Below are 144,179 nucleotides of genomic sequence, written 5' to 3' on the forward strand. Positions count from 1 at the left end.
TGGCTCTCTGGAGAGCAGGGTGACAGAGAGGATGGAGAGTGCTCAGCCATGAAGTCCCCGTGCACTTCTTGCAGTCACTGCCCTGCTTTTAGGCGGAGTACAGGACCCAAAACGCCCACTGGCCTTTGCATCCCTTTGCCCAGGGTGGTGAGTGGGGAAATGAGAGAGGCAAATCGAGCATGTAGTGCTGATGCCAAACCAGGCTCGACTGCATGTAAAGGGTTTAACATGCAGGGGTTTAGAGCTCCAGGGGAAGTGCAAGAGCATCAGATTTGTTCGGAGGAGCTGTGAGCATTTTGTGGGAAGAGAAAGTTTATGGATGATCCAAAACCTGGGCTCAGGTACAACAGGCACCTCAGGAGAGCCACAGACTGAAGAATCCAGGGCATTTCTAAGCTAAGGGGGTTTGGAGAAAGGCGAGGTAGCACAAAGAACTGCAGATGTAATGTAATTTTTTTTTTGTTTGCGTCTGGTTTTTTAAATTTTGAAATAATGGGAAGAGAACTGTCTGTTCTTCCTCAGGAAAAAAAAAACCCAAAGGATTTCTGAGGAAGAATGAAATATGTGAAGTAGTTAATTTGTTCTTAAAAATTTACTCATACTTTTTTATGAATACCAATGCATTTATAAATACATACCACTTAGCACTACTAAAAGTGTTGCTAAGTATTTTTGAGAAGCAGTATAGGAGCCTCATTTTTGAAATTACACCTGGTCAGATAGGTGCAGGAAAACCCAGGTGGCAGAAGGGACAGCCTAGCTGTCTCTGATGGGTAGAGAGCTAAAGCATTGTCTGAAATGATGCACATCTGAGCATTTTTAGGAAGTGAGAGGAGTCTCCTTGGCCTTGGGCAGAAGGTCTAACCACTGTTGTAAAACCATGGACGGTCACACCTCCTGCTCAAAGATAAATTCTTTGATGGAGCATGTCAGGCACCTGCTTTCCAGAGGGAATTTTATGCTGATGATCACAACAGACTGCAAGCACACTTCTGTGACCTCAAGAAATCTGCCTAAGTGTGAAAGAGAGGTGGCTTTCAGGACCTTTTCTGGTTTCACTGGGCTTTACTCACCCCCCTGTTTGTTTTGGATCTTGTCTCATTCTTCCCTTCCCTTCCAGGCCGATTTTTCCCCAGTAGGTGCATCCCAGATACCAAACTTCAGGCTTTACATTCCAGTGCAGGTGCCAGGCACCCAATTTTTTGATTCTGAAGCTTTTACTGGATTTAATAAATCATGGTTTGGGATGAGGAAAACTTTGCTGCCTCCATAATGCTGGATGGATCTTGATTAATTTAAAAGATTAACACTTGATTCAATTTAATAGAAGAAAGAAAAGTTGATCTGGGAAAAAGGAAAGGTCCTAGACAGCAGAGACCCACATAACAACCACTTCTTTCTTGTGGCAAACAAATGAGTACAGCAGGATACTTAGGAATGCCTTTGATAGATTCTCTGAAGTCAAAGTGTCTGAAGAAACTAAATTTTGCTGTTAGACTGTTGAGTCAGGAAATGTTCATTCATTCTTTTATCACTATTAAATTGCATGGTCTAAATTAGTTATTGATTTCAGCCAGTCACAAGATGAAAGCGAGGAAGGTTTCAAACCAAAACAGTTTTGTGGCGGTGTTATTTTTTTCCCCTCCAAACAGTAGGCCAAGATCTACAGTTGCCGCTAGAACATCTTTGTACAGTTGTACTTATTTTATATCTGAGCTGATGCATGCCTCAGGCTAAATGTTTTCTCATGTTTTTTTCTCTCATATAGTTCTTGATCTGTATTTACTAGTGGCAAATACAGGCAATTGGCTGTATTGCCTGGTACTACCTGTGATTCATTTACATATGTGTAGTGATCTTCTCAACATTGTCCTCATTTCCTCTTTCCTTTCCAAGCAGTATGTTTTCCATCAGTGACTTAGGTCTGGCCTTTCAAGCTGCAAGTGCTTCACAGACAAGAGGATGACTTGCTCCTTACATATCCACAGTTCCTCTTCAGGTTGAAGTGTTTAACCACTGGATGCCTTATGACAATGGAATTTGACCATTCCAACAATTCTCAGAAAAATGAGCTGCTGTTAGGAAAATAACTCCAAACAAACACTGATTTTGTCCTACCACTGAAGCTGTAACCACAGCACTGTGGCCAAAGAAGGACTTTTTGATCCTTACCAGTTCTTTTGGACATTTTCCTGTATGAAGAAGCATTACTCTTATACCCACTGCTGTGTGGCCGTGGAAAACAGCATGCTTCAAGGAGATCATTAACATTTATGGTGCACTTTGGAAGTGAAAGAATGAAAAAAACAAAGCCCACTGTGACCCCTTTTTTTTATTTAAAATGTGATTTTTCTATTTAAAGATTGGCAAGTTTGTCCAAATTGAACATTAAGGGCAATCTCTGAGAAAAATAAAGAAGCAGGCAGATTATAGTAAGGCCACTTACATTTCCATGGACTCATTAGTACAGCACTAAACAGCTCTCAACTTGCACCTGCTGAAGTCAGGTACTCTATTACTGCTCCTTCAGACTCAGGGAAAGGAGCTTAAACACAGCTCAACCCACCTGTCACTAGGCCCTCTGTGAAGATCTGCTGGCTGGGAAAAGCTACAGCTTAATTAAACTAGTGGAGTTTTACTTGCTATCTTTTAGTATTTATATCAACTTGAGACTGAAAAAGACCAAAACCAACTCAAAATCACAAAAGAAGAGCCAACCCCCACATGAAAATACATCACTAAAGTCCACTGTCCAAAGGCATCAGCAAAAGTTACATATGGAATATTTCACATGGCAAGTGAATGCAAAACTGCCTTCCTTACTCAAAGCAGTAGTACCAATTTCTAGTGGCACATCCCATTTCCTGAATGTATTCTGTGGTTCAGAAATCAGTGCAGCAGCAGCACTTAGCAGAGCTGTGGAGCGTTGTTTGTCTTGCATACTTTTGTTTGGACCAGGTTCATAGGTTAAATGCAAGTTATTAGGCTGAATATGGAAAGCAAACAGCTGAGAACTTGTGGTCTGGTATGTAAACCAACAAGATTAGCTGAGTAAATGGCCCTGTCTAGCCTTGATTTCTCTAACTTCAGGGAAATTTATCATTTACCTTTTTCTCCTCCCCTGAGATTACCTTCTGCTGTATTTTTCTTTTACTTTGCTTTTATCATCCTGAGCAGCATTTTACCAGGCTGTATTGCAGAACAATTCTCTCCTGTTGTAAGGCAAAACATACTAGATTTCAGGAAGGCCACTATAACTTAGACAAAGGCAACTAGGACAGTATTAATGCAGGCCAGGCTGACAAGTGTCAGCTTTCACTATGAAGAAACAACTGGCTGTTCAAAACCCCAGCCTGTGGAAATCCTTCAGAGGATGGGGTTACTGATTGTGGTAAGAGATTTATTTGCATGGCTGGACTAAATATAGCTAATCTCCTTTATGTTTCTGTTAAGTCACACACAGCTTGAGAATTGAACAGCATTTCTGAAACTGAAACTCCCACCTTTCTAATGTAAGGATTTGGAGAAGTTCATAGATCACACCCCTTTCTGTCTAGATGCAAAAATGAAACTGGAGAGTGGTCATGTCCTTCCAGACCCAAGCAGTCTCATCTAGCCTCTGCAAAGACATGATACTTTAGTTTTCATGGTACATATAGAGCTTGTTCAGACAGATTACAGTACAATGGCTTCACATAAAACCAGCTGCTCCTGACACAGAAAATCCAGCACTAATGTTAACATGACATCAGTCTGTGGCCTGAGAGCTGGCAGAGATTTTTCTAGAGGAACTGGCTCCAGTGCAGAGGAAACTCCAAAGATCTTGAAGGAAAACAATTTATTTGTGAGTGGGGTTCTGGGCAGATATCAAAACAGGTTGTACACGATGGAAGAACATTTCTTCTGCCCATGGTTGCACAGATTCACACAACCTACCATGGCTCCAGGCAGGAAAAAAGGGGAGCCCTTCATGGTCAGCAACTGAGAGCCCTCCCCTGGCAAATGCACTGCAGTGATGTGCAGTGATTCCTATGACATTTCAAGCTGTGCTGAAGTCTCAGAAACACCTGGCAACTGAACCAAGATGCTACTGCATTTAATTTGGCTAGGCTTGTTCATAGATCCCTGATCTGCACTAACAAAGGGAGTTTTGCAACTCAAGCACAGCAAATCAAAGCTAAATTGCATAACAAATGCAAGGGTCTATACCAGTAAGCAGATTACACAGTTTGCACAGGGCCTGACTTACTACCCACATCGAGGGCTGAGCATACGGACTGCAACACTCAACCCTCTGACCAGTGTCCATCACCAATGCACGCTACCAGCAAAAGGCCTTTTGGAGCATGAACAGTTTGCAGTGGCTTCTCTTGCCTGCCAAAAAAGAAAGGACAGCAGTCTAATCACTACAGTAAATGCTGCTTTCTGAGAAGCCTTTAACCTGCATCATTTATTCATATTCTAATTTCCAGAAGACTGTTTCCTCAATGCACAGCCTCACGTACAAGAGGGCAGATAAAACTCTGTGGCACCAGCTCTGCAGCGCCTTGCTTGCTTGCCACCAGCCAAATCCTGGGCCATACCCAGGCACTACCATAATTAGCAGTTTGGACACAGAAAATTGCTGAGAATAGAAACCAGGCAATAACCTTGGTTTCAAACCCTCTACTGTTAACAAATCTCTTTCAGTACCACAAAAACTAGCACTTAATGAAGTATCAAGATCCCAGGCCAATATTTACTGTCCCAGACACAGTAGAGACAAATTCATTCCTCAAGGAGCACCAGCTGTGCTACAGTTGCTGCCTACCTTAGTTCTTGACCCTTCAGGGAAAGGAGCTGGCCCTGAAGAAGTCTCAAGTCTCACTATTTTAAGATGTACTACAGTTTACAGAAATAAGTTTATCTCCGAGAGGATGCATGTGTGGGAGATACACCAGGCCAGGCTCCATGGACTGTGAATATTATACAAATCAGTCCTGTGCTGAAGCATAAACTGCAGGATCTCTTCCACCTGGAACCATAATCAGCAATTATGCCATATGCTCATGCAGCTGTGGCTAAGAGCAAGTAAGGGGAGCTCCCTTATTCTCCTGCACTGTGCATTTTTTTTTCCCTTCTGTAAGAAGGGAACATCAAGGCTAATCAGCAGCACTTAGGTAACTCTTTAATAAAAGAATTTAGGATGTTTAGGAAAGCATCCTAATGCATCAGGAAGGGAAAAGCAGGCATGCATAATGCATTTAACAAATTCCGAAAGATGGTACAACCTGTTCTCCTTAGAATGCATCAGTCACATTAATATCACTTTCTGTACAGAGATAACAGACCTCATGATGTATCCATCCCAGTGAGTTTCACAGAAAGTTGATGTGATGTTGATAGTGCACACAGCAAAGGATAGGATGCTGGAACTAAGGAAAGCAGTTTGCTTTCCAGTGTGACTCTGCCCAAAGCTTAGAGGCAACAGCATCCTCATTTTGCTGGGAAGTGATAAATGCATTTATTATGACATGCAGATGCCAAGGTGTGTGGCACAGCCAAGGACTCACAGGAAATGTGGCCAGGCAACTCTAGCGTAAGGATGGAACAAATCGTCATTCCCTCTACTACTCATAACTTAAACCTATAACCTACTTGAGGTAACACTGCCTGCTCTTGCAGCTCACAGTTGTCAAGAAACTGTAAGCAATATTATAGCTACTGTATTCCTGTTCCTTATTCAGCTCTAACTTAGGCACTACTGCTCCAGAACAAGATTCAGGTGTTTCAGCACAGTACTGAAGTAACTGTTTATGTACCAGGCTGCCTCCACCTGTGGAGGCAAGGAAGAGAGAGGTGGCAGGAGCACTGAGCAAGCACATCTAGGACATTCCCCTGGGCCTTGTGTCTTTTATTGCCACAGGGGCTCCCTGGAGGCTGTAGAGGTTTAAACACAGAGTGGTGTTGGCTTCTGCTGGGAGGAAGAAATTTAAAGAAACAGTACAGCATTGGCAATGACAATGTTAATAATTTAGCACCTGTCAGAAGACAGGTGACGAATGTTCATGCTCAACTTTAACCCTTACTGCCCCAAGGAGAACAGTGCTCCAGCCCTGACTGTAGCCCTCACCACCAGTAAGGGACTCCTCACCCTCCCTTCTACATGTTCTGTATTTATCCATATCCTCCTGTTAGTTAGGCAGCATCTGTTTTGGAATAAAACCCTTTAAGTCTGCAACTAACTAACACAGAGGAGCAATTTAGCTCCCCGCAGCATTGTGTCAGGTATTTGCTTAGGGACAGAACCTGAACTATGTTTTAAGAACTGATTTAAAAAGGTTGTGCCTACTTCTTTGAAGAACTGAGTTGGTAGCACTGGCAGACAGGACAGAACTTCTTCCTTGGCGTGTATTTATATTTTCTAAAGCTGAAAAGAATCAACTCTGGTGCTCAGCTAAGTCTGGTCTCGCTCCTGCACAACACATTTAGAATAGATTATAGCTTTTGAAAGCTCTACAGAAGAGCTGCAAACAGAAATGGCAGTAGATGGGAGCATAACACACTTTACCTGGTAAGAATCTTGTAAGTGAAATACTGCCTAAGCTTAACAGGCATCTGTACACTTAAGGACAATAGGAAAAAAAAGGCCTCTAATGGACAATGCCAGGGCCTGAGGTAAATGATGACCCTGCTTTAACACTTAGTTGCTTAGAATTTCCCAGCCTTTGCTGATAAACAACAGGAGGTGAATAGCATTCAGGCACACCCCAGCACTTCCAGGAGATTTGATACTGTCCCTCTCATACATCATCTGCTGGTGAGCTTTGTTCATTAGCTTTGACTAAACCATTAATTAAGGGAAAGTCTTCCTGCAGTCCCATACACCTCTGCAAGAATAATTTGATAGTTATGCTTTGCTGTGTGGGTTGTTAACAGTGGGGGACAGTCCCCTGTTAAGGCAGAAGGGAAACACATCCCTTCAACAGGGATGCCAAGTGCAGTAGGAAAGTGTAAGGACTACATACCCCCTTGTAGTCCCTTTTGGGTCCTCAGACTCTACCTGAACAGCCACCTCCTGGACACGGGTTTATCCTTGCTACACAGAAGACTGCATCTCCCCAGAAGAAAAAACAAAGATTGGGTAGTGGTTTTAGATTTGCACACCCTCCAAGAAGCTAAAAACTAATGCAACAAGCAATTACTGAAGGAAGACAGGTGATATTTTGCAAGACAGAAAACAGTGCTTCTAGAAGCACTACCTGTAAAACTGAATGTGAATCAAAATTGCCTCAGGGTCACTCAAGTTACACACGCTGCAGCATCACAGCTCTGAGAAGAGGCAGACAGTGCTTCTAGAGCACGTAAGTCTGCAACCTCAACATGGCCCATAAATCTACAGACATATCTAATCTGGGCCATTCAAAATAAAAATCCACTTTTAAATGCATATACTCCCAAGGGGAGCACAGAGGAGATATGAATATCCTTTATACCTGCAGTACCTGCTAGAGGAATAAAGGCCATTAGAAGGTCTCAGTCTGCTTGTCCAGAGAAGAATCACTATCAAACTTTCCCCTCTGCAAAAGGAAAGGAGACAGTAACACATAGATCTGATACCAGAATCCCAGCATTTCCACCCACTAGATGCTCTTTTTCTGCCATACTCCAATTACTCCAAAACATATTCAGGAAGACTAAGATACGAATGGGTCAATACGAACTAATAGAGACGTACATTAGAAAAACTTGCTATTTTAGCATCACCCTCTCTACAGAGAGGCACAAAGCTAAAACAGGTCTAGAGCATATTTAGTTAGCAAGTACCTGTGTCTTATCTCAGTAGGACCAAATATTCCATCCACACTTTAGAAAACCTCCACTCTTATCCTCAGCTATGTATACAGTGATAGAGTCACATGAATAGGTACACAGAAACATAACAGAAAAGACTAGCTGAAAAGACTGCTCCCCCCAGTAACTGTAACAACAAATAAGAGAAACCTGTTTGTCTGAGGGATCTGCTTCTCTCTTTTTGGTAGTGTCTTTTAACTTAAAAACAGCTGCATTGGAGTCAAAAAATAAAGCTCAAGATAGTCACAAAAAATAAAGGATGTATTTTTCTCCAAAGATCAAAACCGTAACTAACATAAGACATTCATATTAGAGTATTAAGTTCAGTGTCCAGAAAAAAACTCGTCTGCCATATAAAAAAAAAAAAGATACTGCAATTGCTTTACTGCTCAAGAACCTCTTTGCTCAAAACTGCTTAATTCTTCTCTCACAACATTTTGTCAGTAACTTGATTTTAACTACATTGTACAAACAATTTTTCTTCACCACCCTCATCTTATCTAAAGCTCTTCTTTTGTTCTGGAGAGTTTTGTTGCATGCTCCTCTATAAATTTGCTCAAATGCTCTAAATCTCTGTCCCCGCCTTCAAATTTAATAGGGTTGTTCTTCTTATCCTTCGGAGCAAAGTAGATGGTGGGGAATCCCTCCACTTTGTAGTGGTCATTCGTCACGTCATTGGCAGTAGCATCCATCTTGGCTATAATTAGATTTTTCTCATTCTTGTATTTTTTGCCTAGCTCATTATACACCGGTTCTAGTTTCTTGCAGTGTCCACACCATGGGGCATAGAACTCTATGAGAACATCATTCTTTGGATCCATCACTATGGTATCAAAAGTTTTACCCACTACCACTTTCACAGGCCCTTTGTTATTTTTTGGCACTGGCTGGGACTTCACAATTGGCTTCAGTTTTCCTAGAAGGAAGCAAAACACAACACTGTTAGAATGTGGTAAGAGCAGCCCTTACAATGTCCCCTAAGAAAGGGCAGAAGTACATCCTCCTGCCAGGGAAAAATCACTGCACTAGCAAATGAACTTGCCTCAGCATGAAACACAGGATTGTTAACTGGTGACCTTTTGGCCCAATAACCTCGTGAAATATGAGCAACAGTTTGTTTTGCAATTCCTTAGAACCCTTCCGCTCTTTTTATGGCTGTCCATCCCCAGAGTCCTAACCTGTTATTTATTATTGTAGTCCCAAATATGAATGATCAGCTCACACCTTAAAACCACAGAAACATTTTAGACTTGTAAAACACACTCAGTGTTGCCTCAGGAAAGAACTCTTGGAAGGATAAGCAAAATAGCTTAGAGAACCCTATTTTAGAAACTGTACCTTTTTTGAATGCCAGCACAAACTGCCTGAGTACATCAGAGTCAAACTCTTCTGGCTCCATGGCATACTTCTTGCCACCTTCATCCAGAATGGCAGCGTTGACATCCTCCCCACTCTCAAGCAGGCCCAAGTCTTTTATTTCAGAAGAATAATCTTCCTCATCAGAAACAGCAAACACGTATTCAGGGAAGTCTTTAGCCACTTCCAGGACTTTGCCTCTCCAGTACTGGGTAGCTGAAAAACCAGAACATGACAGGATTGGTAATTCCTAGTTATTTAGCGCCTGCTTCCTCTCAAAGTGGAGAAAGGGCAACAGCAGCAAACTCACCAACACGGTAGTCAAAACCGAAGTCCACAGAATAGTAGACAACCACTAGAGGACGCTTGGAGTATCTCTTGGCATCATTGGAAGGCTTGCGATGACCGACTAGAGGCAAAGCGTGTTTCAGCACGTGCTCTTTAATCTCAGATCCATCTGTAGAGTCCTGCTTAAAGAAATTGTGAAAAAAGTTCAAACAGATTTAAGCAGCATTTCTGTTACACATTACTAAAAAACCAATATTGGTACACACATGAACGTGAAAGAGGGAAAGGCGCATTATAAAAACAAGGCTGTCATGACATTCTTCAAACCTTTGAGTACTGAATATTGTAAGGACAAATTATTATTTGAAAATGTAACATCTGGACTAATTTCATAAAGTTCTCTTGAACAAAGCAATACAGTTTCAGTGGACAAACAGATTGACTCAAATATCTAGTGGGAGTACTTCCAACAGAAAGATGCCAGCTGATCATAAATACAGAGAACGAGAACCTTCAATCCCACACACAAACTTTTTAGCTCTGTACCAGCTACTCACCTTAAGATTCAGAACGTGCATCTTGGGCTCATGCTTTGACTGAAATTTTTCTGGCTGCATGACAACCAGTTTTCCTGGAGATGCTTTCAATAGTTTTGCAATCTCATTGCTGAAGGTGTGATGGAACTTGTAATCTTCTCTCAAGCTGTTAGCTGAAAAATTTAGGTTAGGTGAAGGAAAAGTCATTAGAAATTAACTGACAGCCTGCAACTGAGATCTTGAGACTGTAACTGCAAGGAAACTCTCTTCCTGTTCTCAAAGTGACACAGAACAACCCAATCTTGGACAACAGCTCTCATCCAGGGGTGAGAAGCATGTGAATATACATACAATTCCAGTAGCACTACTCGAATGCTGTTCAACACCCCATCCACTTGAGGAGTTACACTCAAAAACCTTGAACAGCTTCCAAAACATATACAGCAAAACAGTTATTCTTTTATCAGTCTCCTACCTCTTGGCTTTCCTCCAAATAGGTCAGCTAGCCAAACTATTTGCTTTGGGGCAGCCTGGGAAACAGTTCTGTATCTTGCCATGCTGAGGCAAACAAATCAGCTCCTAATCCAGCTATGACAGCAGCCCCAGAATCAGACATAGACAGGTTGCCAGGAATGGTCTAGCTAAACTGACCCAGAAGTGGATGATGGTTCTTTCGCCAGGCTTCTCACCCCAAAACAGTTTTGTGAAGACTGACTCTGGACTGCCAGATATGAAACAAGAGTAACAGACAGCAAACATATCTGGGCTTTAAGCCAAGAAATTGTGGTTTGTTCCTCAGGAAGGAATTTTCCCTCCTCTTTAGTCCACATGTTTTTAGGGACACAATTACCAAGCAGAGGTATATTCAGTGACTGGCTGACAGCTTAATTACAGCCTCAAAATCTGGTGTGAGCTTATGTTTTGAGTACAAGTAGAAGATCACCCTTCCTCCTACATCTTATTACTCTCCAACCTTCCCTACTGAACTAGGAGCAGAAATAAATTATCTCTCCATGCCCAAAGTCCTAGGCAGAATCCCAACAGAACATATATTTAATTAATATTTTAAAACATTCTTTACCTGCTTCCTGATAGAGCTGATAGGTTTTGTCATTCTCTCCACTAAAGACACCAATGATGATGACATCATCCCCATCCCTCAGGAATTCTTGTACCTGCTTGGTAGCCTGAATCTGTTTGGATGGAGGACCAGCCTGTTCAATCATGTAGTCGACAATACCTGTGAGACAAACCCGCCCCCAAAAAGTTGCTTAGAACATTTATTGAACTGAAAGGTTCAGGCATTCCATCTCAACATTGCTTAATACCACATTTCCCACGGACACCTCTCCCCTTGTGCAGCCCTCCTACAATAACTTAAAGAATAAATCAGCAAGACCTCAGTCCAAGTTTTTAAAGCTGCAGTTCTGAATATTCCCATTCAGGTTGGTTTCAGAAGAGGTGACCAAGCACACAATCCATGGATATTAGTTGATCTTGCAAGCAACCCTCCTTTCTGAAATTCCAGACCCTTCACTGTCTCCTGAACCTGCTATGAGCCAAAGTGCTACTTGAATAGTCTTAAATCCTTCCTCTTATTAAAACTTAATAATGAGTATTTTTCTAGCCCTCATGGTGCATTCCAGTACAACCAAATCTGACCATTTACTCATACTGCCACTGCTTCACCATGTGTATTTATTTTATATTGAAAGGAGCTGATAGTACCACCATAAGATGTTATAAAGATTAGAGACAAATTTAAACTTCTGGCCTCTGTAGGTATGAGAGCACAATTTTTCAAGTTTCCCAACTGCCATGACATTAACAGGTCTGCAAAATATTTGTGGTCAAGCCCCCAGAAAATACAAAAAGGCATAAGTTGCAGTACCATATTTTTCCCGTGGACCATTGTAGTCATAAGGTTTGCCCTTGCGGAAGATTTTGAGAGTTGGGTAGCCAGTAACATCAAACTTCTTTGCAAGCTCAGTTTCAGCTGTGGCATCGACTTTAGCCAGGGGGATGGGAGGCGTGCGCTTGCTGAGCTCCTGGGCAGCCTTCTCGTACTCTGGAGCAAGCCTCTTGCAGTGCCCACACCTAGGGAGGGAGAGCAGAGCGCATTTTTGACAAGCCATTCAGCCTGCCAGGTACCTTGTACCTCTGAAGTGGAAGAGTTTAATCTTCCAGAATGCAGAAAGTAGAAATGGGATCACTGAACCTACAGAGGACACTTCAGCCTAGGAAAATGTCTCTCTCCAACCTGAAGCTGGCCTCTGTGCCTGGCCTCACACTACTATAGGGACCTTCATTTTTAGAGGCCATTTTTAAACTAAGGACCAGTTCTCTTTGGTTTTCAGTATCTCAGTGTGTTGCCAAATTAATAAATATTGTGAACCTCCAGTGAGGATTTGGGTACCACCCCTTGCTGAGACATAGACCCGGTCTAGTCTGCAAGTGATTTGCAACATGATCCTAGATGCAGATTGTAACAGAGGTACACCAGAGCTACACACACCTGCACAAGGCAAAAGTGTGTAAAGAGGCATAACAACAGAATACAGGTTCACCAAGTGTGTTCACGTCATCTGTGCTAGACAAATACACGACTGCCTTCTTGCTTACCATGGAGCATAGAACTCTACTAGGATTATGTCAGCACCATTCACAACTTCGTCAAAATTATCCTGGGTCAATACCAGAGTAGCTTCAGGTGGAGGGGTCCAGTTGGGGTCAGAAACCTCCTTGACTTTGGCCACAATTGCTGAAATACAGTTCGATAACCCAATTAGCAAGTATGCATTTTATCATACCAGTAGCACGTCAAATGCAAGAGATGGTATCAAGAGTTTGAAATCAGAGTGGCAGGCATGATCTTGGACCAATGCTTACATATCAAGCTTACATGAGAACAGTTTCTTAATCAAGCTCCTTTATGCTTTATTTCCTTGTTGGAACTGCCAAGAAGGTCTTCTCTTCACCCCGTAGAGCATCTTATGCACAGCACAGATCTGTACTTTGCAGCACTGAATTCCATCTCAAAACAGACAGAAAAGGAAGTTTTTCCCCCTCTGACTGGAGTTGGGCATATTAATTAAGCAAAATACAAGTGGGTTTCTATACAGTCAATATATAGACCAAATATTTATTGGCTGATCCTTCAGCACACATGAGACTGCCTCCTCTTCTAGTCAAGTGATATTTCTAGAAACCTTCTGTCAGTAACAGCACTACCCACTACCTGCAAAATTGTCCTCTAGCATGCAGCCTGTTGAGAAAATGGAAAATTTCAGCATTCATAGTGTTACTCTGCTTAAGATAAACTAACTTGAGATCAGAGTCCTTCAAAATAGCCACATATTAAGAAACAAGATCATATGTTACTTTGCTTTCTTACAGAGAACTGCAAAGGACTGGTGCTTACCATCTTCCGTCCGAGACCCATCATAGTCAACAGCTTGGCCTTTTTTCAGGATTTTGATGGTTGGGTAGCCACTGACATCAAAACGACTTGACAGAGAAGTGGCTGCAGTAGCATCTATTTTGGCTACAGGAATAGGAGGGTCATTTTCCTTCAGAGTTTTGGCTATCTTTTCATACTCAGGAGCAAACTGCTTGCAGTGCCCACACCTGTCGGAGGAAGACACAAGCAGGTACGTAAATGCACGACAGACACACAGAGGTATTCTGCTGCTCTGCATTTCCAGGATGCCTTCTGCCTGATGTTCACATCATCAACACAGCAATGTTTGCCTTGCTACATGTTCAGATCATAGAGAGATAGAGAGCAACTGCAGCTAATGTACTGTTTGTTCATATCAAAACATATTCAACATGGAATGTATTGCCATATGCTTTATAAAACCATTATAAAAAAATTCAACAACTGCTTTTACAACAAAATTTTAAACCTTGTATTATGCTCTTCCTTCCTTTCTTCCTCAGCAAATACGGTCTCAATTCAACTTCAGCTTCTCCCTAATCAAGGTTCATCCTCTCTCCCTAGCACCCTAAATTGAACTAAAGAGAAAATGAACCAGTAGTTAAGTTGGCCTATATGAAATCTCCCACCCACCATGGTAACACAGCAACTGCTCCCTCTCTGGCCACACCAGAACTCTCTGGGAAGAACAGAGGCTCCTACTGCAAAAGCAGGCATGACAGAGGATACCAGCATAAGAAATGCTAAATATAGCCTGACATGCTAAAGATGAAACAAGAAAAATGTGTGAAAACAGAAAGAAGCATGTGGCAGATAGCCTGTGCTCCTTAGCCTCTCAGCTGGCAGGAGGGGGAGTAGAAAAATAGGAGAGGTGTTTAGTCTATGATGACACGCATCCTTCTGCTCAGATAAATTAAACTTCTTGTTTAGTTTTCATGCAGGCAAACTACAGCTGCAGAATTAGTGCCTACAGCCAAGCAGGGACGGGATTCTCTGTGACAAGAACGGCACAAGTTAAAACGCAACTCCAGCTCAAGCAAGATCATATTCCCCCTCTATTCAAAGACTGGAGAAGGACCAATGACTAAGTCATTTTTTTATCACTAAGCCACAAAGGAAAAGAGGTTCTGGCTGCAACACTAACTCAGCAACTACTGAAAATGTCTTCTACTCTTGTTTTCCTCCAGCAGAGAATGTGTTTTCTCTTGCATTCTTACAACAAAAACCACCCTTAATATTTTTGCCGTAAGAATGCAAGAGAAGACACATTCTGGCCTAAATCCTTTGTCTTGGTTATATGCAGGTAAGTCCATTGTAGCTCTCTGGAGCAAACTAGTGGTGCTGTGTACCTAGGGGTGCCAGCAGAACTGCCATCATTAGGTAGATGTATGAGGCACTGCTTAAATTGATAATACAAACAAGTTATGTCCCTAATCACACCACACCCTTCTGGCAAGGACAGAAATGAGAATTTGGAAAGGAAAACCTTCTAGCAGTTCCCCTGCTAGGGAAACCTTCATTACTCCATCTAGATGAGCAAGTGCTCACATTCTCAGTGGTCCAACACTGGCACAGGATGATAGCAGGCTGCACGACCACAGTGCATGACTTTTCTGGGCCTCACTGGGATAATTTCTGTTCCCTGTCAGGCATAAAACAGGGATAGAATCAGTCTTGTGCTTCCCTTGGCATGGGATCCTTGAGCATGACCCACATCTGTGGAACAGGAGCAGGCTGTTGGTTACTGCATGGTACAGGGGCAGGGAAAAAAGGTTCCTCCACACCACCAGAACCATCTCTTTCCCTGGACTATAGCAGAGTGCAGGGCATCTCCTGCAGGCAAGTTACTGCTATGTCAACTTTAAAATGGCAACCCAAGTTCACGTTTTAGGAGCATTGATGGCAGAGAAGCCCTCTGATACTGCACCCAAGGAGGTGCTGCTGTGAACCCACCATGGTGCATAGAACTCCAGCAGCACAGTGTCCTTGTCTGCAGTAAAGGTGTCAAAGTTTGCATCATTCAAGACTAATACACCATTTTCTTCTTTAACTACAGAATCGTTGTCATCTTCGTCATCTTCTTCATCGTCATCATCGTCACCATCATCATCAACTTCTTTTGTAACAGATTCTGGAAAAGTAAGAATATGATACAGATTAGATTGTGTCAAATTTAACATTAAAGTGACAGTACCAGATTAAAGACGGCTCAGATATCTCCTGTGGCTAAGAAAAGTACCCACACAATGTAGTTTCTGCTCCACATACAGTGACAGCTATCTCCGTTTGCAAAGAGCTTGGACTCAGATATTTGACCATTTCAATTTTGTCCACACTCCACCAGCTAACACTGTTAATATTTCAGTAAAGTATCAACAGGTATTTCACATTTCAGGGTGAACTAACAAAACAGACACAAGAAAATTAAAACTCACAGAGCTATGCAAGAGTTGCCACTAAGGTTTGCTGGACATCTTGTTGAAATGCGGGCAGTGAGACATGTTTTGCCAGGCAAAAAGGGCACACAGATGATACCTGACTTCAAACAGAACCCCTTCATCATTAAGCAGAACAGCTGTCCTTTAAGTGTAGCCAACTTGAGGTTGGGAAAATCAGTGTCTTATACAAAAAAAGCAGGTGTTATCTGTCCCCAATGCTTCCCTTGTACCCCTACTCACAAGACCTGTAACACCACAATAACTATTTGCTGCTTGTCTGAAGGTCTAACAGACACAGTTGAGACAAACACAAATGTTCCAATTTCGCTACTATCAAGGTGGTTTAGAGGCAGCGCTTCAAAATCGTGCTTCTTTGCTGACTGCTCCATCCACCTCTGCCACTCATTTTCACTTACAGTGATGTTTCAGGTCTGCTATTCATCGAGGAGTCTTTCCGCTCACAGGAGCGTCGATCACGCTGCTCTGGATCAGCACCAGGCTGCAGCGAGTGTAAAATCAAGTAACTGACTGCAGGAGTCCCATGAAAACCCACTCCTATGCACCTGGCAGATGCCAGGTACTCTTTAAAAAAAAAAAAGAGGAGTGAAAACTTCTTTCAAAGAACTTTTGGGGAAGCCTTTGATTAAAGGCCACTGGTCCAGAACAGGCCTTTCAAGGAGAAAGCAGACTTGTTAAATTACCGAAGCAAAATTAGCACGTGAAAGCTGAAGCCCGGACATTTCTACTGGTTCATTCTTTGTTGGCTTGGAATTTGAGATGGTTTCTTCAATACCTGACCTTTCATATGTTCCTTTAAACTTTTTTTTTAAAAAAACCCTGCTATCTTTCAAGGAAACCAGACCTTTCTGAAGGATTTTAAAGGAATTCCAGTTACAGAACAAGTAATGAAAATATCTCATCCCAAATGAAAACTGTAAAACAATGAAGGTAAGTCCCTTTCGACCAGTGGGATTCCCAGGAGTAGAATGGAAAAAAAAATTTAAAAGGAAAAAATAATTAAGGTTTCTTGTTCAAAATTATTTTCTATTTAACTGGCTTTTGACTGAGCTGAGAGGAGTTACTGCAACAGTGTTCTGAAAATACTCTGATTTCATCAGGAACTTGAAAGTTAAGAATGATAAATATGTGCTATACAGGTATGAAAAAGAGAACAAAACAAATCCCACTTTTCTCAGACCAACAGCAGAGCACTCTCACAATGGATAAAATTATGCCATTAAATTGCAATAACTATTTTTTTTAGAAACAAGTATACAAAAACAAGCCTATATGCTCTCAGGAAAACAGTATGCGCTCTTGAAGAAAATATGTTTATTTTAATGAGAGGTCAACTCGTGGTACCACGAAGCTTCTGATGAGGGGAGAGATCACAGGAGATCATTTATCACACAACGCTAGTCGGCTGGATCAGGTTTCTTTAACAAGTACTAGTGTTTCACCTGATCTTTGAAGCAGCTAAAAGCACTATTTGCAAGCAGACAATGCCTCCTGTGTTGCAGCACTTGCTCACCCTTGAGTGAATCTATGCCATCCCATACCTGCAGGACTGCCCTGGTGGAACAGCTGGGTTTCTGGGGGCTTCAGAAGGCAAAACTTCTGCCTCACATGGGTGCCCGGCAGTTCTGAGGGCTGTGTTTCACCGCAGGGTACTCCTGGTTGGCCTGTGCCTGAATTCCCGGCCATTGCATTCCTGGCAAATTGCTTCCGATACGATTTTTCCTGACACAAAGGAATGTGAGCAAAACTAGCTGGCCAGTTCTGCTCATGCACCTCAAACTATCCACCAGCTTGTGACTCTTGTCCCAGCTCACACTGCTCGCTACCCACCCCCGAGAGAGACAAAGACCACAGCAGCTACTGTGGCACCTGGTTTTTAGAAAAGCAAGAGCAAGGTATCACCTGCAAAAACATCCTGCAGGGGTGGAAAACGTAACTACTAGATCCACCATCCCTCACTGAAATAATTTTGTATCTTTCCCTGCGAGTGGCTGTGCAGCCTGCCAACGTCAAACTTGCCTGACAGTGACACATTGTCAGGGGCATTATACACACCCACTTCCTCCTCCCTGGAGATGGAGGCAGGACAATAGCACTGTAACAGCGGGACTCCACCTTTTCCCGAGTGGCTTAAGGAGGGTGTGCATTAAAAAAAAAGTTAACCACACCTAGCTATCGGTCCTCAAGAGTGCAGACTTACCTTCTGTAGCCTCCAGCTTCACCAACACCTAGGGCTATCATAGCTACCTCTGACACCCCTTTACTGTTGAGAATGAAAGACCTGTTTCAAGGACCCAACCAAGCACGGGAGGAACAAGCAGGACGCTTTTTTCATTAAGACCAAGAAACTTTCCTCTGCATTAAGGATTTACAATTTAAAGAGAACAGAATGAGTCTGACCGTGACACCTGAAGTGGCAGGAGTATCTAATAAATACTTGCGTAGGTCAGATCATGAAAATAAAACAGCTGCCCCCAAACTGAAGTGTCTTTGTTTCTTAAAGTGACTGGCAAAGCCGGTGGACAAACCAACAGCTGTGACAGCTGTGGCTAAAACCTGCCCTCTGGTAAAATATGGATCATCCCCTTTTAATGAAAAGAATTATTTTCACAAATTTCAAGAGATTACTACACAAGTCAAAAAACATGATCAAAAAGGTACTTATTTTAAGACTTGAAGTACATGATGCTGGCTGGCAGGTCTTCTTCAGGATGACAGCTACTCTGAAATTAGTTCTTAGAGAAACTCCAATGAATACTCAGTATTTATCAGAAATATGGCCTAGTAACATTTTCTTAAACAAAGCAGATCCTGTACAAAATAGCTGCATCCAGACATCAGTGACTTGGGGATTCTGCCTGAAAGTTTCGTTTTGAGGACCACACTGTTCCCTAATTGGATGAGCTCAGTTTTCAGAAACCCAGAACTCAGGACTCATCATCTGTTGCTACGGCATTCAAAAGACTTTCAACAATATCAGCCCCACTCAGTCTTTTCTGTGGTGGATCCTCTACATGATCTCTCCTTTCCTGTCATCAGGATGCTAAGGGTATAGCAGTCACGATCCAGGCTAACCTCACTTTGAGCATATTCACATCCCTGCCCTAGTAAAACCTCACTTCCCAAATCATGCAGTGCAACAAGCTGGGTTTGATCAGAACTTTTCATCTCCCCAACAATCAATGTGCATAAGATTACTTCCTTGTTGCAAAGTAAATTTATTCCACTTCACACAGGTCTGCATTCCAAGGGCAAAAATGGAAATCCCCAACCATGTGCACTTTTAAGGCAAAGGCTTTGTAGAGCCTAGTTCATGATCTATATACAAATTCAAGATACACAATAGAACCTGGAAAATGATTCAAGCTGGGCAAAGGATTAGTGTTCAGCTTCCACACAGCAGGAGATACTTCCATCACTGTGTACCTTTGATCCCGAGAATTCCTACGATGAGAAGAACAGCAAGCACGGGAAATACTGATGAGAGCCTGCCCACAAGACGCTGAGCCACTGCTGCCAGCCACAGGTAACACTGTAACATCACAGGTGTTACTTCATCCTTTGAAGGTAGCAGAGGAAATCAGCACTAGGCTTTGCGACATGTTACACAAGAACCATAACCGTGTTCTAGCTAAAAGCAGAGAAAGAGGCATAGTAATTGTATTCCAGTTTGCAACAGAAAAAAAGGGAAGAGCTCCTAAAGGAGAAAAAGGAAGATTCTTTATCTCCATCTCCTTACTGCAGATGCCATATCCTTTAAAGCAAATCTCTTCATCCTTATCCTACAGATCATACAGTTAGTTACACAAATAGGATAACTGATTTAAATGCACTTCTGCAAGTTTTAGTGTCTGTTCAGCGAGCAAGAAGTTGCAGGACATGAGTTCAGAAAGAACTTCTTCAGAAGGAAGAAGTTCTTCCATAATCCAGTCTCTCTAAAAGCCCTCTAATACTTAAAATACAGCAGTGTTCATGTAGGAAATATGAAAGATGCATAATTTACCAAAATCCACATGAAAGAAACTTAAAACCAAAAAAAGAAACACCTTCAAATGTCTGCCTCCTACATACAGGCACTAAACTCAATAAGCTTGAGCAGCTTTGTTTCAGCTAATTTTGGAAAGGAGGAGACACGCGTCAGTGAAATTCAAAGACAGTGGGAAGAAACACCAAGAACATGGTAACATTGGACCTTCCTTCTGTGAAAAAAAAGTAAAAAATCAGTTTGAAACACGAAGAATGCACAGATTCCCTGAACAAAGGAGTAAGTAAAAGAATGCTCAGTCACAGAATCACAGAATGCTAAGGGCTGGACGGGAGCTTAGAGATCTTATAGTCCCAACACCCCAGCCATGGGCAGGGACACCTCCCACTAGACCACTGCTTAAGGTCTTGAACACTGCCAGGATTGGGGTATGCACAACCTCTGTGGGCAACCTGTTTCAGTGTCTCGTCACCCTCACAGTAAAGAATTTCTTCCTCATATCGAACCTAAATTTCTCCTCTTTCAATCTGTACCCATTACTCCTCGTCTTATCACCACCGTCCCTGATGAAGAGACCCCCTCCGGATAACGAATCGCAATCTGTCCGACATGAGTCGGAATAACGAAGTCGCAAATTTCCTGGCGATCTAAAAGCCGGGGATTGCCAACACGGCTAATTGTTAGCTTGCTGTTAACTTCGCGCTTGGGAGAGGCGAGGCAGAGCCGCCCCACGGCGCAGGACAGACGAGCAGCGCCGGGACAAGCGGCTCGCGCAGACCTCAGCGCCTTCACGGGGCAGGCTCATCGCCCTGCGCAGAGGCCTGCGAGGAGCATCCCAGCCCCAGCAGGGCCCCGCCAGCCCGGGCTCCCCGCAGCGCACAGAGCCGGGGCCGCGCCGCCGCCTCCCGCGGGGTGACCCAGCATAAGCCGCCGGCCCGGCCCGGCCCGGCCCCTGCCCGCGCTCACCTCCGTCGCCATCCTCCTCCTCCTCCTCCTCGTGTGCCGCCGCGCCCCGCGCCAGGAGGGCGATCTGAGCCAGCCCCAGCAGCAGCACCAGCACCCACAGCCCGCGCATCCTCACCGCGCGGCTTCTCCCAGCCCGGCCCGGCCCGTCCGCTCCCTGCGCTGCGCTCTGGCCGCCGCCCCGCCCCCCGAGGCACGCCGCGCCCGCTGATTGGCTGCCACCCCAACACGTGCTTGGCGCGGCCGCCAATCAACAATCGTCACGAGGGCCTCCGGCGCGGGGTGCGTGGGTTTCGCGGAACCCGCGGCGCCCCCGGGGACCCCCGGCGGCAGCGGCCGCGGCGCCGCGGCGTGACACGGGCGCTACCAGCCGGAGCGGCGGGGAAAAGCGGCAGCACCGCCGCGCACAGAACGGCCCGGCTGCTCTGAGGTGCCGCCCCGCCATTGGCCGCCGCGCCGCCGCCAACCGCGGGCTGCCACGCGTGGAGCGCGCGGCCGCTCCAGGGCCGGGGGCGGGGGCGGGAGGCGGGAGGGACGCGGCGGCCCCGCCCCGAGCGCGTGAAGCCACATCGCCCTTTGGGATTGGCGGGCCGGCGTTGGTGGGCGGGGCCGGCGGCTCGCGGCAGCCTGTGAGGGCGCGCCGCGTGCGGCGGGGCGGGGCTTTCCCGCGGGGGGGCGGGGGCGCCGTGAGGGCAGTGCTGGGGCTTCTTAGATTCTTACATTGTGAGAGTGGGATTTAGGTAAATTGCCGCGGACGGGAAGGGTGGCATGGAGCCGTTGCGCCTGGGGGCTCCCACAGGGGCCAGGGAGGGTGCGGCGCAGCGAGCCCCTCGGTAGCGCCGTGATTGCACGGGAAGGTGTCACGACGCAATTTCTGTCGATGGTTATCCAGATGCTTTATCTTGTGAACGTCTAAGATGCAGCTGGATGGTGCCAAAACCTCGGCTTTTGGTGCTAGAATTGCCAGTCTGGCGCCACACTTGGGCAAATTGCAGCTGCTCGTAGGCTCATGGAACAATTATTTTAGTTTTTACAAAACTTTTGACTCTAGAATAGGTAAGTTGTAAGTATAAAGCACTGCCGAGTTCAGTGTGCGGCAGTTACACTGCAAAAGAGTAGCAGTAGTTTATGATAAATGTCTTCAAGGTTTTGAAAGGCAAGCTTAAAATATAAACGCCACAATTTTAGAGGTTTAAGACATTGCATTGCTCTGAAAGGCTACTGTTCCATCAGTTGCCGTTTGACATTTGCAAGTGGTCTGTAGGTTGAACAAAAACCACATTAAAGGCCTGCTGTGTTCTGCGTTCTTAAGTTATAGCCTGGAAGTCAGTGCCTTTCCTCAACTCAGCTGCCGGACAAGTTATCTTGAAAATACAGCAGCTGATACAGGAGCAGTTTTTTAACTTACTTGGCATACCACTAGAATGAGTGAGACCTGATCTGAACAAAGTTAAAGCCGTCTGGATCCTGCCAAAATTGTGATCCTGATCCTGCCTGGTTTTGGTATAGATATAAATATTAGTTTGGTTAACACTGATATTCAGTAATTTGATGATACACATAATCAGATTGGGCACTCCATGTTCTCAGTGGGAAAAATTAAGAGTATGGAAGGCTTTTATTTAGAGTCTTGTTCACTTTTTAACACAACCCTTGATTTGAATATCATTTTGGTGTGCGAAATATTTACTGTCTTTGTCCTCCAAGTTTATAAGAGAGATAGTGGCTATTGTAATCCATATTTTTCAGATTTATTGGAGATTTTCTAACTGACAGTGGTCTGTCAAGGTAGAGGAGTACTGTCAGGCCTCATACTTCGTGGCATTGTCCAGGCCATTGCAAAAATGGTTAAAATAGCTTGCAGAAAAAGTGAGCATGTAAAATGGGGAAGTGGTATCAGTATTGCTTTTGTCTGTTGGAGTGTGAAATACTGGATTAAATGCTTTTTCTTTCCTGATGAGTTTTATGGTTATTGTGGTTTCTGTCTAAATAGGTTAACCAATTGAAAAAGGAGATCAGAAAATTTGCTAGGCAATCAAAGGTGCCAAGTACCAACATCCTGCCAGACAGTGGAAAGAAAGTGCAAATAGTACAAATATAGGGAAGGTGGGTTTATTATTACTTATTTGGACTGCAGAGAAAAGCCTGGAAGGAAGAACCCCTGTGATCCCTGCTCAGCCAAGGACAGCCTGACTGAGAGATTTGCTGAATTGCCAGTTCATTGTGTGGGGAGTTACAACATCGGTAGCCCAGATGGATCTTAGGCACGTCTCACTAGACAAACAGGGCCTTGGCAAAAGACCATGGTCTGGTCTGTCCTCAAACCTGCAGGGCTGTGCCTGTCTTCCTAGATTAGGGTTGCACAGGATGGCACAGCGAGTATGGAGTCGCAAATGGCGCACCAAGCAGACGCGTGATTCATCACAGACCAGCTGGGGTGCAAGCTCCATGCAATTGTGAAATACACTGCGCACTTGGAAGAGCGTGCCAGCTGTGCAGCTCTTCCAAAGGATTCCTTCCTGCATTCTGAAGGCCTGCTTACCTGTGGGACTGACCATATGAAGCTGAAAATCCTCTAGGCTAAGCACTACTGGTAAGAGCACTGCTGCCTTTTGCCAAGTGCTCGTTCCTTATGTAAATTAATAACAGGAACACTCTTCTCTTTGCCAGCAGAGTCTCTAGGCAGAAGATAGGTGGAACACAGCCTAGTATAGGGTCATCTATGGGTTAGATGCATGGAAAAGTGAATGGCACAGGTCTCTTGCAGCTTGTCTGATTGTTAGAAATTGGCCATACAAATCCCTCATCCCAAGACACACTGGAGGGCCTGGAAAGCATGAGGCCTCGCAGATACCTGATAGCATCTGTTGTGCTGCAGAAAAATACAGGTATTAGTGCACTCTGGTTATTTGAAAGTGGGTTGCATTTTGTGCACACTGTGTTTTCATAACCTCATAAGGTGTTAACATCATTATTGGCAGACCTGCATCCTCAGGAACAAGCAAACTATTGTAGTTCTTAAATATCCTTTTTCTCAGGAACATTCAGTAAGTGTATTTCCTGTTGGTTTAAGTTGCCAATGGCTACCTTAAAGCCTTCACAGGTTGTACCTGTGTTCTCCAACATCATCAAGTAGTGGACTGTAGAAATCTCTCTTTGTAGCACACTGTATTTTCTGCTTCAAAAGGTGGCCTAGACACTAGTAATACTGTACATCATTCTGTACATTCTGTGGGGTACAGCTGTTGGTCTTAGAAGATGCATATTCAGCACTAAATATCAAAAAAGAAAAAGCCAATGTTTGTTCACAAAAATCCTGAAAATTTTAAGGCATGTCAGACTAAGCTACATGGGTCTAACTTCTGCTATTAAAACATATTACAATCTCAAAAGTAAATTTGGACCTACTTGGCCTTTCACGGTTTGTGAGTCGACACAGGCAGGCAGCTGGGACAACGACGAACTCGCAGCACGAACTCAAAGTGTAAATTGAGGTAAAAATGTAAGGTTTGAAATGGCACAGTGTCACAGGTGTTTTAAATGATTTTTCTGGTAGTTTTCTTATGAACTTCAGTTATCTTGTTTGCATAATAGCTAAATTTTACATGATGTGTGTTGCCTTGCACATAATCTTCATGTAAATCACTTCAGTGAACCTCAAAACAATGCGTAAAATATCCATCCTGATTTGCATTTCACCCAAATCTAAAAACAATTTAGAGCAAGAGAGACACTTGTAGAACTCATCATTTTTTGCTCAGTGGGTGATTCCTGTATTATGATGCTTATTTTAAAATACCATTCAATAATGTTCAGTCATCATTGTATGAAGACCATAGAAAGTTCCATATGAAAATGTTCCACTTCAATGCTACTAAATTCTTGCAAGTTAATGAAATCTGGTAAGTCACAGTAATATAAATACTATTGATTCCTGTATTACTCTCTTGTTTTGCTGCAATGATTTTGAGTGTCTATCTGGATGGCTTTTTTTTTTTTTGCCTTTTCTTTTTTTTTCAGGGGCCTGCTTCTTAGTTCTTGGTTCTCTGGTGCCCCTTGTTCTGTCGCTACCAGCCTTGGTAAAAATTCTCTCTCCATCTTTCTTACAAGACTCCTTCATATGTTAAAAGGCTGCAATAAGTGTCCCTGGAGACTTCTCCAGGCTGAAAAATTCCAACTCTCTCAGCCTTTCTTCAGAGGAGAGATGTTTTAGTCCTCTCATCATTCCTGTTGCCCTACTCTGGAGTTGCTGCAACAGGTCCATGTCTTTCTTGTGCTTCAAGAAAGGAGCAGGATTCCAGAGCTGGACACAATATTTTAGGAGAAGCCTCACCAGAGCAAAGTAAAGGGATCCCTCTGGATAGCATTTCGTCCTTCTGGCATATCAAGTGTATTCGGACTCTCCCTGCTGGGAGGATTTGGGCAGCATTTGTGATAGTAAGTTAACCAGTGCCCAGGCAAAGGAATATGATTACTTACTCTCAATAAACTGAGATGCTGGCTGGCACAATGCTGGCCTGTGCTAAGCAGAGCACTTCCAAGGACTTTGGAACATTCTTCTGGAGCTGGCACGTTCTTGGAAGCTGTTTGCGTGCAGCCAGCCTGCTTGGAGAATGAGAGAATTTATTAGCATAGGTAAGCATGTCCACATTGGTTGGCCTGAGTGCCTAGGAGTATCCCAGACATGCCTCATTTACTGGTATAGGTGTGGCAGTTCAGTGATTTGTAAGTTGGTGCCAAGAATAGCAGAGAACATGTAGGAAAGTATGTACTCACTGAGGTAAGTGGCCTAAATTCTGACCCTTACAGTATTTTCCTTAGAGTTCTACATTGTAAGAACCCATGGGTAATGAGATTGCTTCAGGTGTCTGTGAAGTTACATCTGAAATTTGGATGACCACCAATCCAATACAGCTCTGTAAGTGGAGTTCATATCTAAACTGTAGTTTAGATCTATTTTTTTTTTCCTTCAGATGAAATATATACTTATAGAACACTTCAATGAAGTTTATTGGTAAATGAACATGGAATAAGCTTCAGAACTTTCAGCAAAGTCACATTCTAGTGCTTTCTGTGTGCAAACCAAGTCTTACTGGTGTCAGCCCTATGGAGTGCAGATAGCTTGCATGTAACAGAACCTTGATAGTGACTACTAAAGTACCTTACATTTTCAAAAATCATTTTTCGCTTTTTTGTTCAGATGACAGAATGTCCTGCCTCCTGTAAAGGACAATTAAGCATGGTGAAGTTCAGTGCATTGCTGGCTCAAATTGCTGGCTTTTAGAGGCAAGTATTGAAGGATGCATCTTAAGCAAGCAGAAGAGGAGGAACTGTGTTTTTCTCAGTGAAGGTGCTGGTGAGAGACGTGTGGAGGAGCAGTTGTGCTAATGGTGCTGTGCAGTCACTGGGAACACTGGTTTCATTTTGGGGTTGTTTTGAGGGGTAGAAACAGATGGAAATACAGATTTCCCAGCATTGTCTGTTTACACTTCAGTGCCTGAGTGGATTTGTCTCTGGTCTTAATTTATGTTTACTCTGATCCTTTGGCCTGTGAAGAGATCCACTGATCCTACAGGAAAAAAAGAAGGGGATAAAACATGGAATGAGCATCCCCTTGAAATGAGGGTCCCATCTCCATCAGAGCAGGTGTGGTGTCATATGCACAGTTGGTCACAAGGTGTCAGTGTCAAAGAGCAAGTTGGAGTGAAAGGCCTGGGAAGTTGATCTGCCAGTTCCCTATTCTGCGAATTCGGCAGGAAACAGTTGCTGTGTTGGCCCCTGGCATTGGAAACTGTTGTAGGATTGTTGGAGCTTGATGCCATCGTGCAGGTCAGAAGTCTTTGCAGGGTGGCTTTCGTTTGGTTTGTGCGAAAGACCCAGCAGAAAGCTGAGAACTTCCTAAGGCAAGGTGAGAGCAGGAAGCAGATAGGATTAGGAGCAGGAACAGATTCTGGCCTGAGGAGGAGACTGTTGCCCTTAGGACATCTATCCTGTGTGGTACAGTACTCCACTAGGCAAAGGTAAATATCTCACATACAGCTTTCAGCTGACATGCAAAAGCACAGGCCTTCCAGGTTGTCACATGTAAAGAGCCCATTTTTTTTAATCCAGGAGGATGATTCAAGGGGTTTAAGACTGGCCTGGCTTGCTATGACCTGTTCCAGATTACATCTGTGAAAAACTTCCTAACAAAAACTGCTGTGTATAGCTGGCACAAGATGGCACAGCTTTTCCATCTCAGGCTGTGCTGCATGGGAATTAAGGGCAGGGGAGCCTGTGGGGCCACGGGAATCCCACATTTATAATTCTTTCATTAAAATGTCATTATTTTGGCCCACCCTCCCTGGGATTTCCAGGAACTTCACGAAGCAGCTGGTTTCCAGAACAAAAAACATGTCAGGATAACTCATGGTTGCTACTGAAACATTGTTTTCCAAAACTGTAGTTAGGACATGGTCTCCTTGAGATTCTGTTAGATGCTCAGTAGTTCCTTTATGAAAAACCTTTCAAAAGGGTTACAAAGGAAGATTAGAAGTCCTAATTCTCTCTCTTCCAACTCTGACTAAAGCTGAGTAACAGAACATGCACTACTATAGATCAAAATTTCCTTCTATTTATAGCAAATCAGCACTAGACTCCTTGAACTGTGAGATATATTTATTTTCTAATTATCGTTGTGTTATTTTCCAAGATGCTCTTGCTTTCTTATGCTGTAAAGGCTCAACCTAGTGCATTTTTCTCCTAAGCACAGACTTGCATTTGCAGTTTGTTGTAGATTATATGTTTAAAAGCCATGTCATTCCTGTGTTGCTTCTAGCTTTTTTTTAGGAGTAAAAACACCAAGAGATGCCTCTTCTTGGTCTTCTGCTTTCAAACAAAATCAAGGCATAAGTTATCCTGAAATCTTAAATTCTTAAAAAATTACATTGGCTAGCTGACATCCACTTTTCTCATATATGTACAGTTTGCCAAACGAGTATCACATTATTGCCATGAGAATTCCCTCCCTGCTATCCAGAGCTGCTGTTCCAGCCCATATGGGCATACCCAAGCTCACTGCTTTGGGTACCAGCAGTGACAAAGCTGTTGAGAAACTGCCAGTGTGAAAGCCTTGGAAAGGTTTCTGCAATTTGTTCTGATTCAGATTCACCACCATGCAGCTTAAAGCTACTGGAATACAGGCAAGTCTGAGTTTTTCCCTGCAAACGTGCAGAACTGTACGCTACGTTTGTGACTGTTGCTCCAGTGGTTTCCATTTCCCTTTTCAGAGCCTCTTGCAGAGCAGTGCAATGAGAGCGACCCTCTGTAATTCTACAGACTTCAGCCACACTTTGCCTGTATGTGAACACAGGCGGCGAAGCCATTTTTGTGCTTATTTCCATAAGAAAGCATATTGCTCTCTCACCTCATTCCGTGGGTGGCAGCTGCTTCTGAATTGTGGTCAATATTCTCAGGTGGATTGTGGGTGAGCAAGGAAAGCATCTAAAATCAGTCACGTGCAGGCTTGGAAGTGTTAGGCGTTTACACTTAGAAAAGCAAAAAAGAGTTCTGCAGCACATCCTCTCCTTTCTTTTGGTCTTCTAACCCTCTGACTATGGTTAAAACCAGTTCTTTGTTCAAAATCCTTCCTGCTTCCTGTTAGGGAGCCCCAGCCTCACCTCACCTGGCATCTCTGGGAGAAGCCCATTGTTTTGTTGGATGAGCCAGGAATGGAGCAGAGTCAATCATCTGTGCTAGTATTGTCATTACACTACCTGCTGTTACATTGGCCTCATGATTGTAAGGTGGCTGTTAGCTGGTGATTCATCAAAACGGAGTATTTGTCATGTGCCTGCTTAAAGTCTGAGGTGGTCCAGATTGGGAACAAATTTTATGTTATTCTTTGGCTGTTTGAGCAGGGTCTGTGTAGGAGGGGTCAGTAGATACCTGGAGGGACTGTGTGGAAATCCCATATTTTGAGCCTGCTGCTGATGCCATAAGGAAATAAAAACCACACATAGATAGAATCATACAGATAAAAATGCAAATACAGTGCCTGTGTCTAATTTGTCTTCGTGTTGGGCCATCAAATTCCATTGTATTTCTTAAAATTTTGTGCCTGTATTTCAATCCTACAGTGCTCTACATCACTAATACTTTTATTCCTTCAATTTTACATATCCTCTTTTTTCAAATGAATATTTATGTAGAACTTTCCCACACATGGAAACTGATGAAAATGGGGAGACAAGGTTGTTCTACAAGGAAGGCTAATACTTTTCATTTCCAGTCCCTTCTTCTCGTGCTTATGGAAGGTCCTTCCTGTTTAAGTGACATCCCTGGAGAGTGAGGCATTTTCAATCTAACTTGCTACTTTGTGCTGAAACTGACTTTCCTGCGCGGAAAATCAAGACAGGTAGAGCCACGGAGACAACACCAAAGAATTGGAACAATTGCAGAGGGAAATTCCCATTCACAGCTTGTTAAGTCAGCTTTGCAGTACTTCTGGATGTCTTTGTAAGGGAGCAAGAGGAGAGCAAAGCAGTGAGCACTGAGGAACAGAACTGCTTGGGAAAGGAGAGGATTTTTTCCAGACACAAAGGAGAAATGGGACATGGGGCTGCAGTTTGCTAACAGGCTTCGCCAGCTGGGTCCTGGCCCGGCCGGGGCGCGCCCTGGGGCGGGCGGGCGCCGGGACCCCACCGGGACCCCACCGGGACCCCCTCGCTGTCCTCCGCTGTCCGCGGTGCTGAAGCTCCGCGGGAAGGTGGAGGACGGGGAGCATCCGGCAAACCGAAAAGATTTTAGTGTTTTGCGTGCAGGGGAATGATGAAGAATTCCCTGCGTTGGCTTATAGTGAGGTGGTGGCCGCGGTAGGTCTGTGCAGGGTGGTGGTAAAACTTTGGTAGTCGGAAAGTCTCGTTGGCAGTGCTTGTAGCTGGGATATCGGTTCAACAAAGAGAAGCCTGGACGAGGAACCAGGGCAGAAGTCCAGCTTCGACGATGCAAAGAGCTTGGACTGAAGTGTATCCAAGGCTCCACCTGTGTCCTGGAAGCGAGTTCAAGTAATGGCGGTGTTGGGAGTCTCGCATATTACAACCTTTTATTTCCTGCAGCAATGAAACGGTCACATTCGCTGTCCACCCACCTTCCCACACGCCCACACACACCACCCCAGAAAATAAAAAGAAAAAGAAGTATATTTTTCTTGTTTGAGAATAGTGCTTTTTTACAGTAAAAAGCAAGCTTTTTATGCCCGGTTTCAAACCTGTCACGTGGAGTCATTGCAGCAGAAGGTTTACTTGGAATCAGCAAGGAAATTAATAAGGCTGTTAGCTGGGTTTTGTCGGATCAACAGGAATGAGCTCTGTGTGTGCTTTGCAAGGTGGGAAACGTGAGAGTAGGAATGCTTTGTGTTTAGAAACCTCAGCTCTTCAGGTCACTTTTAATGTGTATCCTTAACCATGTGTAGTCACTGGAAAGCAGGAGCATACACAGTTTATGGCCATGTTTAAGACAGTGATCCTCCCTGCCAGCTAAGCCACAGAGTGGACGGCTGGGAGTAGCCTGCTGCTGGGCTGAGCATTAATGTGCTCACCAGCCCAATGCAGGTATGAGGTACTGCCCACTGTCTCTGGGAGTGGGTCAATCCTTGATATTACCAGGTGTCCATCTTCTGACCCTCTGCATTTCTGTGAGGAATTTAGATCTTTTGTTGTTGTTGTTACTCTGGAATATTTACATGACTGTTTCTGACTCCACAGGTTCTTTCTTTGGGTTTTGTTGGGGCTTTTTCATTTGCTTATCTTGCTCATTTTAGTTTGCTCCATTGACAGGAAATTTTTCTGAATAAAGCCAAGCCAAGGGCCCAGCCAAACCTCAGGTCACATTCAGCTGAACCTCAAAAGAGATGGCTATGATCTCCAGTTTCCCGCTTTGAGGGTTTGATCTCTTTTAATCATTGGTGACATTGTTTGGTTGATAATTAGGTTGATAATCAAGCTGAGTCTCCACTTACCTCTCTGTCTAGTGGGCTGCAGCAGGGTTTGGAGGCTTAATGGCAGCTCTCAAATCAAAATCTGGTATCACAGTATATCCAAACACCAGCCTATTTAATACCCTGACTAACTGGACCTCTAGTATCACCACAGCCCAGCTTCTTCTTGATAATTTTTAGCCTCTTTAGCATTTTGTTATCATCTGGTTTTGGGTGGGGATGGAGATACAATACAGAGCTGGATATAGGACACAGAGTTCAATGAACCTTTGGTCTAACCCGGTAGGGCTGTATTTTTGTTTTTAATATTCAAGTCAGGTTGTCAGCTGATTTAGAGCACCTGAGACAGTTCCTAAAAGATAAGAATTCAAGATCCTAATTTTGTTCAGTGACAGGTTTTACAAAAGCACACAGGTGCCTGAAGTCTAAATTCATTTCTGCTCCTGTAAAATTTAATTGTGTTAGGAACTGAGGCAACAACAATGTCTGTTACAGGTGCCTATTCTTTCACAATTTCCTCTAGCCTGTATGTTGGAGAGTGGCAGACTGGATGGGTATTTGGTGTAATTTGATGCAGTCTTTGATAAAAACAGACTTTCTGAAAACATGTAAAGTCTTCTACACATGGAAAAGTAAAGGGACAATATTAAAATAACTGCTCGTCTAGGTTTTGACAGAGTGAATGTTACCATGGATACCCCAGTCTGTTTACAGTAATAGTAACAAAAATAAATATTTTCAATTCACACCCTGCTTTTCAACTCAAAGGATCCCCAGGTGGTTTACAAATGACATGCAGGGATTACTCTACATGGCACTGAACTGCAGTCACAGGAACTGTCCAATAACCTTTATTGGTGCTGCCTGGCAGTGTTATGATCCGGTTTAAACCCAGAAAAGCAAAGCAAGCTAAGTCTCTGTGCATAAACCAGAAAGAATTTAGAAGTTTCAAAATATTCCCAGAAATGAGATTAAAACCAAATGAGGCTAGATGTTGATGCCAAAAAATGGATGTATTTTATTTAATAGTAAAAGAGGCAAAGAGAAAGGAAGAGAAAATAAAGAAAGAAAGAAATGAAAAAAAGAAGTGTGTGTGGGGGATGGGGGGACAGGGAGAGGTGACAGGGGTTAGGTGGAAGCAAATCACCCATCCGAGGGTCCCAACAAGGTCTCGTTGCTCCCCTCCATCTGGTCTGCTGGTGGTGAGGGTCTCCTGTCGCCGCCGTGGCCACGCCGCTACTCGCCACCACACCACACACCAGAGAGTGCAGAATCCCGTGGATTAATGTACGCTGTGGGCCAGGTGGGAATGGCCACGTGCCTCCTCTTGCAGGGGCTGGCTTGACACACTGTCCCTTGCAACACTGAGGCTCTGTTGCCTCATCTCTGGTGCAGGGTCTGGGGACCCCTTTGGGGGGCCCCTGTGATGGGCCATGTCACCCCTTCTGCTGTGGATGAGCTTCCCCCCCTGGGTGAGGGTCCCTCAGCTGGGCTCCTCTGCACAGGGGAGGATGGGCGGTCACTGCGCCTCTCACCAGAGGCGTTTCCAGCACGCACCCAAAGCATCTCCTCCCTCCCCCCTTTGGTGCAGGGAGTCTGTGCCAGCCTGGCAGCTGATGGCCCTGGGGCTGTGGTCTCCACCTTGGAGGTGTTAAGCCTGTGCTTTGTGAATGTCCCCAGCCCTGAGTTGTTACTTTATCTTATGTTCATCAGCGAGCAGTGTCAGGCCTCAGTCAGGGCCTCATTCAGGGTTCGGTAGTCTTCTCTGCAGCTTTTGTAATACAGTTTTAAAAGTCCTTCAAGAAAATGTTTAAGTCATAAATTGTAATATTTCAGTCTCTGACAGGCAGTCCTGAGTGAACCTGTATGGATTGTTTGGGAAAGCAGAATGTAAATGGCAGAACTGAAATATAGTCAAGACCAAAGTGTTGGAAGTGCTGTAGCTAATAGATGTTATTATTTCACGTGTCAGTCTTGAAAGGCTGAGAATCCTGGAAGACCAGGTCCTCTTTCCTGTGAAAAACAAACAAATAAAAAAAACAACAAAACTCTCCCCCCAGCAAAACAAAACAAATCAAAACAAAACAATGAAGAAAACATTTAAAAACAAAATGTCTGAAGTTTAACAAAGACAAGTGCTAGATTCCACTTCTGGTATGGGACAACCCTGGATGTATGGACAAATTGGGGAATGAGAGGCTGGAGAGAAGCACTGTGGAAAAGGACCTGGGGGTCTTGGTTGATGGCAAGTTAAACGTGAATCAGCAGTGCTCTGGCATCCAGGAGGGCCAGCCGTGTCCTGGAGTGCATCAGGCACAGCATCACCAGCCAGGCAAGGGAGGGGATTGTCCCACTGTGCTCTGCACTGGGGCAGCCTCACCTCGAGTGCTGGGGGCAGTTTGGGGCATCACAACATAAAACAGATATGAAGTTATTAGAGAGCGTTTACCATTACATAAAATAGGGGATGAGAGGTATCACTAAGCATAGGCTGTCTGAGATCCTCCAAGTCCTTTACAAATGATTCTTAAGGGAGTTTGGAAGTGGTTCTTCACTACATAAAATAATGATTCTAATAAGAGCTACTATGCTGACTTTCTTTGAGCACAAGGCAATCCAGGGAGAGCCCAGCGCAGGAATCCTTAGTGCACTAATTCCTGATCCTTGTTTTTACAAAACTGAGCTCACTTCCCATTCAAACGGACATTTTCCACTCTCATTTCACAGCTGTAGAGTAAGACATATGACTTGAAATCACAGCAGCCTTCAAAATAGTACAGTTATTCCAAAGAGCACAGTAATTCCCAATAGTACAATTGATCAAGATCTGTAGATACAAAAGTGCTGCTAGCAAGGATTTTCTTGCTATTTTCTAAGTCCATGAGAGACTTTTCTCTCTCACAGAAGAGGTAGCAGGGAATGTAAACAACTAAGCCACCTGCAACCTTGAAAAGTCTTGTTTATGGTATAGTAGAAAAATATTTTGATAATGGACATTTAGGATTTTAGCCAATCACCCCAAGGGGTGGCTGATCCTTTGTCCAATTAGACTATGAAGAAAAAAGTCTATAAAAGATTTTGTAAAATAATTAAATAAATCAATCTTGCTGCACAATTCCTGCCTGCTGGATCTTCTCTCCTCCTCCTCCCTATGGCTGCAGGACACGGTGATATACCCTAGGGCCCAGGCCTTCGGTAATAAAGATCATCAGCTGTGAAACATCCACTCAAAGGGCTTCAACAGCACCAGCGTTCTGGGCCCTGCTCTTTTACTCTACTGAATTTTCAGGATAAAGGGCAAGTGACTCCATAGCTTTTATCCCTGTATTCCATAGGAAGATTTGAAAGAATCCTCACTATTTGAACTCCAAGGCTTTTTAAGTAGTAATCATCAAAGGGGGAATTCTCTTTCCCTTTACCTGCTGTTCCTGTTTTCTGCAGGGCTATTGCTTGCCATGGAAACAGCTGTGGCTCTCCAGCCATTCTGGGCACGAAGCAGCTGACCAAAATGTTTGCAACTCATCTTGCAAGTTAACATGGGATCTTGGTAAAGATCTGTGAGGCTGCAGATTTTGACTATCCTAAACCCACTTTCTTTGGGCTTGACATCTACAGGGCATTCCAGGGGCAGTGGGCCAGGCTGCTACAGAGCTCCAACAGAACAAAACTGGAGCAGAATCCAGCTATCGTGGATGTTCTCAAATGTTAAGGTTCCAAAGAACCAGCTAGCAATCAGAAACGTGGGGGGTTTTTGTCAGGAGGTACATCTTGCTGCAAAAAAAGGAGGTCGGGCTCTGTACTCAGAGCAAAGTTCAACATTGAAGTGGGCAAGAAGTAACCTGAAACCATTCCACCTTGTGGAATACTCCTGAAATTAATTCCGTTTCTCCTTTTGTCCCCTAAATGTCACTGAAAAGGTGACTTTCCTTTGTTGCTTGTTTTTAGAACTAGCAGAGATGGGAGAAACATTCGCGTTCTTAGTTGGAAGCATTAGTGACCAAATGTTTACTTTTGTTTCTTCACGTCCTTTTTCTTCTCAGTGTTCAGATTGGCGTACAGGGCATACTCGTTTGGTGTGTTGTACTTTTGGGTCCTTTCAGAAATAGGTTATGGACTGTGAGGACATTTTTTTCATTAGCTTTCTAAAAGATTCTGTTGCCACGCATAGATTTGCAAGCATGGAATGGCTGCTACTGTGATGTCAGCAGGAAGTTGCCAGGCCATGCTGCTGTCAACGGAATGTGGTTGCATGGAAACCCTGACTGTCCAGAGCACCTCTCTGACATTCTTGATGGAAAAGGGGTACCCCTGATCCAAGGGTTCTCAGCTGACAGGCTGCCCCTTTGCACTGGGGGTGCCATTTTTTGCTTTTTCAGTGCACAGTCTGCAAAACTGCTGCACAGTGAGGCTAAAATGTTCAAGCAAATCTCTGCTGCAGTTCGCCATTTTTTTCCATTGGCCTATTCTTTCTATACTTGCCCAGACAAAGTCTGGTTGGTGACTCACCTAGCCAGTAAGCAGAGGGTTTTTTCTAGGTGCATCCAATTTGGCTTTTGTATCAATGAGTTTTTATGCTATCCCTTAGTAACTGAGCTGATTTTGAAACAAAATGCTGTTGAGATACCAGGACTTTGGTAAAGCTCATGTCAACATCTCCAGCCAAAAAGGGGATGTCTGTAGCTCTCCATGGGGCGTGAGCAGCTTTTGCAATTGAACCTGCAGGGGTTCTTTTCCTGCATGAGTTGGCCTGTGGCAGTAGGGTCTGTAATTTCCTCAGTTTGATGGCTCAACAAAGATGAGTTCCAAATGCAGATTGGCAGAACTTCTGAGAAGTCTGTCTAAAGACCCTGCAGTTATCTCCAGAACTGAGGGAAAGCAACTTATTTTCTAAATTCTGTGATTAAAAGATTTGATGGTCTGACTTTACAATGACTGTAGAAAAAGAATAGCCTAATATACTGTGCTGTTTTCTTGCTTGCTATGTAAAAGAATTGTCGCTACTGGAGGGATAGCGACGATACTGGAAGAAAAATGCTCTTTATTTGGGTTGGCTCATTCTGTGGGGTTCCACACAACAGGGAGTTTTCTGACAATATCTGTTTTATTTTTCCCTGCCCATTACAGGTGAAGTCACACATGGATACAGAAAAGCCCATGCTTCGGTGAGTCACAAAGTAACCTCTGATGTTCCAAGCATTTCAGGATTTTGGAGCAAGCCACGAACTTTGCCTGCTGCAATAGGTGCCAGCCTTGTAGCCTGAAAGAAAGTCCATGTCAGTGTCTTTGCATCAGCAAAAAAAGGGGTCCCTGGCTGTTTTGTAATTTTCTCTTGAAGAGCTTTTAAGCCGATGAAAGTCTGGTTTTGCAGACAGAAGGTTGCTTGCTGTTTGTTTTTAGCTATGGCGGAATATACAATTCACAACAATATGCAGTGCTGTCTAATTAGCCCATTCTAATTTAGTTTTAGCAACTTAGAATCTCATTTCTATCAAAGTTTATGATTTCTCCTTAGTACAGCTAGAGAGATTGATGCATATAAATAAGATTGTAAATCATTTGTAACTCCCTGTCACTCACACTTCTCTCTGTTCACAGAGAACAACACCAGAATCAGAAGCTGCTTGGGCTCCCTCTGTTTCTAAAGAACATGAGGAGGAGGAGGAAGACAACCAAGCTCCACCTGTTTTTGGACCAGAACCTGAACTTCCAGAATCAGTAAGGGCCAGCTTTTGTCAGCATTGTCTTTGATGTAATTCAGAGCTTCCTGTTTCTGATCAGGCAGCACTGGTCATTCATGGCTGAAATTTGGAAGGCTGGTGTCTTACCGAGACAAAGTGCTTCCCCTACCGCCAGCCACTGTCACCTGGAAAATCAGCTCTTAATTTTCAAGTTTAGTCATAATTTTCCTGTCCTTCTGACAAGGGCCATGACTTTATCTTAGCATTGGATAAGAGGTAGTGTTGTGTCTTTAAATGCTACCTGTGTAAGAGCGAGCTACTTTGTATCAGTGCGGGCTGGCTGTCATCAGCCCAGCCAATCATCCAAAGGTGCAGTTCCCAGCCTTGCAGGATACCTATGGAAACTGTCCTGTGGAGGTAGATGAATGAACAGCTTAGACTATGCCCATAATTTTTACATGACCAAAGCTTGGTGAGAAGAATCCGGCATAGCCCTGCCATATGTCAAGAGAAGGCTGGCCTCTGTATGGCTGGAACATGGTTCCTAATGGCCACTTCCTAAAGCTTGAAATACTGATGAGAAATATCTCTGCTAGCCATGTTTCTGACGCAAACTGATTTCTTATCACAGATCTACACATCCTCTGGAATAGTAGCTGACACCTCACCGGTATCTTCTGTGAGAGACATTCCCACACCTGAGAACTCCAGCACCAGCAGTTTGTCTAGCAGTACCTACCAGGAGCAAAAGAGGATAGAGGAGGAGAGTCTAGAGAAACTGAGTAGGTCTTCTGCAGTTTTTGTCTGATAGAGCAGTGTTAATATTCATAGACAATGAACACTTGCCTTGGTATCTGTTCTTTCCCTCTATCTGTCTCCTCTGAATGTTTCTCCCTTTTCCTGGTTTCCTGTCAAGGTAACTCTTCAGAGGACTGTAGAAAACCAGTCATTGTGCAGGCCATCTGTGCTACGGAGCTGTGTTGTTACCAAAGTGACTTCAGCTCACAGCCCCAAAAAGTGGGGCTGCATTTCTGATCTGCTGGATGGTGTTATCTCCATTTTGAAGTGATCTTTCATTTTGCTCTTTTCAGGGAGCATTGTGACTGTGGGAGACCCCGTCACAAAATACATTGGATTGGAAAAGATTGCCAAAGGGTAAGTCTGACCACAGCTCCTTCTCCAGAACCACAGGCTAGGTATTTTGCTGGTGTAAGATCAAGTGTGAAGTCAGGCAAGCTCCAAACATGTTCAGACACTGGGTTTAGATCCTTCTGTCTCTCAGTACTGATTGGTATTTATAACTGTGATCAGAAGGTATCATCAAAGAACTTCATACAGTCAGTGTCTTGCCTTCAGCAAGGAGCAGGACCTGGAGGATCTCCTGTCCCTCCAGTGCTTGGCACCTCTTTACCTATTTTCTTAGGAGAAATAATTTTTTCTCAAAGTAATGGGGCCCTAGGTAGGTTCAAATAAGAGATCTGAGAACAGAGCAATAAGAGTTCTGAGGGCTCAGCAAGGCAACATGGAAAAAGAGTGAAAAATGTTACTTTCCAGTTTTTGCAGACATGTTCCATGCCCCACCCCTGCCCCCGCTTGGGTTTTGAACTAAAGTAAATCCAGTGTGTATATCTGAGATTTGTACCAGCCCTTCATGTTGCACCGAAGTTTTCTTTTGGACACCCTCCATGGCAGAGGGCTGGTGGGCTGCTGTGCTCTTGGCTGAAGAGTAGGTGATGCCAGGTGTTTCATAAACACTCCAGGCAGCAGAGACCTGTCTGGGCAGGCTTTCACCTGTAGGAAGGAACTAAATGGCTTTTCCTTTCTTTGCTGCTGGTTTGTTTCCAGAGGTTTCGGAACGGTCTATACAGCAACTGATACTGCCACAGGAGGAGAGGTAAGTGTCAATAATCCCAGATTTTGCAGCTCTTGAGTAGTTTCCCCTCCGATGTGAGCTGTGGCTGGAGCGTTGGGTCTCCAGGAGATCTTTCCTGTAAAGGCTGTTCCTCCAAAGCGCAGACTAGCATCAGCCTGCCCAATCCATTTGGGACAGCTCTTTGGGGCTACATCTTAAGGTTTCTGAAAGCTCGTTTCTGGCTGACAGTGAATACATCTGATTCTTCCTGGTAGCTTCTTATCCCGATGCAGTGCTACGCTTTGTAACTGTGCTTAGAGGTCTACAAGGGACCCAGGGCCTATCCATAAAATGCCATGGAGTGGATTGTTTATTTTTAAACCCAGGAAAGAACTGCAAATTTAAACTGTTCAAGAATGTTCTTTAGAGTTGCAAAATCAAAATTCAACAAGCTAGGAAGTGGTAGGATTGTGTTTTTGGGGGATAACTTTAATGATCCTTTTAGGATGGCATTTTACCCGTGATGTCTGTCTGTGTTTGCTTTGTTATGCCTTCAAGAGCAACAGTTGCATTTGAAAGAATTATCAAACGCCATAGAATTCCTAAAGGATTCCCAGATATTTTGTGATATTTTCACAGGAACAAAACTGCTTTGTGCTTGCAAACCATGTGTGAATGGTAATAGTGGTGATAAACTAAGGCCACCAAAGAATTTAGGTGCAGAGAGTGTTGTTAGAGCTTTGGGGTTGATAGCTTAAGAGATCATTTTTACCAAGCTGACAAGGCAAAATGTCTATGGCCATGTGTCCTAACTAGCACCTGAGCTAGCAGAGACATGGACTGTCATAATGTCAGTGGCTAAGCTCTGATGGGTAATCACAAGGCAGTTTGGCATAGCTGGGCTCCATTACTCCAGAAACACTCACTCCATGTTCATTCTGATCTCATTCCAGAAACGCTCACTCCATGTTCATTCTGACCTCGTGCAACAGGCTTCTCAGGTTAATGGTTTTCAATGTCATTTTAGGTGGCCATAAAGCAAGTCAGTCTCAGAAAACAGCCCCAAAAGGAACTAATTGTCAATGAACTTCTAGTTGTAAGGAACAATAAGCACCCCAATATTGTTAACTATTTAGACAGGTAAGTAGTTCTGGTATTGTCACATGAATATTCGTTCATGTACTGCAAGACAAAGGTTAATAAAACCCCTTTGGTCACTGCTGGAGAGCTGAGCTTTTTCTTTTATTTATCTATTTGTATACAAAATATGGGAGGAGAGTGCATTTTGTTTACATTAATCTTTTCTGGCATGCATTGTTGGAAGCCTGTTTTGAAACACCTGGGTCAGCCCTATCTGACTAAAACAACAGCCTCTAAGTTCATTACCTCAATGTGGTTTTGTTGGTTCAGCTTGGTTCAGGTTTTTCTTTTCTTAAGTTGAACCTATTTTCTGTGTTTTATGATAAGTGCTGATAACTCATCATAGAAATTATTTCCCTGCATTTTTCACTTTCTTGCTCTAAGACATCTCAGTTTTCATGGATGGGCCTTTCTCATTTTCACTGCACAGATTCCAAGTACTGTTTCACCTAGAAAGAATGCCTCTTCCTGTTATTCTCTGTTCATTTACAAGTGCCCTGGAAAGAGGAATAAACTGTAGTGTTTTTCCTAAGGTAATTTAGCTATACACATTCATCTCCATGACACGGTTTCCTTCTTTCAGCTACCTCGTTGGGGATAAACTCTGGATAATTATGGAATACATGGATGGAGGACCTCTAAGCAGTGTCATTAAAGAAGTCCATATGGCTGAAGGAGAGATGGCAGCCATCTGCCGAGAGGTAAGGGATGCCACTGGTTCTTCTGATTGTTTGGGCAGGCTGGTACTTCTAGATAGGTGGTAAGAATAGGAGCGATTTCATGTTCAGAGCTTTGTTTCTGTGTTGCTTTGATGATATGGAGAAGCAGGAATATCTTAGGTGGAGGGCCTACCAGTACAACTGTTGTGGTAGTCTCTTTTTTTTTAAATTTTATTTACTTTTCTCAGCTTCTCCTCTTTGAGCATTTGCCTGGAGCCTGTCTGTATGGCACTCCTTGCCTGAAAAGCAAACATGCTGGTAGCAGACTTTTAAACTAACAGCAAACAATTGTTTGTCACCTGGATGGAGAAAGCCCATGCCCTGCAGCAGCAGTCATTCTGTGTGTTTGCAGGGGACAGGATGTAACAACAATTGCCATTTCTCTTTCGAGAGGTAGTGTGCCTTCACCTAAAAAGATACTGCTCTGCTACTGATGAAGCAGCACATGTGCGTGGTGTTGTCAAAAATATGTCTTTACAACACCATGTTCTGCCACTACTCACCTTTCAGCTAGAGCAGAAGTCCTTTTGAGCCATTTCATTTCTTGGGTGATGAAATTGGGTCATTAATTTTTACCTTCCTGTTTGTTTTTTATCTATCAGTGCCTGCAAGCACTAAATTCCCTTCATTCCAACCTTGTGATTCATAGAGATATAAAAAGTGAAAACATTCTTCTTGGAATGGATGGATCTGTCAAACTAGGTAGGTATTCTTGGTCAGGCACAGCATTCCTGGGATGTGGGGTGTGGAGCTGCTTAAGACTGACCACCAGCTCCCCAAGAGCAGTGCCTGTGGAAGTGCACGGACCACTGCTGCAAGCTAAGAGTACAGCTGCAATGTGCAGAGAGGTCTTGAGAGAAACAAGGTGTCAAGAGTGGCTTTGGTTTTGTGTAACCCTTCCAGAGGGGAGGAAGTGAGATCTAAAGCTTCAAGTGAATAAAAGCCACTGAGTGAAATGTGGAGGTTTCTATAAGTGACCAATTCTATATTTCCTCAGTTACCACCCTGAGGAAACAGAGCACAGCTGCTTGTCCAGCTAGATTCAACACCACATTCTCAGAGTGGAAAATGCTTTGGTTTAGTTTCTTAATTCAAGCTGGCTTTAACAACACTGGGTTTCCTCCTCAGCTGATTTTGGCCTTTGTGCTCAGATGACTTCTGAGCAGAGCCGGCGGAGTTCGATAGTTGGGACGGCTCACTGGATGGCACCAGAATATGTGAATAAGGATGCATATGGGACCAAAGTTGATATTTGGTCCCTTGGCATTGTGGCGATAGAAATGCTGCAAGGAGAACCTCCTTACTCTAAGGAAATTCCTCTCAAGGTAAGGTGCAAATACTAGCAGATGCCACTGTCTCTCTAATCTGTCTCATGTTTTGACTCCTATGAGACAAAATCCCATTCACCTCAGCTTGGACTAGTTCAACCAAGGCCCATCTACCAAAAGCTGTCCTTGGAACACATCAGCATCTGGTGTAGCTTTGGCTACATCAACTGTAGCCAAAGCTCAGAAGAGGAGTGGCATGTTCCAGTTAAAAAATGGCCCATTTTGGCCTTCAGCGATGCTTCAAATTTCTCATGCCCTTTTTGAACTCTTTGAGCTGTGTCTCAGAAGGACAAGAAATTTTCAGTGGCAAGTTTCTCCAGCTGGGGAATTTGAAAGAAAAGCATTTCAACCACGCATGCAGGTGCAGAAGCCTTTTCAGTCTTGCACCAGTGCCAGCTACTTACCTGAGCCTTTCAGGAAGTGCCTCTGGTTCTAGGAAAGCCTTAATTATTCATTACCAAATCCTTTTCTAAAAGTATGTTTTAGCACAGTGATTAGCTTCATTAATGCATTTATTTGGGTATCAAAATTAGCAGAGAGTTACCATAGAGATGAAATTATTCCTTTTTCCGATTAGATGATTAAAAGTTTTTCTTTGACCATGGAAGTGAAGCTGATTGGGAATTTGGAGTCTGATGAAAGACAGAGTTGCAAGTGGCTCCTGTCTGTCTGAGTAGACATTTTCATCATAAAATATTTGTGCACGTAACTAAATGTGTCTGATTGGGTTCCTTCCATGTGTTTCTGTTCCTTTAAGCAAGGTATAAGTGGATGCATTTCCTTTTTGACATCCTGGTTACCATTTTTATCAGGAAGAGAGCAAAAAATTTGACAACCTTTTTTTTTAATGTAAGCTGTACTTTAGAGACCAGTGAGCACTGCAGAGATGAATTGTATGTAACAATGCTTGGAAATAATGCAGTTAGAGCAAATTCACTCTTTAAAAAAGCCTGCAAAGCCTGTAAAGTCAATCCTCAGAGTAGTAAAATGTGCTTTTGGCTCATGTAGTTCCTACTAACTTGGTCAGCCCATGAAATTAGCTGTCAAGGCAAGATCATTTGCATGTCAGAATAGCTGTGGCTGCTATTTTGTGGGGTCTTTTTGCTGGTGCAGAAAAATCATCTCTAACCCTCTGCCAGGGAAGAAAGTGCCACTGAAGGCTGGAGCTTAAAAAATATGGTCTATGTGAACAGTTATGAAAGAAACAGGTGGAGTCTCGTGCTTCCTTTTCCTCTAGGCCCTGGATCTCATAGCTAACAGAGGGATACCGAAGCTGGAGAATGCTGAGCAACTGTCTGTTGTGTTCCAGGACTTTCTGAACTGCTGCTTGCAGACCGATGAGGATACTCGATGGTCTGCTGAGCAACTTCTGCAGGTACAATGTGAAGCAGCTGCAAGTGAAACAGCTGTCCAATGGATTGGTTTTCTTGTCAGCTAAACTCAAAGGCATCAGAGGACCTTCCCCTCACATTAATGTCCAGTCTGGATGCTTTTCAAGTGAAAACTGAGTAGAATCATAGAAAAGTTTGGGTTGGAAGAGACTTTTAAAGGTCACATAGTCCAACTTCCCCATTATGAGCAGGGACATCTGGAAGCAGATCAGGTTGCTCCGAGCGTGACCTGACCTTGAATGTTTCCAGAGATGGGGCACCTAGGACCTCTCTGGATAACCTGCTGCAGTGTTTCTCCACTCTCTTCATAAACTGTTTCTTCTTTAGACTTAATCTGAATGGACCCTCTTTTGATTTGAAAGCATTTCCTTTTTTTAACAGACCCTATTAAAAAATGCATCTCCATCTTTCTTAGAACCCCCTTGGAGCATTGAAAGACCTCAATTAAGTCTCCCTGGGGCCTTCTCCAGGCTGACCAATCCCAAGTCTTGCAGCCTTTCCTCATAGAAGAAGTGTTCTGTCCTCTGATCATTTCTGTGGCCCTGTTTTGTATTTTGGTAGCATGTTCAGTTTTCCCTGGTGGCAAAAGAACTGCAGTAGGATAATCCCAGGTGTGGAGGCCTGAAATGGTGCTGGTGGTGAAGGAACCCAATGAAACCATCCCAGCCAAGTGATCCAAGATCTGGCTGTGGGAAGGAGGGAGTTGTTGGGCGGCTCCCTGTGAGCAGAGGGGCCTTAGCTTGTCCCTCCTACCTTACTCTCAGAGGTTTCTGACACCAAGCCACACTTTTAGAGGTTTCTGCCACCAAAACAGGGACAGCTGAGTGGGACTTGTCACAGCCCTTTTTGCTGCCTGGCACAGTTGAGCAGATGAGAACTGCTACAGGGTTGCTGCCAGGTTTTGTGGCAGATTGGGAGCTGCAGAATATGCCACTTGGCTGTCCCTGCTGTGAAGGCGCCAGCATATACAGGAGGTGCAGGGGATGCAAAAGTAGACACTGTTCTCCCTTGCTGAGTCTGATGGACTCAGCAAGCCAGAGCTGAGTCCATCAGTGCTCCACTACTTGTTTCCCTGCTCTTGTCTTGGTGCTGAAAACCTCAGTGGTCTTCAGATCAACACATGGGCCCAGATCCTACTGGGATAAACATTTCTTAGCTGTCTTTGAGTTTCTTGAAGAACAGCTTATGGTCCTCATCTTTTTTGACAACTAAAATAACCCATGTCTACAAGAAAGAGGACCCCTAAGTCAGTATTTTGTGTTTCTTGAAAGAGGAAAATTCCTGGACTTCAAGCAGCATTCCCAGAGTCTTGGCAGGGCAAATATTGCATCAAGCTGGAGAGACACCTTGATAAATTGATTAATATAATTATGGGCCAAGTATTCCAGGTACTGGACATGGGATAGGAATGTACTGGACATGAAGATGGAGGTGCAGATAGTTTCCTCAGACCTATTTCTACGTCTTTCTAGTATCTCAAGGAATAGTGCTGGAGCCTGTGAGGAAATTAGTTTGGAAAGTCATGGTTCATTTGTTTTCTTTTCCTTTGGGCAGCATCCATTTTTACTCTCAGCCAAGCCTCTCTCCAGCCTCACCCCTCTGATCATTGCAGCCAGACAGTTGAGGGAGGACAGGAGACATGACAGCGATGGAATTTCTTTATCCAGCGCCAGCAATGGGTGGCACTCAGAATAAAAACTGTTCAAAACATCAATTGGAAGATACCCTTCCTTCTCATGCTGTGATTAAGACGTACATTCACTTTTAATTGTCACTCATTTCTTAAAGATGCAAAGTCCTATTTATGGGGGGGGGTTTGTATGGTTTGGGATTGGAGAAGGGTCTCTTTCATTCCTAAACTCCAGACAACACTGCCTATGGAACATAGCCCACTGGATGGTTTTTGCCCAGTCATGGTACTCCTAGATGGGGAAGAAAGCACATTTGCATTTCTAACCAGACACACATGAAGAGTGGGGCACACAAAATATCATGTGGAGATATGGGCTTTCAGCTGTAGCGCTGGAGGGTTTCAGCTCTCAACCACTGGATTTGTACAACTGATCTCTTTGCCTGGATGAGAATCTTACTCAAATGAAAAAGCAACAAGATCAGTCAGTGCACTCTGAAAGGGCCCATCTGACGCAAAGCTGTCAATGGAAACATGAGGTGAGAGCAGGCCCAGCCACAGCTGGTGCGGAGCCCCAGCAGAGCCCTGGCAGAGCACAGAGCAGCCTCAGCATTCGCAGCCTGGAAGAAGGAGCTTGTAGCAGCAAGCAGCAGCAGACCAGCCCTGGATGCTTGCCTCTTCCTGGGACCAGACTATTCATGCCATATCAGAGCCAAACTGGCAGTGGGGTGCTCCTGAGGGGAATGGTGGCCATGTCACGAACTGCACAGCCTGGTGGGATTGGCCACCTTGAATCTGTGCAGGCGTAAAGAAGTGCTGAAGAGAGCAGAGTGCTGATGTCACTGCTGAGGAGGCTGCTCTCCTGGGAGTCTGGCAGCTAAATATTAATTAACCATCCCTGATTTCCTGGAAAGCACAACAGGCCTGGTTTTTCAGATGGCTGCTGAGATGAGCAGCTCTGGTTTCCTGAACAGGGGATCCCCAGGGGAAGCTGAGAGAGCTGGCAGGAGTGTGCAGCTGGCACAACAGTGGCTGATGGAACCTGGATGTTTCAGGAGCAATGGTGGCCGAGTGTTCATCTCCCCGGCCCCATAAGAAGCTCCTGGGGACCGCCAGCATCCAGGGAAGGAAAACAGGCTGTGGCACATCAGATCATGCAGAAGAGCATGCAGGAAGGGCACTGAAGCTCTGCCAGCTTGTCCACGGAGCAGTAGTACCCGATGGGGAGAAAGCCATGGCCTCTCTAAGCTCTGCGCCCACCACGACTGATGCAGCTGTCCAGAGAGAGCTCCAGTGGGATCCTGCTGCCACCCGGGTGTCAGCTGCAGGCTGTGCCCCGCTCTCAGGTCAGTCCGAGATGGCAGCAGTGAGCACAGCTGTGGGAGGTGAGCCCAGGGACTCCTCTGCTTGCTGCCAGAGCTGTGGGAGGAGGTGAGTAGTTATACACTATATTATCTATACACTTATCTATTTATCTGACCACTTAGTGCAGTATAAATTAGAGGGTTTTTCTTCCAAGCTCTGTGTCCACAGCCCATCCTTTTGGCCAAATCCAAATTCTTTCTCAACTGTTCAGTGTTTGGAAAGTTGGCATGGGCTGATTCATGTTTGTGCTTGATGGGGTAATTGCCTGGGCTGTTGAGAGATTTCAACCTTGTTGTTTTCCTTTAGTTCTTCTCCTTTCTGAAAAGAAGGGAAAATTAATAAAGACTCTTTGATTTCCAGGTTGTTGGCAGCCAAAAGAGGAGCTGCCATCCACCGAGGAAAGAAAACAGGGAGATAGGTCAAAGAATGCCCCTCATTTCTCTGCAGGATGTTTGAGACATATGACATATGTTTGTTCCTCTTTCTGCTAGAAACTTGCTGCTTTTGACTTAAAACAGATTTAAACTTCCAAAGCCACCTGAGGGATGCTGAGGGCAGTTGGAGGATCACCCCTCACAGCTCAAACATCTTATCAAAACCTCAATCTTCAGAAGGAAACTTTGGCATACCCACAGTGGGCAACAATGCATAAAGATCAAAATAACACTGCTGGGTTTAACAGCATTTATGGAATTAAAGAAATTAAGAATGAAGGTTTGTTTTCTCTAACTTCCAGGGTGTTTGACATGACAAGAGGAAGGAGCATCGCCTGTGGGAGGAGGAAGGATGTCTCCCCAAGATTAAAGCTTAATTTGTGGTTTTACTAGGGGTAAGAAAAAGTTTGATAGAGAAACTCATGAGATTGCTTTTCTACTTGGTTTATTAACAAGAGTTATTGATTAGTAAATGTAAGAGTTTAGGGGGTTATGTTTGGTCTTTTTGCCTTTATTAAAAAATGTCACACCCAAACTAGACAGAAATTCAGAAAAGTAGAACTGACCAATTGAGTTAGAAATAAAGGAATTAAAATGCCTGGGTTGTTTTCTTACTTCCAGGATGACTGCCACAATGAGAGGAAGGAACACTTCTGTGAGAAGCCATCACCTGCAGGACAAGGAAGAGTCTTTTGCCAAGACCTAAAAAAGAATTTTGGGGCTAACAGGGCTTAGAGATGGAATAGGGAAATTAATGAGCTTTACTACCTGTTTTTGTCATAAATTTATAGTCATGTGCCACATTCCAGATGTCACTTGCCCCAAGTAACAATGAACAAAGCCCTGGGGAGTTAAAAGCTGGACACCTGGAATCCAGAATTTATAGCCCTCCAAGGACATGTTGAAGTAACCAGAAGATAAAGAAGACACTAACAAAGATGATTCAACATGTACTGGAGACTCTCTGTCTGGGAAAAAAGATAATAAAAAGGCTAAGAGATGTGGACTAATTAGCATGAGAAGTGAGAAATCAATAACCAATAGAAGATAGAATAATAACTGATGCAAAAAATTATGTCATTTAGAACCAATGGACAGTAATTTCTTTGCTAAAAATGTATAAATAAGTGAAAAGTTTTGAAAGTCGTGTGCATCTAGGTGGAGCACCTCAGCCTGGAATAAACTAATGCCTACTCCCTAATACTACGAAAACAGAGTTAGAGACTTTCATTTATCCAGATGTTTTTGGCAACATACTGGCAAGCCTCTGGGAATCTGCAGCAAAACTCCAGAAAGCGTCAGTGAGTAAGAGCAGGAGAGACTGTGGGAACAGGACAAGAGGCATTCAGCAGGAATTATGGCAAACTGAGCAACATGCACATGCACACACAAACCAGACTGGCAGACTCCTCCTCCTGAGTGTTGCTCCCACGGAGTGTAAGCTCCTAACAGCACCTTTTTTTACCTAAGAAGGTTTAAAAATGGAATTCAGAGCGCTTAAAGCAATCTGCCAGGAAAACCAGGAAAATCATTGCTATTCCGTGCAAAGTTAAAATGTGGGGTCCAGGCTGGCAGAGCTGACACAAAAGGCTGTCAACAAGCCAAACCAATTTTCAAAGCCTGGCTGGGGAAACTTCGGTGCTTGGCCCTCCTGTGGAGAGGAACAACACACCAATGCCCTGTGATGTTTTATTTTGGTTTGGTCTTCGCTTTTGATGTTTGTCTTTCCACAGGAAGGAAGATCTGGGGTTCCAGGTTTTTCAGCCATGCAAGCTTGAAGTGTGAAATAATAACAACTACTCAGATACAACATTTCCAACACTTGCGCCTGCAGTTAATTTTGGCCTCAGAAGGGCAGGCTCAGCTCGGTAATGTACGAGAGCCCCTGCTACAAAGGCAGCCACTGCAATGAAGAACTCTCAAGCAGTTCACCAGCCTTCATCCTATGGCTGCCTCTATGGCTGAGAAATGTAGACAAACAGACCAAGTATGAAGTGTTTCTAAGGAATAATTTTCTTCATGACTGGTCATTTAGGTCACACACCTACCTAAGCACTGATACTCAGCCTAAGAAAGCAAAGGGATAGAGAATTATTCTTACTAGATCCGGAAAGCACAGGTTTTAATGTCATCTAAAGGGAAGGTAAATACTGGAACTGTCAGGGGCTTGGGGTTTTTTATTACTTTGTGGGGTGTGTTTTTTTGTTTTGTTATTAATTACCTGTGCCTTCTTTTCTCAGTTTAAAAATAAAGAGAATAGACAGAGATCTGGGCCTTTGCTATGTGTCTAGTTTTGAAACCATACTAGCATTTGTGAATGGCTCCACAGAAGTTTTTTTCCAAGCTGGAGGGTTCTCCAGCCCCAAGATCACCACTGATCAGTGCATGACTCCAGCAAGAGCAGTGGAGAGAGAGCAGCTGGTCAAACTCTGATAGTGAAATCTGGGAGGTTGCATATTGTCATCATGCAAGTAATCTCTATGTGTCAGACTGAAAGAACAATTCTAAAGAATTGCTCGATTAGATTAGAAACTTTCAAATTCTTTGGATCTACAGCCACAGCTTTTCCCACTTACTAATGATTATTAATTAATTAATGTAGCTGGACATCAGAAAATGTCCCAAAGCACTGCACAGAACCAGTGGAGGAGACACTGTTGCCATTCTATAGCTCTATAGATAACACTCGAAGTATACTTAGCTGGCAAGTATTCAAAAAAACGCAAAACCACGTTCCTTATAGATCTTCAACATTATTTTTCCGCAGGAAACCAAACATCAAACAGCAACAAGAGGCAGAAATAGTACTTACAATTCTGCAACGCCTTCTAACACCATATTTAAAATTCCAGTTTCAAGGGAAGTAATGCCCAGAATTCTAGGAATATTCCAACAATGCATTTATTGCTCTTCATCACAATATGAATGTGTGAACCTATGCCACAGGTTTTGTAGATAAACACACACACACACAAATTGAAGGGTACAAGAGATTGATCTAGAATAGACATTTTCCAAACAAAACCCCTAAACTGTGGATGGCAAAAAAGCAATTCTCGTGGACACTGGAAAAACACATAAAGAAAAATAAAATAATAATAAAAAAGACACCAGAAACACATTAACAAAAAGTTTCCTTGCAGACGCGACTGCTGCTGGGACCAGCTGCGGCTGCAGGCGCGCAGCAGCACCGAGGGCAGCCGGAGGATCTGCGCTCCGCCCGCCCCGCCCCGCCGCGGCCGCGCTCCCTCCCCGGGGCCGCCTCTCCCTCCGCCCGGGCCCCGGCCCCGGGACCGCCTCTGTCCTGCCTTCGCCCCGGCCCACCCGCTTTTCCCTTCCTCCGCCCGGCCCCGGAGCCGCCTCCGCCGGCGGCAGCGACGTGGTGCTGTGCGGGCCGCGGTGGCGGAGGCGCAGCCATGTGGGTGGCGGCGCTGGCGGCGCTGCTGGCGGCGGCGGGGGCGCAGTACGAGCGCTACAGCTTCCGCAGCTTCCCGCGGGACGAGCTGATGCCGCTGGAGTCGGCCTATCGCTACGGGCTGGACCAGTACAGCACCGAGAACTGGCCCGAGAGCGTCAGCTACCTGGAGGTGAGCATGCGGCTGTACCGCCTGCTGCGCGACAGCGAGGCGTTCTGCCACCGCAACTGCAGCGCCGCCGGGCAGCCGCCCCCCGCGTCCCCCGCGGGCGCGGCGCTGGAGGAGCTGCGCCTCCTGTCCGGGGTGCTGCGGCGGGCGCAGTGCCTGCGGCGCTGCAAGCAGGGGCTGCCCGCCTTCCGACAGGCGCAGCCCGGCCGCGACCTGCTCGAGGAGTTCCAGCGCCGCGAGCCCTACAAGTACCTGCAGTTCGCCTACTTCAAGGTGAGCCCCCGCCCCCCCTCTTTCTTGGTGCCTCCTCCTTTCTCCTCCCATCTCTCTGGCCTGCCTCCGCTCCCCCCTCCCCCCCCCCCCGCCTCCGTCACAGTCTCTCCTCCTCAAAGTCTCGCCTGGTGCGGTGCCACGCTCCAGACACGCCAAGTGGGCTGGTCAGTGTCGTGGTGGAGGGGGACAGCATGGTGTGTCCCTGCACGTGGCATGTCCCAGAACAGTCTCGACAGACGCAAGTGCCTCCTGCACCCAATGCTAGAAAAACCTCCTGTCATGCCAGCCTCTCGCCGGGCCCTCGGAGCAGGTTACTCTGGGCCACAACCTCATTCCCCATCACTTCCTCCACACCAGTTGCCATCCGCCTCACCTCCATTTCTTCCCTGCCCTGTGGTCAGTCCTTGCCCCCCTAGGCTGCCAACCCTAGACTTTGTAATCTTCTCCTTGACAAGCCTTTCAGTCGTTTCCTCCCATCCTGTAACCCACAGTGGGATTAGTGTGTGCCTTGCCTTTCCCCCTGCTTACCCACGTACCATCCATCTCGCTTTTCACCTGTTTTTTACGACTCATCCAGCATGTCCCCTAGGTCAGCCCTTCCAGTTCCTCCTAGACATCCAGCCACTGGACCCTGCCTCTGTGTCCTGTAGCTGTGTCATTTCTGCCCCTCTCATCTTTCCATCTCTCTTACTTTCTAAACTTTTCTGGAACCTTTTTCAGACTCTTCATATCACAGCTCTGCTATTGCAAATGATCTTTGCGTGTCCATCCACCTTCTTCACTTGCTCGTTTCTGGTCCAGCTCTTTCAAGTGCAGCAGCTCCCAGCCTGTGACTTACAGATAGCCTCATGCCTGCAAAACTCCAGTTTCGTTACAGCTGCAAGAAGGAATGAAGCAGAAATTGGCTGCTGAAGTGGGACACTGTAATGCTAGGCCTGGAATGGTATTTACCTTTTGCTCTTGGGTCAGCCAAGACTGGGGACATACTCCTCTCTTAGGAGATTTCACCCTGTTTTTCTAGCTTCTTGTCATCCTTCGATCCAGGATCTAAATTTGTTTTCTCTCTTCTCATCTTCATCTTCTGTTCTCTACATCAAGATCCATTCCTTCTGCCATCCCCTCAGATACTGCAATTATTTGCATTTCAAATAAACAGGGCATCTTTGTGGGGCAGAAACAATCTGATCTCTTTGGTTAGATTGTTTTCTCCTTTAGGGACTCACTCCCAATGTATCCCACTATATGTTATATAGGGTTGTATGCTTGTGCATTGTTTCGAGATTGCCTCCTGAAAACACACATTTTCTTAACTGTTGCTGTGTCCTATTTTTAGGAGTGCTGTTTTCTCAGCAGTTTTTCCAAACAGATGCAGGGAAATGCATTCTCATAAAACCAGAACAGTGCCCACATGCACAGTATCACACTGGTGTCTGATGCCTTCCCTAAGACCATACGAAAGAACTTAACTTGATACGTTAAAGCCTCTGCCTTTTCTTTTGACTGAGAGGGCAGGAATTCCTCGAATTCTCAAAGCCATATATGGATAAAAATGACATCACCACAACTGTTTCCTCTTCTTATCTTAATTTAGCTATTAATTCCTCCCTTCTGGTACATACAAAGTTTGCAATGTATGGGTAACACCAAAATACAATACATACCAAATACATTCAAGTAACTGCCAGGTAGGAGTGTGAGAGGGAAGTTGGAGGAACCCCTCCCTCTCCCTTTAAACTCTTTGTTCAATCACATTTGCAGTAAGTTTGAGCAGTGTAGTTTGCTGGTTTTGTGCTTAGTGTCTGTTGTTTATAGTGTGTTTCATACTGGATTTGTAGTCCAGCCCTGAGCCCTTATCTCTTGCTTGGGGAGTTCCGAATGGGCCTTCTAGAGCTACAAACTGCTGCATCTGAAGGACTTTTGCCTGGCTGGTGGTTTCTGCGAAAGGAATGTCCCTTCCCCCACCCCTCCACCCCCTCAAGAGCGTTTATAGTATAGGAAGAAGTGGGAGAGAAATGCTTTATGTAATTTTTTAGTCTGACCATGTGCGTATTCAGGTGGGCTCCACAGAGAAATTTGCCACGTTGTAAGATTCTGGGAGCAGCTGTTCCTGCGCTGCTGCTTGCTCCTCTGGAGGGAGCTTTCTCAGAGCCACTGAGTTCACTTAGGAGTGTGTTTCTACAAAACCTTCCTTTATTTTTTTCCAAGAGGTGAAAATTGAAACCAAGAGTAAATCATGGACCTAAGTAAAAATGAGACTTGTCAGCCTGCCAAAGAAGCAGGTTACGGCTACAGCACAAAAGAAACCAGGCATTTGACGAAAGTGCAGCTGAGATTTCCCTTTGCATTTAGCATGGTCTGGGCTGACTGGAAGCACATAGTTTTGGGAAAGCCAGGAAGGGCAGCTGGCAGAGTTCCGGTGCTGGGACACTCCTAGCGGCACAGCAGCAGGGCATAGGTTGAAGTCTTGCTTCAGTGCATCCATCTCTGAGGTTCCTTTCCGAAATGAAAGGACACCTTTTATGGCTGCAAACAGAAGGGTGAGTGTGCACACGTGCCCGTGATTCTTGCTCGTGGTTTCAAACATGCACTGCCAGAAGCTGTTTCAAACGTGGCGTGGAACTCTCTATCACCTATACATCAATACAGTGAACAGGCTGATGTGGATATTGGCCTAGAAAAAAGGTTTTAACATTTCATAATACCCCAGACTTTTGCTTTCTCTCTCACTCTTCATAAATATGTGCATACATACTATATAATTTATGAAAATACGTGTGTGTATATGTATACAAAATATTAAAAAAACATAAATTGTATGTACACAGAAGTACATACCTGTCTGGTACACTCAGTTGTAAATGAGAAATGTACTCCTCACAATGTATATCTAACAGGGATTAAATTTAGTTTAAAAATGGGCAGAGAAAATTGCTTTAGGACACAATTTTTGACCAAGTCTCTGGAGTCTGATCTAACTTTGTAATACCACCGGGAAGATACATTATTGTGATAATGTCCTCTGTGTTGCTAGGCAAGTAACTGACATAAACACAAATAAAGAGTGATGACTCTTGACCAGTATCCATAGATTAGCATTGGTACCTGTTGAGATCAATCCCTTCTAGGAGCTCTGGTATAGACTTTTGCCTTGTCAGCTCTGTGAAAGGGGAGGGGGAAGTGAAAAAACCTAATCTTTTTTGACTTACAACAATCATCTATGCTATCTGCAAAAATAACAGGCTTCTAAAGTTAAAAAAAATTGTTCACAGCGATGCAGCTAGGAGTAAAACTGAGAAGAATTGTATCAGTTTTACTGTACTGTTGTATCTACTGAGACTGTGCTTTCAGTAGAAGTAAATTTGTGAATACAGAGAATGCAGGAATATTCATTGAGAAAACTGGGAACCTTTGAACTGTTTTGGTTTTTGTCTTCTCCAGTTAATCTTTTTTAACACCTTCTTTTCCCTATCCCTGTTTAGGCTAATAATCTTCCAAAAGCTATTGCAGCAGCTCACACATTTCTTCTGAAGCATCCAGATGATGAAATGATGCAAAGAAATATGGCCTACTATAAGAGCATACCTGATGCTGAGGAGCATATTAAAGACTTGGAGACAAAGCCATATGAGGTATGCTTTTTATTCAGAAGAGTCTGCTCTTTTGGAACTGTTCTATTACTCCTCTTACTGGGTGAGGTTCAGGGATCTCACTTGCTTATGTGTTCTCAGTTCTTAATCTCCCTATTTCTGTCATCTCAGTCATCTTTGTTCTGCCTTCTTGATGCATTCAGTAACTCTCACCTCTCCTGCACTTCATTGTTCCATAAATGAATCACAGCAAATCACAGACAGTGGCGTACCTGAAAGCTGCTACATGCAGATCACTACTGGAGCTAAGCAGGTGCATAGTTATCCAAATTCATGAGTGCTGTAGTGGGACAGCTTAAGATATCTCAGACATTTGGCATTAAGATCCCATTGAAAATCTCTGTCACAACCTGTGCTTTAGACTCACACCGTTACATCTCTCCAGCAGGCTTTTCTTTTGATTGGAAATGGAATTACGTACTCTGCTCTCTAGGAAATACCTGGTGAAATCCATTAGTCTCCTGTATTCGTTGTCCTCACATCACCTGGAGAGCAGCTCATACAGTTGTCCAGAAATGTGGAGACATCATTTACTGTATTTGAGTTTACACAACACTTCTCAGGGTCAGTTACTGCTGATTCATCCCTGCCAATTTCTCAGAATCTCTTTGTCAGGGCTGTGAGAGCGTACAATGGCGACAATTGGCGGACATCCATCTCAGACATGGAACTGGCTCTTCCTGATTTCTTCAAAGCCTATGATGACTGCATAGCAGCCTGTGAAGGCTCCCGAGAGATCACAGATTTTAAAGACTTCTATCTTTCTATTGCAGGTAAGTGGTTAGGAAACATGAAGGAAAGATGTCCCCAAAGTACATTTCAGTTTATCCGTGGGATTGGTTACCCAAGTCCTGTTCCTCAGTTTGGGCCAGTAGGAGTTTATTAGATTCACTGAAAACTGCTTGAATTCTGGTTTACTTTTTTTCTCTCTTCAGTAACATAAATGAGGTCTATCAGGAAATCAGAACAGAGATCTTGCATTAACATGGAATTTCTGTGTCAGAGTAACATAGATGTGTAAATAACAACAACTGCTCCGTGTCTGGGTAGCAGTGGTCATCCAGCCAGGTCTCTTGACCATCATTTCAGTATCAGCTTGGCCACCTTTGGGGCTCAGTGGTTAGCCTGCCTTTGAAATCATCTTTGTGGTTTGCATAGGTCTGGTGATCTGTATCTCCTTTCTCATAAATATGACAGGGTTCTGTTGGCTATTTTTAATCTTTCCTACATTCGAGTTTTACTAGTAGGTAACACCTGTATTTTTTGCGTGTAGCCAAAAAAAAAAAATCCATTGCTTTGCAAACGAAAAGGGACATCAACTTTTTTGATTGTTGTCAAAATGGCAAATACACATTTCCTATGCTCTTTGGCAGTGAAAGAAACAAGTGATTTCTCCAGTGCTCTGACAGCTCAGTGTTGTTGACAATATTTGTGTGGAGAACACCTGCATATTTCCTCAATAAACTTAGAAATTCTCTTGCATTTTTCATGTTTTTAAGTTGCCCTAAGAAAAAACATTCCAACTTTTTGTCCTAAAGCCATAATATATCTTGGTGAGGAGAAACTTTGGTGAACTATGTTTATACAAGCGCAGCTCCAGTTTCTCACAGTGTGCAGCTGGTATCCACCAGTACAGCTGACATGGAATAACTATTGCAGGCTATTCCTTGGCTTGCTCTTGGGCAAAACAGGCAGGTGCCTAGGACAGCAAATAAGGAGTGAAGGGCAAATCACAGGTGGTAAAGCAAGAAACACAGAGTTTTTTCCCCAGTGGGTCAGAACCCTGACATCAGAACAATCCCCAAGCCACTGTAAAGAGTAGTGTCCATGCTCAGCTGTGATTGACACTTACTGTCACCCTTCCTCTTCCTCCTTGTAAGGGAAGGACAATTCCCAGCAGTAAGGAAAGGTAGGAATTACTGCGTAACATCACCATGGCCATGTGCGTGCATTTCAAGTATTTTGCTCTTGAGATAAGAACATTTAAATTTATTTGCACTGCCTGGGCTGAATTGTGCTTGTGTTCCAGGGAGAGATATTCCACCTCCAAGGGTCTGCAGAAAGCAGATGTAGCAGTAAGTGTTAACCAGAAGTATTTGGGTCTTGCATTAGGTATGTATTTATCACTGAGCAGTGAGTTATGTCAGGAAGCCAGCTGTCCTCATTGCATGGGATCACTTCACTGAGGGGCTCACATCTCTGGCTTTAAGTGCTGGCTGGAATTGAACACTACTGTGTCTGGAGATTCCACTGCTCTTGTAAAAGATGGGTCTGGTAATTTCATTTGGCCAGTTATTTTTAGTTAGCTTCAGCAGTTATTTTTAGTTAACCTCAGTGTTCTTCATGTCAGGAGTTGTCAGGAATGAAAAGTGTTCTTTTGGCTTGGTCAGAAATTTGCTGCACAAGGTTAGCTCACTTCTTTCACCTGCCAAATGTGGCTAACAGGGAAACTAAGACTTTAAAATATTTCTTTTCCATGCTGTTGATGAATGTGATACATACGGAAAATTCTTGAAACTTTTTTGTTGGAAGGTTTTCTTGAAACGTATTTTCTTGAAGGTAAAAATCACAGATCGTCCTATATTGCATGACAGCAAGCTTTTTTAGACTGGGTAAGCTTGTGAACTTACCTCTTCCTGGCGGGAAGTTGTTCTGTGGTGAGCAGCATATTCTCCTCTTTCTTTTCTCTTAGAACGTCCAAACTCTGGGCCCAAAATGCAGCCATCTGTGGTTTATTTTGCAGTCACCTGCTGTACCTGTCTGTGACACAGTTGTACTCAGCAGCATGGGGACCTTATTTGTGCAATAATGCAATGAAATTGCAAAGGCCTGCAAAATTTAAAAAAGGAAAGAAAGCACTGTTAAGTTTACAGCTGGGAAATAAGGCAGTACTCTGCGATACTCTATAAAACCCACCACCACATGCTGCCTCTAGGTGTCAGTGAAACCTAAGTGCTCAGTTCTCTGGAGTTCCAGCTTTGATGTAATGCAGATTTTTACGGTAGGGCCTAGTACCAACACTTGAAGGATACTTCAGATGGAGTTGTAGATTCTCAGTACTTCCAAGCAGCAAGGTCCAGATGCACAGGACCCAGGAGGGCATTATAAGGCCGAATTTTAATGGGTGGCCGATGGGAGGGATTATAACAATTCACTCTGTGCTATCCATGTGCTCTGTTGTTGTTTTCTTCCTTCCAGATCATTATGTCGAAGTCCTTGCATGCAAAGTGCAGTGTGAGAGCAATCTGACACCCATTATAGGAGGCTTTGTTGTTGAAAAATTTGTGGCCACCATGTACCATTACTTGCAGTTTGCATATTATAAATGTAAGTAGTGATTTATTGTGCTTAAATAACATTGATGTTGGATGATGTGGGATCTTTCCCCTCTAATTTTATGCTTACAATGTAAGTAATGGCCTAGAGAATCTGCATTTTAAACTGTTCTGGGACAGAGAATCCGAGTTTCCTGGTGTCTTTTGCTCCCTGTTATCACTGTAGTTAACAGACATGGGACAGAATTTCTTCCACAGACAAACCTACAGAGTATTTAATACTATTTGCTTTTTCCTAGTGGATTCTTATAGTCCTGTTAGAATGAGGCTAAATGGGTTTTGAAGAAAGAGGGGACCACTTAACAGAAATTGTAGTGTTTGGTGCTCAATGATGACTTAGTTGATAGGTGGATTATTCAGTGAAAGTTGTGGTTTCTTGAGGAGCTACTTGCACTGTAAAGAACACATGTAGCCCTTACAGCTGTTCCTGCAGGCTCCAATATCAAAGGGAAGACACATCAGCCATGTAGCATCAATCCATTAATGACTTTTGTTTGTGTTATTTGACTACACCTTGACTCTTCCCTCTTTATCAATCATAGTACAAAGAAGTGGGGAGGGGTTTAATATCTTTTTGTTTGGTTTTTTAAATAAATGCCCCAGTGCATATCACCAAGCTGTGGGATGATACTGGGATACCTGGGAGGAGCATTTGGTTAGGATTTTCACAGAAAACCATCAGGGGTTGATGACGAGTTGATTTTTGAATCATGGCCTTACGTGTTTCAGAACACAAAACCAGCATATCCTTTCTGGGGAGCAATTTTTTTTTCCTCTGTGCAGCTGCTGAGGAGGTAGAGTATGGGCTGTGTTTCCATTTGAATCTTCCAGAGTTTAGGTAATAGTAGAAATTTGTTCATTTACCTTACCTGGATTTTTTTGGTGTGTGTTTATTAATTAGTGAATGACATGAAGAATGCAGCTTCTTGTGCTGCTAGTTACCTTCTGTTTGACGAGAAAGATGAAGTAATGAAACAGAACATGGTCTATTACCAGTACCACAAAGACAAATGGGGACTTAAAGAGGAGGATTTTCAGCCCAGATCGGTAGGTGGATTACCTAAAATGCCTTCTAGACACATTCAAATACTTCTCTGAAATTTAGTGGGTCAGAGGTTGGGAAAATGTGGGATATCTGCTGGTTCTGGAGTTTAACATGTACTGTTTTATTAAAATCATATAGAAAGTTGTACACAGAGGCGTAGTGTGTCATGTAAACAGTGAACGTCGTTAGAGCTCTTCCCTTTCTGTTGAAATATACTACGATAGGATATAATATATGAAGAGAAGTAAGCTCATGCTGGTATTTCTCTGTCACTTAGGCATATTTATGTCTTCATGTACCTCTGTAAATAAAGCAGCTGGCCCCTGAAGTCTCTGATGATGAAACCTCTGAGTGACATTCAGGCTTTTGTGAATCATTATTTGCCAACACATAGCTGCCCACTCGCTTGTTATTTCAGGTTCTGTGGGTATTGGAATGTGTCTGAATACGGTAACTCCAGCTAAACTGACTTTCCACTTACTCCATTTAGAACATAGTTGGGTGGATGAGGACGGAAAAAGGCTCAGGACTGTATTGCATCTAATTATCTAAATTAAAATGGTTGCTGCAAAGAAGCACTAGTCCATCCAGCAACAATTATCATCTAGCTTTGGAAAACTATTTTAAAAATGGGTTTCCATGCTGTTCTTAAATTTCCATGTCCAAGGAAATTCTACAGCCTGGACTGTGACATCAAATTGGATTTTCCAGCGTTTCTTGTTACCAGGATTTAAGTCATGCAGCTGAATTCTGACACCTCAGTGACTGCTTAGGCATCAGTCATATGGGCTGTACAACTAGTTAGTCATTAGCAATACATGTTCCACAAATTAAATTTAGTGCCTTCTAGTCATGCCTCTTAGAGCACACACTTTATTGGCACAGTGGGAACCCAGGCCTGCCCTGCAGGGCCAACTGAGACAGAAGGCAGCAAAAATGCTTTTGGTTCTTTCAGGCAGCAGCAGCAGCCGCAGCAAGTCTGAGCTCGCAGAGGAAGGGGACTGCTCCTTTGTCACTGCTTTTGGGAACAGAACCGTGCTTTATAACCATATTGGAGACAATGTTTGGTGGTGGTGGGAGTGAGGGGTGGCAACAGTATGAAACTGCAAACCGCAGACAGATTTGGCATACATGTGCAGAGAGGGCAGAACAAGGGCCCTACACATGCACTCTGAATGTTTCATTGATAACTTCTGTAGCTGGGAACTACAGATAATTTGATTTTTAAATACAAAATATTAAATGCACACAGCTGTATTTTCTTGTGCTTTGATCTGTGTAGCTATAAACAGAAGTTGCTTGCTATCCTGGTCACTTGCCACAAAAACCATAATGCCTCTGGTTTGTTTTCAAAACGTGGTAATGGGGTGACAGCAACATTTGGCCCTGGCATTAATCTTTAGATGTTCTTGTGAAAGAGGGAGTCTCCTGTTTTCTTCTCCCAAAGGAGTTAAACGGAATCATCAAAGTAGATTACAGTTGGTATTCACAAATATGAGAGTATGTGACTGAGCTACCCTGTGCTGTTCAGGCACACAGCCAGGAAGTGAGGAGGGACAGGTGAGTGACCTTGCAGAGCTTCCCTAGGCCAGGCTCAGGCTGGGCTGGTGAGTCATTATCATGCAAAACAGCTTAGTGTGTCTCTTTCCCAGAACTGCCTGTGCCATATGCCAGCGTGCAGGGAGACAGAGGCTCTCTCCTGTCCAAAGCCCACTGGAATGCAGGCACAGGCTGCTGCTCAGCCCTGGCAGTCTCATTCCTTATTCTCAGACTCGCCAGTGCTTTGAAACATGAGAAAGAGGAGAGTGCTTTGTTCTTGCAGTGAGGGAGCCTGTGCTTAGGAAGATCCACAGAAGAGTTTGGAATAAGCTGTTTGCTGTTTTGCTGTTTCCTTTCTCAAACAGTATGTACCCTGCCTGGGATCTACCTTTCCTAGGTCTGGGGCTGGCTTCACTGGGATAGTTTCAGGTGGCATGTGATGACACTCCCCATCTTGCTACCTTAAAGTAACAGAAATGTTGGGGTTTTTTGTAGGAGGCGGTTCGATACCACAACATTACCACAGTCCAGCTGGAAATGTATGCATTTGCAAAGGAACATCTGATGGATGATGATGAGGTGAGTTTTCTAGAAATGAAATCATGGTCAAAAAAGCAGCAATCACGTTTAAAGTGAAGATGATGCATAGCTGTAATTCCAGGATTTCACTAATATGGAAAAATCTTCTTGTAACCATGACCCATTTTTAATAAATTTTTGTTTGGTAAATGGAATGTAAGAACAAACCCAAAGAACATCATGTACCATTTAGAAAAACATGGACAGAATTAACACAAAGTTAAACATATAATGCACTGAGCCCAGAGAAAATAAAGAAAACCCAGTTTTCCAGTTGTAACACCAGGGGGCAGAGAAATGGTGTATATATATTTAAACCAAATGTTTTTCTGGGTTTGGTGTTTGGGGAGGTTGAGGGGGAAGATGAAATTTTTTTTTCTGAAATGTTGTTTTAGTTAGATTTAAAGATCCTTGTGATTTTGTCCAGAATGAACCACCTAAATTGTAATTTTTTGTCCAAAGGAAGTCTTGTTATCTGTTATTTTCTTCTGCTCAGTGGCATTTTGGTCACCCAGTCATGCCTTTTAAGTGTTTGGAATTTGTGGTCAAATAACATATAATGACTACTATTTACACTGGAAAATATGTAAAAGGATTTTTTTATTTTGGTGCAGGAAAAGCAGTTAAATTGTTGAAAAGGCATTTCTTTTTCTTCCACAGCTGAAAAAGTATAATTCATGGGAGTTTTTGGATTGCCTTTTGCTTTGTTTTTGGGACCTTTCATTGAGAGGTTTAAAAAAATCTTCAAATGATGAAATGTTGCTGGCATTGACAAAGAAAGAGCTGTACTCAGTTATTCCATGGGGTGAGGGTATCTGTAATGAGCACTGCCAAGGTCTTTTCTAGTTGGAAAAGACAAAGATGGTTTATGTTAAAAAATGAAATCACCTTTGCAATTTTTATGTTATCCAACACATAGGGAGAGAGACTATTTTATAGCAGAGAAGTAATGTCTGTGCTGCCTTCAATATTCTTGTGATCTGAAAACAACTCTATGTAAAATTCCATTGGAAGGTTACCAGACTTCAGGAAGACTTTCCATTGTGATAAAATCCCCTGAAGGACAGTTTAATAAACTTGCTTTAAGGTTAAGCTTAGATGAGGACAAGTCCGTATGGATTTTCATCAAGGTGTGAAATACTTGAGCACTTTTTATATTCCCTTGTTGGTTTGTGCTTTGTCCATAATGTTTTCTTATGTTAGGCATCAACCTAACTTGTACTTTTTTCCTTCTTTCCTATCTGCTGCTTCAAAGCACAGGGATGAGTAATTAAGGAGGGGGTGAAGAAGTCCATTTTGAGGACTTTCCCCATATGTTGTTAGAAGAAAGGGTTATAGAAACAATCTTCATCCTCCAGCACTGTGTGTAGAGTAAACAAACATTCATTTGCTGGCATTCATTCCTGCAGCCCCTTTCACCAGGGCAATTACAAATGACCTTGTAATCTGCAGGAGGGAGGGGCAGTGAAAACCTCAGTTAAACTTTTGGGCTGACAAGGAAGTCACATTACACTTGATTATATGTTTGGATTAAACAACCAAAATTACTGGGCCTCCTCATGGCACAGATATGCCCACCTCACACTCTCTTTGTATTGGGAAAGCTACCATTCTCCTTCCCAGGGGAAAAGCTGAAGAGCTTCTGTGCTAGAGCCCAAAAAGCTGGGAGGGATGGAGGCTGTCCATGCCTCTGGCTTGGCTCTGGCTTTTGGTAGTGAACTCATAAATCCCTGGCTACCAGAACTTGTCTTTGGCTGCAGGAGACTTCCAGGGAGTGCAGACAGAGCAGGAATAGCACAGAGGTAAAACCACTACCTTGCAGTTTCTGCTCTATGGGCAGGACCTGGTAGTGTAAGTTGGAATTTTTTTATTTTGTTTAATGTTTCTCCTGGCACAGATAGAAAAGTTTGTTCCATAGGAATGCTGAAAACTGATGAAAACTCCAGATAAGGCATTATAGTAAAAACTTTATTAAAAAGTGTTAAGGATGGAGGCAAGCTCTCTTGTAAGCGCATTCTGCTTATTTAAACCATGTGCTTCTTGGGCCAAAGGCCACACCTTCTGTGGGTTTCTGTGGTCCATGTTTGCAGTCTGTGAAGTTGCTTGTGGGCCAGTAAGATAGCCCACAAGATAATCTGGAGAAAAAAACCCCTCTTTTTTCCTTGACAGAAGCAAAAGGATTGATGTGGCAAGAGGATCCCTTCCTATGTGGGTGTCATTATTCTCAAGTGGAGAATCTCATTTTAATCAGACTTCTCACTGCTCCCACATCCCAGATCATCCATGTGTCTTTCTAAATCCCGTTAGCAAAGCGAGTGAAAAGCTGTGGCTTCTTCAGGAGTACATAGCAGTAATTGGAGAGGCTGGGACAGGCAGTAATGATTTTTTCGTATGTTACTACAAGAAATACTGTCCTGCCTGTGTTACTTTATTAATGTTTTTCCACACGGAAATGAAAAACTCTTGATTCAAGCATTTAACACAGTAGAGGTGACAGAGAATATTAGCGCCAACTAGCTACAAATTTCTTTTAAGAAAAAGTAATTATTCTTAAATATCCTTGTGGTTTTCCACAGGGAAGTTAAAAGAACATTACAGTGTTGTCATCTTAGTTGGCCGTGGATAGGCAAGCTTCTTAATTTCTGTTCAGATGTGTAATGCATCAAGGCTATCATGGATACAGCTCCTGGTATTGCACAGATTTAAGTAGCAAACTGAAATGCTGTTAAGAGCCAGACACTCAGCTAGTGTAGATGTAACTTCAGCACCACACTAATTGTATGAGACGTGGTTTTGGCCCATAAAATCAGTGCTCTTATGGAATGTTTTTTGGGGGGGATAGCTACTTAGCTGTTCTAAATTACATAAGGACCACAAGTATTTGGCGGGGATGGGCCTACAATGTGATTTTTCTTTCAGTACTTAATCAGTAGGTGAAAAACTGTTGGCAGCTCTGACCCACTGTTTTGACATCTCTTTCTTTTTATTTGTATATAGTGTGTGTTCATTTGTGTAGTGGCTGAAATTAAAACGCTCCATATTTCATCACATCCATGTGATGCAAAGAAGAATAAGTACTGAACTAATGTGACTGGTGGAAAGAGGACATATGGAATAGCATCAAAACACAAGGGCCCAGTGGAGTACTGATAGCAAATAGTAATCTGAATTCACCTTATTTTTCTGTGTGGGAATTGCTAACAATGTATTTTGAGCTTTATTAACTCACTGCTTGCATATGTTCAAATGATTTACACAAGGGTGCTTGTAACAGCAAGTTGCAAGTGCAGACCTGTAAGCCCTGTCCTGCCTGTGACCTCAGACCAGCACAGCTCCAGTAGCACTGCTACCCTCAGAAGAGCTGGTGGCAGCTGTTTCAGAAACAGTTGCCAGCCAATGGGCAGTGTTACAGTCCCTGTTCAACATACGCTTTTTTAAAGGAAAAAGAAAAAGAGATTTTTTTTTTCCATCATAATTTCCTATTGGAGATTCTTCCCATATGGCTGTGTCTTTCTGCTTTCTCCTCTTGCTTCTGCACCACTAGATGTGTGTCTTGGTCAAGGGTGTTCCTTCTTCCATTAAAGCCACTTTGCATGGGAAGCTGCCAGCATGGTTGTGCTTAAATGGCAGGGTGGCCCCAAGGTGAAGGTACTAGCATTAGGAGGAACTTCTACTGCCCAGATTTTCTTAAGCTTCTGCATGCAGCATAAAGCAGGCAAGAGAGCATAAGTAGAGCTCAGAAACAAAGCCACTGGAAGGCTTCTGCTTTCAGTGCAGTTGGAGCAATGTTCAAGTTCCTCTGAAATTGGGTTGATTCATGTTTTATAGGCATTATAAATATGTTAAAAGGAAAGCACGTTTACTGGTTTACTGTAAAATACTACTGTAATAACTGCAGTGTACTGTAATCTCCTGTAATATATGGGAAAAGAACAGTTAAAGGTTCAGAATATATTGTTAAAATGAAGTGGAAAAATATTTGAGAAAGTAGCTAATGTTCATGTGACGAACAACTAAGCTCTTTTAATAGTGAAAAAAAAAGCCCTAAAAACATGTGCAACTGGGTCACACTGTGGACTGTCTGAAAAATAAATAAGTTAAGGGCCAAATAATTTTTCTGCACAAAGAATTGAGGGATTTTCTTATTTTTTCCACAGCTAGAATGTGAGGAATGTCCAGCCCAGACTGTACAGCTCATGGAGGTTCTGGCAGGGCTTTGAGGTGGTTACAGTGAACTCTGAGGCTTTAACTGAAGGTTAGATCAAGAAGCTTTCTCTTGGTTGAAGGCTGAATAAACCTTTCAGGCTGAGCCACTCATTGGCACATGCCTTACTGTTATCCTGAAATAATGTTTTCCCCCTCCAAAACATTGCTGGCCAGTGGGCTGTGTGGTGTGTATGTGCAGGCTCTGTCAGGTCTATGGAGCACATGTTCTCCACAGTCATTCCTATCAAACCTTTGTCTTCACTCTTGCAAGGTGATTATTTGTTCTTGAACAAAATCTGCTAGTTTTCATAACTTAATCCTTGTGACTACTCCCATTACTTACTCAGGCAGTTACAGGATAACTACTCATTAATTATGGGGCAGCCTTGACCTCTCCTCACAGAGGGCACCTGTGCAACCCTTCCCACTACCACAACCTGGTCATCTACACCCAGTTCATAAGGGAATCAAATCTGTTGCTCTCACTGTTGAACAAGAGTCCAGTTGAGGTTTTTGAACTTTAGCAAAATTTGAATTTTTGCTCTGAAGGACAACTGGGGGACATTTTGTGAGATACATATTTTCCTTCTAGGTCATAGATTATACAGAAACAAAGATCCAGCCAATTCCTCGTGTTCTGTGTGTTGTCTCTTAAGGTGGTTTGTTGGATGAGTTAGAATAAAAGCGGTTTCCTATTCATTCACTGGTAATCACACATAAAAACATGTCCAGAATTAATAGTTCTTTGTAGATCTTAATTCATTCTAGAACACTATCTTTTTTTTATATTCTCTGTTGCTTCCCTGAAGGACAGCCTATCCCACTATACCTATTTGAAAGGCCATCAGCAGATCTGATTGGAAAGTATGGGTTATTACAAGAAAGCTAATTGTTTCCCATAACTTTTCCAGTCCACACTGAGAAAGGACAGAAGAGATTGCAGGTGGAGGCCAGGATCCATGAATGATTAATGTTTGCATTTGTGGAAGGCAATCATTGCAAGCAGTGGCAAAGTGTCTGGGTCTGTCAGTGAGCAGTGCAACTGCTGCCTGCTGCTGGTTTTAAATGATGCTGTCAAAAGAAAAGTTGGTGCTGGGGCATTGGCCTGAAGCGTGCCATAACTGAGCCAGGTACTGGTCGCTCTTCCTCTTTGCTGTTTTATTTTAATAGCTGGCTAGGAGTTTCCAAAGTACAGATATTTCTTTTAAAAAGTTGTGTTTTGTGAGTGTGAATGTGACATTTAATATTGCCTAAGGAAGGGCCTGGCCCAATGTATATTGTGGTCTTGGACACTCAGTACGCTGAGGTACTAAGTGAGGAGTTTTGCATTCTTCTCCTTTTTAGCTCTTTTTTTTTCCGATGCTCTAGCTTCACTTGTAATAGTGCCCCAATCTCACTAGCCTGGGTTAGTTTATTCAGAATTGACCAAGAACTCTGTTTTAAAATTATTTTTAATTATAGTCCACCTACTCACATACCCGCTGTAAAACCTTCTTGAATTAGTTACTGTGGCACAAAACTTGTTCTTTCTGTCTGTGGCTCTGTTCAGTTGTTAATCTATGCCAAAAGTGCTCACTTTGCATATCTAACAGATAATTAGAGGTTCCAGTTGGTCAGACCAGCTTCTCTGATTCCTCCTACCACTCACACCAGTCTGGGAACATTCCCCTTTTTCTGTTCAATATCACGCCTCCCATATTTCAGGCTGTACCTGTTCCATCTATTCCCATACGTCCTTGGTCTGTCAGTCCCACTTTCCACTGATCATCCCTGGACTGGGAGAGGGAAGAGCACGGTAGCACAGGGAGGGAGGTTGTGGGGTGCCACAGATCTGCTGAACCTGTGACTAGCAAACCTGGAAGACACGACTGTGGACTGAGGGCCAGGCATGGAAGGGCTGCTTCCCTGCAGCTGACCCAGCAGCCCATGTGTGTGTGCTTTCCACTTGTTGGCTGCCTGACTATCGCTCATGTGCTGGCCTGGAAGCCAGCCCTTCCCTTCCCGAGCTCAGTCAGACTTCACATCCTGATCTCCTACCTAGCAGCCAGACAGCTGCATCACGCTTTGGGCCAGGGATTGCTCACCATGATTCGCATCAGCACTGGGCTTGAGCGGTGTATTTGTGTTGCCTGTGTTGGAGCTGGTGGCTGTTGTGCCCTTGGGTAGCTGGCAGTGGAAAGAATTACAGGTTTGCAGCCGACTTTGCATGGAAAATTGGATGCTCTTTCTGTAACGGTAGGGAGGAGCCAAAGAGCGCTCCAGGTAACAGGAGGCGCTCTGTCTTCCTGATACAATTACTGAGGCAGTAAATTGTATCAAAGACTCATTTCAGACTCCAGATTTACAGGCACAGGTCGGTAACAAAGCTACTAAATATCAGCAGACAGAAGGCTTTTTCCCTGGAATGAACACCTGTGGAATATGTACTGACTTCAGCCATGCTAAATACCCAGTGCGGTGTCAAGTGGGTGCTAATGGGACAAGGACAGTGATTGGCCTGGTCACAGCTGCCAGTGTGACACTGTGATCGCCTCCTCCGAGGCAGCATTATCACCTTCTCATTGGGCTGCCAGCCACTCTAGTGACAACTTGCAAATGTTTTACATTTTGAATGTGAAGGCACAGGCAAAAATATTTTAGCTGGGGTTTTGTTTGTCTTTAATCTGGAGGTTTTGCCTTTTCCAAAATAACCAACACCCAGGCAATTCAGTTATTAATTATTACAACAATTATTCAGTTGTATTGCAGCATATTTTATGTAGGTATATTGTTTCAGCAACTGTTTTTTATATTTTTGCCATATTTCAACCTCTCTTACTCCTCGGTACATCTAATTAGACCACAACAGCTTCTGCAATGCTTTCCTTTAGAGCTTAGTTTCAGGCACTAGAGATTTCAGATTTCAGGTTTGTTTGGGTTTTTTTTCTTAAGATTGTTGTATTTAACTATCCTTTTCCATTTCTTAGATGTTTCTGGGTTTGAAAACATACCAGAAATAAAAAACTGGAATTTTGTCTGTATGTTGAGCGTCTTCTGAAAAATTCTATCTTACTGACGAGTGTGACAATAATATGAATTTGGATACTTAAATCTTTTGAACAAATTCAAAGCACAACAAATTGCCATCCTTCAGGACTTGCTAAAAGCACTTCATAGTTGCAAAAACTCAGTGTTCTTTTGAGATGGAACTGTGAATCAGGGAACAAGAACAGCAGTTATTTCAGCCAGCTTTCCTCCTGCTTTTATTTTTGCTTGCTTAGTTTCATTATTTCTCTCTTGGCTAGTCGTACTTCCTAAAAGTATGATGTTAATACTTTTTACTCACAATATCCATAATACCATTATTGTATTCAAAATAGACAAAATTTCTCTATTTCCTCTTATTATTTTCATTGACAGAGGTTTTAATCCCTTTCCTCACCAGAGCAGAAAACTGTAAAATTTTCAGTCTCAAAGTGTAAGCGTCTGGAAGATGCTGTCTTTCTATGGCATAGGACATAGAACTACATTAGGAGTAGTTTAAAGGAAGTTGGATTGTCATGTTGTGCTGGTGCCCAGTGTGTCTCGGTTTGAGACAAATTGGGAGGAAAAGTCTGAAATGAACGTGTCCTCTAATAGAAGGCAGGTTTCAGCAGCCCCTCCCCCACCCCAGTTCGGAAAAAAATTTCTTGGGGGAAGGTGAAAAAAAAAAGCTGTTTATTTAACAAGCAGGGTGCATGCAGGCACAAAATGAATAATATTAGATAATAAACCTGCTCGTTGTGGAGAAAAACCTGGTAGATTCAGAGTCCTTTCTGTAGGTGTGGCTCTGCTCTCTCCGAAACTGGGGTGCGGCGTGGGCCCCTCTGGGCCACGGTGTGGGGCCTCCCAGTGATGGTGTTCCGGACCGGAGCAAACTGAGCAGTTCCAGGAGAAAAAGAAGAAGCTACAGTCCTGGGAAAAAGTTCTTGCCTCACCTAACAGGGTAGCTAAAAGCAAAGAATTTTAACTCTCCGTCTCTCTCCTGAGCAAAGGAGCCAAGAGCTGGGGAAAAGCAGGAAGGTGCTCCCTCGGCTCCACAGCGGTGAGAACGCAGGGGAGTGTGTGCATCCTTGAGCACAAACCGCGCTGAAGAACTCGCTCGGCTTCCCCCCTTTCTCTCAGACCCAGCTTAAAGGCGCAGAAAGGCACAGGATTCATGTCTGGGCAATAAGCAGGCAAGAGGGGATACAACATCATGAAGTCACCCCAAGACACCTGTGTTAGCGGAGCAGAGCTTGTAAATGTATTATTTTCTGATCTGAATCTAAACCCAACGTATTTGTTTCCAGTATGGAAAACATTCTAGTATCTCTGGTTCTTCACATTTTTGCTGCATTGAAGCATGGCATGTGAAGATCTGTGGTTGAAAATGGAGAAGGTGTCTGTTGAAGGGTGTGACAGGGGACGTAAACAGAGCAGACATACAAAGTCAAAATTATGGTTCTACAAAATGCTTTGGTTTTGAATTTTGAAGCTTTCTAAAATGTTTTAATGTTTTATGGTATTCTAACAACTTCCTAATTTAACAGGTGCTTTAAACATTTATTCCTCTCTGAGTTTGAGGATTTCATTGTCTATTTAAGTACCTGTAAAAGTACGAGAGGATTTACTGTGATGTGTATAACATTTTCTTCTTTTAAGGTCTGTGTCACTGCAAGTGCTTGTGCTACCCCTGTATGGGCCATTTACCTGTATTTTATAGGTTTGTTGCACTAGTGTCTACATGGAGGGTGTTAAAAATATTTGGACGCCTATTAGTACAGTTTAATTTTTGATTAAAATAGCAGAAATTTCCCACCACTTTTGCAGTACAGGGTTAATTTATTTCTGTTGAATTTAATCATTTCCAGGGTGAAGTTGTGGAATTCCTTGACGAGCTGTTAGAAGTGGAGGAAAAGAAGGAATCCTGATGAGTGGAACCACCACAAAGTATTTTACAGAAGTGAAGACTCACCATTGCTCCTTACTATTATTTTTGATCACCTGTAGTTCCAGTTAGATATACCTCAAAGGTGCTTTTTTAAGCTGTACCTTTTGTCCCAAGATCCACTCCTGAAAGGTCACTTCCGTGCTGCACTGACTCTTCTGTGAGCATGGCTTTTCACTGTGCAGAACTGCTGCATATAAGTTTCCCCCTTGAGCTTTTTTTCTGCTACACAAACACAACAAAACAGACTATTTCTGTTTTCTGGGATAACACTAAGTTTCCTCGTTTCAGTGCTGTTCTGCTAAGTTGTAGCAGTACAGCTAAATTCTCAAGAACTTTTGTCAGATTATGAACTGTGAAAGACATAACAGTTCCTCTTTCTGAGCTATGAATTGTATTATTTATATATGTCTTTTTATGTGATGGTGAATAAAGTGATAACAAATCCCAGTGCACCTGAAAGATATTAAGGTACATTTAAATAGCTGAAATAATGTGATTAACAAAGAACAACTAATGATCTTGTAAACATTGCTTAAAGAATTCTGAAAGCAGTGTTGATCTTTCCCAAAAACTAAATTAAATTCTACTGCGGGAAACTGAGAATAAAAACAATTTTTTCTTCCTACCAGTTCTTACTCTTTCTGTTGAAACATCCTGTGGTCCTTGTTGAGGTGGGGCCAGTCTTGTATGAAATACTGATGATGGATGGATTTAGTATTCTCTTCCGTAAAAAAGCAGTTTGCATGTTTTTTTCAGACTGGTGGGACTATCTGCACAGTTTTCATCCAAAGGTAAGTAAGGTGGGAACTGAGGTGATTTTCAGTGGAATAATGAAAAATATTTACCTGTGAATTCATGTCATTTTTATTAACTGTATGGCAGAGTCCCATACAGAAGTATTGGTACAGACCAAAAAAAGTGTGATAGAGAAGAGTAATGAATTAGTGCCTAAGTCTACTGAAGAGGAAAAATCCCCTTGAACTCAGAGAAGGATACAGGATTTCATCCTGTGCTTTTCTCTTTTGTTTTCAAGGATCAAGTCCTGCAAGTGATTTCATCTTGCTTGCATCAAGGGGAGGTGAGCATTCAGTGCATATGAGCATTCAGATGAGCGTTCACCTCCTATGACTGAGCTGTAATTCAGCTGAATGGAAGTGAATTACAAACCCATAACCTGCTTTGAGTTTTTAAAAAGGCAAAACATGATCCCCACTAGCTTGCCAAGTTGTTGCTGCTATAGTTTATATAAGCTGTAGTAGTCTACACTATTGAGTGTCTGTAAGAAATAAGAAGGAGAATCCATAGGATGAGGTTTCAGTGTCCTTCAGCATATGACAGCAGTGAAACATTTGAATTTGTGTGTAAAAGATGTTTGGAAGATCAGGTTAGCTTTTTTAACTGCTTTAATATAAATCACAACTAGTCCACTGAAGTTGATGGGCAGACTGTTTTAATCTCAAAATGAAAATCTATCAAGAGCCTTTTAACTTTAGGAGATTTGCCCAGCTCAGCTTGTGGTAAGAAGACTGGAATCTGGCTTGCTGTGTGCCTTGAACTGACAGAGGGTGTATCACATTTCCTCATGGTTTTGTTCTACACAGTATTAGCACTCCGCTCATTTTAATTTTATGTAAGAATTGAAATTTGCTTTTAAACGTTGCTTACAAGCAGTTGATTGTAAACCATCACTTCACCCCATGAAATACATGTAACATCCTACTGGGGTAGCTTCTCCAATTTATCCTTAGTTTTCTCTTGGAGGTATGTGTATGCTCAAAGGAGAGGTTACTGCTCTGGAGTCCTCTCTTGTCTTTCTGCTTTCCAGCCTGCATGGACAGCTCCAGATTTTGTCCTCAGGAGCTCAACCAGTGATAAGGGGAGACCTCATTGCAGTCTACAACTTCCTCGTGAGGGGAAGAGGAGGGGCAGGCACTGATCTCTGTGGTGACCAGTGACAGGACCCAAGGAAATAGTCTGAACTTGTGTCAGGGGAGGTTTGGGTTGGATATTAGAAAAGATTCTTCCCCCAGAGGGTGGTGGTGGGGTGCTGGAACAGGCTCCCCAGGGAAGTGGTCACAGCACCAGCCTGGCAGAGTTCAAGAAGCATTTGGACAATGCTCTCAGGCACATGGTGTGACTCTTGGCGTGTCCTGCACAGGGTCAGGAGCTAGTCTCCGTGATCCTTGTGGGTCCCTTCCAGCTCAGCATATTCTGTGGTTCTGTGATTATATGATTCTGTGATACCCAATACATCTTTGATACTGTAGCACTCAAATCCAGAAATTCCACCATTAAAGGGTGTGGAGCTGGTTGGAGATGGCTCTATCCATCTACATTGCCTTTGTTTAACAGCATTTTTAGTTCACTTTTTCGCTATCACCATTTACCAAAGTGACTTCAGAGCTCTGCCAAGCTCTGGCTGTTGCCTGGCTGTTTGTTCCTGTGGTGGCCTGTGGTGCCCTAGCTCTTGTGTGCTGTCTGTAGGTACTGCAGTGCAAAGCCTCAAAGGCTCCAAGAGCAATGGTTGTAATTCAGGTTCCTGAGCCCAAGGTGTTCCATGGCTGTACATCCCATGTGGAAATAACATAGGTATAAAGCTTCCAAGCAGATGTTGCCTGTTGGTGGGGCAAGTAGCATAGACTGCAGTAGGTACGAGATGACAGAAAATAAGTTCCAGGACCTCTTTGTTGGGCCACCCGGAATTATTTCTCTCCAGTTAAAGAACTGCATTTCCCTTTCCAGTACTAATTATCTGAAATTCCTATTATCTTTTTCAAAAAGCAAAGTACATGGTAAAATACTGCCAAATTTTCATTCCACCAGTAAAAACTGAGCACCAGAGTTACCTGTTTTGTGATTCAACTTCAACAGATTACACTGGGCATACATTTGGTGCCTATGAACCCTGATTTTTCCTATTCATCAAACAGTTTTTCAATGGCTATTGCCAGTCTCTCAGGTATTATCAGTTTTCTGGCAAGCTTGTGATTCGGTCTTCAAGGCTTCCTTATCTGATACTTTCTCACGTTCACTCATTTCCTCAGCTCTTGATCTTGCAGCTAAAATCCCCTGCCATTGTGCCTTCTCAGGTGGGGATTTCATTATTTACTAAGATGTCCATTAGCCAATGATTTATTTTTCTTAAGTCTGCTTAAAGTAAGTCTGATGTCCTTTACCAATCCGTTTAACTTGAGGAGGCAACTGATACCCTTGTGGCCTTGTGAAATGGCACCATGATCCCTTTTTCATTTTGTTCAAGTGTCTGTGGATTTTTTCTGGCATTCTTAATTTCCGCTACATATAGTCCCAAGCCAGTTCCATCTTAATAAGTACAAGTAGTTCTCAAACCCTTGTTCTTTTCTAATGAGAAATAGCTCCTCTTCCAGTCCTTCAGTATTTATTGTGGCTTTTTTCAGCATTCTCAGGTTCTTTTAACTGATTTTTCTTTTCCTGCTGCTATTGTTAGATGCCAACATTTACATGTGACTGTAATAATTTAGTGTCTCTTCTTCCACTTCTCTGATCCTGCCAGCTCTTCTTGTGAGGCTGTATGAATATTCCTGCCTCCCTTCTGCCATCCCAAATTCCTGCAGTTGTGAGTTGTCTGCCTCAGATGTTAGCAGTTTCTGCCTAACCCAATGGGATATTTACCTTTGTCTCCATTTCTTTTTGTGGCCAGGTTTACCGTGTGGTGCTGATGCTTATGGAAACATCATCTTGTTGAACACATCGCGTTCGTGTGACAGGCTTGAACGCAGTATTGGTACTGTGTCTGTCCACCTTGGTGTCACATTTCTAGTACCAAAGCTGGCTGTTCTGGTGGCTGCTGTTGGCCTCTGATGCTCTGTCACTGCTTACAAGCAAGTCCTCAACAGTTCCATCTGAATGTTGTTTGGTCACCACTTAGAGGTGAATGGTGGGTGAAGTCAATCTTCTGGCAGATTTGTAGCACAGGGGGCTGCATGCATGTGAGTCCTGGGCTTGTTTTCTTGCTGAATGGGGTCCTGCGTGATGGGGAACTGCTTGGAAACTGAAGATTAGACTGAGTCAGAAACAGTGTCACACTGAGGTGGATATTTGTTTAGGTGAAAAATACAACTGCTGGCAGTCAGGACAGCCTTTCTCCTGCAAGAACTAAAGCTTGGATAAGGGAGGACATGCACAGGTTGAAAATCAATGCATTTCACAGACTCTGCTAAGAGTATAATCCTTTTCAAATTAATGCCTACTCTTACTGATAGCAATTCTTTTTATTACTGGCTCCTTGCTAATTCATCCTCATAAATAGCAACATTCATTTAAAAAAGGAGGAAGGATGGTAGTGATTTTTCTCCTCAAAGCTTAATTTTGCTCCCATAAAAGAGCATTTCAGGCTCCATACTTCTGTGCCTCGGCAATTCCGATTGCCAATAAAATCAACTGTGAAAAACGAATACTTTTAGAATGATCGGTTCTGGCAAATTAAATGGGAGTACAAATGTCCTGCTGGGCCCTTTCGTTTGCCATAACAATTCTGCAAGCAGACCTTCATTATTTCTGTTGACAAGGCCTGAGCCAAAAGCAAATTCAAATTGCTCCATTTTCCAGAGCTTTACTGCTTTGGAATGCTAGAATATAAACCCAAAAGTTAGTCGGTTGCCATTCTTAATTCATCTGAAGATCCCATCCAACAAAGGAGGTGTCATTTCTCCATACTTTCCAGAAAAACTATCCCCCTGAAAATCTGATAGCATGTCCTGCTTTACAAAGTTTTTCTCAGTAGACCGCTGCCATCAATACCCACCATATATCTTCACATCCTCTACAGTGAATTATTGGTCTGTATTGATAATGGAGGCACACTTGGAAAACCTTTCCATTTCAAGAGAGCCTTCATGAAAAATGGTTTAAGTAGCATGCAAATTTTACAGCTCTGAAAATGGAGTTGTGATTAGACAAAGATTTGTTGGATTATAAATGTACAAATGTTTATTATGGCTGGTACTGAGAATAAACAGTTGCCTGCATGTGCCAGCTACTATGGAAATATGTTTTTAAGTTCTAATGTGAGCTGTAAACCAAAGCTACTTCAGTTAAAAAAATTCAATACTTAAACTGTGGGGAGAAGTAGTCAGTGCCAGAGAAAACATTCCCATTTAATAATGTTTGAACATAGAGTTGTGATGCAGTTTGTAGCAAGGCAGTGAGAAAAACCCACAACTAATCCTTCATTGCAGCTGTCTGAGCTTTTGGTCGTCTGCCATACTTTAACAGTGACTTCTTTTTCCTGGTGACTCAAGACTTGAATGACCTAGTGTGGAGAGTTTAAGCTCTATACAAAAAAGGAGTTAAGTAAGAAATAGCCAAAGTAAGTTGGGTTGCACGCCCCAGCAAATCAGGGGTTTGTGTCTTAAGTCCTCTTCAGTGCCTAGGAAAAAACACTGAAATAAATAGATACCTTTTTATTTATTTATTTTTGGCAAGGAAATATTCAGTGGTTTAGGCATCCATCTCTCCTCCTTCCCCTCTTCTCTCTCCTTAAAGTACTGATGTTATATGGAAATGAAATTCTGTAGAGGGTTCAAACTTTGAAGTTTATAAATGTTAACCTTTCCTGTAGAAAAACTTTCTAAGTTTTCTTTGATTATTTTTAACTTTTTCTTCCCATTGATATATCTCATGGGTAGGTCTTTTCAGCATCATGAAGTAAAAAATGTGCTTTTTCTTCCTGATTAATTCTTTTGCAAAGCAATGGAACTTGCTTACTTTGAAGTGGAAATATGGGAGTCAGAGGAGTAATTTTATATGACTGTTAACTTCAAAGGAAAAGAAAAAAGGGGCTCTCTGCCTTTGCCCCATTCTCACTATCACTTATCTTAAAAGGAATTAAACATTTTAATATTATCCTGAGCTGGTAGAAATCCTGTAGTTTGACAAGTCTTAGAATTGTTGTAGGAATTTCTTATTAAGGGTAATTTTTTAATGGTCATTGATAGCTACGTATTCTGATCTTCCACAGCTGTGTATTATGTTGTATCTTTGCATCACAAATTATTTGGTATTAAAAAAAAGGTAAATCATTGAAAAAAAATATCAATCTATGCTGGGCCCAATGCCCATGGCAACAAATCTCCAGCATAATAGCTTTTGAGGTACAGTAAGCAATAAGGCAGTACAACACAATAACCATATATTGCTAGGACAAGCACAGAAATTGAGGGGATTTCAGCCTGAGAGCTTAGCAAACACCTAAAATGCATGAACCCAGTGTTTCTGTACAAAGGGGAGCAAACACCTTTTGGTTGCATGGATTTGAACCCCCTACTGCCTGTAGCTTTGATGTTACACACCACAGTGTCACTTCTCAGCCTGCTGAAGCAAATTTGTATAGTCTCTGTCCAGACACAGCAGCACAAGATCTGTATGAAATGGGGGCCAAGTTAACAGGTTAATAGAGGAAAGGGAGATCATATCTCAGTCTTGACCCCAGTGGGCAGATTCTGACCAGCCCTTTGCAATATGTGGTTTCCCTAGAATAGAACGGTACATGACTTTTATCACACAGTGACACATCAATGGCTGGATGTCACCATCACAAAAGTGCTTCCAATATTTCCCCCTTTCTTTTTCTTCTCCTAATTTCAACATGCAGATGCTAGTTTCAGCTTTGATTCCTAAGTAATTCATCTCCTACTGTTTTGATACTATCATCTTCAGATTTTGTATTCATCGTGTAATGTATGTATTGTTTGCCATTCCCATTATCAGTGATCAGCCAAGTTTCACACACAGAAGGAAGTCTAATTCAAATGTATCATTAAAGAGCTGTTTGTCCCCATCTGTTTAATAGTTTTCCCAAATTCCTTGAATCATTATGGTAAAGTGAATACTGTGAATACAAACAGATGATGCTCCAAAGGAGGGTAGATGTTCTAAAGCAGAACTGGGCTGGCAGTCTAAGATAAACACTTTTTAGCTAATATTTTTAATATCAAAGTGTCTTCTACAAGAATTATGAAAGTAACAGACCTGTCTTTTCTCCATAAACTTGTGGGCAAACTGAATGATTTGCACAAGAACACACGCACACACTTCCTTTCCTGGTGTTTTTGTAACTTGAGTTTTATTTAAATACCTCCGAAGCATTATGTTAATGTACACTTTCTTCTGGTTCATGAATAACAAGTGTTTCTGAGTCTCAAATAAGATCCTTCTACAATTTGTGTTCGTAATTATATTTTGAGTTTCATTTTTACACGTTCAGTTCCTGGGCCAAATAGTTTTGACTTTTCTTTTTGAGTGATGCTACACAGAACTGTAACACCTACTTGCAACTTTCAGTTAAGCAGTATCTTTAATGGACGTTCCCATGTTTATTTTTCAGCATATTTCCATGGGATTACAGATGGTATGTTTAAGTTGGGTTAACAGACTCCATAAAGTTGCTTAGTGTGAAATCCATTGTTGGTTTTTTTCTTTTTTAATTGCATTAAAAAAAATAGTTTACAACAGAAATTCTAGGTTATTTCATAGTGTAGAATGCATTAAAAGCATAAAGTCATGCGTATGTCAGAGTTGTATTTACAAATCTGTACAGTTTCTGTCCTTTTTTATTTACTGCGGCTCTTGCCAGGCAACAAGATTCAACTCTTACCACTCTGAGGTCAAACTCTCCAAGATAACACATAGCCATTGTCTAAAAATGCTTTGTTTCGCTTACCAGCCCTGAGGCTGACAGCTGCAAATAAGATGGGCCCAATTCTGCACTCCATTTCATAAAGCCTACCTTCCATGGAGTTACAGGTGATTACCACTGTGACTCAAGCCAGAGCATGACATGAACTCCACCCAGGCACCTTTTCTTACTCTTTGACTAAGGCTGAATGGCAGATGAATTTATTTCTGACCTGCAGATTATTCACAGTTGCCAGACTTCCTCTTGTTCATTCAGAAATGTAAGGAAGACCTCATACTAAACTCACACAAACTATGCTAAGGGATTCTAGAAAACATGTTCCCCTCTCTTCCTGTGTATTTTCAGAACTGTTGGAAATGGAACATGCTGTTGGAAAAGCCTCAGTGCTTTTACACCAACACCCAGTCTAGAAGTTGAGTGCATTTTATCAACCAGACGCAATTTCTTTCTTTCCCAGGTCTGCTTTATCTTTAAAACCACAATAAGCAGCATGCAAAGGGGCTGCCCATCTCCCACAGCCAGCATCCACCCCTCCAGCCAATGCAAGAGCAGAATGGTGAAAAATCAGTCCTTCCACAGAGTTCACATGGCAAAAGTATTACACATGGCTTCAGTTGCCAGAGGTACTACTGGCTGTGAACTAAAATTCAGTATCTTGGTCAGTTAACATCGTGTTCAGAAAGCAGCCGACTTTATATAGGGTTCCCCTGGAAAGTGCTTCATCAGTGTTTGGCTCTGTAAAACGAGGCTATTCATCATAACACCTGGATTCAAAGGTGCTCTGACTCCTCTCCTGCTGATACTCAAGGAAGAATGGCACTTACAGTATTCTCTGAAGTCCAGGGAAACATCATAATTTCTACAGGAAGATTAGTTATAAGAATGACATTCACTAAGGCTAAAAGAACACCTTCCAGAAAAGTAGCATAATGATCCAACATTTGTGGCTTGTTAAATTCACAACGTTGAAGAAAATTACCTTAGTACTCATTGCAATACTATCCATTAAAGTCTGGTAGCAAATAGTTTTTCTTTTTAAGACACATCAGGTAATAATTTGTTATGATGGTTTATCCTGACCAGCTTGGGCAGGGTCTAAAAAAGGAACAAACACCAAATATGTGGTTGCTCCAAAAACATCCTTCTTCTATTCCTCCCTCCTTCTTTTCCTCTTCCACTGAGAACAGTCCAAAGAGGCCTGACCAGCCCTACCATTACATTATAACCAGGTAACACAGAAATTAATCAATTAATTTATTATTAATAGGAGCAAAATGTAAAAGCGGAACAAATTGAAGATGTACTACTGAGCACGCTGTGTCCTGCTGGTGTCTCCAAAAGACCCTTGTGATAAAAATGTACAGATTCTTTAGCTCTGAAAAGTCGAATATGCTAAACTGCAATTTCAAAAGGATGAAACCTTTTCTGTCTTCTATGTTCTTTTAGCATTCTTTTTTTCTTCTGCTTTCTGCACTGCTGGATTTTAGCATCCATGAGTCATGCGATCCTTCTAGCATCAATAGGTTTTTTCTTCTGATCTCTGCCGAAAGGCCGCTGGTTAGACTTTCTGCATTTCGATGTGCTGGTGGTGATAGTGGTGGTAACAGTGATGTCTGGGCTGACACCTTCCATTTAGTTTATAGACAGAATTTTTCTGCTGCCGTTTTTTGAAAAACCACACTGCCAGCACAGCTGCAACCAGTAACAAGCAGAGAAGAATCACTATTACTGCTATGATAGCTCCTTTACTGGACTTGGGACAATCCTCTCCCTCACATGGCTCAGAAGTGGGGATGGGCTTTTCTTCAAGGCCCTGGGTGAGATTTTCTTGCTCAGCTAATTCCTGGGATGCTGTGTCAGTAATGATGTCTGGAACTGGTGCAGTGGTTGCTACTTGTTCTGGGTAGGTGGTTGTGTCTCTTGGTTCTATGTATGGAGTGTGATCAGAGGGGCTGACTGTCACAGAGGTTTCTGACATGGATGTTTTTAAGCTGGTTATGTCAAATAGTGTCGTTGTACTGGGCTCCTGAGTCATGGTTTCCAGAGATGTAGCCGGATGTTCCCATGCGGCATCATCATAACCCCTGCTCACAGTAAAGCTCTCCAGACCACTCACTGATGTAAGTGGTACCAGTGTCTCTTTAGCCCCTTCATCATCTGTCCCTGTTGTTGCTGCCACAATCTGTGTTAGACCTTCCTCTGGAGCTGGGCTGCCATTTCCTGATTTTCTTACTTCCACATGATTTGGTTGGTCGGTTGTAAGAACAGTGTCATCTTCTGTTCCCATTGAACCATCAACTTTATCCCCCTCCTCTTCATCATCCTCTATCACCTCTTGTGTTACTGGATATCCATCTAACCATGACTCGTCGGTGATGGCAACTGCATCCATCGCTGTCTTTGTATCATTAGTTGTGAGAACAGGTCCAATGGGGAAATCCTCACTGTCATAAAACATTTTGGCACCACGTTCATCATAGGCTGTCTTCACTCCAATGTGGTTATCACCTTCAGAAAACTGTGCTTTAGTGGAATCATCTGTCTCTTTCTCTGATTTAGACTCACTGAAAGTTTCTGATGGAAACCAAAACAAGTTTTTTTGGCTTAAGAGTGACACAGGGGACTCAGTTGGTGCCCTGCTTCCTTTTTCAGAAATGTCTGTGTGTTGAGTAACCCCTTTGGTACTTCCAGTTCTTCCTTCCTCTGAACTTCTACTGAAGGAAAGCTGTAGTTGCTCCTGCTCGATTTCCTCTTTGCCATTGCTGTGGTCATTCTCGACAATAGGTATTGATCTGTCATCGGGAAAGTTATCTTCATAGTCAATGTGTGCCTCGGTTTCATCTAGAAACATCAAAAAAAAGCCTCATAAACCAACATTTAATTCTCTGGAAAAACACTGAGCTCATTTATTACAAGAAGCCAGGAAGAAAGGTACAATGAGAAGTGACTTTTAGGCAGTATTTTTCATTCTGTGTTATTGTTTATTTGAAAAGTGCATGGTCCTTGAGCTGTTACTCAGTTTCAAGTTTTTTTAAAAAATCACAATATGTGTCAATGCTAACTGCTAATGTCTTACCTTTCCAGATTTAAAAATGCATATAAATAACTCACTATCTGCAGTTAGGAGACTTCCTTCAATTGCTTATTGTTTTCTCAAAGTTTTCTCTCCCTAGTATGACTCTTTGCCAGACTTTGGAAAAAACCTTCATCTTATTCAAGCAAGAAATGTGTGTGGAGAGAAACGTATAGCAAAAAATTTTATCAATTATTAATTGATAATAAAAAAAACAAACCCAGACAAAACTAGAAGTGTTACAGCAACCCTTTTGAGCCAGATGATTTTAAAGAATTATATTCAGTACCTTATGCTCAAGATATCAAGGTACGTTCTTATCATTATACTGCTTTCCTTCAATCACCTTGGTGTTACAGTGATACAACAGCTGGGGCCAGAACAGTATTTCTTATTCCATAAGAGCTCTTCAGAGCTTACTGAGGCAGGCTCCACCACCAAGGCTGACACTGAGTTCTGCTTGTTTTCATCTGAAGAAAGCAAGATGCACCCTGCAAGGCTGGAAAACTCCGTCTGCAACACTTAAAGTCTAACACCTAGTTAACATGATAATACTGTCTGTCGGTAATCAACTCTCAGGCTTCCAATTTTAAAGAATTAAACGTTGCCACGGAGAAAAGAGGAAAAAAAAACAACACAAAATCAAACTAGTAAAAAAGCTGAGTGCAACAGAGAGGCAGATTCATTGCAGAGCTTGAGTTTGATTTAGAAATACTCTAAAGACCCACCACTCATAGCAAAATAGACTTGACTCAAAGCATGAAGCTAAATGTTTGAATTTGAATGGAATAGTGCATTGTAATTTATACTTCTTCCACTATTCTAAAGCCTTAGCTCAATGAAAAATTTTCCAAACTAGACAGGGTGGTTGATTTTCAGCTCACACAAGTTTTACTCGATAGAAAGTTGATGTAATTTCTGGGATTTATACTGGCATTAGAAGTCATAAAAAGTAGTGCCTTGGGATATGGAAAATAAAACAAACTGAATCATGGTGAGAATTTTTTCTTTTTAAGAGTGTATTTATTCTTTCATGAAGACAGTGAAGCAATAGACCTGGCATGACACGGGAAACAAGAAATTAATAGGAGAACCTGTATTACAGATGAATGCATTCATAAGGCCTTATCTTTTTTTGCCTTTTTACACTCAACCAATTTTGAATTACATTTTCATCTGGGGCCCACCTCAATTTCCGCCTGAGTCACATTCTCCTTGGAGACCGGTTCCCAGACTTCTGGCAGAGCCATATTGGGTCTGCTCTTAAGAAAGATTAGAAATATTGTCAAACCAGTCTGACCAAAACCACTTAGCAGTGATAGAGCTCACACCAGCTCACTTTTTGCCAGAACAGCTTAAGCCAGGTGCCAAAACAGAATGAGCATTAGCAAGAGGTATTTTCCTTGGAATAGTGTCTGGGTCTACCAGAAACCAAAGCAGTTATGCTAAGGAAACCCAAAAGTGTGACATAGCCTGCAGAGAGTTAATACCTCTGTGAAAGCTATTGTGCTGGAGAGCTGGATGTTCTTAGCAGGTCCTCTCATCTCACAGGAAGTGCCAACAACAGACCTTCTCTCCCTCCTGGTCCCAGTGTCCTCATCTGCTTGTGTAATCCTCTAGATCCTCCCTATCCTCTCCAAAGCAGGAAAAACTTCTGTCTGGTGCAAGGATGATTTAACAGTCAGGGGCATACAACTCTTAGAGTGGAAAGCTTCCTGGTAGGACTCTCACTTTCCTCATTAATCCTGAAATCTTTTCCAATAGTATTTCAGACTTCTGAAAATGAATGGAGGAAAACTCTGAATACCAAGGCACTTTAGCAACGTATTCATGAAGTTCTGTATGGCACTATCCATCACAATGTAGCACTTCTACTAACCATCAAACACTAGTCTCACTTTGTCCCTTCTCTTGCTTTCACTTCAGAATTTTTCTACCTGACTGGTGCTCTCTTTGCATAGAAATGGTGCCTCAAACTATTTCATCCTCTTATCATCCAGACTCCTGCTAGAAGCTGATATCTGGCATGTTTGCTTCTCCAAAATCCAGTGTGTCTGAGGACAGCCTATAGGTGTTTATTGCATGGATATGAATTGGAACATCATAGTGTGAGAAGCCACCATTTACCAGCTGTTATGGTCATTGTTTTCTTTTTTGAGTTGAATCATCACACCAGTCTGTCTTCACATCTGTGTCTCTTGTAACCTCTGGTTTTGCCACTCCTTTACTTTTCACACTACAGTAATCCAGCTGAGGTTCAAACAGTAATTTTTATGTTATGGTGTTCTAGAGCAGACACACACATCCACGAACAAAAATTACATCCATGTGCTTGCGTTGTTTCCTCCAGAGCTCTTTTTTAGTTAGCAGTATGAATGGGTAGCTAGTATTCATCTCATTGACCAGCACCTTATGTATGAGTGGATCATTGGAGAATGCTTAACAACTGTAGTAACATGCTTTTTATAGATTTTGAAGCTCTTTCCCTTTAGTGTTTCCCATGGCATGTTGTTTCAGCCCTCTAGGAGAAGGTCCTGTGGAGGCACATCAGGAAGAAGCATGTGCTTCTAAGAAAACAAAAGTCCTCACTCTATCAGAACATATTAAAGGATTGTTGAACCATTGGTCAAGTCTCCATCAATCCTTGCTGTCTTTGGGCCTGATCCTGCCTGTAGAGAAATGAATTGGTGTTTTCTTAATGCAAAGCTGAGGGAAGAAAAAGCCCATTGTAGTCTAAAGAGATCCTGAGATTGGAGCTCATTATGCACTGCTCGTCACCACATAAGGGAGTCTTGTTCCCTCTCACAACCAGATTGTGGCCCAAGTTGTAAAGCTGCTCTAACATATTTTCATATTCAATCTCCTCTATTTGTAGAGTTTATAGCAAAGACTATCAACATAACTAATGTTAGCTTATGGGATGCCAGAATGAAAGCAACCATTGAGCTCTCTAACCATCAAAGGAAATGCAGACCCCCTTACTCTGAAGCTTTGATTTATATGATCCTGGATTGACTTATACAGTAATAATACTCTATTCTTTCTTCTGGGCCTCTGACCTCCAAATGGGACTTGGAGTCAGTATTTAGTGACTCTGTGTTACCACAACAATCTTTTAAGTCCAACGTGAGCTTCCAGGAATAGGCTGCACAACTTCTGCACTTCTTTTTGCTCACCTCCTCAGCACTTTCCTGAACTCTCCAGTTCCCTGAATTTTAGCGTTGGTACTGAAGAGCAACAACCAAACTAGACTCAGCTCCACCTCTTATCCAAAAAGTTGTAACCATTATTTATACACATTTTTAAAACCACTAGCAAGAAAACCCCACCAACTTGATTTAAAAGTGATCGCATCTTCCTTTCTACCTAGGCAGGTCTGGTTTTAAGAAGAGCCAGCACAGAAATTCATTTATCCAAGACTAAAATCTTTCTATATTTGATCATTGCTACATCTTGACCATACCCTCATCTGGCAGACTCACGGATCAGTGAGTTTTAATTCACTGTCTGAGGGATTACTGAGTCTGAAATGAACACTTTACAGCAAGAGATGCTGAAGTGACATACTACCAAAGATGTGAAGCTCAATTAAAGGTAAAATCCTTTTAATTCATAATTAATCCTTTCCGGGAAGTGTCCAGTCTTATAGAGCTTTCATGTCCTTCAGTTTTTGATCCTAATGTGAAAAGAGTGACCAAACATAGAGACAGGCAGAAACAAAGAGTCTGGTTTTCCACACTCTAGGATCAGTTTAATTTTTCTTCTAGATAGCATATTGGCATCCAAGCTCTATTTTGAGTGTTGCTATTTTGGACAACCATAAAGTGCACTGCATATTTTATGGGTGTATTTTTAGAGTACAGGAAATTGAAACTTGATTCTCTATAGACCATCATTATAAACATTTGTACTGCACAAAAACATCTTTATTCTAAGAATCTCAAAGTAGCTACAGCAAACATTAACAAGACAACATCTGTCTTTAAGGGTGGGAAGGAAAAGTGCATGTAGACCGATTTGCCTAAGATCAGTCAGATTCGTGAACTACAGTATCTCAAAGAATTATCTATTTGGTTTGGATCAGGCACACAAACTTTTCTCTAGTCAACCACAATATGCTTTACAGAAGTTGTGTTGCCTTCAGTCTTTTGCAATAGCTACAAGAAAGAGGATAATTTTTATTCCAGCAGAAAGCCTGCTAATATAAATAAATAACCCATCCAATTTTTTTTAACTTATTCCATTTGGCAGAATCAGTTCATGCTAGATCTATACTTTACATTAATCTAATACAACCCCCCTGTGACAGGCCTGAAAAGGGAACCAAAGTTTATCATAACAATTGTTTTGACAGGCCATGGACATATTTGTAGCTGATTATATTTGTCTGTCACAACTCTTCCTTTGCACTCTCAGAATGAAAAAAAAAAAGCATTCTCAAATAAGATCAAAAGCCAGAGACATTTTGTTTGATTGCCCTCATTAAAAATAAAAAACCAAAAAGAAATTGTGCTAACTAGTCATGTTTATGGACCACATGAATGTGAATCAATATAACTCTTGAAAACTCAGAAAGCAATGTTTGAAGTAATGCAAATTGTTCAGCCAGGCAAAAAGACTAGTAGCTGCAGATTAAGTGGTCAAAATCAGGCAATTCCTCCTTAAACTGACATCAGAAGGATGATCCTTGAAAAGTTAGGCTACCTTGGAACACACTAGATGAGTATCCAAGTGTTGTCACTGGAGAGATTCCTTAGATGTGCAGAAGATACAGACTCTCCTGACACAGGCATATTGCTGGAAAACCCCAAAACAATCCAGGGAAGGATAGATACATGACATTCTTCTGAGCCAGTTTTAGGGCAGAGATGGAGCATGATTTCCCAGCCATCTCATCTGCCTTCTCTTTGAGGGAGCAAACCCTAGAGAATGTAGCCTAATACAGACCAACCCTGACCCCCGCCACTGAAGTGTTGGTATTAATGCTTCTGCTATTGAACTCATGGTTTATTTTGGGAAAAAACCCAAATGTCATTTAGCAATTGTCAGTTTAGTTTCTGTGCTTGCAGGACAGCCAAAGCATGGCACATATGCATCTGCTTTCAGACCTTACTACAATGTTCTTCAGGATATATTTTGTGAAGCAAATGCATTTGCTCCACAGAAATAGAAAATATAATAAATGGCAAAATCAATGTGTTTCCCTGTTCTCTCCTTAAGGTTGCTTTGTTGGGCTGAATATCCCTGTGTTTTCAGCTAGAACACAGCGTTTTTTCATGGCAAAGTATTACAGGAAACAGAGTTACTTTTTCTCTTTAAAAGCATCTTAATTAAAAATTACTGTCTATTACCTGGTCTGCACAATGTACATTATAGCCATTTGTAACATACTGCTTTCCTAATTTCCATCCTACTTTATGGTATCCAGAATCCACTTAATATAATGCCAAAATTATTTTGTTCAGTTATGCCCAGAGCCAAGTTTTGCAGGTATTTTGCATTATATGTCTATTTGATTGTGTCTGTATCTTTTACATTTTAATTTGCTAATCTGCCAACTGTATGGCTGCACACTTATATCCCAGGTGCCAGAATGGACTGTATCTCTTCTTACTGGATCAAAACAGTGAGGAAAGATGATCACAAAGAGACTTCAAAGAACATTTAAGTGCTATATTTAGACACTGCTATGATGATAGTTCTGTGATTCCATATTTGCTCTGTGTGAGCAACTGGGAATGTAAAGCCAGTCTGACATTTTTACACAAACAAGAAAAACATGCAATTACTGCTGTTTAGTCTGATATTCTGCCTGGACAGCTGAGTATTATAATGGGGTAGCTACCAAGTAGAACAATGGTACTCAAGGTGTAACACCCACAAATCCCAGCAAGCTTTATGAAATTGGATAAATGTCATCACTCTTCCACAGATGATGTGGAGTAAGCAGCAAAGAGCAGTATAGTGACTTTTCCCTAGTCTCAGAGAGTGCAAGATGTAGGAACCTTATATCTCTCAAAGCTCTGACCGGAGTTTTGTCCCTGTGGTCCCCTTGTGTTGGGGTAAGAGCATCGGGACCACTTCACATTTCCCAGTTGCTCACCCAGCACAGATGCAGAGCAAGGGCACTGTATCATCTTACCAGGCTCTAAACATAGCACATAAATATTCTCTGAAGTGGCTTCATGAACATTTCCATTAATGTCAGCCTGTTAGGACAGAAGTGGTCCAGTCTGCCAACAGGAATATAAATTCTCTATTAAGTCCCATCATCAACCTTCGTAATAGGGAAGGTGCTCTTGTGCCTCAAAGCACTTAAAAATCAGTCTGTGTGCTGACTTCTGGAGTACTTAATAATTGTTATTCTCTCTCCTATGACCCCAAAATATCAGTCAGCTCTAAACTGGATTCCTTTTAATTAAATTCCTTTTTTGTTGTTGTTCTTTTTCATTGGATTCTTACTTTGTTTAAAAGTAATGAAACCTAGTATCACACATTTTAATCATCCTGTAAAGTCATCTTTCTTAAAGAATTATGATCAGGAGGATTAAATATATAATTATTACTTGAACGATTATTGTATTTTCTATCCCATGTCCTTAAAGCATTTGAAAAATATTAATCAGAGGAAGCCCCCCAGCATTTAAATAATTTAAAAAATCATAATCCACAATATCACATCTGCTCCCAAGTTTCAGTGTTGATGTTTGTGATTTTACAGCCACACTTTCCTATTTCTTTTAAAAATATTTTTCTCTCCCCTGCAGCTGTGTGAAAGGCTCAGGCAAAACAGGGGAAATAGACTATTTATCCAGAGAAAACAGTGAAACACACACAACTTAAATGGCCTGATTCTTTCCCTTCCTTGCCTTGGTGTAATACAGCTCTATGTCTACGTGTGATGAAGTTAGCATTTCCACCAACCCCAGTGAAGGAAAAAGAATTATCAATTTGGTGCAGATTATAGAAGATTCAGACCCACTGGGTTAGCTGAAGATGTACCTGCTTATTGTAGGGGTGTTGGACTAGATGACCTTTAAAGGTTCTTTCCAACCCAAACTCTTCTATGATTCTTTAGTCTATGATCAGATGTAGATACTCTTTTTTCTCCTTTTTCCCTCCACATTCCACCTTTATGCCCTGCATTGCTTTGCTTAATCATCTGAACTGCTGTTTGTAAAAACACTTTTAGAAGCTGAAAGAGTTCAGAAAACCCTGGTGCTTTCATTTTTTAGGTTTTTTGTATCTATACCAGTTGGATGGGTTTGAGAATCTGGTTCCCTGGTGCACAGACATGACCTATTTCTACTAAGAACAAGTTTGACCTTTTCTCATGATTATCCATTGCCTGATGGTATATTCATGAGTAAAAATAACTCCTTGCAAGCCTCTGGACATTAAGGAATATATAGGTTCTGAAATGGACATACTAACTCTAGCCCACATAGATAGCTCAGCTACCCAACAGCTGCCCATTCCTTTGCTTAAAATGTTTCTATTTTGCCAGAAATATTACCTTAAAGATGTGATATCCCTCTCAAAAAGTACTAAGATTCTCTGATGACCATTCTTAAATACTGGAAAAAATGGTGGGTTTATGCATGGAGCAGGGTAACATGAGAAAGCAGAATTCAGGTTACATCCACACCTGAACTCATGTTACAGTTTAGCCTGTGTTTAAACAAGGGGAAAGTTAAAAGACTGCTGCAGAATTTAACTAACACATAAAGGTGGAGTTTATTGAGGTTTAAATTAAGGAAATGTCATTTTACAATTTGCTTGGGGGTTTTGTGGTTTTGGGTTTTTTTTAGAAAAATCTTTTCTTGAGTCAAGCCATTTGGTAAGAAAATCCACTTTCATTTTTTTAATGGAGTAAATATCTGGGCAGCTACTCTTGTGTTTGTAGACAAAAGTCCTGGAGGCATGGTACAAGATAAAAACTGTTTGCCTTTTTATTGGGGCAAATTAAAAAATCATACACTTTTTGGGTCACAGTTTATTTGAGTGGCACAGACAGCTCTCTTAACTAACATAGGTCTTTAATGTTCCCAACCTGACAAAAGGAAGCAGCATTTATCATACGTGTAAGGGCAGAAGTGCAAGAATGTTAATGCTAAAGGAAAGGCCTAGTAAAAGCTCTGATCAGCCAAAGTGACTTCTTACAAAAAGCCAGGGGACAAAGTTAAGAGCTTAAAAGATTTTTTTATATTGAGTGGATTCTGCTACCTAGAGAGAAAATCTTTGTTCATATAAGCGTGAGAAAGTTGTCTTTTCCTGTGGTTTCTTGGAGATGTCTACCAATGGGATTGTAAAATTCCTGTTGGGCCAGCTAAGACATTCACCAAGACCTTTACTGGGACTGCAGGTGCCTGGGGCACACCCCTACAATCCTGGAACCATGTGAGTAGGTTGCTGGGAGACATTCCCTCCCAGAGGGATGCTCTGTGTGCTGGGTGAGCTCACCTTTGACACAGGCCTGGACCTGCCCGTACCACTCGCCGCAGCTGTCGCAGAGCAGCGTGAACGCCGTCTCCTTGTTGCCCATGACGTACCCCTGGGCACAGACGTACAGCAGCTCGTCCCCCATCTCAAAGCCAGTGTGGCCGTGCAGGATGGTGTGGGGGAAGGACGGCGGGTCCCCACAGGGCTTGTCTGAAAGGAGAAAAGAGATGATATTGTAAAGACTTCACAACAGTCTTTGAATGCAGTTCTAACAGCAGTGGTAAGAGTTTCCCTGAGGATAAACTTACACACGTCCACGGAAATTGTACATCTCATCTGTTTCGTGCCCTTATGTCCCTTCACAGTTATTTCCAGCTGTAATTGGGAAGGTATAAATTGGGCTATGACTGTGATGTGATAACCATGATGCTATTCATGTCTGACAGTCATGTATCTAGAAGGGCTTTGTTTCAAACAAGTCAGGATGCCAAATCACAGCTGTCTTCCCTGTCTGATTCTACAAAAGCTAACAAAGACTTGAGCAGGTTGGGACTGGAAAGCAACAGCTTGAGCACAGTCATTTTTCTTAACCACAGAAAGGCTGTGAAATTGTTTAGGACTGGCGCTTTGATCTCTTCTACACTGTAGGAAGCCAGCAGATGCTGAGCAATGGACCAGTCCACATTCACAGAAAGAAAAGGTCCATGTGAGCACCAGTCAGTTTTTAGACTATCTCTAATATTCTAGTCTTTCTCAACATCAGGTGTCTTCCCAGATATTCAAATCTCCCTTTTTAGGCTAGAGTCACCCTAAAATAAATAGCGACTTGTGCTCGTCAACTTAAGAACACCCAGGGGTAACAGCTCTGCTGCCTGTGAGAATCTGAAGAGCTAAATTTACCAGGGTATAAAACTCCACAAGACGTTTGATAGTATTTTTGCTGACAGCATTAAAAGCCAGAAAGAAAAATTCCTATGAACAAGAACAAAATGTTTTGCATTTTTTGTTGTATTAAGGAAGTGCAAAGGGGAGGCAGGTTGACATCTGCCACCACCAGTGTAAACTGAATTTTAACTCTCTTTTTCAGGTTTGAATGATCTTGGCCATTGTTAACAAGGCAGACCAATATCTTCTAGAGAACTTTCAAGCATTGTGGATTCTCTCTTCTCAAAGGCCTTCCTCTCTGAAAAGAGCTCTTCAGAAGGGCTTTGCCACGTCCCTCTTTCCTCCATGTTTTTTTACAGTCCTTTTTGGAGTAGGTAACTCTTGGTTACAGAAAAACAAAACAAACAAAAAAAACTTTAATGCAAGAACATAGATTTTGCCAAGAAACCCAGTGGGCAAAGTCAGCAGTGTTGGTACAAATTATCACTTCTATATTCATTCTCAAATCTGGGAATTTTTTCCAGTGGTTCTAGGACCCTCATTGACTGTGTTAGAAAAAAACCAACTGCTCCTCTTGCCGAAGTAGTTGAAGATCCAGTACCTGCTTTTGTCCAGATACAGAACAACCAAAATGAAAAGGCTCATGAGTTCTGGTAATTATACAGGATAAGGGAAACACAGGGCTAGGTCTGTGTTCTAGTATTGATCTCTCTTGTTGAAATAGTTTGCCTTGGTACAAAAACCTGATTGCTTAGCTGGAAAAGCAAAGATTGTGTTCCTTGAAAAGACTTTTGTTTGGAAGCTGAAAAGACTCCAAGAGTAGGTTCCTAAACATGCAGAAGGAAAAACGTTTTCAAAGAACACTCTTGCTATTTTACTAGAGTGTACTTTTAGGGCATCATCACCACAAGATCTTGAAAGCAACAGTTTGATCGGCACCAGTTCATGCCTGGGGTTTTCAATGGGCAACAGGCTTGACAGAAAAGCTTTTTCAATCCCCCTTCTGAAAAAGCTCAGGCTTTCCTGCTTTTGCCCCAGGGACATTCTGCAAAATCCTTGTGAGTCCCAGGCTGCAGCTTTTCCCATCATCTACCCGCTTCTGAGCCAGGCATAGGTAAATACATGCTTATTTAGAAATACGATGTATTTATTTTGCCAGTTGTTTACCTTGTAGTGAAATGAAAATCCTATGATAAACACTCACATTCTGTGAAAGTTCCTTTGGATCAGGCTTTTGGAAATTGTCTGATAGACCTGACTACCACTTCTCAACAGGGTATGCTGAAAAATATCTGCCACTAGTATAAGGGACATGCTACTGAAGTCAAACCTTTGAAGCCTGCTCTCTGTATGGCACGCACACACACACACACACACACACACACACATATATATATATATATACTGTCTAACACCTTCAGAAGTTAGTGGGAGTTATGCACACACACACACTGACAGAAAAAAACAAGCTTTTGAGGCTACACAAAGCTCAGTTTATAGAGTCTTATGGAGGTTTGGTATCTGAGGAAGTGAGGAACATTTAGCAGCTAATGCCTTTCCTGTGAACTGGTCGGATGAATAGAGATTGATGTGGATGAAAGGTATAAAAAATTATTTTATCGCCTCATAGGAAGGCTACAGAGCTGTGCATTTCATGTACTTTATTTATGTAGCTACTTCCTTCCATGCAAATGGGAACTGTGTATCTGTTCTGAGGGAAGTATAGATCCCAGGCTGCATGGAACAATTATACATCAGAGAGTATTCTTATCTACAAAGCCTTGCTTCTTAATCCTGTTGCCAGAGTACACAGAAAAGCAACACATTAGTTAACTATGGCAAACATTCAAAAAGCACATTATAACCTTCCAGGAAAGAAGAAAGCTGAAGGGTTCTTTACAGTAAAATTTGACAACAGACATGGTAACAAAATTATGAGAGCCTAAAAGAGAGACCTGGCTGATGCATGAATAGAAAGAAAAGCAGAGATTTTAAAGATGTTCATGGACCAACACTGTAGGGTGAACTTTTGACTATCTCACATGAGACTTTGTAAGGTCATGCCTTTGCTGCAGAGCACATTGAGTGACATTGATGGACAAGCATAAGTGAAAGTTGATACATTGCAAAGACAAACTCAAGTTCCTACATCCATTTTGCTGCTGTCCTCTCCTGCATAAAATGTACAGGAATTTTCCAGGTTACAGCATTTTATGGCTCCTCGTCCTTCTGCAGTCTCGGTTGCTATGACAATTCCTGCTCAGTCTTTTGCCAAACCTGTTCTTTCTGGCACACGTACAGAAGTGACACTGGCACAGCAACCATCAAACGGAGCCACTTCTGGGGACAGGCTTCAGGTTTTTGTCTGCAGCCTTTGTACCAGGAGCTGGAAGAGCATGGGCTTATTTGGAGCAACAGTCTGTGCTCAGTGCTGGCATTCAGGCCATTTTCTTGCTGGAAGAGAGGAGGCAGATCTGGGCCATGAAGCGTGACAGAGGGTGTGTTGGCAGCAGCTTGTCATGTAGAGGAACAGTAGTGCTCTTTGTTAAGGTGACCACAGGGGTTGCCTGCAGTAGTGGCGTTGGTAGATGAGGGCTGGGCTCCTCCATCCATCTGGAGCACTGATTTTTCCCTCATCTATCCTCCCACAAACCAGCATATTTTCTTAGTACTTGCTAAAAAATTAGCCCAGTTCATGCTTCTCAGTAAAAAAGCTGGGTCTGCTTGATAGCCAAGGGCCATCCAGCAGAGTATCAAGCAGGTCCCATGCTCTGCCTGCTTGTGTCCAGGATCACATCCTAAATCTGGAAACTTGGAATTGGCTTCTGGACATCTTGACCCTTCCAGAATTTTCTACACGTTGACACTAAGGTCAAACACATAACAGTGCTCCATACGTCAATAACTGACCTCCAGTAAGTGAGGGTGGATTGGGCTTCAGAGCAAGACAGCACAGCACAGATATAAGGAAATCAGTTAAAGTTCACAGGAGATCCTCATGTCAGCAGTAAGTTGGCACAGACTGTCTCCTGGAGTGAAAGTCACCACTACAGTCAAGAAAGAGCTCAACATACATGTGCAGAAATCAGAACAGAGTCAGCATCTGGTAAATCAATGAGAATAAGTGGCACAGCAAAAATACGGTGTATGTTAGGGATAGTGACAGCTCTGGTTACAGACCTCTTTGAGACTCAGTAATTATTTTTTACATGGGACTAAAGAGGCCTCCTGTTAAATGAGTTAGCACATTCAGTCCTGATTGGCTTTTAGGAAAAATACCTCCTCCGAATAGCAACCACAGAACATGTGTGGAAAGGAGTTTGTGACAGGTGATTTCTGGCAAAGAGTTGGCACGTATGATTTTAAGAACACAGCAACTCTCCTCCCCAGTCCAGATTACAGCAGAACCATCTTCTTTATTTGAACTACGAGCATCCCATTAGTCTGTAAAGATTTTTTTTTTGAGATGTCTTGATAAAATTCTGTCCACAGAAAGGATAGCCTAAGATCAATGCAAAAAAAATCAACATGAAAAAGATGCAGACTTCAGCTTCCACATCACCTGGCAGAACCACGAATTTATGGAAATTTGATTATCTGCAATTGCTGCTTTAACTGTGTACCATGCTCTGAAAGCTGACATGACACACCCGCTTTGACATAAAACATCTCCTGTTACAACTGTCTGATTCAGTGGAGTTTTTCCAGAGAGGCCACTGGAATTTTTAGGATGCCGTCTTGTCATTAAGAAATTAGAAAATGCAGCTCTTAATGGTCAGACCTGTGAATGAGATGAGTGAGGATGTTTATTTTTCTTCTTGATTGCAGAAACCCTAAAGTACATGGAATTTTTCTGTTTGGATAAAGGTACTGAGTACAAAGAACCAAAACTCAATCATAGCCAACGTAAATGTTGCTTGTAAGCTCCCAATGCTGGGATGCCAATGCCTCTTACATCCGATAGGGCTTGGTAGGACTTTATGCGTTTAAGTGACATCACCAGAGAAGTGGGAATTGACTGCCAGCTATATGCAAAGCTCTGAAAAAGAAAGCTGTAGCACTACCAAAAAAACCCCCAAAACTTATATCTACAGCAAAGCATGACAAGTACAAATAAATAGTTCAAATATTACACAAGGCAAACTGCAGATTGATTGCTCTTGTAAAGCACACTTAATATATTTGCTGTAAAGAACACACTAATTTCTTTTTTTCTTACTGCTGAAAAAGGCTGACTGAGGTATGTACATAAGCCATCAAGCTTTGATGGATATCTGGAGCCAGCAGTCATGTTTAAAAAATTTTGATTTGCATTTATGCTGTACTCTACTACAAGTTGCTGCCTGTTTAGTTTTCCTGTGGTGGCAGTAAATCAAAGCCTTATGGAACAGATCTTATTTGTTGCCTGTAAATATCAGTGGGTCACTGAAAGAAAGAACCAGTAAAACTTGGGGGTTATCAACAAAGAGATCGTTCCTTTGCTGCAATAAAAAAATAAGAAAGAAAACCAAGAGGATTTTATATATATATATATATATATATAGAATTGAGTGGTATGTGGCATTACAAAAAAATAAGGCAGGAAAAATTCCAGCTTTCTGGTTTTCTTGCTTTATCTACTTTACAATTTGAGGTATTTTCTTATGAACTTTGATAGAGATAGTAGCTCTGTGTGCCAGATCTAACTTATGTGTGATACTGCATTTTCAGAGTTGGCAGAATCTAATATCTATTTTAGGTATTTTTTGGTACTCAGGGCTAAGAGGGAAACTTTCTGATCTCAGCAGATCCTGAGCTGGTACAGAGTTCTCTTGCTGACTCTAATGGCTGCATAAAACATGTGTTTATGAGAAGCTGAGAAGACACATTCCTCTGTACTGTGAAAACTGCAGCTATACTCAGAGCATTCATAAAACGTTACAGCTACATCTTTCCTTGTTAAAGAGAACCCTTAGAATCAATTCCCTGTAAAAGATAACTCTTAGTCTCAATTACTGCTGTGATTCTTCCGTGTGTACAGAACAAAATCCATTTCAGAAACAAAGCAAAAACTCTCTCTTCAAGACTTCCATTTGTAAAGTCTTGATGCTGTAAGCACACCCAGAGCTCTTGCTAGCATCTGACTATTGCCCTGGTGTAGGGGCATGATGAGGTGTGTGCTTAAGGAATTTGACTCAACTCATTTGCATGGTAAATGTTAACTGAGTAAATATTAGTTATAAATCAAGGGCTAAGAAGTTAATTTGTGATGGTTTGTACTAGAACTTTCATGGTGTTTTAAGATGCGTTCTGCACAGTCCTAAGAACTGAAAGTAGAGTTGCAAAGAGTTACTAATGTCAGCTTGGTTTCTGAAGCAGAGGTTGATGTGACTGTTCCCTCTGTTTTCAACCTACTAGTCTGTCTGAGCCTTTGGCTCATCTCAGCCACGTCTGACAAATAAGGAAAGCTGCTCTCTGCTCATTATTGGTTGCACGGATATAAAAGAAATGAAAGGGCTGGAAGAAATTAATAGGGGGATATAGGTCTCCGTGTAAGAAACCTGGGATTTATCACTTTCAGCAGGACAAAAACAACTTGCCTTTCTTACTTAACTCTAATGCATTACTGTATTATAATTGCAAATGTATAGATTAAAAGTGATGTCCACTTTTCTAAGACTAAAAAAATTATTCATGAGGCTTCAAGTAAGAAACAACTCATTAATCCAAACTTAGCCACATGTACATAAGATCAGAACAGATATGCTGTGTGTGAGGTTGTGGTGCAGGGTTTGCTCTTGCTGCTTCTTATTGGATATTTGCTAAAACTGGAAGTGGCATCCCTGAGGATGTTCTTTCATCAGTCAACAGCTCTGTGCTGGCTTGTGTGTTACTGTTGTAATGTTAAGGCTGTTTCTTTTCCGGACTTTGCTCTTTTCATACCAGCAACAAACCAGGCTCTGCCAGACATCTTCACTTGAGTCTTTCTGTTCAAACATTGGCTCTGCATCCCAAATGTTTTTGTATATTTAAAGAAGAGGGAAGCTTAGAGTCATCCAGAGATGTTTCTGCATGTAAGGACTACGTTATGAGTGCATTGGGATGATCATCCTGTTCTGTCATCAGAAAATTCCCCGCCTTCTACAAAATAAATCCTTCATGAATTGTTCCTTCTTTGCAAATAATCTGAAATTCCCCGAAGTTTTAACTATGCAGTTTCTGAGTCCTATGTAGTACTCCTTTCCAGCATAATCTTGTTTGGTTGCGTTCTTGTCTGCCCCTTTACCACGAGCAGTAATCAAATGCAAAAGGTAAATGCAGCTCCTTCTCTGAAATCCAGCATCCACGTGTAAGCTTGGATGGAGCAGGTGGGGACAGACAGGGGAGCACAAGGGCACAACGGAACAATAGTGGCCAGAGCAATGATTTCAGCATCCCACAGCTGTCCCACCCACTGCAAGGTTTTTCTCGAGGAGGGGGGGATGATGACAAAAGAGATTTGAAGGAAGACAATGAGAGAGTTTTGCAGATGTTTACAGGGATCTGCTTCTATGTGTGAGTAGCAGCATGGAAGAAAGCACAAAGGTGCTTGTGTCACCACATTAGCAACTGAGTGACAGAGCTGGCATTGCTCGCAGCAGCACGGAGCCTGGAGCTGATATCACACGGGTTACTTGAGAGGATGGTCAAACTCTGCTAAAATCGGTATTTCTAAAAAGAATGATTTGGTACACATCAATATGCATCACCTCTGCCACATTTCACTTCAACCACATTTTCATCCACGCTGCTGACACTGACTGTTTATCAGAATGCCCCCCTGCATTGTGAACATACTGTTTCTCAGGAAATGCCATCTGCTTACCCTTGCTTTTCTTGGAAATCGGATGCAAAAACTCACTGTGGACATCAACAATCTGTTTTGGGGGTTCCCAAATTCCTTTACACAATCCTGCCTATCAGTAACAATTCACTTTTTACCCTCAGAATTGATCTTTGCTTGTGGGTTCTGGAATTTAAATACGGAAAAATTAAAACACCAACCTACGCTGGAAGCAGTTTGGTTTTCAGAATCATCTGGGATATATTAGAGGCCCTAGCAGCCTGGTTTACACTTGTTAAAAAAACGCCCAAAGCAAAGCAAAGCAAAACTAAACTAAAATGGAGGTACTGAAGTTACTTGCATACAAATGTTGTATACAGCGTGGTGCGTTGCAGCTGGAAGCCAGCTTGCTGAGTTATGTTCAGCTACAGTGCTGAGTAAGGGTCATGCTTCAGGCATTTCCATTAGATTGGTGCCAGATATATTCCTTTCCATAAATTATGTTTTGTGAGCACCAGAATGGGTTCTGCCAGATCAGTAGTGCTGTCTGAACTCACTAAACTGCAGCAAAGACAAAAGATAACACAATTTATTTACTGCAACCAATGTCTTTGCAGCAGTTGGCTCTTGTAGTGGGCTATTACTACAAAGATTTATCCCTTAACATTCCCTCTTTCTCTCTCAGCAATAGAAAAATTGAAGGCAAAACTTTTAATGTTGCAAGACAGTGATGACTCTGCATTATTTCAAAAGTATATCAGTGCTGACCTTCATCCTTTACACAAAAAGCATCATATTGGTCATTCACAAAGGGATCGGTTTCAATTTTAACATCAATGGCTTTCACGCTCTGCTGTTTGCTGCCCGTCTTTCTGCATATAATTGTCCTAAAATAGAGAAGAAGAAGAAAAAAATAATCAGAAATCTTCTGGAGTTGTACAAGCAGGTGAAATTTGGAGATTTATTTATCAGAGTAGTCAGGCTTTAGCCTCAGCTTAACTGTTTCAGCTTTGGCACATAAAGTAATAGCGTGGGAAGATCTATGAAAAAAAGCCAAGGGAGAAATAGAAGTAATTGGAAAAATGTTTGCTGTAAATCAGTTCAAGGCATAGAGAGCAACAAAGGATGTTTATCTTACTATATTCTGTAATACTTCTAAATATCAGGCCTATACCCAAAGTATTTAAGGCCATATTTTGCTCTCACATTTCAGCAATACATGTTCCCATTGATGGTACCTGGATGGAAATGAATAGGAAACTCAAGATTTGATCTGAAAGATTATAAATCTTAGCGTTTACATTAAAGAGCCAGTAAGGTTGCATATTTAACTGCTCAAAAGCTAACACAGACAAACTCAGAAAATTCATCTTGGGTTGTTGGAAGAAAAACAGCTTTTTTTTTTTAATAGCAATTTCACACTTTTGAGTAAACTCCATTTCTCCTGGTTTGGTACTCATCAGTACCTAATCCATCCTGTCACCCCTGATAGGCTTGAAGAAAGGTATTAGATCTATATTGGGTTTTAAAATCCTGTAGGTGCTGATGATGAAGTAAGAGTTTACCAATTATGTCTTTTCTCAGCTGCACTGGCTGCTTAAAACTAGCAAATAGGAGAGAGTTTCTTGCAGAAAACACTGGGTTTACTGTTACATTGGAGGTTACAAAGGCTGGGAAAGTTGTTTCAGCCCAAATTTTTGCAGCTGGATATTAATGGTGTGGGTTTATATTTTCGTGGACAGCAAGCTTGTAGAAGTGTTGCACAGTCAGCTATTCTAGTGAAGGGAAGATAAAAATGCTTTCCACAGAGCAAATCCTTCCAGAGGAGGAAATTATCATTTTGTATTGTGCAATGGTTGAACTAATGTGCCATCAGCCCTTCCCTAAATCTGAGGAATAAAATAAGATAAAATAAAATACAATAATATAAAATAAATAAGATTAAATAAATAAAATGCCTGTTCATTGAGGGTGGAAAAGATCCAGTGGAAACCCAGTATTTGATCATGCACTTAAAATACTATGTAACAATTGTTTTGTAGAAATAAGCTGAATTATGGTTGTACAGACTATTTTCATTCTGGCATGTGTTAGCTTTCGGGTAGCTAAATACACAACTTTAGTGTTCTTTTATTATAAACAAACAAAAGCAACATGAAACAAGCCGTATGGTGGTGGTCACACATGTGCACCAAAATGGCTCCTGCTACACTTCTCCTCTGGAAAACAACATGATGTCATTCCCTGCTAAAAGCCCCTTTATGATTTCAAACCAAATATGTTTCCTTCATAAAGAAAACTCCACTTGATTTTTTGAGGGACAAAAAATCCCTTCAAAAAAGTCCTTTTTTAAGGACAATATTGTCCACACAAGTTTTAAATTCAGTTCTCTCAGAGTTTAATGGACTTAAAATCTGAATCCTCTAAGTCAGTAATTAAGCACTTAGACAAAAGCCACTCGATCTGCCAAAATGAGTTCAGATGACTGGGAGGATCAGGATATCAATTAGAAAGTTTCTGTATGTATGTAATATTCCCATATTATTCCACTAGGTGTTAAAAGGTCTAAAAGAAGGAGACACTTATGCCTCCCTTCAAAAATTAACTCATCAACCTTAATCTTTCCAATAAATACTCACTTGCTTAGATCCCTGGATCAGTTATGTCTTGCAACACTGAGTGGACAGATAATGATATGACTGCAAAAAATGTGCTTTTCATCTGTAATTGTGTACTTTAGGCTGGAGGCTCGCTCTCTCTCTCTCAAAAAAAAGAAAAAAAAAGAAAAAAAAAGAAAAGAAAGCAACAAAGGGAAACAAATTAATTTTGAAGACTCTTACCATCATAAAATTCTGGTCTCTGAACATCAGGCCACACTCATTTCTATGTTCCATCAAAGACTGAAATTCCTGAGACATGGAAGCCGCTTTTGAAAATCTTATCTTTCTAATTTCTAATTAGAAATCTTCTGAGATTTCCAATTCCAATTTCTATATTTATGTATTTTGCTTCTGCCCAAAGCACTGTAACTTCTTTATCAGTTCTTCAGCTGGCTGCAAAGTTATCTGTGGGTGACACACCCTTGGTATAATGAGGTCATCACCAAAACAGGATACCTGGCTCAGGTGTAAGGTCATGTATTTAAAGTGCTAGTTTTTCTCACTTTTTTTCAAATATTTTACTATAAACTACAGGTTTGTAGGTGATAGATTTTATCCATTAGCTAATTCATTTTAAGAACCTTCTCAGCTGCTATCCAGTGTGATCAAGCTGACAAAGGTTTACCTTGCATGAAGTTTCAACATTATACATAAAGAAAGGCTTTAGATTACATTAAGATTTTTCACATGTATTTACATGTATCTGCTACTTAGGACTTTCATTTGGATTTTTGTCATATTAAAATTGATCTGAATAAAACTGCAAATGTCCTAATGCAATCCTTCTGAAATGAAAGAAACCTTGTCTTGTACACAAGACACAGTGCCGGGTCAATGGTTGGACTTGAATATCTCAGATGTCTTTTCACACCTTGATGTGAAATATTACTCTAAAAAGCTGAAGGAAGAAAAAAAATCTATTTAATCTCTTTCATTCCTTCTTCTCTGACAGTAGTTTCCCACCTCAGGCTCAGTCCTGCAAGCTTTAAACATCTTCAGTAAGCTGTTACTGCTGTTGCTGAATGGAGCTTCAAGAGTGCTCAGCATTTCTCAGTAGTGGGTCGATCAGACCTGCAATGCCCATGGCATAGAAATAGTCTCTTTGCAGCCAGTAGGATTTCAGGTATGACTAAAAATACACATTAATAGCCTATTTTCTGAGTTCTTGAGGGTTCCCCTAAATACTAAAATGCTAGCTTTTAATCTATAATTTCAACTTAAATATACAGGTACACTTTAGTCACAGTTCTAAAAGGTAGAGTGTGATGCTTTTAAATTTGTTACCATTCTCATGACTGAAAAATGGCTACCAATTCAGAATTCATCATATCTTGAAATTTCTTCAGCAGCAGCACAGCCATACTAAAATAAGCGACAAAAAATTGCACAGTTGTCCTACTCTTTCCAGCACCCTGCTGAGAGGTGTTGCTGCCTGGTTTGTTTCTTGACCGTCTTGAATTATTGCACCGTGGCATGCATCATGGCTGAGAGAATGTCACAAACTTTACACTTTTTTAAGGGACACATCCACCTACCCAGCCGCTCAGAAGAATGTAGTCATGTACATTTAGTTCTGTTTATGGATACTTTCATGCATTAATTGAAGTTAACCTCATTACTCAGCATACAATATCATCTGATGCTCAGAGCAGTGTAATGCTTCATTTTGTGCCTTTTAGTTAAGAAACAGATTTGATTTCTTTTTACTTCTGTGGAGATTTCTGATGAAGGCAGATGTGCTCAGAAGAAGCATCCTGAGTTTGGACAGCGTATCACCCATAGTAGTTGTCTGTGATACATATCTGCCTGAAGCATCCATGCATCCCTCAAAATTACTCTTACATGGCCATGAACTCTCAATCTCAGCATACAAATCAATCAGAAACACTATCTCCATAGACCATGAAAGTACCACATGTTATCCAGTAAGATAAAAATGTGGTTGGTTGTGTTGACAACAGCCCCTTCTCTCTGATGAAAATTGGAAGGTGCCTAAAGGTGTCTCCTCTGTTTCCTTGACGAACTACTGAGAATCTTCTCAGTCTAGTGCTAAGGACAAAGTGCTTCATGATGCCTCTTCTCCTCTCAAGAGAGAAAACAGGAGACCAGGGATTCTGCACTGTGTTGAACCTCAGCTTAACTCCTGCTGTACAATACAATTCATCCAACTAAGAACAATTAACAGTCCTTCTGTACCCACCTGGAAAAAAAGATCAGAGACTGGCCAATCTATTCATTGTTTTCCTGTGCCATGACTCAGATATTGCAGATATCACGTGCACACACAAGGAGAAAATCTAGTATGTAGCACAATAAGGTGAGAAGCAGACTTCCCAGAAGCCTTCAGCTTACTCTTGTGCTGCTTCAATTTTTTTTTCTAATGTATTATGTAATGAAGGAATAATTGGTATATTTTGCTCTTCTCTTAATTCCTCTATTCAAAGAAGGAAATAGAAGAAAATCTGGCATGACTAATATTTATTTTACAATATGCCATAATATGCCATTATAGAATATGTATTAATAAATATATGATAATTATATGCTCAAACTGTAGTAATTATAGTCCATTTCATATATGGTATGTATGTATAATAAAGGCATTTTTAATAAAGACATGCTATTTTTATATAAATTATAAGTTTTGTTTATAGTAATATCCACTGATACTTGTGCTTTGTAAGATAACTGCAAGGCAATTTTATAATACTTGAAAGTTCTTCAGTAAGCCCAAGTTAAAACAAATGGATTTGACAGCTGAGTTCATAGGATAAAGCGTGATCCATCAGCACAGAAAACAGTAGGTGGGATGTTTTTTTGTAGTTGCTACTTTATCTGCCGGTTGATTTTAGGTTTTGTAGTCTTAGTCAATAAATTCACTGAACTGAGTCAGAATGGTCTTATGACATTGATTCATAGTAGTATGAGCTTGCAATATATTCAGCTCAGAAGAACATCAGCAACAACGTGTTAGCTGAGGCACTGTGAAAGTCTGGTTCATAGCATACTATAAGAAACCTTCCCCTAATTATAAAGCTAAAAACTTCATCACTTTTCTTAGTCAAGATAAATCTTTAACATCTTGTGCTGATTTTTTTTCATGGGTCAGCTTTACTGTTTGTGTTTCAGTAACTAGGCAAGAGAAAAAACCAGCAGCAGTCTGGGAGCCAAACTAGGGGATTTTTATTCTTAGTCTTTCCCTTCTGTATTTTGGGAAACTGCAAATTACAAAGCTGGCTCTGATGAGGAATAAAATATAAATGACATGTTCATGATTACCAAAGGGAAGAAAATTTCCCTGAAAAGTCATGAAGGGGAGCACAGGTGGGCTTTGGAAAGTCCATTGACTGGGAACTATAGAGGCTAATTCTGGCTGGATGTGACCCAAAGAAAGCAGCTGCTAAGTGTGACATGAAGACATTCCAACAGCAATACTGCCACTGGAAATGTCAAAAGGAGGTCTTACCAAGGCAGAACCAATATCCTTTAGATTCTTAAAAATATACACCAAAATGCAGCCTTTTGTGCTTAAAATTGTACATATGACTACTGAAATAGTGAGGCCTCTGTTCATTAGATAAATATGGCCCATTCATGCAGACTTTCATACTGTAGCCTAGTATGAAAGATTTTATATAGTCATTTTACTCTAATATCACTAGGTACATATAATTTGAGCATTCTTAATGCATGTAAAGAAGAATCATGTTGCTTCCTGGTCTGGACTAGCTGGATGCTCGATGGCACGTCAAGCATCACTAGAAAGTTGGTTTTACCCAATTTCACTTTACAGGTTCCAGTTTAATCCATGGCTTTGGTAACAGATGTTACTGGTTAGTTACCAAAGGGTTTTAAAAAGTACAAAAATATTTTCTGAATGCTACTGATTTACAAAGCAGCTCCGTTCTCAGAGGACAGGCTTTCAGATATGACAAAGCATTACAGAGAGTCTAAAAAAAAAGGCAAAATATGTGAACTTCATTTGAAAAGTGGAAAATCAACTTCATTAGCTATCTGACAAGTTAAAATCCTGGTATTAGCCCCTCTTGTGCATTTGCAAAGAGTAAGCATATCCCATTTTTGACTTCATTTTGCTCAGCTAAATAAATTATCACCTTTAATTGCCATTTGATAAAAGAGGTGCTTTTTTGGACTAATCCTAGTCTGAGCCCAGACCTTCTGGGCTTGAATGCCAATAATTACATTGCACTATTGCAGATGGCGTCTCACTGGTGCCTCATTCAAGTCCCTCAGTACTGCCCTCTTTCCTCTGGAATTGCTGCTGGATATCTTTTAGGAGGATAGCATTTATTTTTCTCACAAATTTTACATGAGGTATTTCATTTTAAAACAGGCCCACTGCCACCCTGTGTTCTGTGACTATACCCAGCTCTTTCTCCTGCTCTGCCTTTCCAGCTGAACTGCTGGTTTAAGGCAGAAATTCCTATTAGCCTTCAGACAATACTGTTGCCTTGCACCCTGTTTCTATTACTCCATCTCTGAAGTCAGGCTTACCTTCCTGTTCAATATTGTGATTTTCCTTGGTCTTAGGAATGATTTCTAACCTTCTGGCATTAATTAGTTTTACTATCAAACTGCTGCCTTTTGTGCCAAAGCTTGCTAAAGTTTTGCTAAATCTCTCAGTTAGTTAAAAAAACCTTCCAGTAAAAATACAACTTAGAAGCGAGAGTCATATCTCGCTTAGTAAATGGCAACTCTGATGACTGTGATGCTACATTTCAGCAGATGGTGGTTTGGATGCTTGTCTTAGAAAACACATAAAAAAATAGGTATTTTCTTTTCTACAATGCTGTTCCTCAAAAAGTACATTTTCTAAAAAGTTATTCAGTTATTGGGCCATCTCTTTTACAAGAAACACAGCTGTCATACTTTGTCCGTGTTATCATCCCAGGTTGGGCTAAGAAAAGATTTGCTTCTTTCCTCCCAAAGCTGATGGAAAGTGGGTCACATCCACATTGCTCAGTGATATCATCCCTGGGAGTAAACTGTTCATGCCTACTTCCTAAATTCAAGTCTCTTGACTGAGCTTTATGTAAAAATCCCTATTCCTGAAACACAATTACTTTGTTTTCACCTTATATGAGACTTTCTGAGATGATTGACAAGAAACAACAAGAAGACAAAGTCGTCTTCTAGGAGAGCATGACATGAGCTGTGAGCTGTGGGACTAGAGTTTGTGACATGAAGGCATTTTGGAGTCCAAGACCTCCTCAGATGATTTCATAAGCAACTTTAGCATTTTGAATTGGACCATGTCCTGTCAGTTATGTCTGGATTTTTCTCTTGAAGTGAATTACTTGACCTGCCTCAAATATCTGTCTGGGAACAAATTCATATGCATTATAATCAGTCAGCAGAGCACAGCCTTGAAATAAAACCAAGAGCTTGCCAAAGTGACATATCACCAGGACTGCTTCTCTGCAAAGAGCAAGTGGACCTGTTTTAGCATGCACACCTGGATGAATTTCAAGGGACCCACAAGCCCAAGTCTTTACAAATACAGATGAGAAGACTGGAAAGGGTTAGCAACTGACCCTTTATTTCATTCCTTGGATATTGCTTTTTTCTTTCCCAGGAAATGTGCTTTTACTACTGTATGTCAGGTGCTGGGCAAGTCCCATGCAGTAGGCAGAAAAAGAAGTAGGTAGTTTTGTGAAATGCCATATTTGAGTCTTATTATTACATTTCCCACTGGTGTCATCTGCAGTGAGGGCCCTGTTGTGTTTGACACTGTAGCAGCATTCAAAAGCAGTCAGTGCAAAACCCAGAGAGCTAACAAAAGGAAGGAAAAATGGAGATGAAGTAATTTTCCTAGTAGCAAACATCTGGTCTGTGGTCAGCCAAGAAAAGAACCCCTGTCTTCTGACTCTCACAGCAGAGCTTATTCTAGCTGACTCTGCTTGCTCACTGCAGACTTATCCCCTCTGGAATAAATCCTTCAGGGACTGGGTAGAAACTAGCCCAGGGCAATTTCATGCAAAGGAGCACATTGACAAAGGAGCAGGGGCAGGAGGTCTATCACAGAACAGAAATTTTACGCAGAGCTTCAAAGCTGTTATAGAAGAGATACATGGCTCCATTCCTTTGTAGGCAAATAAGGAACAGGATAGGGAATAGGACAGCTTCAGCTTTTCTGTCCTACAAAAGTAATGGAAATGAGTAATTTGCTATGGGTATATTAGTACAAGGTGTTGAGGATGTTTAACCATTTCTAAAATGAATAGCTGCTTTCTAACATTCTGTGCACAGGGTTGATATTAAGACCAGTTGTGTTACATTCACTTCCCAAATTTCAAAAACCCAGAAAAGAAATTAAGACCCTACAAGACATACTGCCCAGTGCTGGAAGACTCGACACAAAGTTTTCCAGCATGACATCTGAGTTCAAAAGATAGCAGTGAGAGCCTTTCAGAGAACTCTGCCACCTTTTTTTCATTTATATTCTGGCAGATCACTTGATGGTTTTACTGACTCACTTGTCTGACATGCAAGTAAGTCATAAGAGTGTCATTTTTAGTATAAATAGCTATTAGGGCTCATCTGACAAATGAGACTTGCCTAACAACATTTCATTTCCTGAAATGCAACAATGTGTAATGCTTTATAAGTTACACGTGTCAAGACTGACTTGTACACAGCTTACTTTTGGCTTGCTGGGAGAAGTTATCCCTACCTACTTGTCAGTGGCTCTTCTCAAAAAGTTCCCAAGCCCCTAGACTGCCAGGGACTTGTCTGTGTGAAGAACCCTGAACCCTGAATTAAGTTGGGCTGAACAACTGCAAGGGCAAGACAAGAACATCCCCTTATTCCTGTGAAAGAGATTCTGTCTCAGGCTGCTCAAATCACAAAAGCACCCACTTTATAGTGTCTTTGGATTTGCTGGCAGGGATCTATTTGTTTAAGCAATTTCCATTCTGCATCAGTTGAAATGAATCCCATTTGTCAAGACCTGCTGCTTGGGCTAGCCCAGTTTGCAGGGACTGAAGTGGGCATACTCAAATATGGATGATCTACATTTACACAAGAGTCATAAGAAATTTGATAGTCACACAAACTGGGCTGGCTCTTTAGACCAAATTCTCCTCTTTGCCCATAGAAGAAGCACAGCCCAGAGAGTAGGCAATATAAACCTGTTCACACTGACTCAGTGATGTGCCTCAGCCATAAGAGGACACACTCCCACAGGTTTCCAGGCTCTGATTTGGCTGTAAAAATAATAATAAGACAAAATAATCAACAGTGATGGAAATGTTTACTAGGAGTGGGATTGTAACTATTCACTGAGACCATAAATAGTCACCAGAAATTAACAAATCACAGGCTTGTGCAAAACCTGGACAATGGATCTAGCAGTGAAAAAGTCCTTACATGTCTGCTAGAGCTCCTGTTCAGTTTAAAGTCTAAGTGATGAAAGGAGGGCTGAAGCATTTCAGAAAACCTGCAACACCATAATTACTTCAATCACATAATTTGTTTGTGTTTACTTCTACTGCCAATGTCTAACCCATTTTTCTCAGGGGAAAGATTGGGGTACTTTCCAGGCACCAAATAAATAAACCAAACCTCATTCTTACAGAAATTAGGAACTTCTTTTATCATGCTCCCTCCTATTAATCTCCTTTCTGAGGCACACAGTCCAAGAGGATATGGGAGAGTATTAGACTAAAGCTCTGCTATCTGCGTTGGACTCCAGTCAGCTGCTGGGAGGATTCCAAGATTTTAGATCCGACTTACAAAGTCCTGAACAGTTTTGGACTTGGCAGATGTGGGGAGGTCATTTCTCATTCAAAGATGTGGAGTTTCATCAAGATACATACACAAAGTGTGCCCAGCAAAGAGTCCTTTATTTTGGAAATAATTTTTCAAACTTCTCTAACCTGTGGGCATGCCATGAAGCCTGCTTTCTCTTTCTTCTCTTCTCTTCTCTTCTCTTCTCTTCTCTTCTCTTCTCTTCTCTTTGTAAAATCAGCTGGTGTGGAGAGGTTTTTCTGTATACCAGCTATCCTTTACCCCTGCTGTCATGTTTCCATTTATCAAGTAAATGCCCAAAGTATTGTATAGGTAAATATTGAAAAATAAATAACTAATTTAGTAAAATAATTTGAGTCCCTTCTTATTTTTTTGATTCCTTTAATTATTCTTAAGCCTTTTTTTGAGACACTTTCAGTACCTTTCCCAAGATACAGTAAAAATATATATAGTATTCCAAAGCAGGCCATTACAATGACCTACATGTATATATTTTTTCATATTCTCCATCCCATTCCATAAACACTCTAGAAACTTCTTTGCTTGCTTGTTTGTTTGTTTGTCTGTTTTTACTACAGCTGCAGTCTGACAGAGCTTTTCTTTGTGCTGTGCATAGTGATGTCCTCATATCTTTCCTGGACTGACAGACGTAAATCAGAACCCTGTAAAGACATTTTCAAGTAGATTGCATGTTCCTCCTGCATGTATTATCACAGAACTCCTTGTGGCATCATTTTACCCTTTCATCTAAATTTCTCTGTAAATCTCTGTATTGAAGCTGAACTTGTTCAACTTGAACAACTTTGTCCCATTTGCACATTTTGCACTTGACTGCTCACTTCTTTCTCCAGAGGCACATTAACTTACAGTGGAAGCAGATTAGCCTTTTTAGGCTGTATACAATTCCTATTTTTCCCCAGGGCCAAAAACATCCAGTTCAACGAACCAAGTAACATAGATTCTGGTGCTTGCCCAGCCATGGGTAAAATAGCCCCAGAGTATAAAATTCCAGCTCTGAAGAACTTTTTTCTGTGGTGAAGCTCTCCACTGAAGGTCAGATCTGGTGACTGCACAGCAATGGTATGCTGGTTTGCCCCCACAAAGTTCTTTCTGATAAATAGTTTAGAGACTTCCATACTAAGGACAGGTTTACTGGAGGAATGGAGTACAGAAGGTTGGAAGGGATGCAAAATCTTCCCCTCCTTCCCATCAGTATGATGTGTTTTTATCACTGTACACAATTTTGATATTGAAGATATTCAGTCCACAGCTGTTCTATTAATAGCCACAGTTCCAGTGCCTGCAGCAATTAATTGAGGATCTCACTGGACTAACTAGTGGTATTGCTTAGATAAAAAAAGGGATGATTTCTTCTCCTGCCCATCATCATTCCTTACTTCTGGAATACAGAGGTTGTATAAAGACCCTGTACAACAACTTTTCCATGCACTTCTTACAGTTATATGGTTTCCCTGTCTTGTCAGCCTGCAAGCTACCTCAGCAACTGTCTTGGGAAAAAGATTTTTTGGATTTAGATCACCGTCTTTTATCCTGAGGCATTTCTGAATTCTTTTTTTAATGACCAGAAGTACCTACAAATAAATTTTCAAACAATTTTTCACCTAAGAAAAAATACAACCACAGAAAATAGTTGCTTTTGCTTGAAATTGTTTAAATTTCATTAATAGTAGTAATTTTGTGTCCTTTGGAAAACTTACCACTAAAAATACAGAAACTCCAATGCTTACTTTAAAAACTGGTAACTATCACAAAATCTAATAATAAACTAAAGTTTGGAAACATTTTTTTCATAAAACAAAACTTTATCACCATTGAACATTGAAAATAGATTAGATATACTCCTGGGCAATTCCTGTATCGTCCCAGCTTCAGTGACATCAGACATTCCCTCAACTCCTCCATTTACATTCCTGCTTTAAATTGGTCTCTACTGAGGCGACAATGCTTTGTGCAAGGAAAAGCTCAGCCTAGTGCCACATCGAGTCACCTGAGCTACCTCAAACACATTGAGGGACAATATCAGATCCCTGGTGAGCTTTCTCAACAAACTCTCTACCACATGTGGGTTATCATACCCAAGTGCATCTATGCCCTTTCGAACATGCTATTGTCTGTTCAGCCATGCGTCAGTGCGTTAGACAGACACGTGGCTCCCGAGAGAAGTTTAGTTTGCTGAGCTTCTTAGAGACTGGAGAGCAACAGAGTCAGCAGGAGCATGGACACTAACTCCAGCACCGTGTTCTCAGCCTGCAAAGCACTTTAGGGCTCAGCACCTCACTATAGGCCAGGGGGACAGGAGCCACAACGATGTAATTCAGCAGGAAAGAAGAAGAGAAAATTGCGCCGAATCTGTGAAATTGTAACGTGACACTGGTGAATACTTGTGTACCTGCAATATTAGCCGTAAAAAATTAGTTCTGGGGGGAGAGTGGCACATTTAGCTATATGTCATGGTGCTTGAATTGTGGCCAGTGTTTTTCAGTAAATCTTCATCAAGGTGGAAAACTTGCTTGTCAACCATCATTCCTACTTCCCAGAAAGTGTTATGCTGTTGTCCTTACCCGGCAGAGCCACTGGCGAGCCATCCTGTGGTGCAGCCAGCAAAAGAACAGTCCAGAACAGCCCTTTTCAGTTCTTCTGCAGTTGCTAAGCGAGCACTCAGGTCAACACAAGCTTTCTCAGCTTCGGCTAAATCCAGACCCTGAGAGTTGTTCTTGGACTCAAGTGCAAACACTTTCCCTGCAACACCAAGAAAGGACATGTCATCCATCATGGAATTGTACTCAATACATATTCAACAGAAATATTGCAAGTTATCACAAAATAAAGCCTTCATGCTTTTACTAAGTTTATTTTAATGGGCCACCTACTTTTTGGAAGGCGTAATTTAATCAAGACTAAGTATCTCATGTTAGCTTTTCTTTTAATTTTGTGCACCAACAGAAAAGCAAGTCATTCCTAACTCAGAGAAGAAGCCTGTCTCACCTCTCCAGGTCTGTGTTTAAGACCTGGAGAGAGAAAACATGATACTCTTTCATATGCACAAAAAAAGTCAAAGTTGGAAAGAACACCTCCTGTAGGCTACTAACACCAGAATCCATTGCTAAACATTCTACAGTTACTCCATAGCAACTACATCAATAAAGCAAGCACATGCCTAAAAACCAGTATTGCAGTCCCGTCTTCCATGTCAGAAATAGATTTATACTTATTGTCTAAAATCAAACTTATGTCATTCTAATGCAGACCACTTCGTTATCATACCTTTTTGGAAAGACAGACAAAATTTTTTATTAATGGAAGCTTTTTATTTTTTTTGAATGAGCATGAGAACATATTTAGTGTAACATTTTTTAATGCTATTTTTATTTTCAGTTCAGTTTATTTTATTTTCATTTATCTAGTACTGGGAAAGCTGAAAGGGTGAAAGTTAGAGGTTTTGGCAACTGGGAACAGGTCAGTTGGGGTTTTGGCAATGAAGCTTGAGAAGTTACTGGGTTATGGAATAAACATATTAGCTGGCTGCTCCAGAAAAAGAAATAAACAATGAGACAGTTTGCAGCTGACATTAAGTTGCCGTAACTATCTTTTTTCTGATGATAACATCCCTCAGAATACCTTCTAGATTTCAAAGGTAAGGACTGAGTTTGCTTGCAGGTGCAGGAAGAAAATTATTAAGCACTGTTCATTCAGTAAATGCCTGGAAGCACTTATTTATGTCTTATTTCCAAAGTGGATTAGTGGTAGTGATTATATGAGTGCATAACTTTCAGCACATACTGAGTGTTCACTACGTAGCCAGCTTCACACTCATAGGAGATATTGACCAGTATTGGGAATCCTTCAGACTGATTCAGCCTGATTCTCTACCAAGTGCCACCCTCACCACATACTGTCTCAACAAATTGGTAAATCTAATTCTAATCCTAAATACGGGGAACTTATACAAGGTAGGCCTGCCCACAACAGCTTTCTGTTCTCACCTGTGCACAACTAAACCTACTAGAAGAATCACAGTCCTTACATCAAAACATGTAAAGTTTCCCTCAAGTAAATATGTTGTTTGTGTTTACATTAGCTAGCAAGGGCAGACAAGTCCCAATGAAGACTCCTGCTTTGGTGGGAATTCTACCTGTGCACAGCAAGAAGTCATCCTGATTTGGGCAGATGGCAATTTAAATAAGCGGGACAAGCAGCTACGAGAAGGAATGGAAATTCAGAGTACGCAGAGTGATTTTCCGAAGGCAGTTAACAGTAGCTGACCAAGGAACACAGCCAGAAACACTGGTCAGTGTGATAGCCCCTAGATTACATTGTCTTTAGATTCTCCACTGCAATCAGTACCATTAACTGTAATTAGAACAGGGGGTTTTACACAAAGTAGTGAAAGCAGCAAGCCTCTACATCCCTCAGTACACAAACATCAGGATTCTTTACCACATGTCCCAAATAATGCACATGACACTAATGTAGCTCCTGTTTCCTAAGCCACGACAGACACAGTGAAGTGTGCATGGCCGAGGGAGAGAGACCATATAAGCAGAAAGATGATGGTTTTGAACAACCGTTCTTAAGTTGCAAAACTATTTTCTCTCCTAAAGGAAAACAGAGATTAAGTGTAATGCTTTACTGAGGCTTCGTCCCAACTAAAAGCCTGTCTGCATTCTACATTTCAACATTTGGCCATCGGGATTGAGATGCATCATCCAAGACAAAGAGGACAAGTTTGCATAGCATCTGACTTAAACTGTAAACATTATTTTGACCCTTATTTTCCAGCTATTAGTATTTCAGTTAGAAGCCTTAAAGAAAGGAAAATCAGCAGGCATTGAGTTCCCTCTAGATTTAATTATAAAAAATATGGTTAATTATTTAGTTTTTTTACCAGTAAGCAACAGTTACATTTTTAAGGGAGTTTAGATATCCAAGACAGGCACCGAGACAGCTTCCCTTGACTACTGTTATGCTGTTTGTTAGTACTTAAGATACACTAACTTTTTACTAGAACCTATGAAGGTGCTGTCAAAAGAGAGCGTTGTCCTTTGAAAAGGTATCTGGGCTGTTCAAATTATATAAACAAGTGAATTATAAGGTAAGCTAGGAAAGACTTACTGGTTGGGAAGTTACAGTGAACTGCTTTATAGGAAATTCTGGTTAGCCAGAGGTGGGTAAAGAAGGCCAACCTGTTTAGCAGACTAACCTGCGAATCTTCTTCAAAGTTTTAGAAGCTCTGTGGCTATCTGCCAAGTTTTCAAGATGTGCCCTCTGGTTTTGTCTGATTTCTTACTTAGAAAATATCATAGTGAGTAAGGTTCACTTATCAGATGCTTGACCAATGGAATAGCTGGATCCTCAATATCGTGAGGTGTGTCACATTACTGAGGGGCATTGGCACGAAAAAGATACAGGAGATAACAGGAGATATGCTAGCATGGTAATAGGAAAAACACAAAAGCACATCAAAACAGGAAATCCCCTTAAACAAAAATGACTGCAACACTGATTTCTGCACCTTACAGTGTCATGGCTAACATATACAAGATATTGATGTATAGAATTTTTATCACTTTTTATCTCAAATGGTATCATTTTCGGTGTAAGGGAATCTAAGGGTCCTGGCTAATTATTTGTAACATTTTTATTGGTGCTAGTTAAAAGGTTTCTTAAAAAAGGATTTTCTCCCATACTTGATGACATAGCAGTCATTTTTTTATATTGGGGTGGTTGAAATCAGTCTTATCTCTGAGGCAGTATCAAGAGAGGTACTTTCATTTTGTTTTAAATATGAGACTGTTCTGTATTTCCATAAGACACAGGATGAAGGATCATGTCTGCATGAAGAATGTAGTATGCCTTTGATTGTGGTACCTTTGAGCAGCCCCTGTGTCTGAGCTCTCTCTTGACTCTGTCACTTCATTTCTGTCCTGTAACATTTGCTTCCCATAAAGCTTTCACCCCCCGTAGAGGGGTGAAAATTCATTACCAAAACTCTACACACTTTTCTGAAGCTTTTCTAAACAAAGCAAGTCCCTTTGATTTAAGGATCAAGCTAAAAATCCATGCAAAGTAGTATGTCTCAGGACGCTTGCTGAACATGTTGAGTTTAGCCAGGTTCAGAATGAAAAATATCCTTGTAACAGTAAGGTTCTTTTAGATTCCCATTGAAACAAGTGATAAAGCTTTTAACTTCACTCATGAGGCATAAATAATAAGACATCATTCTTCCAATTGTTGTCAGTGGGATTCATAGCTCACATGAAAAATTCATGCTTGAAACCAGAGATTCCCTCTTTAATAACTAGCCTATATTAGATCGCTAGCCTCCACCATTATCTGATCACTCTTATTACAGAATATTGATTATATTTTGATATATTGATAATGTTTTAGTTAATTTTTGCAATAGATTCATACAGCTTTTACTTAAGAGTACCCCAGTGTACTCTGATTGAAAACATACCCACAGATGCATAAATCTCAGGTCTTCTAGGGATCATTTCTATCACTGTGTTCAATTCCTGCATAACTAGACTGTAGATTTCCCCCTGCAATTCCACCATCAAGTCCAAAAATTCATGGTTGAACTAGAGCATGTCTTTTCAACACGCATCCAGTCATGATTCAATGCCTCCAAGTAATGGAGAATTTACAGCATACTTTATAGCAAACTGTTCCGATGGTTCATTACTCTTACACCACCTTATTTCCAGCTCCAAATTTTGCTAAACTCAGCTTCTAAAAACTGATCCTCCTAATACTTTCAAGACTTAAGAGACCTCTACAATCAGATACATGGAAGTGCAAAAAAAGGAGTTCTTCAAAAATAAAACCAGTCCAAAAGCTGCTTCTTCATATTTTGTGGAAGGTCACTAGGTTTAGCAGAATTCCACTGGTTATCAATAAGAGAGTTCGGCCAATTTATTCTTTTACAGTAAAAGATACAACAAGAAGTTCTTCTGAGGTGCATAGGCACAGCTCAAAGACCACTGAAATGAGTTCAAATTTCTCCATGTCTTCAGCAGGATCTGCATTTTACTTGAAGAAGGAATATAAGACTGCATGGTAAAATATACTTTGAAGTAAGACTGTGTCTCAAAAATAATATAAAATGAAAGCACTTTAAAAGGCATGCCCAGTGTGCTGAACTCAAGACATGATGCTTCCTATTTCAAAGGATAAAAACTATTCTGTTTCAACAAAATAAATTTGGTGAAAGATGTGCAAATGTGGAGTTCAATACATTTTTACTTGAATGTTAAAAATTTAAAATTGAGGTAAAAGAGAGAAGAGAAGAGAAGAGAAGAGAAGAGAAGAGAAGAGAAGAGAAGAGAAGAGAAGAGAAGAGAAGAAGAGAAAAAAACACTCAGAAGCAGAAAGGGAATGTCACTTCTGTACTTCGAGAGAACGTTATTTCCATTTCTATGGCTGTGTGTAACAATGTAACTTGATTGTAAGTGTAATGGTGGAGGACCCAGTAACTCTACAATTGCAGACAGAGATTTGTCTAATTACCAGTTCTACCTAGAGTTCACAAATGTGGAGTTTATTTCTGTGAGAAACAAAAGTGAATGATGTCTTATTCAATTTAAAAAAATATTACATCAACAGAAAAGTAGCAGAATCAAGAGGTCATCTCTGAGTTCCCCCTCAGTTAAACTCAGCTTGAGCCTAAATTTTGATTTTACTACACGCTTTAGGATCAAATAGTTGGAATTGTTCATGCAAGAATGTGTGCTGTTTGGCAAGTGGGAGATTGAAATTTGTAGACACCTGCTACTGAAACGTGAGCGTATAGAGAGAGCAGAAGAGAAAAAAAACCATACATTTTTTTCCTTTACTTAAAAAAAATGATGCAAAACAAGCCAAATTAAATACTCTAGCAGGGGGGTTTCCCTACTTTGGACGTCATCAGTTTCTAGTTAGAGGCATGTCTCTCAGATCCTCACCTATTTGAGCCCAGCTCCCTGGACTCTAGATCCTTTCACTTGCAACCTCTGCAGTCACTATGCATGGTCACTACTGATGACTGGTGCGACCAATAGGGCTTCACATAATCCAGATTTAGCCAACAGACCAACTCCACTTCGACACAATTAGTAAAGTTTGGGAATCAGCACATTCTTTCAATTCAGGAGTGTCTCAGTATGGTAGATGAATTGCCATCACCCTCTCCTGACATGCTCTGTCTCAGAGCAAGTACTCTGCAGAAAAGAATGGTTCATATTTGTGGATATGTTAGGAGCTGTGAAAAGACAAAACAGGGAGGCAAAAAAAGCAGAGGCAACTCCTGTGCAGGATACAGGAAGTCACATCCTTGTTCTCCTATTCCGGTGCAAATGGAAAATAATTAAACCCCCTGAATTTACACTGATACAATTCAGAACTGCCACAATAACCCATATTATTCTCCAGTAACTGCACTAGCAGTAGCACACCATGGTACATCAGAGCAGGAACAAGCCCTTGAGGAGCCCTCTGTCCATCTGACCTGGACCAGAACAGCTTTGAGCAAGCACATTAAAATCAGGAAAAAATGCTGCAAAGTGAAACAAAGCTGTATTTTATTTCTGCATTTCTGGAACCTATGTGTGCTACAGCAATATGTACCATGGTAAATAATGATCAAAAGAGATCAGTTAAGCTCTGAAGCTTTACACCTTCAAGAGACCTTGATGGCCACCAGTTTTATTGCCTGCTCTCTGTCACTACTTTTGTGTGAGATAATAAAGCGAAAGTCTTCCTTAGGGAAATATATTGCAGCCAGTTTCAGAGGTAACTGTAACAGGGGCCAGTCTGAATTTCACAGGTTTTTTATAAAGCAAATTCAAAATCCCTTTAGCAGTTTGCAACAGAGTCAGATACTTTCAGTTAAAAATAACGAATACACAAACACGTATGTGTCACTCAGAATGGTCTGTTTGCACTTAAGTGACATTTGCATCTATTAGAAACTACCACAATTGTATTTTCACCTATGACTTAAAAAATGAGAAGGTGCTTTCTGACTGGATCAGGGCAGAATCTGCTACAAAAAGAAAGTATTCATCCTGTTTCATACTCTCAGATCTTCTTAAATACATAGTGGTAAATTTTAAAGCTGACATAAAGCGTTTTCTTCTGTTTTAACCCAGATGGTTTATAGGACAGTGTTGCAGTTGTTTGCTTGAATATTAATATTAGGAGAACCTACTGAAGATCAAGTTAATAGCAGACTTACACATCTTTCACAACACTACATAGAATTTAAACAAAATTGCAAACCATATTATTATAATAATGCTTGACAATTGTAAAGTACTTCAGATATTCTACCTTTTAATTCTATAAATGTTTTACCACATGTGAAGTAAATTTGACAAACTGTTGAATGACAATTAAAATCTGTCATGAGCTCTGCCTTAAAATGATCTCCAACATTTTTTTTTCCTTTCTCTTATAGAAGAAGCCTGTTTAGGAATCAAGAAGTTAGTTTAGTAAATTTTATGGAAATAATACGAATTAGAAGGTGGCCCTGAAAAACAAGGGGATCTTCAGGTGAAGCATTCTTAGCAAGGGAAATTATTATTCCTGTCCTGTGTCCTTAAGTCCTGTGAAGAATCCTTTTTCATGGATATGATTTCTCCCCTCTCCTCATTTCAAAGGCATTTTGCTAGGGAAGGAGTACATCCTAAAACAGAATCACAGTTTTGCCTACTGCAACACAGTGCAGTTGTCTGACACATTTCTTTTCCTTTATGCTTAATGAAATGTAATTCTCTTAAAATTCACAAGACGGGGTTCTGTTGTATAAATGGCATTTTACTCGAAGCTGTAGAAACATACAGGCAAGATTAATTTTCTCCCTTTCCTTTGCCATACTTTGTCATCAGCTGAAAGAAATCTAAGTTAAGCAGGAAAAATACTCTGAGAACAAACAAGAAGAGATTTTTATTGCCCTATAATATTTAAGATCTGTTCTCTGGAATAATGCAGCAAACATCAATGGTAAAGGATTAGGGTATTGAAATTAAAAAATTCTGAGATTGGGCATAAATCTACCACAGCTGTGAAAGTGGAAAAATGTGACCATTCAGCATTGCTCTCCCAAGAAAAGACATAGTTGCTACAAAAGTAAGTTGTGTTTTGGTTAAGACAAGTCGGTCATCGCTATCACAAGCTGAATCATTAAAAGGGCAGTATGCTACTGGAACCTTTCAAGGGATGCAGCCGTTCAGGATTACCATCAGCGAGTAAAAAGTCCCATTTTAGAGTAACTGGTAGCTGGTGCTTCAGCCAAATCCATGCTCTGATCACATCCTTCAGCAGTGAAGCGCAGATGAAGCTCATGTGCAGAAAGGTGAGCAGTCATCTTCAGCGTGTGTGGCACTGAACAGAAGAGGTTATCAAAGTCTTTCACTTCTTGGATTCCCTTCCTCAATACCTGCCTGTATAAAGTGTGACAGGGAGGTATCTGAAGTGGGCAGATGGGAAAGTTCTTCGGAGAAAAGGTACTCTGAATTATGAGGAGAGGTCTCCTAAAATATAGCTGAGTCTTCTTAGTCGTGTTCTGGCTTTGTTTCATTATACTTATTTCCTCTGGAAAAGTTCACTATCCCGTCATTTTGTTGTAATAAAATAATCTTAGCCTTCTGGGATCTTATTTCCTTTCTCTGCTTAACCCCAGGATATTTGTAGAGTCTCAAAAACCTCTGAATCAGAAGTTTCCTAACACAAACTGGGGCATGTATTTAAGCTTCTTATTAAAAAAAAAAAGTTGGTTTGGGATTTTTTTTTTTTTTTTTTTTTTTTTTTTTTTTTTTGCAATAACACATTTCAACATACAGCTCTCATTCCAGCCATAGTAACCCAGCCCAAACTGAATGGGAGACTCACCATCAGCCTGAACACAGATGATCTGAAGCATGAAGAATACAGACCCCACGCCCTGGAGAAAGGTGAGAGAGAATCTCTGGTAGCCTGGAGCCATTGCCCTGCTTGCAAAGCCCTCAGCCGCAGGAGGTTGGCTGCCGAGGCTTTTTCTCTCTCCTCCTCTGCACTTTCACAGCGGGGTCTGCGGTGATGATTTCAAGGAGCACTTTCCCTCGGCAGGATCCTGCGTCTTGGGTTTGCACTGAAGGCGGGAGGGGTGGAAAAAGAACGAGGGAGGGAGAGAGGAATCCTTGGCTTGGCTAGTGTGAAGGGGAGGGGAAGGTGGGGGGGAGATGTCCAGCCAGCTGGGGTTGGGGAGAGGCTTTATCCAGCCCAGTCTGCAGGGCAGTGCACACAGAGAACCGGTGTGAAAAGTCACATTATCCTGCCGGTAAATACCTAATGGATCATGATGGAAGAAATGTAAAAGCCAGGAGGGAGAGAGAAGGGGGGGAAAGGACAAGCAACGGGCAGAAGTAATCCCTGGCTGAGAGGAGAAGGGCAGCTACATAGCTGCTGCTGGTACACGGTGAGTTTGTGGGCTTAGCTGTGCATCTCCAGAGGGATGGGTGCAGGCATGAGGAGTGTTTTCCTTTCCACAGCACAAAATCAGCCAGCCGTGCCTTGCTGAGGTCAGTGGCTGCTGCAGCAAGAGTGATGGTGTTCAGGTGAGGGCTGAGGAGAAGTGCCAAGCGGCATGGAACTCTGGGGACCAAGGCTCCCTGAAGAACAGCACTGGGACGGATTAATCTGGCTATTTCAGATTCCAGCTTTGGGATGGGCATGAGGAACTGAAGGTTCCTTTCTGATCTGTTCCTTTTTGAAGGCATGGAAGAGGGGGTCCATCAGCTGGTCTCTGTCAGCACTCCTGGTCCAGATGAATAGCCCTGGTCAGGCTTGAACACTCTGAAAGCAGCTGATGAAGGGAGTTCCCAGTTCCCACTAGCACTTACAGAACTGACATCTGTCCCTTATTCTCATTCATCTTATATTTGTCCCAACACAAGTCAAAAGAAACCCCCACAATGAGAGGAAACATACTAGTGGTGATGGCAGGATTTATTTAGCTAAATATATAAACTGAATAGTTTTGTGTTGCTGTTGGAACTCAGCAGGGTTCAGAAATGTTGTTTTCATATTCCCATCCTATTTTGCTTTTATTTCAGCTTCTTAAAATTTTTTCCCTTAGAAATTTGAAGCTGGGCAGAAACATTCAGTCTGGCAAGAAACTATGAGCCACCAGGAACAGAAATAAGGAGCTGATCCTTCTCACTGCCAGAAGCCCTGGTGTCCTACAAGGCAAGGTGCTGGTAGGCAGTTGCAGGCATCAACTGAGAATGATGAACGTGCGCAGTGTTGGTTTCAGTCTCACAAAAAATTACTCAAGCTCTGGAACTCCTTTATAAGAAAGTCAAGGTAGCAAGTAACACCATAGCACTAGAAGTTTTAAAAATACCTACATCTGATGAATTTGGGAAGATAATGCTCTGATCCTGTTGATTTTAAAAGAATTGTAGGCTTCTTCCTCTTCTGTATGGCCATCTCTGGCATGTGAATGTACACGCTGAAAACTTGCAGATAGGTTTCAGGTAGCTTTGAATTTTCTGTTTATCCAGAGAATAGAAAGGGCAGCACGGTTATTTTTTGCTTTGCCTTTCCAACTTAACTCGTAAGGAATGCCTTCAAAATGAGAAGGATAGGAAGTTCCTTTCTTACCTCTTCCTTAACATAGGATGGTTGGTGTAACACAACTACAAAAGTGCACTTCATTTCAACAGAAAGTCTAAGCTCTGTACAACAGGAGTTAACATACAACATGACAGAAACAGAAAATTGTAACATTCATTGAGTTTATGTTTCTTTTACTAGAAATGGAATTAATGGCATAAAACGCAGTTTTATGATACACCAATAGTTCTACTCCTATTTTAAAAAGTGGTGGACACTTTTAGTGAGACAGCAAAGGGATTTCATTAAATTGAATAAGTAATTACAGCAAGACTCACACACATTAATGGAGACCTAGAGTGACCACAGCAGTAGCTGCAGGTCTCCCTGACACTTGTCATAGGGATGATGACTTTGTTGCCCCTTTGTGTCCTCGTGAGTTTGGCCAAAGCAGGTGGAGGGAAGGACAGTATCTTCCGGATTTCCATCTAGAATTCCTAATGTCCGTTGGGTTAGATTTGCTATAATTGGCTCATTTCCTTGTGTTGATATATGTAAAGGCATTTTGCCACTCTGGCTCCTGTCTTGGAAAATCTCAGCTTGTATTCTTGAGTAGAACATCTTACTAATTTTAAAGAATTACCACAAGACCACAAGATCTGTTCCTTTTTGAAGGCATGAACAGTTCATAGAATGACCTGGCTTCTTCTAGCCATCCCATCTCAACTGTAAAGTAAGTCTGTAAGTGTGAAAAGGTAAGGACATTTACCAGTTATTGATTCCTGGAAGGTAAGTATTTCACTGCCAAACAGTTGTCCTTCCAGTCTTATATTTCTATCAACAAAAATTCCTGGTCTTAGTGTATTTTGGAAGATTTTTATAAAGCTCAGCAGAGTAGGTTTTATACTTAGAAGATATGCATGGTTTTGCATTGAAATCAACATTAATAAAGAAAAAATCCTGCTGTTAGAATCAAACCCTTCTTGGAACCTAAATCTCAAAATGAGATCAGGAAGTTAAGATGCTTAGAAACAGATATAACATTTTGCTCAGAACCTCTGGCATTCATAGAACTACACTAACACATCAGTCAGACTATTCAGTGTATAAAATACAATGTATTATGACAGATTACAAAAGATTAATTGTGCCTGCAGCTTTACACCACTGATAGATCATGCCTGCCTTGGGAGCAGTGAAGGTGCCAATGGGGATATTTTATAAAACAGTGCTTCACTGTGTGCAAACTTTTATGTAGTGAGTAAGACACGTGAAGGCACTGGGTTATAAAGTATGTACATGCACATATGAATGCACATACACAAGACACTTGTGTGCTGTGAAGCACACAATAAAAGTTTGGACATCTACTACCTGAACAGCATCTGTGCACATTTACATCTGGAATATGTCATTCAACTTAGAGTAGATTTTTAAGATTAAATAAAACACCTAAAATAAATACCAGTGAACAAAGACACATTTGCACAGCAGCAACACATGTATTTAAAACAGATATTATTGTATTTGGTCTCTTCATATCTACTACTGGGAATATTTACTTTCTGCCACTGAAAATTTATATACTGTAAACATTGCTCCAGTTCTGCAAATTCTAACACGTGATCTTGAGCCTTTGCAAGACAAGGACTAGGATCCTCAAGTCTTGAGCAAATAGACACTCAGAAACATTTGCTATCTTAAGCCAAGTTGGGCAGATGTTGGGAGATTCGTTAAAGTGCTGCAGCTGGCCAAGAAACTGGTCTTTGAAGAATGCTGGAAAGTCACAGGAAAGGTCACTTTTCACATCAGAATAAAGCACAATAGAAATAAAGTTTCTGTTCTGAAAAATACACCTCTCTCTTCTGTCACTAAAGCATGAGATTCTGTTTAACTTGTTTCTCTGCATAATGCAATAGCTTCAGGTGTTGACAGTCTGCATAATTTAGCTTGAAGGACTGAATTTAAATGGGATATAGTCTTTAGGTTTACTTATCATCCTAAATTTTCATTACTTTTTTTTAAGAGAGAGATCCAGATTCATATACGAGCACGGTGGTGACTAAATTGCTCTAACCAGCATGATTATTAGAATTTATAATACAGTCTGGAAGTTCTGAAGCACTGTCTCAAGATGAAGCTGAAAGGAGATAAATACAGAAATAACTGAGGCATAGAGTTTGCTAAGTGCCCTACACTCAGCTGCAGCATCTACACAGAATTACGGCACTATAGGATAACTCTGTAACTATTTATGGTGATCCATGCCCAGGTATGAGTTACCATTTCCAAACTTTTGGATACCAGTTGATCTATATATAAATGCAACCAAATAACTGGTTTTCTAGAGGCCATACTTGTTGATAAAGGCTCTCTGTAGATACAGTGGTGGAGACTGTGGAAACCAAGAGGATTTGGGTTCTGCAGCTTCGTAACACATCAACTTGTAAGCCTGCACAACCTCTCCAGACTCTCTCTCTTCACATATAAACAGAGATAACCAACTTTACACTCAGTTCTGATATGCTCTTAGTAAATCAACATAAGCTCTTTACAGATACTTTTGAGGTATCGTATCATTATAATTGGGGAAGTCTATGCCTTGTGTCCCTGCTAGAAAGAGGACATAAAGAATTATGGGTTGGCTTCCCAAGGACCATGTAAAGGGATCTGTAATACCTAATAGATGATATAGCATTTACATACAAGCACTGCAATGACATCTCCTAAAGGATATGGAGTCTGTGTGACTAAAAGGCAGGCAGGAAACCTTGGTAGCACTGTACACCTATTGTTTTCATGGATAGTACACCTACTGTATACTGGGATCCAAATTTATTCTGCAGCTGTATCCAAGCTTCTAACCCCCAAAAGCTAACTGGAAACTTGAGAGAAAAAAGAGGGAGAGAAAGATTTCTTTGTTTATAAAACGTGAAATATTAGGCAACAGCAACACAGACAAACATTTTTCAGTGTCTGGCAGTCTGCAACAGTCTACTAGCTGCAGGGAACTTTTTATTTTATTTATACAGAGTGTTTGCACCTAATTAAATGAAAAAGTAGAAATGTGCAGAGCTACCTGAAAGTAATTCAGGGAGCCGACAAAAAGGAGAAAATTTTTAAAAAAGGGAAAAGACATATTTCCCCCACTTTGTGGGTGGTGGGTTGAACACAGAGACCTGTGTCATGGAGCTGCTGACCCTAAGAAAGAGTGTGATTCTTACACTTACATCATGTTATGTGGGGTCAGGCATTGTCATGTGACAGGCCATGACCCTCATATAAGTCATTGCCATATAAACTGTAAAAATCACACTTCATTTCTTGGAGACTGAGCAGTCTCAAGAAAAGAATGAAGATATCTGGTCATAAAACAGCAGCTGCAATATTAGTGATACACAAAATTAATTCAATTCTTTCTTCTGACAAACAGAGGTAAACAAAACTTTTGGCTGCTCTTGGTATTATTTGGCTGGGGGAGTGCGGTAGCTTTCACTTCTTCTTTTTTTAAGGCCTTGCAGCACTTTAATGGGTGGAAGTTATGTAGCAGTTTAGAAAAGTACTTAATTTTACCCAAAGTGTTTCTCTTTGTTCTCTGTGGGCATCTGTAAAAGTCTAGGTGGATAAGAATCTAATACCTTGCCTAGATTTCCATGTTGAGCCTGCAGACATACCACTCCCATTTCACTATTTCATCCAGTTTCTCACACTCTCCAACCTTCACCAGTCTGCAGTTAGATGAGAGAGAGCAATTAAATTCAAGGCTGCCAGCATCTACCTAGTCTATAGCTCCTGAATGCCTCACACTGTGGATATGTGGCATGGCGTGAGCATGCATGGAATGTGGCTCACCCTCTCACAGTCCCAGGGCAACAACCAGATACAAGACAGTCCCTTCCTGAGGTCTCACTTGTGCTGTGAGTCTCCTCCAAAGCAGGGTGCCCACACCAGCACCTGTACCTGCACCAGCAGGTGCTGTGCTGCAGTCCCTGCACACACAGGGCCAACAGGAACCAAAACACAACAGCTGACCTTCAGCATTTATCACACAACCTCACACCGTCTCCCTCCACTTCCACTTTGAGTGCCTCCAGCCACCTGTGAGCCACACTGCATGGAGACCCAGGAATACCACAGGGCCAATGGCAGGAGGACTTTGGCCCCAGCAAATTTTTAAGTTGCCACCTCCCTGGCACACAGCACATGGCATGGAGTTTCCTTCCTCTTGCAGAATTGTGCTCCGGCATCTCAGCTTTGGTTTCCAAAGCGACACGTCCAGTCCTTCCCTTTGCAAACAGACCCTTGCAAATACGGGCGAGTGAGGGGTCCCTCTGAGCTGCAAATGCTCCAAGCTAGCAGTGGGGAATATACAAGGCCATGGTTGTAGTGTTTGTCATGCTTCCAGCATAGAAATTAATCTGTCATTTATTTTACCAGCCACCTAATATTTTGACTTTTGTGTCTCAGCTTCCTTCTCCAGCTATTTCCTAGAAGTTTGTTTAACTGCATTCTCAGGTATGTTCCCTGGACCTTACGGCACCCTAATTTCTCGTTAGGTGTTAGCTCTGCCCTCTAGTGCTGTGTGGGACACAGGGACTGGGTGTTGTGTCACACAGCCGTGGCTGGTGCTCAAAAGCTGACTGGTCAAACGCTAAACTGCCAAAATCTTGCATGTTGACTAAACTGACATTTTTTGTGCCTCCTGGGAGTGGGTTACCAGTCTATTTGTAATCGTTTAAACAGCAGGCCTCTTAAATACAGCCTGCCTAAACCTCAGCATTTTACAGCACTGACTGGTTCAACTAAAATCTATTTATTGCACATTTTTGTGGCTCAACCTGTGGCTCTGATCCACCCCACAGGTTCTCAGCTGCTGGGGGTGTGATCAAGTGCTGCGTTGAGCAAAGGCAACTGAGAAAGTTCTTCACCTCAGTGCCTGGAATTCAAGGTCACAGTGGAAGGAACAGCAGAGCCAAAGGGAGCTCAGGGCTCTGCTGAAGCAGAAGGTTTTTATGGCAGACTGTCACAGTAGCCAGACATGGTATAGTCATGAAATGTAAGTGAGTTTTGGCCTGGATGCTTTGCAGTTTGCAAACCTTATGCAAGAAGTTGTGATAGTGCTTTGCGCTCAGCCAGTAGTATTTTTAAGTAGAGTTTTATGCAAACTCTAAAGTGCTGTGTTTTCCTAATTCCACTTGGGGAAAATGACATTGCTCAAACATGCTGTAGCAGTTAGGATAAAGCTGTCATGTTTCCTAACCCAGCAGAACTGAGGACAGAGAGTTGAAAGCAAGGCTGTTGATACCAATACTTGAAATGCCTTCCCTCCTTGCACAAGCCAAGAATTCCATTATTAAGGTCACTGTAAATTTTTGGTAAGACAATAAATAATAGGAAAGTGGTAAATGCTGAAGAAGCTTTGAGTCTTTCTTGTCATAGCTGCTCATTCATAGTTGGGAAGAAAATAATGTTCCACCCTCCCCATCTTCCCTTTTTCCTCATGTTTTCAAGTCAGACGTCTTTCACACCTCTCCATCATCTTTCCAGTATATACAGGTACTTGAGAAGCATGGAACTAAGCATTTGGGAGCATAAGGCTTCTGAGTGATATGTAAAGATCATTGGAAGAATTAGTATAACAGAGAGTAGATCAGAAAAGCTCATGCAGATGCAGATGTTTTCAAGCTACTGTGGGAGTTTGGGGAATTGAAGCGTGAAGAGGATCGAAGGAAAATTATCACGCTCTTTTCCTCTTAGGCTAGGGAAGTCTAATTTCTGTTTTCTCAATTCCCCCACCTCCATCTTTTTAGAAAATATGTTTATCAGATTCCTCTCAATCTCTTCTCCTGCATCTTTTTGCATCTTTCCTCCAACTCTTTAGCTTCTGAGTCTCATGCTGACACTCAGCTCTTCTGGAGTGGGATGTGTGGGTGTGTGTGGGGCATGTCAAACACCCAAGCAACTTACATCAGCAGACCTACCTGCCATCAGTTTTACAATGGTTAGGGTTCACTTGGGGAGCATCACCTTGCGTCGTCTCCCTTTCAATGCACCCTTCAGTTTGTGTCAAGGAAACGGATGAACAACATTCAAACCATGTTCACACTGCCTGCCAAATACCATCCAAAACATCTAAAGTTCATTACACTTCCATCCTTGCAGTAAGCCCAGTAGTCAGGAGCTGACTAACAATTGAACTACTGTTAAGGCAAACCCCACAACCCCCTAAAGGTGATGGGGGTTGGGCAATAACATAATTTGTGTACCAAAATATGGTCTTAACAGTATATGAGTTACTGTTAGCCCCTTGAACTGGTCAGCTCTTGCAAACGGGTTTGAGTTGAATAATGTAAGGAACTGGTGTGTCCACAAATGCCAGGCTACTAACATTGCAACCATTGATTTTTATTACCCACTACAAAAATAGTAGTGGATTATTATTAGCTAAAAAAACCTTGAAAATATAAATATGTTGTCATGTTAAATTTAAATGGACACCAAAACATGCACTTTTAGCAGTGGAAGTAGGCAGGATATTTTTGATATTAAAATATTTATTCAGAAAAAAAAGACCTATTATCCCTCATTTGGTAAAAAAAAAAAAAAAAGAAAAATCAACACTGTGTGTCCTCAAAGAATTGACCATTTTAGCTCCCTAAGAAGAAGGAAATTTGTAATAACTCTCTATTCCTCGGACAGTCCAGGGGTTGAATATTCCTATTGAGAAGATGAGTAATTTATTTTTTAACATTTTAATCATATATTTCATTTGCAAACAAAACTGAACCCTGCCCTAAAGTTTGGAACATCTGCAATTTGTAATTGCACAAAGAAGCTGGGAGAAGAGAATCGAAACAGAAGCTTTTTGTGTGTACGTGCATGCATGCATGCACACCCACATGTGTGGGTGGGTGTACTCGTGTGGGTGTAGGAGAAGGAGGGAGGGAGAGAAAAAGGGAGAAATATTTTCCCTGGTTCTTTACTTTTGCAGCTCAGGAGCTGGCAATAGGTGATTTCCAGGCATGGATCTAATGTTGCAGACCTCATCATATGCTGATAACACCAAAATGACATGGGTGGCTAAGGCTTCCCACTTGGAGAACTTCTGCATTTTTTCTGTGTGCCTCATGAGTATGTGATACGTTTCATTACATATATGAAAAAGATGCTCTAAAGAATGAAATTAAGTTAGATTTAAAGTTCAATATTCGCACACAAAAAAAAGTCTATGAGCTAGGAAGGTTATATAGCAAAATACATATGATAGAATATTTTAATAAATAAGCCAGTGTTTATTGTACAATAAATATTACCTAACTTCAGTAGCTGAGGTATTGCTGTCCAAATTACTTTACTAAAAGTCAATTTTAAATCCTCAATGAATTATTGACCAACACACAATGCCTGAAATAAGTCCTGTCTCAATCTTGTTTGGTCTTTAGTTATAGCATATTTATCAATCCATCTTTTCTCTTTATTTGCCTGATCATTTTTGGTCTCTTTTGGTCTATTTGTTGCCCTTGCAGAGCACAACCAGTACTTACTACTAAGCCCAGGAGTCTTAAGGGAGGAGAGATGAGAGAGAGCTTTGCCTGTGAATGCCATGTGCAAATACTCTGTGCCTCTGCGTGCAATAGAGAGAAGTTAATGATAATTCAAGTTTTTTCTGTGTTTCAACCTTTTACTGGTCAGAGTTGCATCACAATAGCCATCTTAGCTTCTCATCCAAGTCACAGAATCAACACTTCTCTGGTTATGTATTCAGCACTCAGTGAGAACACTTCCTTCCGGGTAGACTGTATACAAGGAGACTTCTTCTAATTTTAGCTTTGCATTTGAAATCGGGGCGAGGGGGGGGGGGGGGCCCGGAAATCTGACATTTACCAAGGTTAAATATGGCTCATCAACTACAAGAAGGCTAAATCCAACCTCTCGAACTAGATAACACATTAATTACTCTTCATTCCATAGGGATGTGGGATACATGGAGTGGCTAAGCAGGTACTAGATGTGACACATCTATTTCACAAGCTGTAAGAGTAGATGTTACATCTACTCAGAACATGTTATGGCTCATGTTACAGAAATCTTACAAACTCACTGACATATTTAAAAGAAGATGGGAGGCAATTCGATGTATATTAAGTAGGACATCTCTGAATTTTGGGGCAGAGAGAGAAATATAAAAGAGTCAGAGCAACGGAAAGACAATTCTACATCACATGAAAGGGATAAGAATGCTACAGGAGACACAGTAGCAAAAATATACAGAACAGTAAAAGGGGAAGAAATTCTAAAATAGAGAAGAACCTTCTACTTTGAAGAAATAGCCAGACTTCTGTGTTTTGCTGAATTGTTCCTTCAAATCTTTTGCAAGTCATGTGTCACATGTTCTCAGGCTACCAAAAATCAGACTGTGATAGCCCTCAGCAGAGTTACATACCTGCTAAAGAAAGCAAATTTTGAAGATTTAGTTTCAGACCTAAGAATTTAAAGAGTGTCCCTCCAACTAACTCTCTAAAAATCTCATAATTTCAAGTTAACTTGGCCCTCTAGAAGATACATATATGCAGAACTACACGAGTGTGTAGCATTTAAAACTTTGAAAATACCTGGTCTCCAAAGGTCCACCTGTTGCTGCCCATTTACTTTGGCAGGGCTAATCCTTGGCTAAATATTGGCACAACTTCAAATAATTAATTACAGATACATAGCTATTTATAGCTATTTATAGATTCCAGAGCTCCAAAGCAGTTGTCATACTGAAGGACAGGTATAGGCAGAATTATCTTCGCTCTTTGTTAGCTTTGCTTTCTCCTCCTAAATCTTTCCCGTAGTGAATATTTCCATCCTCCTGCTTCATCTTGGTTTCCACTCTCACCTTCCTTTCTCTTTCTTGTTTCATTAAGTTGTTCCCCTCCTTCCCTAGCTCTCTGTTCTCATGTTTTTATTCATACTAACTTGTCCACTTTCTTCTCCTGCTGTCCTACCCTAGACTACAGCAAACAAAACAAAACACAGGGTAAACAAGATGAACAATTTCACCTGTAGTAAGCTTATTACATATCTTAAGCTATTTGGTACATGAAACCCTAGCACAGGGCTAGGGCTGGACTTGAGAAATACTAATTTTTATTTGGAAAAGAGAAAGCAGCTTTCTAGCACACATGGTTTCTGAGAAAACATATTCTGAGCCTGAAGGCTAAGAAACCAAAGGCAAATAAAAGCAACCTCAAATTGATTATTTTTAAGCCAGAAGGCAAATAAAAAGGAACTCAAAATTGATTATTTTTAAGCCACCCTCATCACGTATGATTTTGGAACACTTAGCACTGGCAACAGTGCAGCACAGATCAAGCAGAGGACTTGCCAAAAATCAGCTTGAGCTTTCTCCATGCATTTGCTTCCTCTTCTACTCTTACCTGAAATCTTAGTGGAGGATTTTTTAGGACTGACTGTTAAAATCTACTGCCTGCAAATCAGCAGTGTGCACCCTGAAAATTGGTGAAAAGAAGAAGTGGCAATTGAAATAAGGAATAGAGGAATTTTGTGACTGTTTTGCTTCCCCCCTTCTCAATTCCCAAGTGAGAATGGACTCTGAGTCTGGCCCTGAAAACAATGTACTCTTCTGCATCATTTCTATGGTGGGTCCCCCCAGGCCACCTGGCCTCCTGTGATTGCAGAGATCAAATAATGGCAAAAAAGAGTGGTAGGGTGACAACACTGGCAAGTGGTGAACATTATTTGTCCTGAAGTTCCCAGGGATGAAAAGGGAACATGCTAAGCCACAGCATCATCTTTACCTTGAGTGTGAGGGGTTTTGCTTAGCTTGGTTTTTAACAGCCCCAATGATGTCTCAGTAACAGCTCAGCTTGCATACAAAACTTCTCCAAACTTGATCAGATCTTTGTGATGGGTGAAAAAGTGTTAAATTCTTGTCAATATTTGTATTTTCTACTTTGTTTTGTTATGAGAGGGAGCAGAACCATAAAAAAATTACAAACCTTTGATGATGTTCCCAATCCTCAGTTGTTTCCTTCTGTTTGTGAAGACATAGTGTCTGGCACCCTGATCATACTGGAAATACCCCACAATATGTGCCTCTCTGTGCAGCTGCTGTCTTGTTTTTCAATCACTTCCAGGTGTGAATTTATCTATTCCTCTCTAAGCGGATCTAAAGCTCAGAAATCAGAAACTGTGGAATCCATAAGACAAATAGCATACAAAGACTAAAATCAGCTATTTACAATTATAACGACTGGGGTTTTTCCAAGAAATTTTTATTTTGTGTATTCCTCTGCCCACGATGTTTCAGCTTCTGTGGTGGATAGTTTGATGGATCTGAATTGGAATGGTGTGCAACAGCGACAGGGCAGAAACAAATGCAGAAACCTTGGCAGCGCTGCAGTTGGCTGCCTGCTGGGGTCAAGCATATGGAGGCTAATCGGCGGTGGAGCTCAGGACACGGCGAGTTAGGGCTCAGTTGCTGGAAGCCAGCCATGGAAGGGGTTCAGCAACTCCTATCCAAGCAGAACTGAGCAAAAGGGTTTTGTGGGTGTATCAGAGGTGCGTGCCTGCTGTGATTGCGTGTATGGCGTGAGGAGGAAGAATGTCTCTAACGCCTCAGCAATGCTAGGAGATCACAGATTCAGGTTCACCTTTCCAGAAGTGCACCAAGTTCTTTCTGCATGTTAATACCACCCTGTTCCTCCCCTACGTGCAGGCACACCTGTCTCCTTCCTGAAGATTCTTGCCATTTATAAGTTTTCACGTTACTGAGTAAATGGGAGTAAAACAGGCTCTAAACTTACCCTGCTTCTTTCCTGACCTGCACAGGAAGATAAGGTGCTTAAAATCTGCAGTAATATCCAAGGGTGCACGGTGCATTTAAAAGCTGGCAGAAAGTGTCCTTTGAAGCAGCACCTTTTTGAGAATCAAAGGGTCTCTCAGAGATAGAGCCAAGATGTTAGAAAAATTCCTGACTGTAACGCTCATTTGTCCAGTTCATAAATCTGCCTCCCTATTCTTCAAAGTGCCAAAAGTTATCTAGCCAGACATCCAGCTTTTATAAGACAGTCTAACAAGCTGTCTGGCTCAATTAGTTGAACTCTGATGGTGCTCCAGATTTTCAGTCAGCAGACCACTTTGTAAGGAAAATATCTACTTGCAGACCCAGTTCCCTTCCAGTACTGGTAGCTTAACCTACGATGTTACAGTTCTTAAATGTTTTTTTCAATGAACCACAAGAAAAAGCTCTGCAGTCCATCCACACACCACAGTTTCAGCTCCTCAGTTCCTCAGCCCCTTTTTTTCTTGGCCTTCTTCACTGTAAATGGTGGAAGCAATATTTTCTAGGGTCTGGTTGTGCAGAACACAATGTGAAACAAAAAGCTACATGCTTGGTTATGACTGAGAAATTCTGAGTACAAAAGTACTATTTAGGGTTTCTTCAGCCTGAGCTCACTCTGTTCTTGGATAATCCTGTAACAGACAGTTCTATATGAACACGAACGTAAATAGTCCCACAGAAGCTGGACTCTATTACCAGGTTAGGCTGTATTGCCAGATTATATCTAATTTCTGTTTCCATTATAACTTCTAGTACAAAGCTGATACGGCTCAGTTAAACAGAAGCAGTCCTTATAAAAGCACAGTTAGGACTTTTGATCAGTAAAGAGTAAAATAACTACTAGAATTACAGACCTGATGTGATGCCTCTTTCTAAAAAATGACACACTTAAGAAAGTAACTTTTTTTACTAACTACCCAATTAACATACATACTGAGAGATTCACTTTCTCTCCAGGCAGACAAGGAGCAGAGATGTTTTGACCTTCCTGTGTTTCTACTGTTCACCACTAATCACTTCAGGAACATTCCCACCAGTAGTCCCAAGAACCTGTCTGCTCTGGTGATCCCTCACTAGTGATGTAGGCAAAAAAAAGTAAGGCAGCCACACAGGCAAAACTTTAAGGTACAAAATCCAACCAGAAACCTGAAAAACTGGAGTTTCATAATAAATTGTTCCCCATCATTTCATGCATGATTTCCTTTTTTTTTTACATTGGCCATGCAAAGCTTATTCAAATATGTTCTATCCTCTGACTGAAAGTTGACAGTGATAAAATTCTCAGTCATGCAAAACACAAAGAAAAAAGGTAAATACACAGTAGGAATGCAGCGTTATTACAGCACTTATGTGTTCAAGATTTACTACATTTCAGCAAGCAAATTCAGCAAAACCATGTAGATTAATTTTTGTCTGTGTTTAGTTTTTAGATTTTGAACAACCTTTAGCAACACAAAATGAATCCAAATAAGATGCTACTTCTGTATAGTACATCATTAACTTAATTCAGTACAAATTTTTCAACTAAGGGCTTAAAGTATCAGACAACAACTTATCATCCTGTATGAAGAAAGTATCAAGAAGAAAAGCTATTTTTAAACTAGTTGCATTGACTTCAACACACTCTAGAGCAGACCTTATTTTCATAAACTTCACAAGTTAATATGCTATTTTTATGAGAGATAATCAGCAGGATTATGTGGAAAGATGTTGGCACTGTAACATACACAGTAAAACAATTCTCAAAACACTAGTCATTATTTGCAATTACACTTTCTATTTGATTGTTAGAAGCCAATCTTGTTGATCCAGCAATATACGCTTGGCTTTGCAGCCACTGTTGCTGCTTAGTAATGTCTTGGGAAACCCTATGCCTTTGAAACTCGATGCAAATCATCTGAAAGGAGCCAACATTAACACTCAGACTGAATTAGAAAATAGAAAAATACATGAAGAAAGTTGTTTAAGGACAAAGTTGTCTCCAGTTAAAATTAAGCACTGATTCACAGTGACATTATAAAAACACTAAACTGTACATTAAAATTCCTAAACATCTCTGCTATTCACAACAGGCCAATGCAAACATTTGTTACTTCTCTGTCTGAGAGGGAATTTGTAAGTTAGGAAAATGATGTCAGTATAAAAGAATTCAAAACTAATTTTATCTGATTGGCAAGTGAGTTAAAGTACCGAAATACTAAATAAATATTTGACAGCACCATTCCATAGTATAATTTATTTCACATATGCACTAAATTAAAAGGAAAGCTTTCCTAAACTGCAAGCAATTTCCAGGCAAACCACTAAGCAGGATGATGGTGATCACTGCCATTGTGTCACGATACAGCAGCTTCTTACCCTTGCAAAGGTCACCAGAGTTTTGAGCAAATAATCAAAACCACAAGGCAGAAATGGTATAGTAGGTTCAGTTTTGTCACACTTGTGGCAGGGAATTTAATTTTATACCACTGAGCATTTCTGCTTATGAGGATGAGGAAACAATGCTGAATGCCTGGCCTTGTGTTTGTGTCAGTAGGGCTATAGCTATTGATAAGGAATTGAGAGTTCTGCCTAGTAATGGAGCATGATAGGGCTGTTGTTAAGATCCTATTTTAAAACTTCGATGCGTCTCAATAAGGGAGTGCACGGAAATGTGCTATTCATGCAATGACCATTTCTCATGGCTACACAATGGCACAGTGAGAGACACAAGACATGTGCAAGGACTATTAGATGGGATGTACAAACAAACCCAGGACACAGAAATGCCTTCAGAGAGTATACCAAGATAGAGTGTGTGCCATTTCTTGTTGTGTGCCATTTCTTGTTGTGTGCCAAAATGGCAGTTGCAGAGGTGCTACACATTTAGGTCCCCACAGTTTTGGCAAGGTTGGTTGCTATGCAGTCATTCTTTCCAAAGCAGATTTTCTATGAACAGTTTGGTTATCTGACATACAAGCAAAGAAGAAATAGTCTCACATCATTACAAGGGTATGGAGCTGCATTTGTAATACTGTAACTATGGAGATAGACAATCAGCCTGGTTTAGACCTTGCTGAAACCCTAGGGTCAAAGTTAGAACTGAAATTCCCTGAAATTGAGAGATTTTTATGAAGGATTTTTATTAAATCCCCTGTAGAGACAATAAATAGCTGCAAAGTTCAGCTGGTTTATATCCCAGAGGACTTATCAAGGGCAAGGTTTATAACTAATTATGGGGAAATATAGGTAACACTTAAAAAATGCAAGCTTTAGCTATATGTAATATCATATGGTTTGTAATATTGTATGCTTTTAAAATTGCTGTACACCTTACAACAATGTTTTGGATATTAAATGCAAAACAAAAAGTATTCAATACTAGTTTCACTTACAAAACAATCATCATAAAATCTGTGCTTTTTTGCCCTTTACAGAAAAAGGAGAGTTGTAGACACCTATTGTCAACAAACCAAAACAAGTGAAATGCAAATGAAAACCTGATTTACACAGTGAGACTAAATTCAGAATGACAATTTTCTTTCTTTCTTTTTTTTTTTAATAGTACATTTTATATTTTTTGCTTAATTTTCTCCCATAACTCAGAGAAGCCAGGAATATCTACTGATTATCCTACAAATCATGAAGCCTTAACTAACATGTCTTTAACACTCTTGAACTATTAAAAGGAAAGTGAATACAGATAGCATTGAAGGTTGTACATTAATCTTCGCTCCTGATCTAACAATTTATATCATATGTGAATGTACACGCTCTCCTCTTCTGGACATACTTTCTGTCATGTACGCAGGGTCCTTTTTCTAGAGAGTGCTAATACAGAAGCATGCATTTGTTGTGAAGCTTCACTAATACAATGCCGGGTCTGTATGGCACTTTGGCATTGTTCTGGGTGAAAAGCATTACATGCACGTAAGCAGTGTCATTAAAAAAAACAATTTGGGAGATTAGACAGCATGAAAGCGAGAAAGAAATTGGTGGTTCTGAAAGAAAATAGTGGTGCTAGGAAGTCAATGATTTATCTTCCTAGGCTTGCAGTGCAACATAATCACCAGTCTGAAGTAGCTGTTCACTTTGTTTATCGTTATAAAATAAACCTTCTTTGTGGGCATGTATGTTCTGTTGCACTTTGGAATTGACTACAAAACATGTCTATGGAAACAGCAGCAACAAACTATTTTCTAACAATGAGCCAGAGGAGTCAGAAGGTTGACTCATAAGTCAGTACTTACTCAGTTACCTACTACTACTAGCCCGATTTCCAAACTTCAGAGGTCTCAATATCTTCTTCTGCAATTTCTCCTGTTTTAAAACTTCTAGCCTAAATGTCCATGCACAGCTGCTATACTTGCAATCTTATGGGCAAGTACACCTGTCCCCAAGCTGGACATGGACTGGATACAACTGTTTGGTTTGTAGAAGTTGAAAGAGTTATTTGAACGACAGGCCTAGGTAATTTGATGTATAATTTGTAGCAGGTGTTTGGACTGTCTGTATTACTTCTAACTACAGGGAAAATAACAACTGTTAAATTTAATAGCATCTCTGAGAATATGAATGCGTGGTATAAAGTTGTGGCATACCGAATGAGAGTTGTTAGTAACACTTCAGTTAAACAGCTACTGTGAATGCCAAATCATGTGTGCCTAAATAGGTGAAATTCAACGAAAATATATTGCAGCTACATCTACCTCTGACCACACTTGGTGTGAGCTGAAGCATGATATATTCTGGTATTTTATTAGGCTAAGTGCTAGTGCCACACAAGAGTGGACTTATTCTTTGGTTACTACAAAATTGACAGAAAACACCTTGTTTTTGGAAGGAAATAATTTCAATAAAGGATATAAAGTATTGTCACCACAATACCTTACTTTTTTCAATGTAATATTACTAAAAATACATTTTTGGTAGGTGAAAAATTTTATCATGGGATCTAAAGTCAATTGCACTTCTCTTCTTCCTCTGAACTTTAAGTACACTGACTTCCAGCTTTTCCTTCATTGTTCACTCCTGTCATGACCCCAGTGCAGTGCTGGGTAGTCCATCAAACTATACTAGTTTCTCTTCTGGCCTTTTTCTGAGTACAGGCTTCACTTCCGCTGATCTACATGGTGCCTGGAGAATTGGTTAATTTTGAAATGAGGTTGGTTTACCACCCTGTGTTGTAAATGTCACTCTAAACAGTGCAAACACATATGTTGGTTTGGCTTATCCGTGTCTTTCAAATCCTCTATGTTATGCTCCAGTAAATTTTACCACAGAACCTTTGCAACAGGCACATTCCACCCACCCAAAGCCTAATTTTCTACAAATATGCTCACGCAAATGCCTTGCTTCTCAGTATCATTCCCTAGTTTGTTTCTGTAGCTTGGCCATTCTTGCTGCCAAGTGTCATTTTCATCTGGAAAGGGTAAAAAGACAAGCAAAGAAAAACAAATATGTCTACAAAATTAAAAAATAGGTAAGGCAACTGGAACTGATGTTTGTTTGTTAGTGGTCTCAGATTTGCAACAAAGGTGTGAAATTAAGATTCTCAGACTTTTGCTCAGCTGAGGAAAATCAAATGGTGGGAGCAAAGGGATTGCTAAGAAAGATTGTTAAGCCAGTCAGTGCCTGACTCCTGCCTCACTGAACAAGGAACCTATCTGTCTCCATTCACTACAAAGGAAACACACACATGAGTTTATACAACCAGCACATACAATACATGTACTTCTATGGCATCCATTACGCAAAGGCTGCAGCTTACCTGGCAATATCTGCAGCCCTGGATTATCCTTACCTTTTCTGAGAAGAAACACCCTTTGATTCATCCATCTGAAGGACAGCTGGAACCTTCAGGCTCCAGGACCATGCCAACAAAAGAGGTAAGTGGAAGAGATAAAGCCAGAACAAAGTAGCATCCCCTCATCTGGGCCACAGCTCTCTTGTCCTGGGGGTCAGCAAGGCAAAGCATCAGCAGCAACAAAGAAGGCCAACTGCATCCTGGGCTATGTTAACAGGAACACATCCAGCAGTTTCTCCCTTTGCTCAGCACTTATGAGACCAGATCTGGAACACTGCACAAAGTTTTCGATCCCCAGTACAAGGTAAATTGGAGTAAGCTCAGTGAAAAGCCACCAAAATTGTTAGAGAAGGTTGGAGTGCTTGTCCTGTGGGAAAAGGCTGAGGGGCCACAACTTGTTAAGGCTGGAGGACAGAAGAATTTGGACCTAATAGAAGACTGCCAGTACCTCTTGGGAGGCTGTTGAGAAGAAGGCTCTTCACACAGTGGTACAGGATGGAAGCACAAGAGACAACAGTTACAAGATAAAAAGCAGGCTTTTACCAGATATTAGGAAATCCTTTTTCTCTATTAGGATGATCAGGGAGTGGAATATGTTACCTAGAAAGACCGTCTCATCTCCGTCATTGGAGGTTTTAAAGACCAAACTGGCTAAAGTCCCAAGCCACCTGCTCTGATCTTAGAGCCAATCCTACTCTGAGCAACAAGTCAGACAGGATGACTGCCTGAGATCCCCTCCAAGCTGAATTACTCTGTGATTCTGTAATACTAAATCATTATGTGTGCTGTTCAGAAAAACAGCTGCTGGAAAAGGCAACTTTAGTTACCTCTTATGTGTTGATTTTACCCTGTCTGACATTCTGCGCTCAGAAGAATGCCAGGTTGCACTCCAAAAAATTTTAAGGCTAGTCCAAAACCATGCCTCTCTTCCCAATTAATAACCTCTATAGACCTGACTCTTGGGAAATGTAGAGACTTCTTGTGTTTCCATTTGATTTTTTTTCTTCCATCACCCTATGTCCCAAATCCACACCTCAACCCTGTTCTGCTGCTGTAGTCAGTAAATGCCAGGAATACAGCAGGAGGATGACCATGGATAATTCCAGTGCAACCACATAAAATCAGAGGCAAAACATCAGGAATAAATAATGCTGCAGAATGTTATAAAATAAGTATTTTCAAGCCAAGTAATTTAATTGGTATGTAAAAAGATTTTTTCCTACCTTCCTTGCATAAGATTAGCTTGTTTGTTGCCCCTTTATGATTGATGCTTTTTCTCAGAAGATTACACTATACAAAGCCACAGTATACATTATTGGTATTAATAGCTTAGCATCAAAATCACACTTTTAACAGCGATAACTCTTTCTGCCTGAAATCTGCTATTGCTTCACCCTGCTGCCAGCACTCCTCTGTAAAACATCTGTTTTTCATCCATCCTCACTCTCCTCCAAATTCTGACTCTTCTCCCCACAGTTTCAGAGATCCCAAGCCTGCTCATTTTCTGGCTGCTTCCTGCCTTCCTTGTTAGCCAGACAGTGACTGGCAGGAAGTGAAAACATGTAAGGTCAATCAATCTGCTGCAGAAAATATACACAACAGATGCAACAAATGCACAGGCTTCGTAATAATCCTATGGATGAACAACACAGGAGGTAAGGCACGATCCAGCAAGTGACCTTAAACAGCACATTAATTGGCATAAGAAAGGAGACATTGCAGTTGAATTGACTATCTGTAAGAATGTGAGAGCTGGCACCCAACATCTGTGCTGTCTGTAGATGTCACTTGTTTTCCCTAGAGGCAGGTGATGTTCAGGGTCTACAAGGAACAACTTGGGGAACATCTGTTTGCCTCCTCCCAGTAATGGGATACCACACGTATGTCAGATGGGACCAACAGCAATTATTCAAGGGATCAGGCCTTCTCCACACACAAGGTAAATGCTTTTATACCACTTAGCACTGGATCTAAAATGTTCATGGAGTTCCAAGGAAATCATAAACCATGCCAGATCTTGACCCACTGATGTCAGTATCATTTTTCCAACGGACTTACGGAAATTGGGACCTTTCCCTAGAGTAATTAAAGTAATCGTTCCATTCTGTGTCTTTGAAATATTTTCTCTATATCAGGTATACTGTGGGTGTTATTTGACGTAATTCTGGAAAATATCTATTCCTGCAAAGTGCTCGTCCTCCAGAAAATTAAAACAGCATCATACTTTTCTATTTTCCAAATAAAGTACAATCAAAAGAAAAAAATATGAGTGAATTGCAGAGTATGAATTTCTGAACTAATTTCATTAATGCCAGTAGAATTAGAATGCAGATTAATTTAATTCTGTGACTGTTAAGGAAAGAAACTGATAAAGTTATGGATTTTTTTGTTGCGCCTTTATTTTTCTGGTAATGAAGACACAAAAAAATACATTCCGTGTGGATCCCTATATTGCCTAAATAACATATTCAATATGAAGTGTGATTCACCCCTCATAATTTATTATTCTCTTCATAAATGTGCTTATTACAACAGGTAGTAGCAGCATTGCTATTAGGATTTTGTCACCATTTCATGAAAACCAAACTGAAAGGTATTTTTATATCTTGAGTATCCAATATTTAAGAGATATTTCCTACATAAAAATGTAGAGATTATGGAAATTCTTTAGAAATATGGTCTTGGCCTTGTTTTCGCATGTTCTTCTATGTTATTGCACACTTTTTTGGATATGTTACAAAATTTCCAATCAACCGTTATTAATAGGTTTAGCAGTTGTTTCAACCTCCCTCAAAATCCTTGCTCTCATTTTTATTCCACAGGAGGCAATTTAGGGATCCATCTGCAAACACTTGATATCCAAAGCAGTGCTTGCTACCATTAATAGTCCTTGTGAAATCAAAGTAGCAAGTACTTTACCTAGTAATGGGAATCTGGAGGACTGGAGATGAGGTTGCAACTGCTCATTTAATTTTGGGAAGACATTCAGGCAGGCCATGTTTCACACTACAAGTGTATATACCATGTTCAGTAACACCTTCCTTCTAGTTCTAACACTGTCTCTGCCCAGTTGTACGTCATTGAACAGGGGTCACACTGAGTTGTGCTTCAGTTTATCTTGATTTAGAATAGAAACAAAAACTGTTCCTGGGCATTTGGGAACAAAATGCTTCATTAGATAATTTGAGAACTAACAGTGCCAACGACAGAAGTACACTAAAGTTTTCAATGGAAATGTACCCTTCTGAAAATCCATGAAAAGAAAAAATTTCAAAAGATCTTACCCTATCCATCATTTCTATATGGTCATCACATTTGTGGCTCCCACTGTTTCTGTATCCAGTGGTCCCACCCAGGGGTCCATTACACTGAACACTAAGCATCCTGACAGCATTAATATTTATGCTTCACTTTGTACATATAATTGTGTTTGTGTCTTGAGACATCTAATTTCAGGCTCCCTATACAATCAATAGGGAGCACGTGGATTCTTTATTTTTCACAGGTGATTATAAAGACAAGATGTTCTTCTAGCCTAAGCAGCTAATTTAGATGCTTAAAACTCAGCTGTGTCCAAAACTGTGCATTGAAGCAACAGAATGCCAATGAAAGAAAAATCTCAGGCATGAAGTTTGAAGGGGTAATTTGGGAAGCAATCATTACCAAAAGGAGCAGTGACTACATAAACAAGGTATCTTTGCTGCCTCTTCATCTGTGTTCTGTACTGTGCTCCAACCTTTTGTTGGCAAGCCAGACAAGGACCTCTCTGCATTTAAGTCTAATCCAAAGAGTCCAGGGTTTCACAATGTTTGCTTTTTCAAAGAATCAAGCACATTTTTCAAATTTAAGAAATCGCAAATAAGAAATATATGATAACGGAAATGGCAGAGGCATGAAATATCTCTTCTGTTAAAGCAACAGAATGTTTTCAAAGTTTAGAGAAAATAGACATCCTGCCAAGGTATTTGACCACAATAATTTTCATTTTTCATTTAAAATTCTAGTATTTATCTTCTGCTTTGCTTTTATACAATAAAACTCCATTCAGATTTCTACCTACTGAGACAAAAAAGACACAAGGATTTTTAGTTTAGGTGACCAACAACAAACTACATTAAAAGGCTTTTATTTCACAGTTGCAAACTAACATTATTGGAAAATTCCAAGATGCAATTTACAGCATAGAATGGGTTTATCAAACACAATTTTCAAGCTGTGGAATTGTTGGAAGCTCTGACTCACATGACCTAAATTCAAATTTTAGGTCTCCTAAATTTTATTAATAATTTGAGTGCAACAAGCTGAGATCGTTTTCTGGTACTTTTATGCAAATAAACACATGTGCGTTCCCCCCAAATACAAAGGTCAAGAAAAAAATCTTTGCAAAGCATCTTTAAGAGTTCATACTTGTATCCTTTAGTGAGTGGCTTATAAATGTCCTTAAATTAAAAAGAAAAAAAACCAGAAAGCACTGCAGCACAGTGTATAAACAAAGGATTTTATTGTACTTACAAAGGGTATCCTATTCCATCGCTGCTTCTGCCACCCTCATAAGTTCACGACTGCAACAAATGGGAACTAATTCAAAGGAGTATTACACAGAAAGTTTTATTGGCATTTATTATGACACAGACAGAACATTAGGACATGCAATAAAATACCACTCTGCTTGTGAACCTAAGTTTTATTTATATTTTCAACCACACAAATCTTACTACAGTGACTTTTAATACCTCTACTTTTGCTTCATATTTTTTTAACAGAGCTGCAAGCCAACTATGCTAGGCTACTGGGGAAACCATACATGGTGAAGCTGCTACCAAATGTCTGTACCCTGTGTACTGTTGATACATGTATGCAACAGCAGCTAAACATATGTACTATGTCCTTCTCTGGAACCCAAGTTAACTTCCCGAACTCTTATCAAACTAGTTCTCCCAAACAAATATTTTCTAAGGGCAAATGTGATAGAAATTTCAACACCTCTTATTTAAACTGGAAATTAAATTAAAAACAACTGAGCAGAGATCCTTCTGCATGGCAAATGAAAGCGTGCTCTGAAATGCAATTTAAATATACCGTGTTAGAAGAAGTATATAGTGAGAAAATTCTGGATCTGGATCTGGAGGAACCGCTAAAGCAGCACTCTGGTTTTGTGCTAACTGAAGTATATCAGGAAGTGAGGGAAACTAATCACAGGACTGATGCTGTGGCTTATCAAAGCCTCTCACACAGACGATAACTGTAAAACTTTGCCAACTCATTATTATTATTTAAGTGACTGTGGTAAAGTTCAAAGATTTTATCTGGTTGAATCTTTGTTCTTTGTTTCCATAAAGTAATTTTCTGCTGCAAAGATTCACTTACACAAAACTGAGTCTAAAAACACCACTTTTGAATTTTTCTAAAATAATGAGAACACAAAGGAAGGACCAACCTTGGCCTATCAAAACTAAGAAAAACAGGTGTTATGGGAATGTCTTAAACACAAAGCTGTCACACATCTTCATGCCTGAAAATACTGTCTGGTTGACATTCAGAAGACTTCCTGTAACTCCTGTAAGTAAGTGCAGGTTACTCATGACCTTGTCCAGCCGTGTTCTGAAAATCTCCAACATCGGAGACACCATTGTGTCTCTGACCCCTGTTCTAGTGCACAGCCACTCTTATTGCTGCAAACCTTCTTATATCCAGTTGGAATTTCCCTTTTTGCAACTTGTGACCATTACCTCTTAGTCTTTGACAGGACATCTTCAAGGAGAGTCTGGCTACATCTTCTCTACAACCCCCATTTCAGGTAGTAGAAATTAGATCCCACCTGGATGTCTCGTCTAGATTAAATGAACACCTGGTCTCCCCTTGCTTGGCACAGTCTGCAGCCCTCAAACACTATAGTGCTCGTACACTGGATTCTCTCCATTTTGTCAACACCTCTCTGATGATGAGGACCCAGACCTGCTCGAAGCACATTAGATGCAGTTTCTTGGGTGTTGAACAGATGGATACAATCACTTCTCTCAGCCTCCAAGCTACTCCCTTGCTAATGCAGTTTTTTGTTGCTGCCAGAGCTCACTTCTGACTCATGTTCAGCTCATTGTCCACCTGGACCCTCAGGTCCTTTTCTACAGAGCTGCCCCAGACTGTGCTTTTGCAGAGGGATACCTCATCACAGATGCAGGACTTGGTATTTGCCTTTGCTGAGTGTCCTGAGATTCCTATCAGCCCATTTTTGCAGCTTGCAGAGGTCTCTCTGAATGGCTGCCCTGCCTGCCAGCAAGTTACACATTTCTCACGATCCAGGGAGTGAGGTGGCTGAGGATGCACTGTGCCACTTAGTCAGTGTTGGGAGGAATGAGTTAAATGCAGAAAACCAGCAAGGAGGACTGTAAATCACTCAATTGACCTTGCAGCTGGGAATAACTCTTGATGAGCCCGTGTGAAGAGCATCCCAGTGATCCTCTAGCATGGATTGCCTTTAACGGTGTCTGTGTCTCTGCTTGGGTATCTCTGCCCAGGTGTTGCATTGGGGATCCCTTAGTTAGCAAGGTAATCGAAATAAATTTACTCTTAAATTTAAGACTCTTAAAGAAATTATTTTCTAGCTGTGAGATTGTGGTTGTCCCAGCTGCTGGACTCTTTCAGCTCACAGGCTTTTTTTGATTAAAATTTTCTTGAATTTTCAGGTGATACCACACTATAGACAAAAAGGAGTCCAAAAAGTCAGTGGTGTGGTGCTATAACACTATTAGTTGGTCCAGACTCAAAGTGCTGGATTTTTGTCTCTCATATCCTAAATGAATACATAGGTGGCAAATGTATGGCTGTTTTCTCTTTCTTGTGGGAAGAAACAAGGAGCTTTTTTTCATATAGTCTTTTTATACATAAAATATTGATTTAAATCTATTTTGGACTCCTTCTGACAATTTTCAATCAAATGAGAACTGATGTTAGGCAATGGAGAGTCTACTCACACATTTGCCTCCTGTCTTGCAAGACACATCCAAATTTAGTTAATAATCCTGAATTCCTCTTCATTGAAGATGCTTGATATTTTGTAATGCCCCTCCTTTTTGCAAAATCAGATCTTTTTTCCTTTAGGTTGCTGCAACTTGAAATAATTCCCTAGATTTCTTTCTTTTTACTGTGGTGATAGTGAAATTTGTCACTATCCTTATAATACAGTCCAGAGATTTTCCATGTGAACTAAAAAAATATGTATATATATGTACCATGGGGTAATAATTTTTTTTTTTTTTAAATGTGAACCAATATAATTTAGAAACTGCTAGCCTGGGCCCTCTGCAGTTCGGCTGAACATATCTAAATTGTTTATACATATTTCACATTTCTGAGGCTTTCTTCCCTACTATACAAAACAGATCAGCTGTATCAACCAGGTCATTCTCCAAAATCTGGAGAGTAGAAGACAGCAGACTCAGAGATGTGCCAACAAATGGTATGTGCATGTACCAACTATTTCCGTGCGGGTTCTGAGAAAGGACAGTTTCGTAAGAAACTATTTTTTACTGTTAATCAAACCAGAATGTTTCATTCCTTAAAGGAATGAATGCAGCCCGTTCCAAATAGCAAACTCCTGTTACTCTGCAACAACCACTTATGATTCTTAGAAATCTGACGGACTGAATCAACAGAAAACAATACCTGCTGGGGCAGTTTTTTCTTCACAATTTTTCCCATCTCCTCATTTTTGCATGTGATATTGTGACTGCGGAACAGATGTGACCCGTAAGTGCGCTACTAACAATGCTGTACTTGGCTTTGACAGTGGTTTTACGCAGAGAGTGTTTGCAGAAGCAAGCCGTGCTCTTACTGACAGCACACATTGCCTGAAAGCTCTTGGCTGGCTGACAGACTGGCTTTTGTGGATTTTTCCGTAGCGATATAGGATATTATCGTCCCCTGGTCATCTATAGTTGTGGTTGCAAGCTGCAGCCCCCGCGGTGGCCAAGGCAGCATCTCGGACTGAACTTGTCAGTGCTCTCCACAACTACCTGATGGGAGGTTGTACCCAGGTGGGAGCTGGCCTCTTCTACCTGCTTGCAGTGAGAGGACCAGAGGAAATGCCCGGAAGCTGAGACAAGGGAGAATTAGA

The 144,179-nt window shown here is 41.4% G+C and overlaps 4 protein-coding genes across 5 annotated transcripts; 2 read left to right on the forward strand and 2 right to left on the reverse strand.

The window, feature by feature from the left end:
• Positions 1-8,073: 8,073 nt before the first annotated feature.
• PDIA4 (protein disulfide isomerase family A member 4) lies at positions 8,074-19,464 on the reverse strand. The gene is made up of 10 exons (XM_042044052.1): positions 19,335-19,464; positions 15,406-15,583; positions 13,435-13,640; positions 12,636-12,774; positions 11,905-12,110; positions 11,095-11,253; positions 10,035-10,186; positions 9,500-9,656; positions 9,172-9,405; positions 8,074-8,749 (listed from the first exon to the last, which is right to left on the reverse strand). The coding sequence occupies exons 1-10, from the start codon at positions 19,447-19,449 to the stop codon at positions 8,334-8,336; spliced, it is 1,962 nt and encodes a 653-aa protein (XP_041899986.1). The 5' UTR covers positions 19,450-19,464; the 3' UTR covers positions 8,074-8,333.
• A 2,077-nt stretch (positions 19,465-21,541) lies between these two features.
• LOC121671828 (serine/threonine-protein kinase PAK 3-like) lies at positions 21,542-47,572 on the forward strand. The gene is made up of 15 exons (XM_042044053.1): positions 21,542-21,596; positions 34,274-35,345; positions 35,957-35,994; positions 36,428-36,547; positions 37,142-37,292; positions 37,602-37,665; positions 38,356-38,404; positions 39,390-39,502; positions 40,086-40,203; positions 40,824-40,923; positions 41,350-41,546; positions 42,787-42,924; positions 44,495-46,001; positions 46,672-46,764; positions 46,991-47,572. The coding sequence occupies exons 2-13, from the start codon at positions 35,072-35,074 to the stop codon at positions 44,633-44,635; spliced, it is 1,503 nt and encodes a 500-aa protein (XP_041899987.1). The 5' UTR covers positions 21,542-21,596; positions 34,274-35,071; the 3' UTR covers positions 44,636-46,001; positions 46,672-46,764; positions 46,991-47,572.
• A 2,085-nt stretch (positions 47,573-49,657) lies between these two features.
• LOC121671830 (cartilage associated protein) lies at positions 49,658-70,153 on the forward strand. 2 transcript variants are annotated; one of them, XM_042044055.1, is made up of 8 exons: positions 49,661-49,956; positions 50,149-50,226; positions 53,706-53,855; positions 54,475-54,646; positions 57,072-57,200; positions 58,110-58,255; positions 60,288-60,371; positions 69,449-70,153. In XM_042044055.1, the coding sequence occupies exons 1-8, from the start codon at positions 49,786-49,788 to the stop codon at positions 69,506-69,508; spliced, it is 990 nt and encodes a 329-aa protein (XP_041899989.1). In that variant the 5' UTR covers positions 49,661-49,785; the 3' UTR covers positions 69,509-70,153. The 2 variants fall into 2 exon arrangements, with proteins under 2 accessions (XP_041899988.1, XP_041899989.1); XM_042044054.1 differs by having other exon boundaries at positions 49,658-50,226.
• A 6,450-nt stretch (positions 70,154-76,603) lies between these two features.
• Positions 76,604-118,044, reverse strand: SUSD5 (sushi domain containing 5). The gene is made up of 5 exons (XM_042044015.1): positions 117,729-118,044; positions 109,418-109,595; positions 97,174-97,292; positions 88,740-88,928; positions 76,604-80,044 (listed from the first exon to the last, which is right to left on the reverse strand). The coding sequence occupies exons 1-5, from the start codon at positions 117,820-117,822 to the stop codon at positions 78,762-78,764; spliced, it is 1,863 nt and encodes a 620-aa protein (XP_041899949.1). The 5' UTR covers positions 117,823-118,044; the 3' UTR covers positions 76,604-78,761.
• Between the last annotated feature and the right edge of the window lie 26,135 nt (positions 118,045-144,179).

This window comes from Corvus kubaryi, unplaced genomic scaffold (assembly GCF_017639235.1).
Source record: "Corvus kubaryi isolate FWS band 111438036 unplaced genomic scaffold, C.kubaryi_AGA036_p1.0 37398, whole genome shotgun sequence".
NCBI classification, from domain to species: Eukaryota; Metazoa; Chordata; class Aves; order Passeriformes; family Corvidae; genus Corvus; species Corvus kubaryi.

Bases quoted from the DNA above. Each gene is read 5' to 3' on its own strand.
- PDIA4 (XM_042044052.1), bottom strand. From the start codon at position 19,449: ATGTTACAGTGTTACCTGTGGCTGGCAGCAGTGGCTCAGCGTCTTGTG. The intron at 11,254-11,904 runs GTACTGCAACTT...TTTGTCTCACAG, and splicing joins TGGTCCACGGGAAAAATATG to GTATTGTCGACTACATGATT. The intron at 8,750-9,171 runs GTACAGTTTCTA...GCTTCCTTCTAG, and splicing joins TGTGCTGGCATTCAAAAAAG to GAAAACTGAAGCCAATTGTG.
- LOC121671828 (XM_042044053.1), top strand. From the start codon at position 35,072: ATGTGGTTGCATGGAAACCCTGACTGTCCAGAGCACCTCTCTGACATT. The intron at 40,204-40,823 runs GTAAGGGATGCC...TTTATCTATCAG, and splicing joins TGGCAGCCATCTGCCGAGAG to TGCCTGCAAGCACTAAATTC. The intron at 41,547-42,786 runs GTAAGGTGCAAA...CTTTTCCTCTAG, and splicing joins CTAAGGAAATTCCTCTCAAG to GCCCTGGATCTCATAGCTAA.
- LOC121671830 (XM_042044054.1), top strand. From the start codon at position 49,786: ATGTGGGTGGCGGCGCTGGCGGCGCTGCTGGCGGCGGCGGGGGCGCAG. The intron at 53,856-54,474 runs GTATGCTTTTTA...CCAATTTCTCAG, and splicing joins TGGAGACAAAGCCATATGAG to AATCTCTTTGTCAGGGCTGT. The intron at 57,201-58,109 runs GTAAGTAGTGAT...TTTATTAATTAG, and splicing joins GCAGTTTGCATATTATAAAT to TGAATGACATGAAGAATGCA.
- SUSD5 (XM_042044015.1), bottom strand. From the start codon at position 117,822: ATGGCTCCAGGCTACCAGAGATTCTCTCTCACCTTTCTCCAGGGCGTG. The intron at 109,596-117,728 runs GTGAGTCTCCCA...TTGGTGTTGCAG, and splicing joins CATCTGTGTTCAGGCTGATG to GGAAAGTGTTTGCACTTGAG. The intron at 80,045-88,739 runs GTGAGCTCACCC...TGATGTTTCTAG, and splicing joins GGTCCAGGCCTGTGTCAAAG to ATGAAACCGAGGCACACATT.